General features: G+C 38.1%; 5 protein-coding genes and 1 long non-coding RNA gene across 7 annotated transcripts; 3 read left to right on the plus strand and 3 right to left on the minus strand.

Moving 5' to 3' along the window:
- Window positions 1-4,758: 4,758 nt before the first annotated feature.
- On the plus strand, window positions 4,759-5,696 carry LOC104102987 (uncharacterized protein At5g01610-like). Its single transcript, XM_009610849.4, has one exon. It carries the CDS (start codon window positions 4,907-4,909, stop codon window positions 5,405-5,407), a length of 501 nt encoding a protein of 166 aa, XP_009609144.1. The 5' UTR covers window positions 4,759-4,906; the 3' UTR covers window positions 5,408-5,696.
- A 6,758-nt stretch (window positions 5,697-12,454) lies between these two features.
- Window positions 12,455-14,020, minus strand: LOC117278434 (uncharacterized). Its single transcript, XR_004508809.1, has 3 exons — window positions 13,950-14,020; window positions 13,180-13,250; window positions 12,455-12,517 (listed from the first exon to the last, which is right to left on the minus strand). It is a non-coding gene; the product is annotated as an uncharacterized lncRNA (long non-coding RNA).
- Window positions 14,021-26,285: 12,265 nt separating this feature from the next.
- Window positions 26,286-28,667, minus strand: LOC138907246 (uncharacterized). Its single transcript, XM_070197778.1, has 4 exons — window positions 28,072-28,667; window positions 27,162-27,414; window positions 26,864-26,963; window positions 26,286-26,752 (listed from the first exon to the last, which is right to left on the minus strand). The coding sequence occupies exons 1-4, from the start codon at window positions 28,665-28,667 to the stop codon at window positions 26,286-26,288; spliced, it is 1,416 nt and encodes a 471-aa protein (XP_070053879.1).
- An 8,185-nt stretch (window positions 28,668-36,852) lies between these two features.
- Window positions 36,853-41,562, plus strand: LOC104090660 (uncharacterized protein At5g01610-like). 2 transcript variants are annotated; one of them, XM_070188014.1, is made up of 2 exons: window positions 36,853-37,611; window positions 40,909-41,384. In XM_070188014.1, the coding sequence occupies exon 1, from the start codon at window positions 37,045-37,047 to the stop codon at window positions 37,573-37,575; it is 531 nt and encodes a 176-aa protein (XP_070044115.1). In that variant the 5' UTR covers window positions 36,853-37,044; the 3' UTR covers window positions 37,576-37,611; window positions 40,909-41,384. The 2 variants fall into 2 exon arrangements, with proteins under 2 accessions (XP_070044115.1, XP_009594114.1); XM_009595819.4 differs by having other exon boundaries at window positions 36,856-37,611; window positions 41,305-41,562.
- Window positions 41,563-44,537: 2,975 nt separating this feature from the next.
- LOC104090659 (protein SENESCENCE-ASSOCIATED GENE 21, mitochondrial-like) lies at window positions 44,538-45,549 on the minus strand. Its single transcript, XM_009595818.4, has 2 exons — window positions 45,325-45,549; window positions 44,538-44,933 (listed from the first exon to the last, which is right to left on the minus strand). The coding sequence occupies exons 1-2, from the start codon at window positions 45,396-45,398 to the stop codon at window positions 44,711-44,713; spliced, it is 297 nt and encodes a 98-aa protein (XP_009594113.1). The 5' UTR covers window positions 45,399-45,549; the 3' UTR covers window positions 44,538-44,710.
- Window positions 45,550-61,823: 16,274 nt separating this feature from the next.
- Window positions 61,824-62,693, plus strand: LOC138907247 (uncharacterized). Its single transcript, XM_070197782.1, has one exon. The coding sequence runs from the start codon at window positions 61,824-61,826 to the stop codon at window positions 62,691-62,693; it is 870 nt and encodes a 289-aa protein (XP_070053883.1).
- The last annotated feature ends 54,361 nt before the right edge of the window (window positions 62,694-117,054 follow it).

The raw sequence follows: 117,054 nt of genomic DNA on the forward strand, positions 1-117,054 counted from the left end.
GGTGCCCAGTAAGTATCAAGACTAACCTCAATGGAGTAGAGACGAGATACAGTCAAGACACTCACTAAGTCTAATAACCTGTGCAATATAATATATAAAATAATAGGAAACAAATAATAATAAAGGCAGGATAAAACAACCAGTGATATGCACAACAGACAACAAGAACACCATTAATATCACTCAACAATTAATAAACACAATTACACCCAATTAAATCAAGCCTTTCAAATAAATGTCTTTCACATAGTTCTTCCAAATAACTCTCTTTCAAATATAATTCTCTCAAATAATTATTTTTCAAATACAATTCTTTCAATAAATCTTTTCAAATACAATTTTCTCAAATAAATATCTTTCAAAATATAATTCTTTTATATGATACTTTCTAAGTAAAAATCCTTTCAAATAAATATTTTGAATATAATTCTTTCAATTAAAAAGTCACCATGTGACACCTCATTTTAAAATCATCAAAATACGGGTCTCAGCCCATTTTCATATTTTTCGTAAATACGGGTCTCAGCCTATTTTCATATTTTCACGGCACCTCGTGCCGATAATTAAATCATCATATTTTCCCGGCACCTCGTGCCCTCATTTCATATCACAACTGCATGGATAATTCACGTGCCAAATATCATTATCATTTCATCACAGCACCTCGTGCCCACATTTTTATATCACAACTGCACAGACAATTTACGTGTCAATATCCCAATCTCATATCATAATTCACGGCACCTCGTGCCCACATTTCATTTTATAAACCGTCTGGCAATAGCCACAGGCTCCCAATTTCAACATAAATCAGATTATTATCAATTTACTAACAACTAGACAAGTTGCACAAGGTATAAAAATAAATACAAGAAAATCACATCACTTGAAAATTGTCAACACCACAACCCCACATCATCACATATCGTCCCTGACAATAGCCACCCTTATCGCTCCTATTGCCACCCTTATCGCTCCTATAGCCACCCTTATCGCTTCGCCCAGACAATATCAATAGCCACCCTTATCGCTCCTATTGCCACCCTTATCGCTCCTTTAGCCACCCTTATCGCTCCGCCCAGACAATAACAATAGCCAACAAACACAACAGTGAAATGCCACCCTTATAACCACATTATATCAACGGTGAAATGCCACCCTTATCTCTCCAAAATAACAACTCACACAACACAATATTTTACATGGAAAATTATCACAACAACATAACAAAAATCAATTCATATCATAATTTGCCCAATGGCCACAACCAAATTTTAAAGCTACAACCAAGTCAATTAATTTCACAGCAAATAGCCAAATGCTCCACACAATGTGTACAACACCCATAACAATCATTAGAGATAGAAATTACTTAACATAAAGCAAAGTCTTCATAAAAGATCAAATTTTCAATAATTATATAAACACCTCTTTTTAAGCTCATTTAATTAATTATTTACAGAAGGAAAAATTCAAAATGAAATTAAATTCCAATAATTATCAAACAAGCAAATTCACGAAATTTCATAAATAATCAAATAAAAATCGCATCACATTGTCATATAACAACAAAGTCAACAACAAGGGTTTAGGCACGACAAGTAGATGATTAAACACATGCCAACAATTATTCAATTTACTACACAATATGCTCAAGACTTTTAATTCAATAAAATTTGCACATATAAACCAAGTACGTCTCGTCACCTCGCGTACATGGTTTTCAATTACCCAAGTTGCACATAAGACTCAATGCCTAAGGGAAATTTTCCCCACTCGAGGTTAAGAAAGACACTTGCCTCTTTGAAGTTATGCCGATCTTCCAAAATCGCCTTCTTGCTTGAATTGACCTCTTAAAAGTTCAAATCTATCCAAATTAATTGTATAACTTCATTAAAATTCATCGAAAATAATTACGGATAATAATACGTCGACTTAAAAATTTATTCCAAAAGTCAACAAAAGTCAAAGCGGGACCCGCCTCTCAGAACCCGACATAATTTTCATGAAATCCGAACACCCATTCCGATACGAGTTCAACCATACCAATTTTATCGAATTCCAATAACAACTCGACTTCCAAATCTTAAATTTTCGCTTTTGGAAGATTTTACAAAAAACTTGATTTTTCCTCCATTAAATTCGAATTAAACGATGGATCCAAAGACATAATCATGGAAATAAATTAAAACTGGATAAGAATCATTTACCCCAAACACCCACGCAAGAATTTCTCCAAAAATCGCCTTCTACCGAGCTCCAACTTTGATTTTGAGTTATGAACTCAAACCCCTATTTTTGGGACTTTTAATTCTGCCCAGATATGCCTTCTTCGCGTTCGCGACCATTGTCTCGCGTTCGTGAAGGCCAAAACCCAACTGCCTCATATCCTTCATCGTGTTCGCGACCTCCTCGTCGCGTTCGCGAAGGCCAATATCATTTCCTCTTTGCGTTCGCGAACCCCTCGTCGCGTTCGCGATGACCAGCTGACCAACTCCTTCGCGTTCGCGTTCGCGTTCCACGCTTCGCGTTCGCAAAGGCCAAACGACCCCAGGCCCCTATCATCCTTTCTTCTTGCGTTCGCGTTGCCTGGGCCGCATTCACGAAGGCTTGCCATGCTCCTTCTTCGCGTTCGCGTTCACAACTTTGCGTTCGTGAAGGACAAATCATCAGCCCCTCAAATTCCTCTTCGGGAATGCGGAGAAGGAAACCAGACTTCAGCCACAGCAGTCCAAACAGCTCCAATTTGGTCCGAAACCACCCCGAAACACACCCAAGCCCCTCGGGACCCCATCCAATCATGCCAACCAGTCCCATAACATATCACAGACTCGCTCGAGGTTTCAAATCACATCAAATTATGTCAAAAATTCAAATCGCACCACAAATCGAACTTATAAACTTCAAAAACTTTCAACTTCTAAAACTCGTGCCGAAACCTATCAAACCAACCCGGAATGACGTCAAATTTTGCAGGAAAGTCCCAAATAACATAACGGAGCTGTTCCAACTCTCAGAATCGCATTCCGACGCCGATATCAAAAATTCAACCCCCCGGTCAAACTTTCCAAAATTTTGAGTTTCGCCATTTCAAGCTTAATTCCACCACGGACCTTCAAATAATTTTCCGGACACGCTCCTAAGTCCAAAATTATCATACGGAGCTAACGGAAATCCATTCCGGGGTCGTCTTCATACAGTTCCGACTACGGTCAAAATCTTAATACTTAAGCTCCCTCTTTAGGAACTAAGTGTCCCAAATCACTCCGAATTATTCGTAATTCAAACTCGACCACACACGCGGGTCATAATACATATTGCGAGGCTACTCGAAACCTTAAGTCACTGAACGGGGCGTAAATTCTTAAAACGACAAGTCAGATCGTTACAAGACATTTTTCCTACACATATAAATAGTCATTAAACATCAATTGGAGAGGAGACCGACATTAGAGATTTAGACAAAGGGAAACCGACATTAGACCCAATTTTGACCTAAGGAGGCAAGAACACACTAGGAGCAAGGCGGAGAATTCTTCTACAAGTTTTTCACTTCCTTCTTCCTATTTCCATTATTGGTTATGAATTCTAGTATTTTAGTTTTGCATACTATTATGAATAGCTAATTTGTTATCTAGAGTTTTGATAGAACCTTTTGTAGGATAAATTCTTGTTATGGTTTTATATAATTGAGCCGTTGGATTTCTCTATTTGTTCAACTACGTTTATATTGTGGGTGGTTGAATAACTCTCAATCGATTGTGCCTATTTAGTATGTATTACTCGGGAGAGAGTGCATATTTAGGTAGTTGTTGAACAACATCACTCCTAACGTATATGGAGGATCAATACGAAGGGTTTAAAGGTGGGATTAGGGATAACAAAATCTTGGTGCTATCAGAGTGAGCCGTATTTAATGCCAGCTAGCGTAATTCGGGAGAATATGTCTAGTAAATTATAGTAATTACTCCAGAGAGAGAGAGAGTTACGACACTCAAAGCACTCATGATCGGTAGAGAAAACTTAGGCGAAATTATAGAAAGCATAGCGGGAAGGATTCCGACAATTGGGGAAATCATAACTCTAGTCCTTCTTAGTCTTGTCTAAAATTTCATCCTTGTTAGCTGATAAATTTTACTACTTTATAATAGTTGTTAGTTTATTAGTTAGAAATAAATATTATAATCTCTATAATTAAAAAATTATTTGGACTTGTATTTTTTAGTAATATTGAACAGTTGTAGCTAAGCCTTAGTTCTCTGTGAGATTCGACTCTTCACTTGTAAACCGGATTATATTTGCAACGACCGCTTAGTCCTTTTTACAAGGCATAGTTGGGCGTGATCAAATTTTAGTGTTGTTGCCGAGGAACTAATTTGGAAATAATTTACCTTTATACAATAATTTATAGTCACACAAAATATATGTATCCAGTCAAATGAGTTCACATAAATTGAAACGTATGAAATATTAATTTATTATGAAAATAAAAATAAAAATACGCAATAGTTAAACAAAAACTTTTACCGCGAAGCGACCTACCCAGGTTTCATTCAACGTCCAACTACCCCTCTTTCATTCCCCCAACATCTCCTGCAAAACAGAGAAGGGCCCTACATAGTCTGGGAAGGTACACAAATGTGTTTCACGTCATCTACTATTTACTACTGTGAATAGTGTGTAATATACTAACCGTTGTTTGTTATAAAAGATAAATAATTACGAGATTAAATTTGAAATAAATTTATTTTAGGTTAATACAGATCTAAAAGAAAAGGAAAGTAAGACAAGTAAATTAAAACGGATAGATTATTCCATAGTACAAGTATCAAATTCAAGCCACTCAATAATAGCAGTAACAATTACCTCTCAATTTTAAGTTAGTTGGGGTCGCTAACTAGTCAAAATGTCTTCTTCAGTTCTTCCGTTATGCATCTTTCTCGTCCTTTTCTCTGCAGCTTCTTCGGCCGTCGCCGGCAAGGAATCCCAGTCCCCCACAGTGTACGAGATTATACAGGAATACGATTTTCCGGTGGGACTACTCCCAAAAGGCGTGACAAGGTACGAATTCAACAAAAGCACTGGCAATTTCGCCGTTTACTTGAACAAAACGTGCACTTTCAGCATAAACGGTTACAGTCTCAAGTACATGAGTAAAGTTACTGGTAAAATTTCCAAGGATAGAGTAGCGAACTTGAAAGGTGTGCAGGTAAAACTGCTTTTGTTTTGGATTAATATTGCGGAAGTTACTCGTGACGGTGACCAGCTTGATTTCTCCGTCGGTATTGCTTCTGCTGATTTTCCTATTGATAACTTTTATGCGTCTCCACAATGTGGATGTGGGTTTGATTGTGTTAATTCTAGCACTGGTGAGTTCAATTTGAAGCAGCTTATCTCTTCATCTTGAATAATTAACGAAAATTTCAGGAATTTCAGAACTAAATGGACCTAGTTTGGTTCATAGTAAGTCCTTAGTAGTAGAAGTGCATTTAGGTTGAAATTAGAGGGACCGGAAGCTAAATGGATGCTCCATTTTGTATTTCAGAATAACTGGAAGCATATGCCTTTTATTTCTTGTCTTTTTGGGGATGATATTATTTTTGTCCCATTTTGTACCCTTTACTTATGGGAGTTGTAATATAAACATGTTTTAAGCATATTGACAATTTCAATCACTATTAAACATATTATTAGTACCTTAATCTCGTTGATTTATAAGTTTTTTTCAGGAATATTTTGGTAATAATGGGATTATTTTTGGTAATTCCTATTCCCTCTCTCTTATTTTATGTGAAAGGTTGGGTGACACGTCCCAAAATATCCTCTACATGTGATTGGCACCCCACACATTCCATCAGCCAGACGAACCAAATTTTCATACTTTAGCCTTATAATTGCAACATTTAATAAGTTAAATAAGTATCTAAACAATCTAATAATTAATTGCCAATAATTAATATCTCAAATATTTAATTAAAAACTCTTGTCCAAATTCCATACTAGACCATGGAGCATCTAAAAAAATAACAAAAGACTGAAAAGTGGGTGTCTAAACCCCCCAAAAAAAATATCAATAAGACTTTTTTGGAACCTCCACGAACAATGTGGTGGCTCACTTCAACAGCTGGATAAACTCTAGTGAACGTGTCAGCTACTATCATTAATAGTATCTACATGGACATGCATATAAGGAGTGAGTTATACATGAATATAACCCAGTAAGATTCTCGACCCACCACTCTAAATACCTCTGGAACAAGTATTAGAAATGCAAACACACAACGAGCACAAAAATAATATGCACAATAATTATTTCACAACATAATTATCCAAATTAATATTCCCTCTGTTTCAATTTATGTGAACCCATTTGATTGGGCATGAAATTTAAGAAAAAAGAGAAGACTTTTGAACTTGTGGTGTAAAATGAGGCACATATATTTTGTGTGGCTATAAATTATTGCGTAAAGGTAAATTGTTTCCAAATAAGGAAAGATGTCATTCTTTTTGGCACGGACTAAAAAGGAAATATGTTCACATAAATTAAAATTAAGGGAGTATTTAATAGCACACACTTATATCTTTAACATAATTCACACTAAGGACTTGTCATAAACGGCAATGAAAAAAATGATCAAACACCTTGACGAGTCCAGAGTAGCATACACAATGCGCCAAATCTATCATGGCGGCATACACAATGCCCAAAATATATTACGGCAGCAGAGAAATAACTTCTAACACCACAACGCCATAGCACGAGGCTACGCCTCACCACACCACAAATTACTTAGTAAATAATTTCAACCTTTTCACAAAATAATACATATTTGCGGCTGGTCAAAGAACAGCGATGTTGCCAAGCACATGCTTGTCCCACCACATGGATCAGGCAGACAAAACATACTTTCAAAACAAGTTTTGAAAAGGCAAGCATCAAAGCTTAAAGCCTCACCTACCTCGCTAATAAAAGGTTCCCCAATCTTGCGACGTCCAACCAACCAACCAAACGGCCTCCAATGGTCATAATCCCAAATCTCACCTTAGGGATCGTGATGACACCTAGTCTCTAACACAAGGTAAGTGTCACGACCCAAAATCCAACTAGTCGTGATGGCACCTAACCCATCCCGTTAGGTAAGCCAATTTTCAACTAGCCAAATTTCAATAATAATTATTAAAGCAATTTAAGTGAATAAAGATCCTGATCTTATACAATCCCCAAGAACTGGTAGTACAAATCATGAGCTTCTAAGAATAGAGTATACAAAGCGAAAATGAAATAAATACATAGTCTGTTTGAATAGTACATAAACAGAGCTTATATAAATCTAAAGCTACCATGAATAAGAGGCAGCTACAACAGGAACGCAGGTACATCTTCAAATCCCGCAACTATCGAGCACAGCAACAATAACAGCCAACATTTGTACGCAATGTGCAGAAGTGTAGTATCAGTACAACCGACCCCATGTACTGAGTAAGTAACAAATCTAGCCTTAGGTTGAAAGTAGTGACGAGATTCTACCAAGGTCGGGTCCAAAACCACTAATCCACAACAGTTAATAACGACATAAAGCAAATAAAACCAGAAGTAACTCAGAGATAAAATGCTCAGTCACATCATGATTTCAGCAATAATAGTTCTTCCTTTCAAGTACATCAGTGAAAATCCAAATCTTTTGCCAAAGTTACCAAAAATGTGAATAAGTTTGAAAACAGAAATTTTTCCACAATCCTTTCAATAATAAATAAAATATCTCATTTTCTTTCTAGATAACCATTGTAAAACAAATGCATCACTATGCCCATCTGTCAACATGTGTGATAAATCATGAATAATGTGATACCGTGCAACATGAGGAAAATACATCTCTATGCATATATGTCATGTGTGCATGTCAATGCAATGTATCTCAGAGATTGTACTCATGTACTCACACTCTCGTAGTACTAAATCTCACTGTGTCACATTCTCTCTCACTCTGCTCAGCACACTCAATCACTCAGCGCTATACAATACCTACTACGACGTGCAGCCCGATCCCTGTTTATAGTCGAATGCATTCACTGGGGGTGTACAGACTCATGCGGGGCTCCTACAGCCCAAGCGCTATAAGCACGGACAACTCACGTGCTGCACGGACAACTCACGTGCCATAATATAATTATCTGGATCCGCACGGCCAACTCACGTGCAATAATAATATAAGGATCCGCACGGCCAACTCACGTATTGCACGGCCAACTCACGTGCAATAAGAAGCCAATAAGGCCTGCTGCAGGCGGGCAGCCCCGATCTATAAAATATCCTCACAATCAGGCCCTCGGCCTCCCTCAGTCATCAATCTCTCCAGTCTCTCTCTCATGGGCTCACAATGTCATGAGAATAGGCCAAAATAATGATATGATGTATCAATAAATAACAACAGAGACTGAGATAGGATATGCAATGAAATAAATATGACTGAGTATGAATTTTCAATTTAAACAAAAATTCACAGCAATATGACCTCTGTGGGATGCAATAATACTGGCACATAGCTTCGACATGATTTTTAATATGCTTTTCAGCTCAATTTCTTTAACACATAAAACTGCATGGAAAATGCCAAGAATTATTTAACTACAAAATTTCACAAAAATAATTATGTCATAATTTCTGTAGTGCACGCCCACACGCCCGTCACCTAGCATGTGCGTCACCTCCCAACAATTTACATAATACATATATTCAGGGTTCACACCTCAACTTCAAGATTAGAAGAGTTACTTACCTCGAACAAGCCAAATCCAATGTCGAGCAAGCTAAGCAATGCTCCAGGAATTCCATTCTACGCTTATCAATTTCCAAATAGCTCAAATCTAGTTACAACAATTTGACTCAGTCCACACAATTTATAAGAATTAATTCCATATCTAAACGCAAATATTTTTCATAAAATCCGAAATTACGCCCCAAAAATTACCTGTGGGGCCCATGTCTCGAAATCCGACGAAACTCACAAAATACGACAACCCATCCAATTACAAGTTCAACCATACTAATTTCACCCAAATCCGACTCCAAATCGGTATTCAAACTTGAAAAATTCGTTTTGTGACATTATAGAAATTTCCTTCTATTTCTCTTGAAGATTCAATAATCTTACACCAAAAATGAAGATTAATTCATGGAATATAATCAAAAGAGAGTTAAGAACACTTACCCCAAGTTGTGTGGAAATTTTTCTCTCCAAAATCGCCCAACCCGAGCTTCAAAATCTAAAAATGGGTAAAAATGTTGAACCCTCGAATTTTAAGGTTTTGCCCAGTCGATTTCTGCATCTGCGGACAAGGGGTCGCACCTGCGACCCTCGCTTCTGCAGACAAATGGGAGCATTTGCGAGCCAGGCCGCTTCTGTGGAGAGCCAAGCGCGGATGCGACTCTGCACCTGCGCTGCCCGACTTCCTCACCCTTTTCCGCTTCTGTGCCAACCCTTCGCACATGCGGCCTCGTAGATGCAGGCAAATGCTTCGCACCTGCGAGCACTGCCCAGTTTCACACTTGGCCTCTTATGCGACTGATTTCGCGCACATGCGGCTTTGCACCTGCGATCAAAAGCTTCGCAGGTGCGATCACACCAGTAGGCAGCAGTTCCAAAAATGTTTCAAGTTGAATTATATCGGTTAACCATCCGAAACTCACCCGAGCCACTCGGGACCTCGTCCAAATACACCAACAAGTCCTAAAATACACCACAAACCTACTTGAGGCCTCAAATCACATCAAACAACCTGAAAGATACGAACTACACACGGATTTAAGCCTAATAAATTTTGAAATTTTCAAATTCTACAACGACGCCGAAACCTATCAAATCACATCTGATTGACCTCAAATTTTGCACACAAGTCACATTTCAAATTACAGACCTATTCAAATTTCCAGAATCGGATTCCGACCCCGATATCAAAAAGTCAACCCCCCGGTCAAACTTTTCAAAAATTTAACTTTCGACATTTCAAGCCAAATTCCACTACGTACTTCCAAATAATTTTTCGGACACGCTCCTAAGTCCAAAATCACCATACGGAGCTATTGGAATCATCAAAACTCCATTCCGGGGTCGTTTACACATAAGTCGATATCCGGTCACTATTTTAACTTAAGCTTTAAACCTTAGAACTAAGAGTTCCAATTCATTCCAAAAACCTCACCGGACCCGAACCAATTGCCCCGATAATTCACACAACAACTGTAAAGTATAAATTGAGCATTAAATGGGGAAATGAAGTATTAATACTCAAAATGATAGGCCGGGTCGTTACAGTAAGCCTAACACATGATGAGAATTTAGCAGGAAAAAAATGACTAAGATATTAATTCAACTGATAAATAACATAATAAAACCAAGCGGAGCATCAGTCATAAAATCCCCAAAATTGGTGGTACAGAGTCTTATACTCTAATAAAGTACACTAGGAATCTCTAAATACAATATTATTTTGAAATGAAGATAAACAATAGTATAGCCGATATCAGATGGTGACTCTGAGGCTTGCGAGCGTCAAGCAGGTATACTTTGAAATCTCCGAAACGACTGAATCAACTCACTGGCGTCCAGCACGGACAGAAGAACCTGGATCTACACAAAAATATGCAGAAGCGTAGTATGAGTACACCACAATGATACCAGTAAGTGGAGTAGTGACGAGATCAGATCAAGACACCTACTAGATATAGAAACCTGAGCAGAATATTAATATAATCTAACAACGACAAGTAAAGTAATAAATAACAACAAAGCATAATGATAATATAAGGCTAACAACAGAAGTAAAAAGCAATAAATAACAACAAAAAGTGCACATATGCTAAAAATAACAAATGATTAAATACAGTCAAAATACAAGTGAAATGAATTAAGGGAAAACAATAACCGTACAAATCAACAAGCCATTCCAACATAGAATGAACAACAAGAATCACACCGAGGTACCACACCTTATTTTCATATTTCACAAGTCATAATCACAAAATCTTCCTTATATCGCCGCGTGAGACTTGCATTTATTTTAAAAATATATTTTCCGAAATAGCTTCACGCGCTTTAGCCCCCTTATCTCGCTGCGTGGCTTTAAGTAATTCCCTTACTAGCAACACGCACATAAATCCCATCTTATCTCGCCGCATGCGCATCAATACACCACCCTTATACCGCTACATATGCATCAATATCACAAAACAACAATCAACTCAAACCACACGTGCCCGTGTGCTACAACATTGACAAAATCAACATACTAATGTCACCCCCAATACATAGCCCACGACTCAATCACAATGTGAACAAGAATCTCAATAACAAAATAAACCGGGAGATAATTCAACAATAAAAGATATCCATAAAAAAACAACTTCAATTAGAACCTGTTAATAGCTCTCGATAACTACAACTTCAATTCAATGTATAAGAATAAACTCAACAATGAAAGATATGACATGTAACAACAACCTCAATTAAATGCATATAAGAGCAAACTCAGCAATAAAAGGTGAAACATGTGTTAACAACTTCAATTAAGACATATAAGAGTAAACTCGATAAGGGAAGATAGCACATGTAATAACAACTGCAAATTAAAGCATATAAGAATGAATTCAACAACGAAAGATGTAATAAGTAATAACAACTTTCGTTAAGGACGGTCAATTTTCACATATAAGGCAGTATACACACTCGTCACCTAGGTGAAGAAAAATAGTATAATTAAACTCAATCCTAAGGGGTAGTTTTCGCCACACAAAGTTAGGCAACATACTTACCTTAATTAGGCCAAATCAACACTAAAAATGGCTTTTTCCTTAATATTCGCTTTCGCACGACTCAAATCTAACAAAAAAACGACTTAATATCATCAAACAATGCAAGAGAAACCAATTTCGACTAATAAAGCTAAGAGCTTTACAAAATTCCCCAAAAGTTAACCCCAGGTCAGCCCGGTCAAAACCCGATTTCAATGGTAGATTTCGGCTACCCAAAACCCCACGAGTTCATATATGTATTTTATTTTCAAATTCGAGTCCAATTCGGCTCTCAAATCTCAAATTTTTTGTCATGTCCCAAACTACCCCTAGACGTGACTGGCATCCAGCTAAGATCACCCGCCAGGCGAACCAATTCTTGTACTCTTAACCTTTTATATAAGAATTGAGAGAAATACATACAAGTCTAAACGCATTAAAAATTACTAAATGCGAAATAATTATCCAACTAACATCATAATTTATTAATAAAATCTAATGAGTACTCAAATACTTAATCTCTAACCCAAATTCCATACTAAGACCGGGGAGCATCTAATAGAGTAATAGGTGTTTAACTAACGGGCATGCAAATCCCAAAAGAAATAATAGATATAAGATAGGTAGAGTTGAAAATACAACCTCTATGAAGAATGCAGTGGCTCACCTCAGTAATAGAATCCACTCAACGAACTCGTTAGCCACTAGCCTCGTCCTCAGCAACAGTATCTGCATGGACATGCATGTAAGGAGTGAGTTATACTTAAATATAATCCAGTAAGATCCTCGACCCGCCACTCTGAATACCTATGGAACAAGTGTTAGAAAATATAAAAATACAATGAGCACAAAAATAATATGCACAAAAATTCTTTCACCATATAATTACTCTATAAGGTCCAAATAATTATTCAGCAACAACACTATATATCTCAGCACAATCTACACTAACGACTTGTGATAAACTGCAGTGCAGAAATTAACCAAACCCCCCAACGAGTCTACGGCAGCATACACAATACCCCAAATCTACCACGGCGGCATACACAATGTCCCAAATCTACCACGGCGGCATACACAATGCCCCAAATATATTACAAGTGAAGAAATAATCTAACACCCCAACGTCATAGCACGAGGCTACGCCACACCACACCACACCACAAGTTACTTATAAAATAATTTCAGCTTTTTACAAAATAATATATATATATATATATATATATATATATATATATATATATATATATATATATATATATATGCGGCTGGTCAAAGATCACCTATTCCGCCAAGGGCACGCTCATTCCAACACATGGACCACGCATACAAAACATACTTTCAAAATATATTTTGGAAAAGCAAGCATCAAAACTTAAAGTCTCACTTACCTCGTCAATGCCAAGTTCCTCAACCTTGAAAAGTCTAGAACACCGGCCAAACGGCCCCCAATGATCTCAATCTACACAAAAATATTGATTAACGATGTCAATTTGACTAGTTGGGGTCAAACCTCAATATCCCTAGCTTTCATGCTTAGTTGAATCATAATATTCTACCTAGTAAGTACCATATCTTAAGGCCAAAATATATTTCAATATCTCAATCTAAACTCAACATTTAATTACAATTCCAGTTATAAAGTATACTGTAAACTTAATATATAATTACAATAACGTAATATTTGAAGTCCTTGATAATAACTGGAGTAAAAGTTAGAATTTGCCTAAACATAAGAACAAAAAACGGAAACAGCAGTATAATATTAATATTAAGAACATATGCACATGCTGGCCGATTTCTCATTTGGTTACTTATTTACATCCAATTAAAAGCTCAATAATCATTTGTTTAATCATAATGTCCTAGCATTGGCATAATTATCGATAAGGTTAAATAATAACTAAAATTCTCCCAATTCAATTGAAGTCACCACTGTAAGGATTGGAATTGCATATATGCTCTAGATTTCAAATTTCCTTTACGAAAGGCTCACTAAGTAAACAATTATGCAATTCAGTTATCCATTGTCTTCTCATTATCTACTAATCATTTTATTATTACTAACTCATATAGTGCCATCATTAACCTTCTTTGACAAAACATCATAGCCACATATATTCAAAGTTTATACTAATGAACCCAAATATAGTCTCAATACCTGAAGCTGCAAGTCTGCAAGTCTCTGCGTTGCTAGTTTCCTTACGCCTCCCGCTAGTTTCTCGAAAAATCTCCTCTCAATTAATATTTTTTTTCTTATCAGATATAAGCCCTAGTATATTTAACTCTTTCTAGGACCATGTCACGCGAGGGCATTAAAAGGGTGGGCTTGGACCACATGTTAAACTTTTATTAAAGGAATTTTTACCTCCTAGAGCAAAGCTTAATACCTTATTTATTTTAAATAAATATCATTTTTAAAAATTATATTCTATAGTTACCTTTTAATATTTATAGCAAAATATCTATTTATGGTTATCTTCTACCCTTAAGCCATTATATACGCTATTTTTTTACTTTTCTCTCTCCTTTTTCAGATTTTTCTCTCACATAATTATCGTATTTGATGTAAACTTCTCTCTCCACGTTCTCTCTCTAATTTCATACACGTCATTCTCTTCCCCCATTCCCAGAAACCACGATTTTGCAACTGAAAATTTCTCTCGCCCACATCACCTAGCTCTTCCCCATTCTCAGTCACCACGCTAATTTCATACACGCCATCTGCATTGTCTCTCTCAACTTTCGTTATTTTTTGATACAAATAGTTGTGGTAAGTATTTAACTTGTTAGAATTTCGCTTGTATTTTGTTTATTCTGTTTATCTCTACTAATTTTTTATAAATAATAACCATTGTTATTGTATTCAACAGAAAACTTTAGATTTTCTTTCCAATGGTTGATTCAGCATCCCAGAAAATAGTTACCAGAGGTATACCCACCAAAGTACTCAATTTCGATGGGCCCTCTTTCTCTTTGCAAATCACTCAAGCGGAATTGGAATTTGCAGGTTTAGCAGAAATACAGCTGCAGAGAGGAGAACAAAAATATGCAATGACACATTGAAAGAAGTCCAAGTTGAAAAATCTTGGAAAGAATCAACACTCCCCGTTGTGGAAAAGAGAAAAAAACCTATGGATGATACTTCAGGTGTCAAGGGAAAGGAGGTCGATGCAAGAAATAACTCAGATACACGGGACGAAAAGGTAATTGTTGATGTATCAATATATATTTGAGTACTCATACATTGAGTATTACCTTCTCCAATGGGTTTCTATTATTGTATATTATTATATTTATATGTGTGCAATAGTGGATACTTAGCTTCCTCTTCTTATTTATTGATTTGATTTATATGTATGTTGATGTATTCATAAGTATTCAAAATTGCCTTCACTGTATTTATACTTATTACACTGAATTTTGCATATTGTATTTAGATGTATTCATAAGTATTCAAAAATTCCATCACTGATTTGTACTTATTACAATAACTTTTGCATGTGTGTATGTAGATGTATTTATATGTATACAAAATTTGGCTTCACTGATTTGTGCTTATTTATTCTAGTGTCTTTTGCATATTGTATTTAGATGTGTTTAAATGTATTCAAAAGTTCATTCACTGTATTTGTACTTATTACAGTGACCTTTGCATATTGTATGTAGATGTATTCATAAGTATTTCAAAGGTGCCTTCACTATTTTGTACTCATTATAATGACTTTCGATTATTGTATGTGGATGTATTTATATGTATACAACTATTTCCATCACTGATTTCTTACTCCAGTGTATTTTGCATATTATATTTAGTTGTATTTATATGTATTCAAAACAATTAATGAGTTATGTATTGCTGTTGACATATGAAATCTTTTTGTAATTCTTGTTGTATGCAGGAAATTAAACTATTTATGAAACACCCACCAATTTCATCAACGCATATCAGTTCATATACTAACACAGACATAGTCTCCGACCTCAAAGAAAAACTTACTCCAGAGCAGTACAAAATATTGGGTACTACTTATTTTGGAAGTTTTCTTGATATGAAGCGTTGTGAGGTCCAGCATCAATTGCTCAGGTGCTTCATGGTTCTGCAGTTAAAAGGAAGTCATGACGATGTATTTTCAATATACGTCAATGGTACAACATTATCCTTCTCAATCAGGGAGTTTGCGCTTGTCACTTGTCTCAATTGTGTTGGTGACCCTGAAGATTTCCAGTTCAACACAAATGTGCCTAACCGGATTGTTGAGACATACTTTGGCGGTGCAAAGAATGTCAAGAAGAAAGATTTGTTGACATGCTTTGATGACAAGAATTAAGGTCATGACAACGATGGGGATGCCATCAAGATAGCTGTGTTGTATTTCATACACACTTTCATATTTTTATCCGAGAAGAACAGCACAACCATCCCAAGACTATATTTTGACTTAGTCGAGAGTGAGAGATATTCTGATTATCCATGGGGTATTGATGCATTCCAATACCTTATTAAATTTATTAGCAAGAAGATGGATTCTCAAAAGAAGTACTATAGGATAGCTGGGATACCTCTTGCCATGCAATTATAGTTTTACGAGTGTTGTTCAAAGATTGACCCCAAAATTGCATTGTGAGTTGATAACCGGATACCCAAAATACTCAATTGGAGATCCACTCTCAACCAGCCAACTTATGCTGATCTGATGAACAACATATTCAATGACCAGGGAAACATGGTAATTTACTATTTGTTAAGTCAATGATATATTTTTTTTAAGAATATATTTTTGTTAGTGAAATCATTTGTTGAAATTTTCATTGTCCGCTTCTGCGATCTCCTCCACGCCTGCGGGTCATTTAGCGTAACTGCGGGCATCGCAGATGCGGCATTTCCCTTCGCACCTGCGACCCCTGACCACACATCCCAAATCCACTTCTTCGCTTGCCTCTCCACACGTGCGATCACGCACCTGCGGTCTCTCCACCGCAGGTGCGAAAATGACAGATACCTGAAGACTTCAGCAGCAACACAAATCCAACTTTTGATCTGTTAAGCACTCGAAACTCACCCGAGGCCCCCGGGACCTCAACCAAACCTACCAACCAATCCTATAACACCATACGAACTTAGTCGAGCCTTCAAACCACATCGAATAACACCAAAAATCATGAATTAAGCACGGATTCAAGCTTAAGAACTTAGAATTTTCCTAATTCTACAAACGACGCCGAACCACGTCAAATCTAGTCTGAATTACCTCATATTTAACACACAGGTCACAAATGACACTACGAACCTACAGCCACTTTCGAAAATCCATTCCGAGCTCGATATCAAAATTTCCACTATCGATCGAAATTGCCGAAAATCTAGCTTTTGCCAATTCAAGCCTAAATCTACTACAGACCTCCAAAACACATTCTGGACGCGCTCCTAAGCTTAAAATCACTCAACGGAGCTAATAGAGTCGACGAAATTCCATTTCGGATCTGTCTTCACACAATTTTGACTACGGTCCAAATTCTAAGACTTAAGCTCTCATTTAGGGACTAAGTGTCTCAAAACACTCCGAAACTCAAAACCAATCATCCTGGCAAGTCACAATAGCAGAAATAGATATGGGAAAGCAGTTAATAGGGGTTCAGGGCTCTAACTCTCAAAATGACCGGCCAATTCGTTACATCTTCCCCCCTCTTAAAACAATCGTTCTTCCTCGAACGAGCATAGAGACATACCTGAAGTGGTGAAAAGATGAGGATAACAGCTGCGCATATCCTGCTCGGTCTCCCAAGTAGCCTCCTCGACCGGCTGTCCCCTCCAATGAACCTTCACGGAAGCAATGTTCTTTGATCTTAACTTTCTGACCTGCCTGTCTAAAATAACCACTGGCTCCTCAACATAAGATAGATCCTTGTCCAATTGAACTGAGCTGAAATCCAACACATGGGACGGATCGTCGTGATACTTCCGGAGCATAGAAACATGGAATACCGGATGAACTCCTACTAGACTGGGAGGCAGGGAGAGCTCATAAGCAACCTCCCCAACTTGACGCAACACCTTAAATGGACCAATGAACCTTGGGCTCAGCTTGCCCTTCTTCCCAAACCTCATAACGCCCTTCATAGGCGAAACCCGGAGCAAGACTCCCTCTCCAACCATGAATGCCATATTGCGAACCTTCCGGTCCGCTTAACTCTTCTGTCTGGACTGGGCTATGCGAAGTCTCTCCTAAATCACGTTCACCTTTTCCAAGGCATCCTGAACCAAGTCCGTACCCAATAATCTGGCCTCACCAGGTTCGAACCAACCCACTGGGGACCGACACCGCCTACCGTACAGAGCCTCATACGGTGCCATCTGAATGCTGGACTGATAACTGTTATTGTAAGCAAACTCCGTAAGTGGAAAGAACTGGTCCCAAGCACCCCCAAAATCTATCACACATGCACGAAGCATATCCTCTAATATCTGAATAGTGTGCTCGGACTGCCCGTCCGTCTGAGGGTGAAATGATGTGCTCAACTCAACCATAGTACCCAACTCATGTTGTACAGCTCTCCAGAACCGTGATGTAAACTGCGTATCCCGGTTAGAGATAATAGATACTGGTATGCCATGAAGCCTGACGATCTCACGGATGTAGATTCGAGCTAGCTGCTCGGAAGAATAGATAGTCATCACAAGAATGAAATGAGCCGACTTGGTCAACCTATCCATAATCACCCAAGCTGCATCAAACTTCCGCTGAGTCCGTGGGAGACCAACAACGAAGTCCATAATGATCTGCTCCCATTTCCACTCTAGAATCTCTATCTTCTGAAATAATCCACTTGGTCGCTAATGCTCATATTTTACTTGCTAGCAATTCAGACATCGAGCCACATACTCTACTATGTTCTTCTTCATTCTCCTCCACCAGTAATGCTGTTTCAAGTCCTGATACATCTTTGCGGCACCCGGATGAATAGAGTACCACGAACTGTGAGTCTCCTGAAGAATCAACTCACGCAAACCATCTACATTGGGCACACATAACCTGCCATGCATCCTCAATGCACCATCATCTCCAATAGTGACCTCCTTAGCATTACCGTGCAGGACCGTGTCCTTAAGGACAAGTAAATGGGGGTCATCATACTGACGCTTCCTGATACGATCATAAAGAGAAGACCGAGAGACCACACAAGCCAATACTCGACTCGGCTCAGAAATATCCAATCTCACAAACTGGCTGGCTAAGGCCTGAACATCCAACGCCAATGGCCTCTTTGCTGCTGGTAGATATGCTAAAATCCCCAAACTCTCTGCCCGGCAACTCAAAGCATCGGCCACCATATTGGCCTTCCCAAGGTGGTACAAAATAGTGATATGATAATCCTTAAGCAGCTCCAACCACCTCCGCTGATGTAAGTTAAGATCTTTCTGCTTAAACAGATGCTGCAAACTCCGATGATCGGTGTAAATCTCACAAGGAACACCGTACAAATAATGCCTCCATATCTTCAGGGCATGAACAATAGTTGCTAACTCAAGGTCGTGCACAGGATAGTTCTTTTTGTGCACCTTCAGCTGTCTGGACGCGTAGGCAATCACCCTACCGTCCTGCATCAACATCCCACCGAGACCAATACGCGATGTATCACAATATATAGTATAAGACCCCGAACCTGTAGGTAATACCAATACTGGGGCTGTAGTCAAAGCTGTCTTGAGCTTCTGAAAGCTCTCCTCACATTCCTCTGTCTACCTGAACGGAGCACCCTTCTGGGTCAGCCTGGTCATAGGTGCTGCAATAGATGATAATCCCTCTACAAAGCGACGGTAATACCTCGCCAGACCAAGAAAACTTCGGATCTCTGTAGTTGAGGACAGCCTGGCTAACTTTACACTGCTTCAATCTTCTTCGGATCTACCTTGATCCCATCACAAGACACTATGTGGCCCAAGAATACCATTGAATCAAGCCAGAATTCACACTTAGAAAATTTTGCATACAACATTTTCTCCATCAAAGTCTGAAGCACGGTCCTCAGGTGCTGCTCATGATCTTCCCGAGACCGGGAATATACCAGGATGTCATCAATAAATACAATAATGAAGGAATCAAGATAAGGCCGGAACACACTGTTCATCAAATGCATAAAGGTTGTTGGAGCATTGGTCAGCCCAAATGACATGACAAGAAACTCATAGTAACCATATCTGGTCCTGAAAGCAGTCTTCGGGATATCCGGCTCCCGAATCTTCAACTGATGATAACCTGAACGTAAGTCAATCTTGGAAAACACTCTAGCACCTTGTAACAGATCAAATAATTCATCAATACGAGGCAATGGGTACCTGTTCTTCACTGTGACTTTGTTCAACTGGCGGTAACCAATACACATTCCGCATAGAACCATCCTTCTTCTTCACAAATAAGACAGGAGCACCCCAAGGTGACACACTGGGCCGAATGAAGCCTTTATCAAGCAATTCTTGTAACTGCTCTTTCAACTCCTTCAATTTAGGAGGATCCATACAATATTGATGAATAGAGATGGGCTGAGTGCCCGGCAACAAATCAATACCAAAATCAATATCTCTATTGGGCGGCATGCCCAGAAGATCAGCTGGAAACACATCTGGAAAGTCCCTTACTACTGGAACTGACTCAACTGTAGGGGTATCAATACTGACATCTCTCACATAAGCTAGATACGCGCCACACCCCTTCTCAACCATTCGTTGAGCTTTAAGAAAAGAAATAACTCTGCTGGGAGTAAACTCTAAGGTACCTCTCCACTCTAATCTCGGTAAGCCTGGCATAGCCAGCGTCACAGTTTTAGCGTGACAATCAAGAATATCATAATGGGGCGACAACGAGTCCATACCCAAAATAATATCAAAGTTTACCATGCTGAGCAATAATAAATCGACTCTGGTCTCAAAACCACTAAGAGCAATCAAACATGACCGATACACGTGGTCCACAACAAGAGAATCTCCCACAGGAGTAGATACATAAATAGGGGAACTCAAAGAATCTCGAGATACGCCCAAATACGGGGCAAAATAATAGGACACATAAGAATATGTAGAGCCTTGGTCAAATAATACCGACGCATCTCTATGACAGACTGGAACAACACCTGTAATGACAGAATCAGAAGCAACTGCCTCTGTACGAGCAGGAAGTGCATAATATCTGGCCTGGCTTCCCCCTCTAGGGAGACCTCTACCTCCCCGACCTCCACCTCGAGCTGGTTGAGCAGGTGGGGTGGCAGCTGGTGCTGTAATCATAGCCTGAGGACCTGGTGGAGCACGTTGTGGCTGAAAAGTCTATGGAGGTGCACCCCTCCTAATCCTGGAGCAATCCCTCACTATGTGGTGAGTGTCGCCATACTCAAAACAAGATCTGGGAGGGCGTGGCTGCTATGACTGGCTCGGGCCAAGTCTGCTGGACTGGCCGCTAGGAACACCCCGTGTAGGAGGCATACTAGATACTGACGGTGCATAATAAGGCTCCTGGGGTCTAGAAGGAGCAGGATCACCGCTAGAGGCTAGAAGAGCTGAATGAACGGGGCGGCTCACATAACCCCTACCATGGCGAGCTGCTGGGGAACGAAGCCCAGAATAATAACCAGCCTCTCAAGACCTCTTGGCCTCCCTCTCCTCTCTATCCCGGGCAAACATGCCCTCGAACCTCCTGGCAATACCCACAACCTGCTGATAAGAAATATCCATCTCTAATTCCCTGGCCATACTACTCCGGATGTTGAGATGGAGACCCTCTATAAATCGTCGAACCCTCTCTCGAACTGTGGCAACTAAGGCCGGTGCATGTCGAGCCAAATCACTGAAGCGAACTGCATATTCTGACGCAGTCATAGCACCCTGGCGCATATGCTCAAACTCCGCGCGCCATGAGTCCCTGTGGCTCTGAGGGACATACTCTCTCAAAAATATGTCCGAGAACTGAGTCCATGTAACTGAAGTTGCCTCAGTCGGACTACCCAACTCATAAGCACGCCACCACTGATAGGCTGCTCCTCTAAGCTGGAATATGGTAAAAGAAACCCCGCTCGTCTCCGCTATGCCCCATAGTACGGAGAATACGATGACATTCCTCCAGAAAACCCTGAGCATCATCTGTAGCCAATCCGCTGAAAGTAGGTAGGTGGTACTTCTTGTACCTCTCAAGTCTGAGCTGCTCCGCCTCAGAAGCTGCTGCCCTAACCTCGGGCTGAGCTGGAGCTATCGGTTGCATTGGTACAATCTCTGGAACCTGGTCGACCTGAACCCGCTGCTCTGGAGCACCGGCGATGGGAGTCTGTGCTCCTCCCCCGGCCTAAGATGTGGCAGGAGCAAGTGGAATCAATCCAGCCTGAGCTAAGGTGTTGAACATGCTCAGAAAACTAGGCTAGAGTCTCCTGGAGGGCTGGTGCAGCAACAGGTATCTCAGGTGTCTGCCCTCCAGCTTGAGCTATTGGGGCTCCTCTGTAGCAGCTCGTGCGGGTGCTCTGGCAGCACCACGTGGAAGTCCTCGGCCTCTACCCCGGCCCCAGCCTCTCGCGGCTCTAGCAGGGGGCGCGGGTGCCTGTTCATCAAATCTGCTTGGACGTGTCCTCACCATATGTGAGAGAATAGAATACAGAAATTTAGAATCTTTGAAGTAAACAATTTTCGTACGACAATGAATCAAAGTAGTGAAATTTTCCTAATAGTTCCATAGCATCCCGAAAATAAGTACAGACGTCTCCGTACCGATCCGCGAGACTCTAATAAACCGGCTTGTGACTCACGACATCTACGAACCTAGAGCTCTGATACCAACTTGTCACGACCCAATTTTCCCTCCGTGTGACGTCGTGATGTCACCTAGTCTCTACAACTAGGTAAGCCTAACATTTGCGGAATAATAAAATAAAAATATAAATTTAACCAACTATTCAAAAAAATACACAACAAATCCCAAAACCCGGAACATCGTGAATCACAAGCTACAGAAGGAATGATCTAGTATCTCTATACATCATAGTCTACCAAGGAAAAATACAGAAGATAATGGACATGGGAAAGAGTAGAAGGGGACTCTGAGGTCTGCGGACGCGGTAGATATACCTTGAAGTTTTCAAAACTGTCTCGACTCACTGATAGTGCGGCTGATAAGGTGCACCTGAATCTGCATACGAAAAACATGTGCAGAGAGTAGCATGAGTACACCACAATCGGTACCCAGTAAATGCCAAGCCTAACCTCGGTCGAGTAGTGACGAGGTCGGGTCAGGGCCCTACTGGTAAATATATAATAAAATAATATAGAGTGTAATACCGTAATAAAATAAAGGTTGAAATTTAACAACAATGAAATCATAGAAGGTAACAGCTCAGTACACAGAAACACAACAGGGGATCTCCCGAGATACCGTCTGGTAGTCCCAAACGTAAATGAGCAAGGGGATCTCCCGGAATACCGTTCCGTAGTCCCAAAGTAAATATGCAGGGGGATCTCCCAGAATACCGTTCCGTAATCCCAAAGTAAATATGCAGTACAGGGGGATCTCCGGAATACCGTTCCGTAGTCCCAAAGTAAATATGCAGTACAGGGGGATCTCCCGGAATACCGTTTCATAGTCCCAAAGTAAATATGCAGTATAGGGGGATCTCCCAGAATACCGTTCCGTAGTCCCAAAGTAAATATGCAGCGCGAATGATAGAAATACAACTATATCCCAAAATTCTTACAATTTAGACTAAGTACCAGTCAGGGAAGAAGCAGGAAATTCACTAAGTATGTTGCACATAATTCATATAAATAATTAAGACATGTAGACATGTTGTATTAGACTAAACATGATAGCTACACATATTGAAATAATTCAATTAAGAATGAAAATAGATTAGTACTCATTAAAATGGTATAACTCAAAATAACAAGAAAACATGTTGCTGCTCAGTAAGAAAATCGGGTTTTACCACAACTAGCCCGTATACGTACTCGTCACCTCACGTACACGGCGCTCACATATCACAATAGTTCCAAATCTTAAGGGGATTTCCCCCACACAAAGTTAGGCAAGCCACTTACCTCGAGTCAAGCTCAATCAATCCGTAAGAATGCCCTTTCCATGAATATCCGGCTCTGAATAGCCCAAATCTAGCCAAAAGCAATTATATATCATAATTACAACAATAATAGACTCATCTAATTAACGAAATCAATATTTTAACGAAAATTTTGAAATTAACTCAAAATCACCCGTGGGGCCCACTTCTCGGAATCGGGTAAAAGTTGTAAAATATGAAATCTCATTCACTCACGAGTCTAACCATATCAAATTTACTAAAATCCGACACCAAAATCTCGATCAAAACCATAAAATTCGGCCTAAGAACTTTTCTCAATTTTTCACCCCAAATCCGAATTTAAACGATGAATTCAAGCATAGATTAGTGGAATATAACCTAAGGGAGTTAAGAATCATTACCCAAAAACTTTATCCGAAAATCTCTCCAAATTTCGCCTTCTACCGAGCTCTCAATCAAATTTGTGAAGTGAACTTTAAACCCTCGAATCTGCCCCTTTTCTGCCCAGTTATTCCGCATCTGCGGACCTTGGGTCGCACCTGTGATGCCGCACCTGCGGAATTTCCTTCGCAGGTGCGGAAATGACTTAAGAGGGCTGGGTCCGCTTCTGCGAAAAAAGGGTCGCACCTGCGAGTGCGCGTCTGCGGACTATTGTCCGCTTCTGCGATCTCCTCCGCGCCTGCGAGCATCGCAGATGCGGCATTTCCCTTCGCACCTGCGACCCCTGACCACACATCCCAAATCCGCTTCTACGCTTGCCTCTCCGCATGTGCGATCATGCACCTGCGGTCTCTCCACCGCAGGTGCGAAAATGACAGATGCCTGAAGACTTCGGCAGCAACACAAATCCAACTTTTGATCCGTTAAGCACTCGAAAGTCATCCGACCTCAACCAAACCTACCAACCAATCCTATAACACTATACGAACTTAGTCGAGCCTTTAAACCACATCGAATAACACCAAAAATCATGAATTAAGCACGGATTTAAGCCTAAGAACTTAGAATTTTTCAAATTCTACAAATGACGCTGAACCACGTCAAATCTAGTTCGAATTACCTCAAATTTTACACACATGTCACAAATGACAATACGAACCTACATCCACTTTCGGAAATCCATTCCGAGATCGATATCAAAATTTCCACTATCGATCGAAATCGCCAAAAATCTAACTTTCGCCAATTCAAGCCTAAATCTACTACAGACCTCCAAAACACATTCCGGACGCGCTTCTAAGCTCAAAATCACTCAACGGAGCTAACGGAGTCGACTGAATTCCATTCCGGATCCGTCTTCACACAATTCCGACTACAGTCCAAATTCTAAGACTTAAGCTCTTATTTAGGGATTAAGTGTCCCAAAATACTCCGAAACTCAAAACCAATCATCCCGGCAAGTCACAATAGCAGAAATAGATAAGGGGAAAGCAGTTAATAGGGGTTCAGGGCTCTAACTCTCAAAACGACCGATCGAGTCGTTACACCTTCCAGGAGTTCTTTTCCATTTGGGTAGTAAGACAACTTCCTCTGATATATGTACTGATATATTCCATTCATTTCGGTCCGGCAGCGGATACACGGGCACCTCGTATGTCATTACAACAGACTTTGGTTTGTAATAGTCATAGCAATAATCTTCTGGCATTAGAAACTTGCTCTTCAAGATAGCCCAAGTGTGTGGGCATGGTAATTCGTCAAATAGGAACCGCCCACAATTGCATTTTCTCTCTAAGAGGCACACAGTGTAATGCTTTCCTTCACCGTTCACCGTATGCAAGTATTCAGTCGATGGTACCACCTACATTTAAACATAGACCTATAAGTTTTGAATATTTAAAAAAAAAATCATATATATATCAAAGAATAGACGTATTAATTACAGTATAGATATATACAATTAAAATATAATTTAAATATACAATAGTAAACTTTTATTTATCTTTCAGAATCATCATATATATTGAATTCAAACAAATATGTATTGAATACAAACATATATGTATATATAAAATACAAAGACATACAGCTGTATACAATGAAATACATTGAATACAGTGGAATACATTCTATATGTAGGCTGGCAGAATATTAAAGATGATGACATCTTAACTGATGAATACAATTATATACAGTAACTATCTGCTTATGAAATGCATATGGTTAGAAACAAAACCATTAAATTCAACTAACGATACAATGAGAATATGGATTGTATTTCGAATAGTAGAAATTGTATCAGAAATAAATACACCGTGTACCATGGCTAAATATATGATACAATGACTTTAAAAAAAAAACTTACAGTCATGCGTATAGACATTGCCTCATTCAAAGTAAGCATCTCATGGTATTTGTTTCCAAGCATTGTGTATGTCTGTGAAGCTTCTTTTCGATTGCTGCAATTCTAACGTCCAAACATCTTCCTAACTTATTCAAGGAAGTCGTATATTGGCAATTCCCTTGCTGACACAAGTGCGGCATTGATTGACTCAGCAATATTTAACGTCATGGTCCATCCCCTGTTAACAGGTGCATACAACCTAACCCACTTTTTGTATCCAGCTAATTCCAAGTATTCTTTCACCCTAATATCTACCTTCTCCACCTTCACCATTAGACTGTCAAATTCAGCCTGTGTGTATGCTTTTGCCATTGAGAAGTATATCTCACTCAACTTTGAATGACTCTTTTCGAATTTCTTATATATGTTGTTCCATAGATGCCATATATAAGCAAAATATGGTACCTCTGGATACACTCTCGATACAGATTTGATGATATTCTCATTCCTATATGAAACGATGCACATGTTTTCCCTCTCACTATATGCTTCCTTGAATTGCTCAAAAAACCACGACCAAGCAGCATCGTTCTCTGAATCAATAACACCATATGCTAGTGGGAGTATATGACTTGTAAAGACAATTGCATACATATTAAAAATATGTATTTCAATCTTTAATAGGTAGTAAGATTAACAAATTGTATTATAATCCCCATACTCACCTGCACCATTCAACGTGTTGGCCGAGACGAATGTCTCGGTGTAATACGATTTTAGGTGGCTTCCATCCACAACCACAATGGGTCTACAATGATCGAACCCCTTTATAAAGGCATACAAAGATATATACACATACATGAACTTATTTTTTAGTGATTTTACCATTCTAATGTGCGAACCAGGATATGTCATATCCATTGTATATAAGTACACTGGTAATTTATTGTATGAATCAGCCGGTTCACCTCTCAAAAAATTCATTGCCTTTTCTTTAGCCCGTCACGCTAACATGTAACTAACATCTACACCAAAATCTGATTTTACATCATCAATTATATCCTTTGGGGTGTATTTCCTCTTATGATTAGTAAGCTTGGACCTAATCATACCACCGATAAGACTACTACTTGCTTGATGTTGCTCATACACCTTATCCTTCAACGGACATGTATGCTTATCATTGAACTCTCTCACTTTGAACATTTGTGATTTGTTAATGCTAGAAGCCTTAAACCTCCATTCACAATCCTCTGACATACATAATAATGTATAGCTGCAAATAATTTTTCCGCAATATATACGATGAGTATAAATAATTAACAATTCACTAATATATATGTGAATACATTATATATATATATATATATATATATATATATATATATATATATATATATATATATATATATATATATACATCTAAAAACAAATAACGAAAGCCACTGTAATATCTATTTTATCAGTAAAATACAGATGAATACATGTTCGAAATACATAGGTACACCAATGAAAGTCATGTAAATACATCCAGACATATCTGAATACATCTAAAAACAATTTAAAAAATCTACCATGAATACAATATATAAAAAATCTCAAAATACACAAGTATACATATGAGTACGGCTGTAATTATATATATACAATTAAATACGTATAAATACATCCAAGAACAATCAATGAAAGTCACTGTAATAAATATTCATCAGTAAAATACAGATGAATATATGTATTTGAAAGTCACATTAATAATTATTATATGTTTAATATTTGAAAGTGATGTAAATACATCCAAACAAATCTAAATACATCTAAATACAATTTAAAAATTCTTCCATGGAAACAATATACAATTTCACATTCAACATACATAACTATACATTTGAATATAACATGATGTTTAACAAGTTGTAGTTAAGAACGCTCAAACCTGATAGCATTAGACCTATCAACCCGGAATTTAAATCTTTCAGATATTGCATAATTCTCCATCACATGTTTCAATGTAGCCTTATCCTTATATACTTGCCCAGCCATAACCTCTCTTTGATTAGTTTTCGAAATAATCAAATCTGTGTTCAATTCGAACACCTCAATTGGTTCTCCTGAATTGACAGACTCAATAGCAAGTGTGTCATCTGTATCAAATTTCCACCTTTGATTTGCTTCGTCAATTTGCACAATGTCACCTTGAATTAAACTACCTCCAACAGAAACTTCTTTGTCAATTGTTATTATGCACAAAGGATACATCCCGAATTCTCTGTTCACTTTTTTTAACTCTACATATACCATGTAATCCATGTCATTATGTATTTCCATTGGCGTGCAATTTCCATCTACTTTGTATTCGATTTTGATTGACTTTGAGCGCAAATCTATGTCGAGTTGTTTCAAAATTGAAGCAACCAAATCATTGTACGACACATACTCCTTTATCAGTATCCCCTCAATCGAATAATCGACATAGTTGCTCTCACTGTCCCACTTTCCAGAATGACGCAGTAGCACGGTTAAACTTGTCATATGTAAAATCGAATTATACCGATTTCTGTATATAATTGTATGAATCTTGAATTTTATTGGTTGAAAACATAAACACTCACGAACGATATCAACAGAAAAGGGAAGGATTAAGAACTCGGCGATTGCTCTGTTTTGTTCTATTTATCGTGTGGGAAAAATATTCAGCATATTCGCGTCAAATACAGATTATGGGTGATGTAATTGAGTTATTTGAGTTATATTAGGAGTATATTATGTTAATTGATTCACTTCCCGTTTAAAAATAGCTGAATAGACCATGAATTGCGTTATTTATGTTACTGTATTCACAAATACATATCGTGAATACAGTCGAATACAATAATTGTCTAGCTGGAATCTCCTGCTTCACGCCAATTTTTGCTACTATATTCATGAATATAGTAGCTTAAATACATCGAATACACTCTAAAAAAACTGAAAACATATCTATAGGAAGTAATATAGTAAATGGTAGCTACAACTAGCTAATAACCACTAAACAATAGTGGTTTGTGAAAATTTTTCTTTATTAAATAAACTAATGACTAAAGTTACGTATTTCTACTGACTTGGTATAAGGCCCAAAGTTATAAATAAAAGTAATTCTCCAATCTTACAATTATTAAGTAAGAAAAAAATCGGATTATTATATTTTTATTTTTCAAAACATAGATAAAATTCCCCAAAAGTTCTCTTCAAATTTCACGGATTAGAGGTTAAATCCCATAACTAATCATGTAATATAATTAAAAATTGATCAAAATCACTTACCTAATAGTTGTAGGTGACAATCCCTCCTCAAAATCGCCTCCTACCGAGTTTAGGGTTCTACAATACGAAAATGAAGCTAAGTGTACCGCCCTGCATATTTTTCGACCAAATTTACCACCTAAGGGGCAACAATCCGAGCCAAACTTGGCTGCCAAAGACCAGAAGGTCTTTGCACATGGAGGCAACAATCCGACAGGCTTTCCGGGCCCTCACGTAGGCCACCCTCTGACAACAAAGTCACATGCAGCACAATTGGGCAGGGCCACAGCCTGCCAGGACAATCATGGAAGCATCTCACTGCCAGCAAAGGCATGTGCTGCACAGCTGGGTAGGACCACAGCTTGTCTGGGCGAACATGGAGGCAACTATCTGCCAGCAAGAACTAGGGCACTGCAGCTGGACAAGACCATTGGCACATGGGCTGCCAACACATTTCTGGAAATCACATGATGCCAGTACAAAGCAGTGCACCACAGCTGGACGGGTCCACAGCCAACTTAGCTACCTGTGGACATTCATTGTATATATAGACATATATATGCCTTGTTAGAGGGAAGATCTCTTTACTTGTATTTCCTTCTTTTGTATATGAATTAAACCCGGAAATTGGCCTTGGAATCCAATCTTTGTCTATCTTTCATTTCATTATCTTCCAGCTTTTGAGTTTGTGTGATTTCCTTGGTTCAAGCATGACATTGTGCTTATTTCTTGATTAGGACTGAAGCAAGAGTAGTAGTCAGGCTATCTTGATGTCCTCATGGGCTCCCAGAAAAACGGCCCCGTGACAAGTGGTATCAGAGCAAGGTTAATCGACCATGGAAACTGATGGAGATAACATTAACTTAGACAACATTCGTGGGAGATACAAGTCACCAGCTAAGAGGCAGAAACCAAAAAAGAGAGGGACAAACAAAGCGCGATATCCCGCCAGAGCCATACTGCCAGCAAGAACTAGGGCACAGCAGCAGCAGTTCTTGAGCTACCTCCACAACAGGTTGGTCGTGGTGAAGATTGTGAGACTTCTACCTCCAATCTCTTAGGCGTGAGAATGGATCTCACCGAAGCTAGTTTAGATGTTTTAAATCGGCACATGGGAGTTGTTGAACACAACTTCAGCTCACTTGAGTCTACTACCCTCGATGGACTAAGTAAAGTCAAAGAGACGTTAGATCAAGTGATGTATGAGCACAAGGAAGGACTGACCAACCTTGAACTCGAGCTGACTGAGGTTGTATCAGCATTGCACGGGGAAATTGAAGCCTTAAAGCAACAACTGCATGCAGTAAGGTTAGCCGGTGGCACTGATCATGTGACAGTGCGTGAAACCAAAATCGAGGGCCCAAAACCGAATGAGTTTAAGGGAGAACGAAATGCTCAAGAGGTAGAGAACTTCATCTGGAAGATAGAAGACTACTTTGAGCACCTTAGCATCGTTGATGAGGCTGCCAAGATCCGGGCAGCAACGATGTATCTTGCCGAAACCGCCATGCTTTTGTGGAGAAGGAAGAAAGCTGACATAGAGAAGGGAACTTGCTCCATCAAGAGCTGGGAGCAGTTCAAGTTCGAACTGAAGCGTCAGTTATACCCCCAAAATGTTGTCAATGAGGCACGTAGGAAGTTGAGAGAGCTCAGGCAAACAACTTCCTTTAGCGAGTACGTGAAGGAATTCACCAAACTCATCCTGCAGATTCCGAACATGGCAAGCGATGACTTTCTATTCAGTTTTGTAGATGGCCTTCAAAACTTGGCCAAACAGGAAGTGCAGCGGCATCAAGTCCAAAACGTCGATGAAGTTATCGTGGTGGCTGAGTCCTTAAATGATTATAGGATAGAAGCCACAAAGGCAAGGGACGCCAACTTTAAATCGGATGGAGACCATGGATATCGGGACAAGGGCAAGCAAGTTGCTGCCCCGGACCGTGATTCCAGGCAAGAAGGCAACAAAGCGTCTCATTGGCGCGACCGGTACAACCAAAGGAAGAAGGAAGTTGGTCCCCGTAATGGTTGTTACATCTGCAAGGACACTAGTCATGGTTACAAGTATTGTCCTTCTTTGAAGAAACTCGGTGCCTTAATTGCGGCCGAGTGGAGGCTAAAAGAAGAGAGATTCCAAGTTGATAAACAAGCTGAAGCAGAAGTTCAACGACCGCCAGGCATAGCTCATCTTGGCAACATGATACTGGACGCGGTAGTAGCCGAAAATTCTGCTTTGAAGCAGGCTGCCCAAGGGAAGTATGACATTTCCAAGCTGGTTCACTCGTTGGGCGACAATGTGATTGGCAAAGAACCCCAATCAAGAAAACCAGGATCTCTGTTCGTGGATGTAAAATTAAACGGACAATCTATCCGTATCATGGTAGACATCGGCGCGACACATAACTTTGTGTCCGAAGCAAAGGCTAAGTCACTTGGCCTTGCGTTTGGTCCTAGCAGTTCTATGATGAAGACGGTAAACGCCAAACCCACGAACGTGAAAGGAGTTTCCCGTAATGTGCAACTCAACTTAGGAGTTTGGTAGGGAAACGTGAGTTTCTTTGTCGCTTTCCTGGATGTATTCTATCTGGTACTGGGGCTGGAGTATTGGGATGCAGTGAAGGCATTCATATGCCCATATCTCAACCAGATCTACATTTATGACCCGAAAGGTCCATGTGTAGTACCGACAGTTCGGGTGCCGCAAGTTATTAGTCAGTTGTCCACGATTCAAATCATGAAAGGCTTCAAGGGAGAGGGAGAAACGGTTTTGGCAGTCGGGACAGAGACTAAGGAGGTCAAGGTGGACGAAACCTTGACTCTTGGTAAACAGCAAGTCCTTAAGGAGAAGGACTTCATACCGTGGGCAAAGCCACCTGCCATGGGTCCATACATGGCACCTCCAAAGTTGGAGGATTCAAGGAAGCAACCTGAAGAGTTGCTTGGGTCGGGGCATGTCAGTCCGTCGGAGGCACCTTGTAGAGACAAGGGTGATATAGGGTGGAGGCAATCCAGTCGACCAAATATTTTCATAACCCCTTTGGTCGTCGACAAGAAAGTCGAGGCCATTATCAACCATCGGATGATACAAGGAGTAGGTTGGGGAAATTCAAGCGCCCAATTTCTTGTCCGTTAGAAGGGGCAACCGCCAGAGGAGGCATCGTGGGAAAAATATGAGACGTTGTGGCCGTTCAAAGATCAAGTTCACAATTACTTGAACTGGCACCGTGGTCGTCGCCATTTCAAGTGGGGGAGTGTGTACCACCCACATATGTTTCGACCAAATTTGCCACCTAAAGGGCTACAATCCGAGCCAAACTTGGCTACCAAAGACCAGAAGGTCTTTGCACATTGAGGCAACAATCCGACAGGCTGTCCGGGGCCTCACGTAGGCCACCCTCTAACATCAAAGTCACATGCAGCACAACTGGGCAGGACCACAGCCTGCCAGGACAATCATGGAAGCATCTCACTGCCAGCAAAGGCATGTGCTGCACAACTGGGTAGGACCACAGCTTGTCTGGGCGAACATGGAGGCAACTATCTGCCAGCAAGAACTGGGGCACAACAACTGGACAAGACCATTGGCACATAGGCTGCCAACACCTACCTGGAAATCACATGATGCCAGCACAAAGCAGTGCAGCACAGCTGGATGGGTCCACATCCAACCTAGATGCCTGTAAACATTCATTGTATATATAGACATGTATATGCCTTGTTAGAGGGCAGATCTCTTTACTTGTATTTCCTTCTTTTGTATATGAATTAAACACGAAAATTGGCCTTGGCCTCCAATCTTTGTCTGTCTTTCATTTCATTATCTTCCAACCTTTGAGTTTGTGTGATTGCCTTGGTTCAAGCACGACATTGTGCTTATTTCTTGGTTAGGACTGAAGCAAGAGTAATAGTCATGCTATCTTGTTGTCCTCACGGGCTCCCAGAAAAATGGCCCCATGACATAAGTCCCATCTTTTCCAGCCCTTTTGTTCAGGTGCAGGAATCACAATTGAAACTAATTGCGAACCCTCACAAATGTGGCACCTCACAAGACAGGGGAAGTCGCAAATGCGACATTAATTTTTGCATTTGCGAAGTCTGCCCCTTCCACAAATGCGACGTTACCCAACCCAAGCCTTTCTTCGCAATTGCGAGTAAGGCATCGCAAATGCGATACATGTGCCCTTCCTGCCTTACTTCACAATTGCGAGGCTGATGCTCGCTATTGCGATAACTGGAGCATCAGCACACTAACAACCTAACAATGAGTTCAGGCCAATCCGAAGCATGTCGAACTCACCCGAGCCCTCGGGGGCTCCACACCAAACATCCACACAAGTCTAAAAATATCATACGAACTTGCTCGCGCAATAAGAATTCCAAAATAACATCCGGAACCACGAATCGGACATCAAAACACATGAAATTCAAAAAAAAACTCAAAAATCTCTAGAATCACAACCAAGCGTCTGTTTCCCGTCAGACCAACTCTGAATTATACCAAATTTTGCAGACAAGCTCCAAATAACAAAACGGACCTATTCCAAGTCTCAAAACCAAAATCTGAACCTGATGGCCATAATCTGAACCCGATGGCCAACTTTCGGCAAAACAAGTCAAATCAATCTAGGAGCCTCCAAATTTAATTCCGGGCATACGCCCAAGTCCAAAATTACAATACGAACCTATCGGAGCCATCAAAACACCATTCCACGGCCGTTTTCACACAAGTCAAACCTAGGTCAATATTTTCAACTTAAGCTCTAAACCAAGAACCAAATGGTCCAAATCATTCCAAAACTTTCCCAAAACGAAATCAACTATCCCTGCAAGTCATAAAGCTACACATACATGTACGAGAAGCTTCAAAAGGAAAAATGGGGCTCAATACACAAAATGACTGATCGGGTGATTACAAATGGCTCAATCTATCCAAAATATTAATTAATTATATCAATGATGCTAGTTAGGGTCAAATCTTAATATCCCTAACTTACAAACTTAGAGTTGTATCTTAATATTCTACCTATTAAATCCCTATTTTTTAAAAGTAAAGACATATCCCAATATCTCAATCTAAACTTAATGTTCATTATACATATCCAGTATACTAGTATCACCAGGTTCAACTGAACCCATAATTTTTTATGCGGAATAAAAATTTATGTTTAAAATTTTATTAAAATTATAAAAAATAATAGATATGAACTCATAACTATAAAAATATAATGGGTTCAATATTAAAAATTTTAAAAGTTGAATCCATGTGAATCCGCCAACGTACAAATAGATTATAAAACGGAGACAATATATGTAAGATTCGAACAACTCGAGAATCTGCACATATGCATAACTGATTTCTCAAACTTTTACTTCTAAATAGTTATTACCCATCATTGCATCATCATTATGCTTCCTAATTAATATCACATCATGGCTCATTATTGAGCCATCATTACACTTCTTCTTTTTTGTCAAAACATATTTGCAGTATATTTCACATTCAAAACATATCATAATTGATTAATCACAATGCCCGACTAATATAACTACACGGTTTGCCTCTCCAGTAGAAATCCCTAGAGTACTTTGCTTCTTCGTTTCAAAAATCGAGAAAAATTAATTAAGTGTTATAAGAAAAATTAAATTATGGTGGATGTCTACTCTTCCTCCATGATCTTCTCAAATGCTTAATGACATATTTAATGACATATTTTTCTTCATTTTTCATGCCTATATAAAGGTCTTGTAATAGATAGGAAAATATACATAATTGAAGAAGAAAATCTTTTCCTTCTCTCTATCTCAATTTCTTGTTCATGTTTTACTAAATTGCTTTTATTTCATAACAACATATCTTGTTCATGTTTTACTAAGTTGCTTTTATTTTATAACATTAAGCTAATTTTCTACTAGGTCACTAAAACGTGGCAGCCATAAGAGAATGGGCTTGGCCCACTCCTCCTCATTTAATAATTGTAACCAAAGTTATCAATATAAGAAGAGTTGAAAAATTAGCCACTTATATAATATTTCAATTCACATCCCTTATATCTTTTAATTCCTAAATGTGTACTTCTTAAAGTAATATATATTTATACATCCACGTGGCAAATAAATAATTATTATAATCTCTATAAGAATTTTAATAAGAAACTATAACTAAAAGAGTTACTTAAAAGTTCACTATTAAAATACTGGGTTTTTATATTTGGAGGGCCAAAACATATAATTTTTCTTTTTTTGTTTTGAATTTAAATATTTTTTAATTTAAAATAAATTTACATATTTGAATAATATGGATAAATAAATATTTGTTGTGTTAAAATAATAGACTATAATAGTCAAACCTTGGTAAATATTGTCTGGTTCTAGGGAGGCTACTCTATTTTTTGTTGATCCTCGCAATTCTTCCTTTAATACCAACGGTAGACAAGTTTATATACAAGCACTCAATATTTCTAAAAAATAATATTAAGTTACTATAATTAAGCGATTGAATGAAGTGAAGCTGTACATTAATTAGGTAAGTGCTACGGCCTACAAGTGAGTTTGCAAACACGACCAGTGTTTTAAAAGGCGTGGGCGTAAGACGGGGCGTTTTACATATACCTCAGTAGGGCGTAAGCCCCATAGGTATTTAATTTTTAATATTTTATAAAATAATATAATGACAGTTAATATTTATAAACAGGTAAAATTGCATAAAAATTAAAAAAACTATATATATGTGTGCTCCATCCCCACAAAAAGCTAATCAAAATAATCTATTATACGTTACTTACAAGCACAAAAAATTTGAGTCTAAAAGAACAGAGTTTTCTATATGGAGGAACAAAAATGATGATTAATCTGCAATTTGAACTTTGAATTTGCTGTTATGAAGAAAAATGTAGTTCTCTTTGTATTTGTAAAAAAAATTAAATATTTTTTGGTTTTGGGAGATATTAGCAGACTAGCGGACAAGATAACAAATTGGAAAAACCATGAATTAGGGCTTAAATCAATAAAAAAAGGTCTTTACTTTTAAATTTAATACTTTTGAGTTCTTTTTTAAACCTTTTGAGTAATTACCAAACTGACTTTTGAGAATTTGGGTATTATATGAATGACTAATTCAACAAATTTTATTTTAATTTGAAAAAGTCTCTAGAGTTTACTCCTTACTAAAAAAAATACGCCTTGAACGCCCGGGTGTACGCCCCGAACGCCCGAGCATACGCCCCAAATTGCGGGGCGTACGCCTCTTAAAGACTTTCGCCCCACACCATCGCCCCAGAGCGTTTTTGGTACGCCTCGCCCGGGACTCGCCCCAGAAACGCCTTTTAAAACAGAACACGACAACTTAATTGATTGATTGTGATATTGATTGTCTTATTATAAATTTTATCTTATAATTTATCTTTCGAGTACATAAAATTAAATTCAATACCTAATCAATAATGTTGTGCAAGACATCTAGACTAGTTTGGCATTGACCCAAATAATGTCTCTCTCTCATCAACTACCCAGAAAAATTATTTTTTAAAAAACAAAACTTCTGCCAAACTTTCCCAAAATCATATATAAATACAAACATCGCCGGCGCATCATCGGAGAAATTGCATCTGAACATCCTTTCTACGACGAATCGATGTCTACTACTCGTCAAATCACCGTCACTCTCGCGTTCCCCCTCTTAGTCTCCCTCCTCACAACGCTACCGCCGTTAATCACCGCTGCCGCCGTCAACGGTAACTCTTCCCTCACCGCTTACGACCTACTCGAGTCTTACGGCTTCCCCGTCGGAATTCTCCCGAAAGGCATCACCGGCTACGATCTCGATAAAACCACCGGAAGATTTAACGCATACCTTAACGGCTCCTGCAGTTTCTCTCTAGAAGGTTCTTATCAACTGAGGTATAAATCAAGGATCAGTGGGTACATAGCTAAAAATAAGCTCACGAGCTTATCTGGTGTTAGTGTAAAAATATTATTTTTGTGGCTTAACATTGTGGAAGTCGTTAAAAATGGTGATAATCTTGAGTTTTCTGTTGGGATTGCTTCTGCAAGCTTTTCACTTGACAATTTCTTGGTTTGTCCACAATGTGGATGTGGACTGGACTGCAATAGTAATGTGAAAATTCAAAAGATTCGAAGCAATCATCTTGTCTCTTCGGTTTAGCTGCATATCAAAGGATTATTGAGTTTGCTGAAAGAGGTTAGTTCCTGGCTTTGAATAGTTCCTTCTTTTTTGTGATGATTATTTGCTCGTTTGTTCTTAATTTTTGGTTGGTTGGTCATTTATGAGGGAAAAGTCAACGATGAACACAAGTTATTTTTCTTCGATGCTTAGTATCAGTTTGTGGTGGAGCACTAGAAATTTCATGAAAATTGGTATGTTTTAGGCTATTTGATGTGTGACATTGTTACAATTGAAGTATTTTCTTTTTAGCTTCTGATATTCAATTAACTAGCTAAAACTGTCTTCTGCCAGTTGAATACCGCGTGTTACCAATTGTGATGCCAAACCTACTTATCAGAAAATAGAGATGGTCTGTTGGAAACTTTTGATTCATCCATCCGCAGATAGACATGGCTTAAAATAAATCTGATCAGTGTTTTAATCTACCATCCAATACTATTCTATGATGACCTCTTTTTAGTTGTGTACCTGAAAAAGCGATTTCATTTTGTCTATCGCCTGTTGGAAATCAGGGTAACTCCGTACACTTTCTTGTTTCTTTTGCCCCCAGGGCCTAGCTCAAGTGGTAAAGGGTGGTGGATTTGTGTCTTAGGTCACAGGTTCAAGCCCCCACACCATGCAAAGCAAAGCTTGGTATTTAAGTGGAGAAGGGTAGAGGGGCGGGCCCATTATCCACCGAGTTTCGAAGGCTGCGGTTGGTCCAAAGGATCGGCCCCAGACGGATTTCTCGGTCATCAAAAAAAAAAAAAAAAAAAAGAAGCGCATGACTGTCTCGTTCTGGCGGTCCGCCACTTTTAAAGAAAAATAGACCCTTTCCTCCTTCCAACCCCCGCCCCCAAAAAAAAAAAAAAAAAAAAAAAACACCCACCACAAGTACGAAAGCACATGTCTTGCTGAGGAACAGTGATGGGAATTGCTGATTTTGCGTTAAGAGTGTTTATCATTAGATAATTGATCGCTTTCAGTTTTGAGTGTCTTTCTGTGAGGTATCTGCTTCTGTATGCTGGTATGAAGGTGCTCAATTCTTCAGCAGATAACCCTTTAGGATTTTTTTCATAAATCTGTGAAAATGATCTATGAAGCTTTGTTTGCTTGCCCTCAAAGTCATCTGTAGTAGTGTAAGCATTGAAGCTGATAGTGATGCCATGGTTGTGCTCTGTAATGACTTTCTGTAAACTTCTGTGGATTATGGCAATTCTCTAACAAGGTCAATGCCTAAATATGTAGCGGCCTGAAATTAAACGAAAGAATCCAACTTGATAGAATAAAGATAAGGAAAATGAACAAAAAAAAGAGCTTGATCTCTACAATTTTCTTCGATGATAGATAGAATATACGCAGACCATGCCCTTTCTTTGTTAGTAAGACACAAAGATTAATAAGAAAATTATATGTTGTCTGGTTTTGTAGAAAAACCATGGTCCAATTGTTTAAGATTTTTTAAGGATGGTAGTAGTAGGTCACATTTTAACTGGTGGAAACCGTAAGGTCGGGGGGGGTTCTGTGTTGACCCAGTGTGCGAGTTACAAGAACGTATCATGTATGTGTCCATATAGGTGTAGGCATATTGTACCATGTATATGCTAATAACTGACAGAAGATTGTCCCAGGAAAATTTGACAGGTCTACAGAAGGTTGTCTTTCTTTTGGTGGTTAGAGAGTTATTTCAATTGAATTATGTTGTCCCATGACTCTATATTAGCTGAAACACTTCCTTGTCAAAAAAAATATTAGCTGAAACACTTAGAAAACCTCCCTGATTAGAAAAAGCACTTAGAAAACCTCTCGTACAAAAATAAATGAATGTTCATGGTCCACATGGCATCTTCTTCATAACAGAAAACAGTAGAACTATGACCAAAGGGCATCCTTTCAATTGGTTTAAATCTTCCCGTTTCATTTCTTTCCAATCATAAGAAAAAAGAGCCTTTCAGTCTAAAAAATAGCTGTAACTCAACAATTTTTAATCCTTGATTAATGGCGTTTTATGAGACGGAGTGTTGGCCAGTCAAGAACTCTCATGCTCAGAAGATGAAAATAGTGAGATGAGGATACTGAGGGGATGTCTGGGCATACTAGGAGAGATATGGTTAAGAACGAAGTTATCCGGGATTGGGTGGGAGTGGCCCCTGTGGATGAAAAGATGAGGGAAACGAGGCTAAGATGGTACGGGCATGCGAAGAAGAGATGCACAGATGCCCTAGTGAGAAGATGTGAGAAGTTGACTATTATGGGTCTGAGAAAAGGTAGAAGCAGGCCGAAAAAGTAGTGGGGAGAAGTGATAAGACAGGACATGGAATGTCTCCAGCTTACTGATGACATGACCCTAAATGGGAAGTTATGAAGGTCGAAGATTAGGGTTGAGGGTTAGTAGGTCGTCGAGTTTAGGTCTTCGTATCTGTTACGTTTATTTTGGTTGTTTGTTTTTGTTTTACATACCAGCACTAGTATTATCATTTTAGTGTTCTCTTATTTGTGGTGTCCAGTAGCATATGTTGTTCCCCTTGCTTGGTTATATTAATGCTTTGCTTTTGTTGTTAATGTTTTTATCTTTTGTATTTCCGACATGACCTTCTTATTACCGTTCTCCTGTTTGTTTTCTTGAGCTGAGGATCTTTCGGAAACAATCTCTCTATCCCCACAAGGTAGGGTTAAGGTTTGCGTATACTTTACCCACCCCGGACCCTACAATATGGGATTACACAATATGGGATTACACTGGGTATGTTGTTGTTATTGATGAATTGCGTTTTATCATGGTGAGAATTTGAAAGAAATTTACTTTCTTTTTTGTTTGGATCAAAGATAAAGCGGTAACTCAAGCAATTTAAACACTTCCTGCTTCTTAGTTTGAATTAAAAAAGTGCTGTGATCTATTGAGCTTGTTGTCCCCCTCATTGCCGTGGAAGGGGGTTGTGGGTAAAGCTTAAATACCCTTCATGCATCTTTCCACTGAGCTGATTCTCACACATGCATTAGCGCGTTGATCAGCACTGACTTTCCATAGAATGCTCTTCAGTTTTGCGTATGAAGCTATTAGCATACCTAATGCCATCAAGAAATTGAGGTGAATGTAGTTGGCTAAGCTTTTGCATGAAAATAATAATAAGAATATGGCAGCCACACACAGAGAGAGAGAGAGAGAGAGAGAGAGAGAGCTGGCTCTACATGTACCCATGATATCAGTTGCATGAATATCTGTATTGTCTGTTGATCTATGTACGTTTATGTATGTCTAATCTCTACGTGGAAAGCTGAATAAAGAATATGGTAAAGTAAACTTAGAAGGGCCACCATAAGTGGTGATTTCAGGTCAAAATGTAAGTGAGAGCACCGTCCAGTCCCGTGAAAACTTGAATAAGGTCTCAAATTGCAAATGTAAGACAGCAAAAAAATAGAATGGAGATTTGAAGAGGGACAGAGTTTGTGGACGCCGAGGGCTCTGTTTATTCAAACAGTGATTTGAGGTCTAATTCCTTTGGCGAAAATGTTATGTACTTGTATAGTACATTGTGTGTGTGTGTGTGAGACCTGCTGCCGTAAGATCTGCTTATTCTCTCCGTCCTCTCTCCTTCTCTTCCGTAGTGTAACTTTTCAGGTTTTCAGTAATGAGGTTCTGTAGCACTTTATAATGTATTTAACTTCTGCATTGCCTCGAAAATAAGAAGGAAAATATCTAATATATGACTATTTTTCGAGTGCTTGCAGACTTGCAACTCATTACAAAGATCATGTAAACATTGTGCAGTGGACAGAAAGCCTGAAGTGGTCATTGTCCTGCTTCCTCCTCATCTGAGTTACAACGCAAAACTGAAAGTCGAAAATTCCAGTGTTCATTTACATTGTTTTTATGTTTTTTTAAAAATGAAAGTATTTACTACTGCATCTTTACTCTGACATGAATAGACAATCTTCTTGAAATTGCTGTTTACAATGCGATCTTTTCCACGTTTTAGGACTGCGAAATTGGTTCGTCACCCAGTATGAATCACGCGTATGTTTGTCTCGTTTGCTTTCTTAAAAGCTTTCTATTCCTCGTATTCTGTTAAATCAGAGGCCAAAAAGTCAAAAAGTGAGAAGCTAACTTGGAAAAGGAAGGTGACGCGCACTAGAATTCTTCGTCATATCATAAAAATATGCAATGCATCTTAACTCAACTTATAGCCTGTTTGGACAGGCTTTTCCGGCTGTGTTTGAGTAGAAGCATAAGTTATTTTTGAGAAGCTGAAAAAAGTAATACTTAAATTGTTAAAAGTTTGGTCAAACACTAATTGTTGTCCAAAAGCACAATTGATTAGCCAAATATAAATTAGAGTAATTCTTTAGAAATTTGGTGAAACGGCTATTAGTAAGTGGTATCATCTATATTCTAAGACTTAACGTAAAGAAGTAGTGCCTCTCATGCTTCCCTATGTTCCATTTGTTTTTTCCTCAGGCTATGTTCGTTGTATTTGCCCTTTCTGGCGTGATTCTATTGTCACTCTTGTCACACGAGATAAACACATGATTAAGCACAATGAAAATGACAGAACATTTCTCTTGTTGATTAGAGGACCTTGTTTTTCCCCCCCTTTAATTCTATTCCATTAGCAAATGGAGGCCATCGAATACTTTATCAATTTGCTAGAGGACAATGGAGGGCTACTTTAGGATTACTACTGTGAATTTCGTTAGAAACAGTTAATGGGGGTTTATGGTTCAAGAAATATTAGCAATGCTTACATGTAGACGACGGAATCTATTCTTGATTCTTCTTAGGTTTGCTTTCGTTATAACTGTTGCTGTTTACGATACGCTTTCCTTCCTTATCTTACTACTCCTTCCGGTCCACTTTAATTAATTTTTTTTAAATATTTTCACGTATATTAAAGAATTCACCTTTTAATATTAATTAATAATAAAATTAACCATATTAACCTTAATTTGTTCACAAGAAATATAACAATTACTCATAGCCCATATACTCTTTATTCCAATGGCAACTTTGGAAAAAAAGTCAATTACTTCTTGATATCTGAAAAATCAAATATTATAGAGCACAAAAAAGGCCAAAAAATCAATTAAAGTGGACCGGAGAAAGTATGATTTAACCAAAGCTTTATTAATGTATTTTAACATCAATATATTACTAGGCTATGATTAAGTGGTATAAACAGACCGCATGAGTAAACTTTTTTCCAAGAAGGGGCCTGAACCTGAACACAAATACTGCTTTGAAAGATAATCTGCTCCCAATTCTATGCAACAAAGGTGTGGACCTCTTAGCTGATTGGGTCAAGAAGAGCGAAGTCCACAAAGAACAAAAAAGAGCTAAAGTACTTTACTTGCTTTGTTCTATGGCTAATCATAGACTTTAACCCTTTAACCTTTGCGTAAGCAACAGCAGCATTTCAGACGTTATTAGTGCTTTCGATGATTAAGTCAAGTCAATAGGCTTATCACAGCCTTTAATTAATATACACCTAAAAAGTGAAGGGGCATATAATATACAAAGGGTCTTACAATGGAGCACACCAAATAAAAAAAATCTAGTAATCAGAAATTAAAGCAAAAGTATATAAAACAAACGTGAAGAAGTGATAAGTGTCTATGAAAAAAACATGAGTTACACTCATCAATTTGGTGTAAACATTGGTTGCTTATAAACATTCTCCGTTTGTTTTTGTTTGCCTGCACTAATGGTCCTATAATATATTGAAATTCTATGTATAAACCAATCAGTGAAACAAGTGAATGATTAGCATGCGAATTCAGATGATACGGAAGAATGAATGGTGCGGATGACGCTTTATTTATTTTCCTATATACCCCATTGACCTGCTTCCAAATTCAAATACGAAAAATGATTACATCAATTCCTCGGGTCCTCCCGTTGGAGTAAAAAATCCTGTTCTGTTTTGTATTGTTCTTGATTAAGTTTAAGATGTCGTTCGACTTATTACGTTATATTAGGGATAATAATAAAATATGGAGTACTAAGATATGATTAAAAAAGTTGTAACAGATGTTCTTTTTTCCAGTTATCAAATATTATGAGACATCCCACAAATGAATGTAATAAAATTCACACAGAAAGTTAAAATGAAATACACCTTCATATTCACACGAAAGCACTAGTCGTGCGCTCAGCCGCTCACATTTATATCCGTTAAATAGTCTTGGGCTCTTCCTATTACTGTTACGTTAGTAAATGCAGAAGACAAAATAAAGGAAAAGAACATGATTTATACAGCTTTTATAGACCATTTTAACACACGAACGCCGAAAAATGTTACTATACAGTGGCGTAGCCACCTTATGCCAAGGGTTAAAGGGTATGCTTTTCGATGAAAAATTATATTGCGTATATAAATTAAATACTATTACTACTTTATATAGTTATTTATTATATTTTGAACCCTCTTAACATATAACACAGTTGAGTGAAGCAATCCAACGATTCAGGATGTTCAAAGTACACTTAACATAGTTGTTCAAAGCAACGTGTATTTAATTCTTTTTCAATCTAAAAAATTTTCTAATAAAATAACTCCTAAATTTTAAATTTTTTGTAGAAATAAACAACGAATCTTAAAAGTAATTTTGTACCTAAAAGTTATTTCTTAAATAAATTTTATAATTTAAAAGTCAAACCTATAAAAATACAAAAGCTCTCTACAAATTACAAATCCTCTCGACTCTCCCTTTCCTTTGATTTTATTTTATTCTTGCCATTATTGGTAAAACACTTAATGTTGTTTTTTTGTTATTTTATTTTGATTTATAAAATTATAGTTCTATTGAAAGTTTTTTTTATTGTTTAGCTAAAGGTTGTGTAATTTGATCATCGACAAAAAAATAATATTGACTTAGTTTAAAGACTATATCCCAATTTTCCAGTCAAATCGTTCAGATTGTTCACTCAAGACTCAATTCAAAAACTAAATAGCTAAGACCCGGAATTTAACACTACTAAAACTTTTCCTTTCATAAGTTATTAATTTTCCATAAATAAAAGATAGAGATAGGATAACAATATTAAGCTTACAATTTTAAAAAGCAGTAAGCATCGATGAGTAGATTTCACAATTTTTTTCTGATAAAGGCACAGCTTTGCTTTTAATCCAATGGCTTTTCAGTTGTTTCTAGGTTTGTGCTTCAAGAGCATCTTTCGAAGCTCAGCAGCATCAATTTCATTGGCAACTCCCTCTGGCCTATAGTAACCAGTCACTGGATCTGGCACCCATGATGTCTTCACTGATTCCTCTCCACTTTTATTCATCATCATGTTGCTCCTTGGCACTCCTCCTTTTGCACCGCCCGAAACCACCCCTTGCGATCCCGCTGCGTATCCACGCCTACACATACACATGTCAAAAAAAACATCTCAATCACATCGACTGAAAAAAGGCATAACAGCAAAATCACCGAAATTATCAAAAACTCGACTCCTCATATCCCCTGTTTTCGTTCTGCCTAATTTTATAATTATGCTGTGAATGCAACAAAGTATTCACTCGGATACGATACATGTTTATGTAGTTGAGAAAAAATTTAGTATATAGATTTATACGAAAAACGCTTATATATTTATATACTAACATAAAAAGTATAAAGAGTGCAGCCCGATTCACGCTCATTAATTTAAAAACATCGGATGGACTCTGTTTTATACAGGGGAAAAGGGATCGGAACATTCATATACTTAGTTCTTTTATCCAATGGATAAAAGGATGTTACGGTCATTACCTGCTAAGAAAAGCAGAAACAGAGTCGGAGACGAAAGCAGAAAGGACCTTGGTGTTAGAGAAAGAGCGAGCCATTTTTTCAAACGGTTAGAGTCGGAGCGAAAGAATTTCAAAGGAAGAACGCAGCAGCGGAAGGAATTGATTGTGGAGATTCCGCAGCGGCGAACTAAAATTCTCTAACTTCGACTCTCTGGTTATTCTAGGGTTACAACATATATACGAGAGGAGTAATGGGGAGAGGAGGAGGAGGTATATATAGAGATGGAGGAGAAGAGTCTTGGACTAGGGTTTTAAGTGGGGCCACAGGTCCTCTCCTGCATTGACACTTGGCCGGTGAATGCAGGCCTCTATAATTATTATAGAGTTTAAGTTATTACATGATCAATATTTAAAAAGAATTACACTGTATATCACCCAAAAGATCTTCATAAAAAGTGAAATTTATGATCTTAAAAATAAGAAAAATCGCTACCCGTTACATCAATAAAATATGAGTTTATAGTTTTTTTTGTGATAACTGTATATATAATATAAACACAATTGATTATAATTACTTGTATATAAAAAGTGATATTAATAATTTAAAAATAGAAATTTACTATTTGATACAACATATTAAAATACTTTAATTGTATAAAAAATAATACTACTATAATAATACATGTTAGTATAAGTTAAAGCTAATTTTTAATGTGGCCTACTATCTAAAATTCTAAATGATTACTAGCAATTCTAATTCTAATACGTGTATTTTGATAAACTAATTTTTATGTACGTGTTTCACACGTAACATCCCAATAAAGAAGAGAAAGATGAAAAAAATAAAACAGTAAAATAAGTACAATACAATAAACAATTTCAATCTTTTCCGACATAACCGAAGAAGGAAAAAGATTTTCAAGTGTCTCAAGTCCCAGAAGTGCACGATAAATGCCGCCAAAGTCCAATACTGAAGAAGAAATTAAATGAAGTACTCCAAATACAAAGTATGGAAATGTATTTATAACTTCTGCCCCAGGGCCTACCCCCAACCTAGAGTAGCTAGGTGGGGAAGTAAAATTAATCCTTGTTCATACATAGGCTTCTCTACACGACTAAAAATAAACATTGTTAAATTCATGCAACTTATATCTTATAAAATATCACTTGTTTAGCTAATTCATACCATATAGAGTATGTTTTATTATCACTTTGCATTATGTTTTATTATCACTATTGCATTTTAATTATTTATATAAACAAAGCGGGTAAGGAAGATTGTGATGTGCATTCATTTACAGATTGAATTATAAGAACTTGTGTTTTGTTGTAGCTTTCTACCGTAGGAATGAGAAGAAGCTTTTAGTCTTTAAATATATAAAGAACATGACAACAAACATGTGTGGTGAAAAGCCATCTTGTGTTAAAATGTTTTAGTATGTATTACTATCATCTTTTATGGAGTTTTATGGAGTCAAAATAAGAAGGATTTTACTTTCACAAAATAATTTGACAATCGACATCTCATCTAGTTGATTGACATTTTTATTTTTGCTAGTTATTATAGTTGTTGCCATAATGTATTTTGGAAAACTTATATTTTTATTTAATGATGAAAAATTATTAAAAAATCTAGCACTACGATGACTGTTGTAATTGACAACCAATTGTTTTGAAAGGAGACCAAATCTCTTATTATACGCTCTTCTATATTTGTCATGAATGTTAAAAAAAAATTATTTGATGCTAGAAGTATGCTTTTTACCATACCTCTATTTACAGTTTTCGCTATCGTTGATTTTGTAACTACTTGTAACACTTGATGAAATTTACCTCCAAATCTCATTATTTTCACCAAATGATGCATTAATGTTCATTATACCTCCAAAGCTCTTGTTAATATTTCAATTGACTGGCATTTAACCATAGATGCTTATGTTCATGTTTAGAGAAATCAATACTTAAGCTTTATACCAAAATCATTAATTATTTTTGGACAAAACTAAAAACACGTGAATCTTGGAAAAGATCCAAAGGAGATATAAAGAATACGAATTAGGAGTAACGATTAAACAATATAATAGTTAAGCCAAGTGGAAAAGATCTAAACATAAGTGAAGTGGAAGAAATAATACATTTTGCTGCAGAATTTTGCTATGGAGTAATATACTTCTCAAAAAGTTTATGATGGAGAATATAAAATAGTGGCTTCTTTTATAGAAGTGTTTGAGTCTTTTTTCCTAATGGATTCGGTAGTATAATAAGTTCTCAAATTATTAAATTTGTAATAGGAATGGATTTCTAGAGTTATTAGTATTAGTTTAGAATTCGGACAATATAAGTAGAGGTTGTCAAATATATAAATTTTAATAAGTATAATGTGTTCCTAGGAGGAATTGGTATTAGGTTTAGGGACAACTAGATGTATTCATGCATTTGTCCTATGGCTAATAGGATTAGAGGGCCGACGTTGGAATTCCGGTTATAGCCTTTCCTAGGAAGTTATTATATTTAAATTTTAAGGCTATTTTAGTAAACCAACATTATATTCATACTTTTATAATAATATAGATGGATGTCTCATAAAAACAAAATAGATAAATGGAAAGTTAATTTTTCCACATCATTTTTCTCGCACCGGAAAGTTAATTCTTCGACTCATTTTTTGAAAAAAAATGAATTAAATTGAGTGAATTTATTATTGAAAAAATTAATATACTAATTTTACAACTTGAATGATCATTTGAATAATTAGCTCTTTTGTGTGTGGATGAAACTCTTTTTGTTTTTCTTTCCTTTTTCTGGTTAACCCAGCCTATATCATCACTAGTGTTAGAACCCGCACGATGCACGAATAATTTGACAAAATATTAATCTTATAAAATCATGATCTAATATATTATATTATTTTAATAAATATTAGTTGTTATTTTATTATTTAATGTATTGTGTAGAAATATAACAAAATCTATACAAAATCAAAGGATACACATCATATATTAATCAAATAAATTATTTGTTCCTTATTTATTATTTATTAAATTAGCAAGTACTTAGTATTATACATTAACTAATGTGACTTTTTATTAACTTGTCAATTGACTTAATATTTTGATACTACTTCTCATTTAATATAACATAGATATATATTTTCTTATTCTGAAATATTTTTATTTTCTTTAAACTTATGTTATATAGTTCAAAACTCTTCAATTGTCTATATTTATCAATAATTGTTTTGAGTGTTATTTTTATATCTTTTATTTTTTAATTAATTCAAAATATAGTTATCATAAAATTATCTTTATCCCCTTCTTTTCGTACATTCTTTTCTACTGTAATATTTGATTACTTTTCTCATTCTGTAGTTTACTGAAAATTTAAAAAATATAATAATTTTTTACTAAATTGTAATTTTAAATTCATCAAAATTATAAAGAGATAAGCCTTTTATTGTTTTTATAAAAAAAATTACCTACATTTTCAAGTTGGACTTGAGTCAACATTTCGAGTAAACGACCTCGGAACTGGGATTTGACAGTTTCAATAGGTTTGTATGATGATTTTGGACTTGGGCGTGTATTCGGATCGAGTTTCGGATGACGCAGGAGCGTTTCAGCACTTAATATTGAAAGTTAGCGCATTGAAAGTTTTCCAAATTCTTTAAGATTGGTTTGGAGTAGACTTCGGTGTTATCTAGGTCCGTTTGGGATTTTGAGCCTGGTAATAGTTCAGTATGGTGATTTGTAACTTGAACGCAAAATTTGGCGTCATTCCGAGCTGATTTGATTGCGCAAACGAGTGTGTAGTATTTTGTTAGATGTGTGTAGACTTGCCGATTTGTAATTCTAGATATTATTTTGGTGCTTTGATTGTGCAACGAGTCTGTAGTATGTTGTTAGATGTGTGAATGTATTTGGATGGGCCCCCGGATGCAAAACAAATTGGAATCAAACTCGAATTTGGAGATGGGGGAACTACTGGTGTTTTAGGTCTGGTGTGGTCGCACCTGCGTGGAATTGGCCTCAGGTGCGAGCTCGCAGAATCGAGCATGTGATCGCAGAATCGGCTTGGGAGTGGGTGGCCAGTGGTCCACAGAAGCGAAGAAGTTTCCGCATAAGCGAACTCGCTTCTGTGATGAATGGACCGCATATGCTAAGAAGGCCAGCCAGGCTTGGGTTCGTAGGTGCGGCTACACTTTCTGCAGAAGCGGGCTTGCAGAAGCGAGACTTAGTCCACAGAGACGAGGCGAGCTGGCCTAGGCAAAGACCGCATCTGCGAGGATTTTTTCGCAGAAGCGGAGCCGCAGATGTGACTGTTTGGTCGCTGGTGCGAAAATCGCTGGGGCAGTGATGTTTTTAATCCGAGACTTAGACCATTTTTTCTTACATTTCATTTGGTCTTGGGCAATTTTGAGAGCACATTTGAAGGGAATTCTCATCAGTATCCTAAGGTAAGTAACTCCCACCCATTTTTAAGTTAATTATGCGGACTTTAGGTAGATCATGGAAAAAATGTGAAAACTTGTGAGATTTGTGAAGAACCTAGATTTTGATAAAAATGGGATTTGACCACGAGATTGGTTATGAAATTAAGTAAAAATTATATATTTTAGTTCGTGAGGCTGTGGGTAATATTTATTTTTGAAAATTTCCTGAATCTAGGTACGTGGGCCCGGGGCAAAATTTTAAAAATCTTCCAATTTGGGTTGGGTTATGACTCTAGAAGCTAAATTATAAACTTTTGAGTATATATTGACTAAATTATAAAATACTTGACTAGTTTCGGATTGTACGACATCGACTTGGGGCTTTTAGAGTGGATTAGTGGATCGGGAGTGAGCTTGAAAACGAGGTAAATCTCTTGCCTAACCTTGTAAGAGGGAACTCATCCTCTTATGTGTATCTTTGTTGTGTACTACTTATGTGGGAATTTACGTACACACGAGGTAACGATAGTGCATGCGTAGCCATATTCCATGATATGTTCGGGTAGACTTAGATCCACATCATGCTTTTAATTATACTATTGTGTTTATCATGCACATTAACTGTCTTGAATAGAGCTGAGACTAGGGATTTAAAGTTACAATTATCGACTTAGCCTTCTTATTTTGGAAAATTGAGGAATACTTAATAACTATGAAAAATTCACGTCTTCTCGCCTCGCAAGTACTTCAGCGAGCGAGGTAAACTTCTCTACTCTAATGGGATCGGGTCATTCACCTCGTCAGTATAATAACACCACTCTTATGGGATTGGTCGTTCGCCTCGGCAGTATGGTAACACCATTCTTATAGGATCGGGTCGTTTACCTCGGCAGTATGATGGTAACACTATTCTTATGGGATCGGGTCGTTCGCCTCGACAGTACTGAGTACCACTATTCTTATGGGATCAGGTTGTTCGCCTCGGCAACTTCATTCTAAATAATCAAAACGGGTTCCAGTTTGGATATAATTGAGTTAGGGTCTTCACGGCCAGTTATGAGATGTTGGTGATGTGTTACGGACTCCTATTGTATTTATTGTAGTTGCTTTTATTTGTCTCATTGATACATGTTGTATGTTCATCATTTCTACTTTATTCACTTTTATTATTATTATTATTATTATTATTATTATTATTGACCTATAGTAAATGTCAAGTCGACCCCCATCACAATTTCTTCGAGGTTAGACTAGATATTTACTAGGTACGCGTTGTTCTCCGTACTCACGCTACACTTCTGCACTGATGTTCAGGTACTGAGACAGGTTTCACCAGTGGTCACGCAGACGCGTAGCCAATCATCTACGGAGACTTAGTGATGAGATGCTTGCCTTGATACGATCCACATCACCGGAGTCTCCTTCCACCATATTTACCATTCTTGTCTAACACTTTCGGACATTAGTTTTAGTCGTTTTGTATATTCTCTAGATTGCTCATGTACTTTTAACGCTGGGTTTTGGGGATTTGTAGCACTTATTTACCGTTGTATTTGTCATTTCTACCACCGCAGAGGCACTTAATATGTTCGTATTTTGTTTAAAAAGATTTGTCACAGTTACATAAATTCTAGTTTAAATTGTTCTCTAAAAAAGAAAAAAAATCGTATTAAATTGTTAAAAAGGGGTAAATCGGTTGTAGTTGCACGTGTGGGCTTGCCTAACGGCGGTATTAGGTGCAGTCTCGACCTATTACAGATTTGGATCGTGACAGCGGTTGCTGAGGAGACTTTGTGGTGAGCTTCTCCCTATGTTATGATCCGCACACACAGAGTCTCCGTCCTATTCATCTATTATATTGTCTATTTTCTATTCTAGATAGTGGTGAAAGTGGTATTGTATATTCTCGTAGATGCTCATGCATGAGTGACATCGAAATTTGAGGGTTTCTAATGGATGCTCACTGTTGTACTTAATATTATGATCACCCCAATTTATGTATTATTCATATTTAGCAGTTTGGTAATATATATATATGTTTCCATGGGTTCTGGATTTATATATATGTTTCCATGGGTTCTGGATTTAAATTTCTAAGTATTCAATGAAATTTCTGATTTTAAAAGCTGAAATGGTTAATTAAGTGAAGGTTCTCGCGCTGGCTTGCCTAACAATATCGTTAGGCGTCATCATGGCCAATTATGGAATTTGGATCATGACAATACGATAACGAAAATCAATAGCGAAGAATAACAATAATATATTTTTTTGTGTTGCGGCATATAATCCGATCTTCTACATAATGCCAATACCGTTCCGTACCCATTTTAATATAAGTACTGGTGCGGCGCCCATTCCCATGTCAACATATATACTGTCACAGCATGCAATACAATTCGTATATATGCAATAATATTTTTGTAGTGTACAATCCTATCCACACATATTCAATGATACTACAATCAACCACGGCGTATCTTACAATGTAACATAAAAAGAAAACTAAACGTATAATTTCTTCAAACAATCCTATATAATGAAGTAAAGTGAAGTAAAAACAAGTAAGGCGAATACTTAAGTAACGTCATAAGGCAAGTAAAGCATTTATCCATTAACATGTAAAATCAAAGAGCAAGTAAAGGCGGACAACAAATAAAGGAATGGATACATGGAACATGTAGCAAATGGAGGCATGTGACAAGTAAAGACATCTAGCAAGTAAAGTATTAAACAAGTAATAACTTGGAATAAAAAAAGGCACAATGTAATTGAAAACGTGCAATTAAATACTCCACCCAATATGATTAAACCCATGACAACACATATCACTCGTCACCTTGGATATACGCTGTCCCCGTGCATAATTCATGTAGCAAATAGACCAAACAAGTCCTAATTTCCTCAAGTCAAAGTTAACCACGATACTTATCTCTTTCTGAAACACAATCAACAATCAACCACGGTCTTTTCTTTAGAACAAGCCTCTAATCCAATCGAATCTAGCCAAATATCGTTCAAACAATGCAAAACAAGCTTAGAAACCACTTACGAATGAAAAAGTTTCAATTTTGATCATAGTTGAAAAAAGTCAACCTGGACCCACATGGTAGAAATCCGATATCCAGACCAAATTCTGAATACCCATTCATTCCCGAGACCGAATGAATGATTTGTTTCGAAATCCGACCTCAATTTGAGCTCTAAATCTCAATTTTATGAAATCCTAAATTCTACCCAAAATTCTTAATTTCTACCTTGAAATTCATAGATTTGATGATAAAATTCATGTGAGACCCCACTTGTGGAATTACACTGGGTTTGCTTTTGATAATAATATTCGTGAAAAAATAATTGAAATTGATTGAAAACAAGTTAAAGTTGCTTCCCAATATATTTGGGAAGAAATAGCTCTTAAAAATCACTTCTACGGAGTCTAGGATTGAAAAATGGTGTAAAATGAGCTAAGTACCGAAATTGCCCACTTTTACCCAGCAGCAGGTATCACAAATGCAAACTATTTGATCACAATTGTGATCAATGTCTGAGCCTAAGAATTATCGCAAATGCGGAAAAGCTTTCGCATTTGCGAAAGTCCCTTCCCTCGCAAATGCGAATAAAAGCTTCGCTTTTGCGAAACTGCCCAAAGGCGCCCAGCGTCGCAAATGCGATGACCCAACCAATCGCAAATGCGACACTAACTTCACAAATGCGAAGTGCCCAAATCCCAGCCCCTTGCAAATTTGATACATTGACCGCAAAAGCAATGCTCGGACCTCGTAAAATGTGAGATTTGTAGACAGTCCACACCAGATTTTCCAACAGCAATTCAAATCCTTTCAAAAAACATTCAAAACTCACTCGAGCCCCTCGGGCTCCAATCCTAACATTCACACAAGTGTATTAACATCATACAAATTTGCTCGCTAACTCAAATCATTAAAATAACATCAAATATCAAGAGTTGATCTCAAAATTTAGAATTTTCAACTTTGAAACTCAAATTTTTAATTTTTCACATAATGCGCTGAAACGTCCTCGGGTCACCCGGGACATCAACCAAACATGCGTACAAGTCCATTACCATTATATGAACCTATCGAAATCGTCAAAATATCGATCCGATGTCGTTTACCAAAATCGTTATCCATGGTCAACTCTAACCTCATTTAAGTCAAAAATTATATTTTCTTGAAAATTTCACACATAAACTTTCCGGAAAATGACACGGACCACGCACGTAAGTCATAAATCATCAAATAAAGTTACGAGAGGTCTCAGAACATAGAAAAAGAAATTAGTACTCAAAACAAAATATCGGGTCGTTACATTATGAAATGAAAATCTCGATTAATTTTGGCTGTATCAAAGAAACCATTCATACCTCTCTCTCCTTTTCTCTCAACCAGTTCTAGGATTTTCTCCATTTTCTTGGCACTAGATACTTTAACTTCCCCAAGTAATTTTTCATAGTATTTTACTCAAAATACTTACGCATATGATAGTCTCATATACTGTCGTTATTTTTTTTTCCAATAAAATATGCAGCTCAGTTGCTAGGCGTCATCAATTTCTTACCACCCTTTGCCATGACATATGGTCCCACGTTACTCCGAAACGACAAATATTTGAGATGGAAGGGAGTAGGATTTTGCAAATGTAACACTCCGCTGAATACTGATTTTTGTCATTCACTAAATTAGCCTTCTGAACAGTGTATGCTGTTTGTTGTTTTTGATTTATTTTTAATCAGAGAGGTTCATTATGGATTAACAAACCTAATAAATTGGATGATGATAATGTATTCATGTGAAATAATACTTTATTGATAGAATTCGTGTGTCGGTTTAGAAATGGATAGTACCCATTTAGAAAGATTATAAGTTTTTATTGTATAAAGTATAAACCATGCAGGTGGATTTTATAGACACCCAAATTAAGTTTGGGAAAGTCTAAAAATATATTAATCAATTAATTAAATTTCAGTAATATTATATGATTTAGCTGGTATATATAATCTTAACATGGCAATGAAATAAGTGTTTAAAGTTGAGTTTCAAATTTAATAAGGAGAAGGAGTGCAAGTACAAATATATTTTTTTGGTAATGCAAGTACAAAATTTTAATAGAATAAATGATAATTTATTATTATAAAATTATTTCAGGTTAGAAAGGAATCCTTATCATGATAGGAAGCCTTATATATTACTACTAATTCTTTTAGAATTTGGAGAAACGGTTACTTGTTTGGAAAGAAATATAAGAATGTCTTATATTACTAATTCTTTTTGAATTTTGAGAAACGGTAACCTAATTCGTTTTTGGTAAGGAATTGACCAAAGGCTAAACGATCTCTATATAATAAAGGGTTCTTCCAACGTCAAAGAAGAAGAATTCTTAGAACATACTTACCCACCCAAGTTTGAGTCCACATTCCACAATTTCTTAGAGAGAATTAATATGAATATGATCAACTTAGAGATAGGAAATCATCAACTGATGGCGCTGACATTGACTTCAACTTAGAGATAGGAAATCATCGTCTTTTTGGTGGTTTTCATGGCAGCGAGAATAGCCATGGCGTTGGGAGTATTGGGGTATATGTGAAGACACGAGGCCATGACCTAGAAAGATCCTCAAGTAAATATACAATAATATGTATATGTAAGTAATATTTTTGAGATTTATAATCTTAAATGTGTTATAATAATAAAAAATTATTAATATAATAAAGGACCTATATATAATATTTATATAGGTAATTTGTTTGCCTAGGGCCGGTTGCAGTACCGTCGATAACCACATATAGCTAGTTGCTTTCCTTTTAATTTTCCTGGGTAAACCCTGCACTGCTCTTCTGCCATTTGTTCTTCATTCGTTCCCAATGAACATTTTAAAAATATTTGATCGGACTGTATCTGTATGGGGTTTTACAATAAAACTTACGTACTTGCTAATTTATCATTAGCACACCGTTCTGTCCTTTTCGGTCGTCGCCTTAGCAAAAAATAGTTGGTTCAAAATATTACTTTAATAGTAACCTTTATCACTTTTATCCTTATTATACGCAAAAATAATTCAGATAACTCTTATAATTTATACTCCATCCAATAACGTATTTAATCTTAAATGACATGTATAAAGGACCAGAAATAAAAGATAAGAACACATTTTCATCACTTTAATATTTGCTTCGGTAACCACCAGTAAACAAAAATAAAAAAAAAATAAAAAAAAAGATTTTTACCTTCCTATACTACATATGAAACTTTATTACCCTTCCTAATCAAATTTTAACTTAATTACATGAGCATATACAATTTATCAATTATATACTATTAGTGTCCCTTTATATTAAAAATTGAATAAGGATTTATTTATTTCTCATCCATGCTCTCTCTCTACGTCTCTCATTTCTCTCTTCGTCTCTCTCTCTTTCTCTCTCTTCGTCTCTCTCTCTTTTTCTCTTTGTCTATCTCTCTCAATCGTTCTCTGTTCTTTCCCCAATTTTCTTCCTTCGTTTTTCTCTGCTTTTTATCCTCTCTCTTTTTTCAACAATTTCCTTTCATGTTGCACAATTGGTGTTTGAATTGAAATTGTTATTAATAAATTTTGAAGGTATTTGATTTTCCACCATTGATATTCATTAAAAGTTTCACAGCTTTAAATTCGAATTTGGGTTTTCAAAAATTATTATTTGTTTGGATTGAGTGTTGTTGCAAATAATTGGAAATATTCTTTGGAGTTTATATCTCAATTTTGAGGGTGTGGTGAAGATTAGACTTGATTTTGGCTGAATTTCAGATTGAAACTTGAAGAAGAAGAAGAAGAAGAAGAAGAAGAAGAAGAACATATGACATACAATATACTTACGAAATTGTATTAAAGTTGTATATAAATTATATTTAAGTTGTATTTTATTGTAATTATATATTTTTTTATTTGAATGTTGTATTAAAGTTGAAAAATAGTTGTATAATGTATGAATCGTTGAATAAAATTTGTATTTAAGTTATAAATACTATCTTTTTACATAAAGTTGTTGATATGCATCAAAATTATTTTAAGAGAGAAAATTTTGATTGGAATTTCAGAGAAGAAGAAGAACGCACCACTTACAAAATATATACAAATCATATACAAAATACAGATAAAATAAAATTTGTATGAAAATTATTTTAAGTTATCTGATATTGTAGTTGTATTTATCCGATAAGAATGATGTATGAAAGTTATAGATAAGATGTAAATAAATTGTATATTGTAAATCAAACTAAAAATACACGCTTCAAAATAAGAACATTTTAATTACATGAATAAATCATGAGAAGGTAGTATAAATTACCTCTTAACTGGATTTTCAGCCTCATGTAACCCTATACCAACTGAAACGTGAAGAAAAGAAAGAATAATCAGCGAATTTTCAGATGACAAATTGTTCAGTGCGTAAAACTTAGTAAAAATTAAATGACTTATGTCACGACCCAATTTCCTATAGGCCGTGATGGCGCCGCTAGGCAAGACAACGGTGAACTAACCGTGCATCTATTCTTTTAACATTTTTAAAATAGTTAATTTTTAATTATTACATAAGAAAGAGATGAGAAATTTAATAAAATAAAACGTAACAAATTGTAGGATCAAGTGTAGTGAAATGAATACTCAAAAATCATTAAGTGTCTACTAGCAAAATTACAAGACCCGGTGTCACAAGTGTATGAGGTACTAGTAGAATACATAAAACACTAAACTATTGTCTGAATTAAAGTAGAAAAAAAGTAAATACAAAAGAAAAATTTCGGGTGCTGCAGAACGGCTCGGAAGGCAGCTCACCGCTAAATCTCGATGTATCAGGAGTGCGTGCCGGGATGATGTCCAGATGCGCCTGCCTCACATCATGCACGGTGTGAGCACCTAATTTTTTACCGTGTTTGAATATTTCCCGCTCCCATCTTCCCACGCGTGTCCCCACTCTTTGTCCCCCACGCGTGTCCCCACTTTACTTTGTCCCCCACGCGTGCCCCACTTTACCTTGTCCCCCGCGCGTGTCCCCACTCTACCTTGTCCCCCATGCTTGTCCCCTCCCCACCATACCTTGTCCCCCCATGCTTGTCCCCCCATAATTTGCTCCCTACTCCTCTCTCCATTGTTCTCCACTCTTTGTCCCCCCATGATTGTCCCCTAACCTCATGCCTAAAATCAGCCAAAACAAAAGCCAACAACCATCCCAAAAAACGAGGTCAAAAAAAAAAAAAAAGAGAAAAAGTCAGCAAAAAAAAATTCCAGCCAAAAACTCCATAAAAGCATGTTAAAAATGAATCCAAGGGGGGCGGGGAAAAAGGAAAAAAACTCCAAAAAAAAAATAAGTTGTAAAACACCATTCGAAACAGCCCCCAAGAGGACTCCGAAAAATAGCCAAGCAACCAAACTCTGTCGAAGATCCGGCGAGGCTTCCAGTCGAGGTCATCGGTATAGTTTCGCGGTCGAGCTAACGAGGTTGTTGTAGAGCTTCAGTCAATATCCTGTTCGATTTGGATTTTAGAGTTATAAAACATTTAAAGTTCAGATTCAACTTTGAGGTTCATCTTCTCCATTGTTACTTTTAAGCATGTTAGTATATGACTTGATTTGATGAATGTTTTGAACAGTGAAGTGAGTTTCTTTTATTTGTGATATTGAATTTAATTATTTATTTCTCTTACTGGTTTAATTCTGTTAATAATCGTAAATTTCTTTTTTTTTCGATTTTAAATCACGTTTTTCCTTATTTTATTGCTTATTTGTCTTGTTTTAGATTAGTTCAAAATGGTTTAGTTGTCCATCTGATTTTGGCATTTTTGTTTTTGCCCACTTTGGTTTGAATGAGTTATATGAAGTACTAGAGATTTCATTTTCTTGGTTCTTTCTCTTTCGTTGCTCCTTGTTGGCTTGAATGAGTAGGTCATTATTTAATTAGTTAAGAACATGAAATATGTAGTAAGTAGTAACTTTATATCTTGTATTACTTTATCTAAATATTCATGCATTTTATTATTAATGAATTTATAATTTTCAGTTGTTGCATCTGACTTATGTGTGATAGATTTTGGTTAACTATTTAGGATTAAATTAAGCATATAAACTATTTAGTTGGGCCATAGAACTTTAAGACTACGGCAGTGTTGAATAAAATATTTTTGGCATAATTGTGAGTTGTATCTTTGATTAAGTGACTTTGAGATTCTTAGTATTACTCACAAAAGTATTCTATAATAATTCCATAAATCATGGCCTTACAATAATCTTAAAGTTTAGGAAGAATAATGAACAACGATAGAGTGGCTTAGGCGCGCTTTAATTAGTTTATCGCGATTATGTATACGTTCGTGTGACATAATTGTGATTACCAAAATTAAAAACGAAGTATCTATTCACGCAACTTTGGGCAAAACAATCTTAATATAATAAAATGCTATTAATTTTGTGTACGTACGTGTGATATGATTTTAGCAAAATAAATAAAACGGATTAACACAAGTGATTCGTTTCAAAGATAATTCCATATTTTTATAATTAAAAGCGGATAGATAAAACATGGAAACCAATAAATCATAGTTTATCCAAAATTAATTTAAGCCAAGTTTAAGTCGATAAAGTAACCGTGCTAGAACCACGGGACTCGGGAATGCCTTACACCTTCTCCCCGATCAACAGAATTCCTTACCCGAACTTTATTTTCGCAGACCAATAATAATAGAGTCAAACATTCCTTTGACTAGGGATTCAAATAAAAGGTGACTTGGAACACCCAAAAACTCAATTCCAAGTGGCGACTCTGTAAGTAAAATAATCCCTACTCAAGTTTGTCACTTTAATTGAAAAAACTCTTTAACCCATAATCCATAACATATATCTTTTGGGGGCATAAAAGGGGTGTGACAGCTCTGGCGACTCTGCTGGGGACTTCAAGAATTCGAGCTTGTACATTGACTTTATTTGGCTTTATTAATTTTTGTATATATTGTGATTTATTTGGGACTAATGTGCTACTTGTCCACTTTTTACTGTCTTGATATTGTTGAACTGTACATATAAATTGTATCCTCTCTCGCATCTCACTGAGTCTTCTGATAATTAGTTATGTTGTGTTTGCCTACCAGCATCACAAAATTTCTGTCTTGAGATAAAGCCAGTTAGCCTACCAGCTTCTGGTGAAGGATTTAGTCACACATGTTTAGGCGGGAGAGCCGTTAGCTAGCCAGTGCTGCTCTACTACTGGTAATGCTTGACGCTCCTCGGCTCGGGTTGTTTGCCCGGGTAAGCCAGGTCTAGATACCATCTCCTTTAGGATTTACAAACTTAGAAGAACAAGCCACAAGCAATGAATATCCCTAGTAGGTTACGCTTTATTTGCATCATGTGCATTTGACTTAGCAGCTTTCGACACAAGGGTCGAGTTCTATTTTAGGACAAGTACCTTGTTGAGACCATTATGTCATGTTATGTGCTACTTGTTGCATTATTTAGGAGGCTGGCATGTCGACCGACTTTAGCATAAATCAATTGAACAAATATAGAAAAAATGATGTGGTCTAGTCCATATGATTTTTAAAGATTAATTTTCATAGAAAAAAAAATAGTCGATTTTAACCGAACCACGCGGGTCTGATTCTCACCGGATGTGAGATACGTAGGCAAACCTCATCGGTTCCGGCCCAATTTTTAGAAAAATTTCAAAAATATTTTTCTTTTCCTTAATTCCCTATTTACAATTATTTCCTTAGAAAATTCAAAAAAAAAAATATTTTTTTTAGTCCCATAGTTTAGCTTTTATTTATTTATTTATTTATTTATTTCTTTTTTTCTTTTATAAGAGTCAAAACCCGAGAAATCGAAATTTTTATGTGTCAATAATATGTTTGATCAAAGTCTAACTCCGTGTCTGGGTAGACAGGTATACCATGAGTGGGGAAAGAGGTAAGTCTGAAAAGAGGCCCAGATCAGAAGAGATACCAGATTTTCTGATTGTCAATCAGATACCACAGTTGTTGTGGGATTGGTGGAGAGACTTTAAGGAATATGAGCGAAACCAGACAAAGAAATACTTGAGACATTTGGTTCACATGATTACGATAAAGCCGAGGAGGGATGTGATTGAAGCTTTGATTCCGCACTGGGATCCTGAAAACAATGTGTTCCGTTTTACCGACTGTGAAATGACTCCGACCTTAGAGGAAATCGCCCATTTCCAGGGGTGGGGCCGCAATCTTCGTCGCCAAAGGCCCATAGTACCAAAAAATATAAACGAGGGTAGGTTTCTGAAGCTTTTGAACATAAATTACGGACAATATGAAGGTCTAGGAGGCAAATGGGTTAAGTTGGGCTTTTTGTTTCAGTTGTATGGCCTAGAATGCAATTTCGAAAGGAATGTGGGAAAATTGAAATCAAAGGAAGATAAGGAAACATGGAAGGTACATAGAAGGTTTGCATTTATGGTCACCTTTTTGGGGCGTGTAGTTTTCCCGGAAAGAGAGGGACGCATTAACATCCGCTTGGCAGGTGTAGTTGAGGCTCTGACCTCAGAAGGGGGTGATTATACTTTGGTCCCTATGATTCTTTCTTGCATTTTTCGTGCTTTAACTAGATATAAAATGGGGGCACGAAACTTTGATGGTTGCAACATTTTGTTACAGATATGGTTTTTGGAGCATTTCTATCGTCATCCTACGATCACTAATTTTAGTGAGCTATGGCCCAATCATACTTATGATCACCAGAAAAGAATTGACGAATGTGACTTGCCAGAGGGGATTGGCGCCTGGAAAGAACTACTTCTTACTCTATCTGCCAAACAGATCACTTGGAACTACGATTGGTTCTCCTCTAAAGAGGTCATTTGTGAGTCGGCATACCATTCTTATTTGGTACTCATAGGATTGGATGGTGTTCAGTCTTATGCTCCACTTCGGGTAATGCGCCAATTTGCACGACTATAGGAGGTGCCACCAACACGAGATATGAGCAAGTTCTGTTATGATTTTGGTAAAAATCAACCTCATAACGAAGAAGAAATTATGAAAATTTGGTATGCAAGTAAAGTCTCGGAGTTGAATGATATGGTAGAAGACCGAGATCATGGAGAGGTGATCCCTGGATATATTACCTGGTTTCATGACCCTTCGTCGCTTAGAGATGGGCCTGAAGGGTTCAATAGGAGGAGAAATGATCAAAGAGCTATAGAAAGGTTAAAAGAGGAATTGGAGAATGCCCGGATGACCATATCCAAACAACAAGCCCAACTACAAGCCGTAGTCGCTCGGATTCGTTTAAATATTGAGAAAGATTATCAATCTACCTTACGGGTCATGGATAAAGATCTAAAGGATGCTAAAAATGAGGCGGCCCGCTTAGAAGAAGAACTGTCAAGCACTATTGATTTAGTTAGAAGAGCTGAGGCAAATAAAAATGCTGAAATACATAAGCTACAAGAAGACTTGAGTATCGTTGAAGAGGATGCGCACCAACAACAATTGGAGTTTGATCAGCAGAGAGAGAAGTTTGAAAGAGAAAGGGCCTATTGGATACACTCAAAGGGTCAGTTTCATACACAATTGGAAGAAATAAAAAGGCATAAGAGAGGTCATCAACATGCAGATTTTGAGGCAGAGAGGCGTCAGTGGATGATTGAGAGAGCTGTGCTAAACCGCCGTATTGAAGAATACGAGGGACGCGAGACACAAATGGGGAACGCCCTCAATACTACCCAGATATGGTTGCAGAATTGTCACGTGAATATGGGGCAAGCCAGAGAACAAGTACTTCAATTGGCAGAGAAAGCAGCATATATTCACAACGATCATCGTTATCTAAACAATGAGAAAGTTGGTCAACAAGCACGTACCCTCGTTCCACAGTTGCCGACAGTGTTTGAGAATTTGTACGAGACTTTGGGGGGAGAGTGGAGGCCAAGGGATGCAGACCATTGATGATATCAGTTTAAGAAAGAATGCCATTAAATATTAAAGTTTTAGTGCAGTCAATTAGTTTTTAGTTTCATTTTGCATTTGTCGTATTTTTAATTTTATATTTGTCGCATTTTCAGTCATATTTATGTCTTTAGAGTCATTTTGAAAAGAAAAAAAAATTGTTATTTTGTCTCACCTGAACTACGTAATGATCTGATTCATGCGGCGACATGATACGTAGGCAACCCACAAAAGGTTCGATCAAAATATTTTTCAATGATTCTAAGATGAGGGATCAAAATGAGGCGTGAGTGAAAATATATATATATATATATATATATATATATATATATATATATATATATATATATATATATATATAAATAAAATAATAAAAATAAAATAAAATAAAAATAAATAAATAATAAGAGCGTCAATAAGAAGCTACCCCATAAGTCGGAATGAAACATGAAGCCTCCAAAAACATGTTAGAAATAGTGACAATGATAGGAGCATGGCACATTATGTGTGATTTCATATCTATAAAATGCTTAACCCTAACACGTTTGTTGTCTCTTACAAGTTTAGCTTAAGGTGGTTGGTTTGTGGTAAAACTGGCAACACACCATTACTTCACTAGATCTAAGGGAGCAGTAGTAATGACCAACGATAATGAGATCGAGCTGATCAGTGATGACCCCCAGGGTCAATCAGTTGAACAAGAGTCAGAGGAAATAAGAAAATTGAGACAGCAATTGTCTGATGTATATCAAGCTTGGGTGTCTGGTCAGCCTCCACCCTGTGGTCCCTCAGAGGGAACTTCCACTGTACCCCTGGCTACTCAACCGTCGCTCCATGCAACGAGCGACCACATCCTACCACCAGGGTATGTGCCAAACTACAGCCTCCACGTTGCTCCTGGTACCTCTAATGTGCGACCTCCAGCCGCACCGGTCAGGAACACTCCTCTAGTCATGTCTGGCGCACCGGCATACACAATCCCGCCTCCACCTCCTGTGACGAGGCCAATCAATGAGCCACCATCTCATGCTTATGATGGCCAATACTACTCTCCAAATATGGCTTTCGGGGTCTCGGCTCCATATAATCAGACTCCTCAGTACGAGTCACCAGTGGAAAATGAAAGGTCTACCAAGACGGTTGAATCGGATGAGATGGCCAGGAAAATGAAAAGTCTTGAACAGAACATAAAGAACATACAAGGATTAGGGGGTCACAAAAGTGTTTCGTTCAGTGATTTATGCATGTTCCCTCATATCCATTTGCCACCAGGGTTCAAGACCCCAAAATTCGAGAAATATGATGGACACGGCGACCCTATCGCCCATTTGAAAAGGTACTGCAACCAGCTGAGGGGTGCAGGTGGAAAAGAAGAATTGCTGATGGCTTATTTTGGAGAAAGTCTGGTGGGGGTAGCCTCCGAATGGTTCATTGACCAAGATATCTCTCACTGGCATGTCTGGGACGACATGGCCCAAGCCTTCGTCAAACAATTTCAATACAACATAGATATTGCGCCGGATCGCAATTCTCTATCCAATATGAAGAAAAAGCCGACTGAAAGCTTTAGGGAGTATGCGATCAAGTGGAGGGAGCAAGCAGCTAGAGTTAAGCCACCCATGGATAACCACGAGTTGATCACTATTTTTCTGGAGGCCCAAGAGCCTGATTACTTTCAGAACATGATGTCCGCAATGGGTAGGCCTTTTGCTGAAGCAATCAAAATAGGAGAAACGGTCGAAAATGGCCTCAAGACTGGCAGAATTGTAAGTCAAGCTGCTCTCAAAGCCACCACCCAGGCTATCCAAAATGGGTCGGGAAGTTTGGCAAATAGAAAGAAGAGAGATGAAGGGTCCATGATGACTTCGGGATCCAGGGAAGTTCAAAGAGGGGCATCGCACCCTTATGTGCAAGCTCAGCAGGGGCACTCCAGCTACCCTCAATATTACTATCCCCGCCAATTCCTCAGTACTCTTTGGGACCGCCACAATATACAGTGTTTAATGCTAAATCATATGCTCATCCTCCTAATCAACAGGTACGGGCACCAGCTCCAAGATTACCCCGACCTCAGTAGCAAAATTTTCGGGCACCCTACAATGCTCGTCCTAGGCAGGATTATGGTCGAGAGCAGAGGCCAGTGGAAAAATTTACTCCATTGGCGGAATCATACTCTAGTCTGTTCCAGAAGTTGAAGCAGATAGGCGTGATTGGACCCATCGCTCCCCACCATATGCATCCCGATTCACATGGATTTCAAGCAAACGCTAGATGTGAATATCATTCAGGTGCTCCGGGGCATAGCACTGATGATTGTTGGACCCTGAAAAGAGCCGTAGAAAGACTCATTGTTGAAAAATTGATTGTAGTCACGAATGGTGAGGACCCTCCTAATGTGACCAATAACCCGTTACCAGTACACGATGATGTTCATTTTGTGGGAATGATTGGCCGAGATCATGAATACAAGCCGGTTGGTCGAGCAGAAATGACAGTGGTAACGATTCAAGAGGGAACCAAACTGGAAGTAAATCCAAGCCTAGATGCACCGTTGATTGTGAAAGGTGCCCAGAGCTCAGAAGGGGCAATTTTATATGTTCCAAAAATCTCGAGGTTGGAGGTTCGCTCCAATGCTCCAAGCCCAAAGTTATACGTCCTTGGAGGTCACCCCATCACAAAGGAGAATCAGGGCGGTATGACGGGTATAATAGAGCCGATCATAATCAAGCCTGCCACACAACCCCGTATAACAAATACGAAAACAATCCCTTGGAACTACAACAAAACTGTAGTAACCTACAAAGGTAAGGAAATCATAGAAGAAGTGGGGGAAATTGGAGGTTTGACTCGATCAGGAAGGTGTTACTCTCCAGAAGAGTTGAGGAAGGCTAAGCAAATCAGAGAAGGCCAAATGCCAATAAAGAAACCGGTCACTGAAGAAGAGGCGGAGGAGTTTTTGAAAAAGATGAAAGTTCAGGATTACTCAATCATTGACCAGCTGAGAAAGACTCCTGCCCAAATCTCTCTGTTATCTCTGCTTATACACTCAGGAGAGCATGCCCGTGTACTAATCAAAATCCTGAACGAGGCACATGTCTCAGAGAATACCACTGTGAATCAATTAGAGAAGATGGCCAATAGATTTTTTGAGGTGAACAGAATTTCCTTTACTGATGATGAACTTCCTGAGGAGGGAGCCGATCACAATAGGGCTTTGCACTTGACTGTCAAATGCGAGGGGCATTATGTGAAGCGAGTCATGGTTGATAGAGGCTCGAGTGTAGATGTATGCCCTCTTTCTACCTTGCAAAGCATGAAGATCAATACAGACAGGATCCGACCCAGCAATGTTCTCATCCGGGCTTTTGATGGCTCAGTGAGGGATACCATTGGGGAGATCGACCTGACCATGACGATTGGGCCTGTTGATTTTGAAATTGTCTTCCAAGTATTGGACATGAAAACTTCTTATAACTTTCTTCTTGGAAGGCCATGGATCCATACGGCCCGAGCTGTGCCATCCACCTTGCATCAGATGCTCAAATTCGAGCACAACAGGCAAGAAATTATTGTTCACGGAGAAGACGAGTCATCCATTTATAAAGACCCGTTAATCCTATGTATTGAGGCCAAGGAAGGATGTGAGTCCATTATCTATCAGGCTTTCGAAGTGGTTGTTGTGGACCATGTTGAGGAAGGAAAACCCATTCTACATCCGCGTCTCTCTTCCACATCTGTAATGGTGGCTGCACTTATGATGAGACAAGGTTATGAGCCAGGAAAAGGTTTGGGGGCATCATTGCAAGGAATTTCAGAACCCATTTCTCCGTTCAGTAACAGGGGTACTTTTGGTTTAGGCTTCAAGCCAACACAAGCAGACAAAGACAAAGCCAAGCACTGCAAGAAGCACGGGTGGGTCTTGCAGAAACCTATCCCTCACATTTTCTACACTTTTGTCAAGCCACGATTCAAATATGGTCAAAATTCCGAGGCGCATGCAAACATTGATGAAATTTGCCATGACCTCAGGCAGATGTTTTCTGAAGTGAACATGATCCAAGCGGGTGAAGGCACTAGTCGTGCCGATATGCAACTAATTGGCCCAGAAACCATGCTCAATAACTGGGAAGCAACTCCTCTCCCCACAAGGAAGGAGTTTTGGTAGTTGACTTTTGCAGCTTCTTTCTTTTGTACTTTGGGTTACTTTCAGGGTTGTAATCCAAATATCTTAGTATGATTGTTTTATTTTGACGTTAACCCTCCTATCCTTTCAAATTCAATGAAATGCAGTTCAGTTTCGTGTTAAATTTTGTATATTTTTCTTTTCCTAATTCCTGCCATTTTATTTCCATTTCAGTTTTGTTAATGCCGGCTTTAATAACATGACATGCATGCGGAATTCACACCCAGATCTCAAAAGGCTATCTAATTTCGAAATAATGCAACAAGAGGTCGAATATGATGAAGATAAGGTTTTTGATGAAATAAAAAGAGAGTTGGAACAATTTGAAAATAAGCCTAGGCCCAACCTCAATGAAACTGAGCCAATTAATATCGGAGGTCATGAAGAAGTCAGAGAAACAAAGATAAGCATTCACACTGAACAAAAAACCAGAGATGCCTTGATTCAACTTTTATTTGAGTATAGAGATGTGTTTGCCTGGTCTTATGATGATATGCCTGGTTTAAGCGTCGATTTAGTGGTTCATAAACTTCCCACGTATCCTGATTTTCCACCAGTCCAACAGAAGCAGCGAAAATTTAAAACGGACATGAGTGATAAAATCAAAGAGGAAATAATGAAGCAATTGAGCGCCAATGTTGTCAGAGCTGTACGATACACCACCTGGGTGGCAAATGTTGTGCCCGTGCCAAAGAAAGATGGAAAAATTAGAGTCTGTGTTGACTACAGAGACCTGAACAAAGCAAGTCCGAAGGATAATTTTCCTTTGCCGAACATCCATATTCTTGTAGATAATTGCGCAAAGCATGAGATACAGTCGTTCGTGGATTGCTATGCTGGGTACCACCAGATTCTAATGGATGAGGGTGATGCAGAAAAGACCGCTTTCACCACTCCATGGGGTACCTATTGTTACAGGGTCATGCCATTCGGTTTAAAGAATGCAGGGGCAACTTACATGAGGGCCATGACCACCATTTTTCACGACATGATGCACAAAGAGATTGAAGTATATGTCGATGATGTCATCATAAAATCAAAGACACAGGCTGACCACGTGAATGATTTGAAAAAGTTCTTCAAACGGCTTCGAAGGTATGACCTTAAGCTCAATCCAGCCAAATGTGCGTTTGGGGTTCCATCTGGGAAACTCCTCGGTTTTATAGTCAGTCGGAGAGGCATCGAATTGGATCCATCTAAGATAAAGTCCATTCGAGATCTGCCACCCCCGAAGAACAAAAAGGAGGTTATGAGTTTGCTCGGAAGGTTGAACTACATCAGTAGGTTCATTGCTCAGCTCACAACCACGTGCGAGCCCATCTTTAAGTTGCTGAAAAAGGATGCTGCAATCAAGTGGACAGACGATTGCCAAAATACTTTTGACAGGATCAAAGATTATCTATCAAAACCCCCTGTACTGATCCCACCTGAACCTGGTAGGCCTTTGTTTTTATATCTATTGGTGATGGATAATTCTTTTGGATGCGTTCTGGGGCAACATGATGCGACAGGCAAAAAGGAACAAGCAATATATTATTTGAGCAAGAAGTTCACAAATTATGAGGTTAAGTACACCCTTTTAGAAAGGACATGTTGTGCTTTGACTTGGGTCGCTCTGAAGTTGAGACATTATCTTTTGGCCTATACTACTTACCTCATATCTAGAATGGATCCTCTGAAGTATATTTTCCAAAAGCCAATGCCCACCGGCAGGCTCGCAAAATGGCAAATCCTGCTTACAGAGTTCGACATCGTCTATGTCACTCGCACTGCAATGAAAGCACAGGCTTTGGCCGATCATTTGGCAGAGAATCCAGTTGATGATGAGTACAAGCCACTTACCACATACTTCCCAGACGAAGAGGTCAACTCAATAGAGGAAGTAGTTCCAGATGACAACCCTCTATGGAAAATGTATTTTGATGGAGCTGTCAATATCAAAGGAGTTGGGATCGGGGCAATCCTCATCTCACCTATTGGACAGTATTACCCTGCAACAGCCCGACTTCGGTTCTTCTGTACCAATAATACGGCAGAATACGAAGCATGTATCATGGGTTTGAAAATGGCCCTCGATCTGGATGTGCATGAACTATTGGTTATGGGAGATTCTGACTTGCTTATCCGGCAAGCCCAAGGTGAATGGGAGACTCGAGACATCAAGCTTATTCCATACAGACAATGTGTACAAGATTTGAGCAAAAGATTCAAATCCATCGAGTTCAGGTACATTCCCAGGTTTCACAATGAGCTAGCAGATGCTTTGGCTACTTTAGCCTCGATGCTCCCTTATCCGGGAAACACCCATATCGATCCACTAGAAATCCAAGTTCGGAATCAACACGGTTACTGCAATACAATTGAGACAGAACCATATGGTGAACCATGGTATCATGACATAAAACGATTCCTGAAAATGAGAGAATACCCAGAGCACGCTAAGGGAGATCAAAAAAGAACTATAAGGAGGCTCGCCAGCAGTTTCTTCCTGAGTGGGGAAATTTTGTACAAAAGGACCCCAGATTTGAACTTGTTGAGATGCGTAGATACAACAGAAGCTGAGCGGATCATGAGTGAAGTACATTCGGGGGTATGCGGACCTCACATGAATGGATATGTTTTGGCGAAGAAGATTCTGCGGGCAGGGTATTATTGGCTTACAATGGAGCGAGATTGCTTCAGTTTTGTTCGCAAGTGTCACCAATGCCAGATTCATGGTGACCTGATTCACTCGCCACCTTCAGAGTTACATCCCATGTCCTCTCCTTGGCCTTTCGTTGCTTGGGGAATGGATGTTATTGGGCTAATTAAGCCAAAGGCTTCAAATGTGCATAGATTCATTTTGGTTGCAATTGATTACTTCACCAAGTGGGTGGAAGCCGTCACTTTCAAAGCAGTCACCAAGAAAGCAGTGTTAGACTTTGTTCATTCCAACATCATCTGCCGCTTTGGTATCCCAAATACCATTATCACTGACAATGCAGCCAATCTCAATAGTCATTTGATGAAGGAAGTATGCGAGCAATTTAAAATTATGCATCGCCATTCTACCCCTTACCGGCCAAAAGCCAATGGAGCCGTTGAAGCGACGAACAAGAACATCAAGAAGATTCTTAGGAAAATGGTCCAAGGCTCGAGACAATGGCATGAAAAGTTGCCTTTTGCTCTTTTGGGATACCGCACGACTGCTCGCACATCGGTTGGTGCAACTCCTTATCTGTTGGTATATGGGACAGAAGCTGTAATACCGGCTGAAGTCAAAATTCCCTCTCTTCGGATCATTGTGGAGACGGAGATTGAAGATGCAGAATGGGTAAAGACCCGATTAGAACAACTAATGTTGATTGATGAGAAACGGCTAGCAGCAGTGTGCTTTGGCCAGTTATACCAGCAAAGAATGGCACGCGCTTACAACAAGAAAGTGCATCCAAGGTACTTCGAGGTAGGCCAACTCGTCCTGAAATGCGTTCTTCCACACCAAGTAGAAGCTAAAGGAAAGTTCACCCCAAACTGGAAAGGACCCTACATCATCAAGAAAGTGTTACCAAAAGGGGCTTTGCACTTGGTAGATGAAGAAGGACGGGTACCAGATATGACTATTAATGCAGATGCAGTCAAAAGATATTATGTGTGATATATACCCACTGTGGAACTTTCGCGCATGATTTTCTTAGATCGAGATGACGAAGGCTACCATTGCTCGCTATTCCAAGAAAGTGTCACCCTTTTGTTACCCCTTTTTTAGTTGTATTTCTCTTCTTCCTTTGTTTTCCACTTTTTGGAACATGTGTACTTCCGAGTCATTGAACTACATCCGACCTGATTCCGAAAGGATACGTAGGCAGCCTTACCCTGGGTTCGGTCCCATTGCAACAAAAATCCATATTCCCAATACTCCAAAACTGGGGCAGAAGTTTGTTTTTATCTTACGGTTTTTCCTGTAGAAACAGTTCCAAAGGTTGTAATTCAGTTCAAGGTTCCTTTCGACTTTTCCTGTTAAGAACTTCTGATCGATCTTTGAGAATACTTGAAATCCACATGCCAGGGGCATCAGCCAACCTTTCGCGTGTCGTATCTTAGTAAAAAATATTAAAAAATAAAAAAATAAAAAGAAAAAAGAAGAAGAAATGAGAGAGTCTTATCGGTGAAAACCCGTATGGGCACTGTAAGGCGACGGTGATTAGAGAAATGAGAGAGGTCAGTTAGCGAATACCCGCAAAGGGCGCTACTAGCCGGATGAGGGTCTTCCATGCTCCGGCATGAGCACAACTAAGACAGTTTCAAGATTGAACATTTGCGACATATTTTGAGAATTAGACAGCTCAGACAGATCAGGCGTCCAGTCCAAAATGCATGTCATGATTCATTGAAGTCGGCACATATCTCCAGATAAGTCTCCTTATTTCTCTCCCCGAAAGGGACACCTTTTATTTAGACACAATTCCTTTTTCATTTCCAATTGCTCTTCTATTCTTTTCCATAATTTTTCTTAGATTCTCTTTCGGTCTAATCTCGCATCAAAAGCAAAGCAAAAATGGCTGCCAACTGGCTACAGTTTCCCCGTAATACCAAGCATAATTTGGAGCATATACGGCATTGACAAAGGCAAGAATCCATATGTGATCCCTTTTGATAAGGCGGACAAAGTGTCTCAAAGAAACTGAAAAGGTCGCTTAAGCAAGACTTGCTTCATGGGAAAAGTTGATAAGCACTACAGACAAACATTGGTTCTAGTTGAAAGACAACTAAGTTTGATTTTAAAGGAAAATTGCTTTGCCTTAGGGATAAGGATTAGCGGTACCATGGACATCCGGGTATGAAACAGCCAGGGGAAACGTCAGAAAGACAATGTCTCTAGAAAGCGATACAGAGTATTCGGGAACCTCGGTATCACACTGACAAAATCAGTTCTTCGACAGCGGAGGGGTGAATTCAAACTACTAAGGGCATCAAGGCCACAAACCGACCACCACTTTAAAAAACTCACAAATTTTTCTTTGTTTGAAGCAGGATCAAAGCAGTGCAGAATGGCAATTTTCAAAGGGCGAATGTCACCAAATGTAAGTTTTCGCGAAATCTCAACTTTCCTTTATTTGCAGCATGCATCACTACTGTTCATACATCCCATTTTTGTAGCTTAACCCAGGTAGAACCATTTCGCATAGGGGGATCCAGCTCATAGTTCTGAGTAGAAGTACTCTTCACTCAAGCTTGCTTTTCATAGTTTAACCCAGGTAGAACCTTTTCGCATAGGGGGATCCAGCTCATAGTTCTGAGTAGAAGTACTATTCGCTCAGGTTGCTTTTCGTAGCTTAACCTAGGTAGAACCTTTTTGCCTAAGGGGATCTAGCTTATATTTCCGGGTAGAAGTACTCTTTGCCTAGGCTTGCTTTTCGTCGCTTAACCCAGGTAGAACTTTTTTGCCTAGGGGGATCCAGCACATAGTTCCGGGTAGAAGTACTCTTTGCTCAGACTGTTTTTTGTAGCTTAACCCAGGTAGAACATTTTCGCTTAGGGGGATCCAGCTTATATTTCTGGGTAGAAGTACTTTTCGCCCAGGTTTGCTTTTCGTCGTTTAAAACAGGTAGAACTTTTTCGCCTAGGGGGATCCAGCACATAGTTCCGGGTAGAAGTACTCTTCACTCAAGCTTGCTTTTCATAGTTTAACCCAGGTAGAACTTTTTCACCAAGGGGATTCAACATTCTTTTTCTCAGTAATACAGGGCACCAACCCCCTGGTTACATTTCCTTTTCAGTAATACAGGGCACCAACCCCTGGTTACATTTTCTTTTCAGTAATACAGGGCACCAACCCCCTGGTTACATTTCCTTTTCAGTAATACAGGGCACCAACCCCTGGTTACATTTTCTTTTTAGTAATACAGGGCGCCAACCCCTGGTTACATTTCCTTTATAGTAATACAGGGCGCCAACCCCTGGTTACATTTTCTTTTTAGTAATACAGGGCGCCAACCCCTGGTTACATTTGCTTTTCAGTAATACAGGGCGCCAACCCCTGGTTACATTTCCTTCTCAGTACTACAGGGCACCAACCCCTGGTTATATTTCCTTTTCAGTAATACAGGGCGCTATCCCCTGATTACATTTCCTTACCAATATAGGGTACACCAATCCCTGATCTCCTTACTAGTATAGGGTACACCAATCCTTTGTTGTATTCTCCAATATAGGATACTTTATTCCCTAGTTGATTTGAGCTTAAATGCATGGTACACCACTCCCTGATATCATTGCCAATATAGGGTATCCCATTCCCTTTCCACATTTTCCCGACATAAGGTACACCAATACTTAGTTGAGACATTCTTTTGGGATCATGACCTTTTCAGGGTACACCATTCCTGTTCTTTTATTTCTTTCAAAGAAGTAGTTTAGAATTTTTGTTACAATAACTCACGAAATTTTTCTAGTGAAAACTGGGGCAAAAAAATTTCGTTTGTTTGTTTGTTGTGATGTCTGAGCAGGTTTTACCGCGAGGCACAGTGTTCGAGATGAACAAAAAAAAAGTCTCAATCCAGAATAAAGAAAAGAAAAGGAAAAGAAGTGAATCCAAATGTAGAAGCAGATGGAAAGGATATGGACTACTCAAGACATGACTAGAGTTACGAGCTTCACATTTCCCGTCTTGCTCAGAAGAAGCCGTAGAAGAATGAACTAGCACCTACAGCTAGCAAGCATCAAGGTTCAGATCAGAGTCTGCATGAACAACCAGTCAAGACTCAAGATCAAGGTTCAGAAGACTTATAGATAGGAATTTTGTAACTCATAGTTGATAGGCTTGTTTAGTTTCTTTCAATTTTGATGTAATAGCAAGACCACATACCGGAGGATCGACGAAACCTAGCTCGACTTTCGAACTCATCACTCCATTATTTTTCTTGAACTACACGCGACCTGATTCCCTTATAACCCGGGATATGTAGGCTGTCCAAAACTAGGACTCGGTTGCACATTTTTCTTTAATTTTCTTCCTCTTTTGAATATCGATATGGTCAAAACTTAGTCACACGGCTCACTTTATCTTTGCCCGAAAACTTTTAATGTTTCCAAGAAAAGAGGGGCATGCTGTGAGCACCTAATTTTTTACCGTGTTTGAATATTTCCCGCTCCCATCTTCCCACATGTGTCCCACTCTTTGCCCCCCACGCGTGTCCCCGCTTTACTTTGTCCCCCACGCGTGCCCCACTTTACCTTGTCCCCCACGCGTGTCCCCACTTTACCTTGTCCCCCGCGCGTGTCCCCACTCTACCTTGTCCCCCATGCTTGTCTCCTCCCCACCATACCTTGTCCCCCCATGCTTGTCCTCCCCACAATTTACTCCCAACTCCTCTCTCCATTGTTCCCCACTCTTTGTCCCCCCATGATTATCCCCTAACCTCATGCCTAAAATCAGCCAAAACAAAAGCCAACAACCACCCCAAAAAACGAGGTCAAAATAAAAAATAAAAAAAAAGTCAGCAAAAAAAAATTCCAGCCAAAAACTCCATAAAAGCATGTTAAAAATGAATCCAAGGGGGGAGGGGAAAAAGGGAAAAAACTCCAAAAAAAAAAAAAAAAGTTGTAAAACACCATTCGAAACAGCCCCCAAGAGGACTCCGAAAAATAGCCAAGCAACCAAACTCTGTCGAAGATCCGGCGAGGCTTCCAGTCGAGGTCATCGGTATAGTTTCGCGGTCGAGCTAACGAGGTTGTTGTAGAGCTTCAGTCAATATCCTGTTCGATTTGGATTTTAGAGTTATAAAACATTTAAAGTTCAGATTCAACTTTGAGGTTCATCTTCTCCATTGTTACTTTTAAGCATGTTAGTATAAGACTTGATTTGATGAATGTTTTGAACAGTGAAGTGAGTTTCTTTTATTTGTGATATTAAATTTAATCATTTATTTCTCTTACTGGTTTAATTCTGTTAATAATCATAAATTTCTTTTTTTTTCCGATTTTAAATCACGTTTTTCCTTATTTTATTGCTTTTTTGTCTTGTTTTAGATTAGTTCAAAATGGTTTAGTTGTCCATCTGATTTTGGCATTTTTGTTTTTGCCCACTTTGGTTTGAATGAGTTATATGAAGTACTAGAGATTTCATTTTCTTGGTTCTTTCCCTTCCGTTGCTCCTTGTTGGCTTAAATGAGTAGGCCATTATTTAATTAGTTAAGAACATGAAATATGTAGTAAGTAGTAACTTTATATCTTGTGTTACTTTATCTAAATATTCATGCATTTTATTATTAATGAATTTATAATTTTCAGTTGTTGCATCTGACTTATGTGTGATAGATTTTGGTTAACTATTTAGGATTAAATTAAGCATATAAACTATTTAGTTGGGCCATAGAACTTTAAGACTACGGCAGTGTTGAATAAAATATTTTTGGCATAATTGTGAGTTGTATCTTTGATTAAGTGACTTTGAGATTCTTAGTATTACTCACAAAAGTATTCTATAATAATTTCATAAATCATGGCCTTACAATAATCTTAAAGTTTAGGAAGAATAATGAACAACGATAGAGTGGCTTAGGCGCGCTTTAATTAGTTTATCGCGATTATGTATACGTTCGTGTGACATAATTGTGATTACCAAAATTAAAAATGAAGTATCTATTCACGCAACTTTGGGCAAAACAATCTTAATATAATAAAATGCTATTAATTTTGTGTACGTACGTGTGATATAATTTTAGCAAAATAAACAAAACGGATTAACACAAGTGATTCGTTTCAAAGATAATTTCATATTTTTATAATTAAAAGCGGATGGATAAAATATAGAAACCAATAAATCATAGTTTATCCAAAATTAATTTAAACCAAATTTAAGTCGATAAAGCAACTGTGCTAGAACCACGGGACTCGGGAATGCCTTACACCTTCTCCCCGATCAACAGAATTCCTTACCCGAACTTTGTTTTCGCAGACCAATAATAATAGAGTCAAACATTCCTTTGACTAGGGATTCAAATAAAAGGTGACTTGGAACACCCAAAAACTCAATTCCAAGTGGCGACTCTGTAAGTAAAATAATCCCTACTCAAGTTTGTCACTTTAATTGGAAAAACTCTTTAACCCATAATCCATAACATATATCTTTTGGGGGCATAAAAGGGGTGTGACACACGGTTAGTACAGAAGTGTAATGTGAGTACATAAACAACATGTACCCAGTAAGTATCTAGTCTAACCTCGAAGAAGTAGTGACGAGGGGTTGACTTCGACACTTACTATGGGCTAACAATAAAATACCGAAATTCTAAATAAGGATGAGTTATGTAAACAACCATAAATCTCCATAACAAGTGGTAAATAAATATTTCTTTCACTAATAATAAATCCCAAATCAATTTCCATTATTAAATAATTGTAACCTCTCAAGCCAATAAAATCATATCAAAAAGATTAGGCTCCAAGTATTATTACGCACGATTTATGCCGAGGTCGTACGACCCGATCCAAAAATATATAACTATATTGTGTGCACTGCCGAGGGTCGAATGACACGAACCATAGATGCATCTATTAACCTGTCGAGGAAAACGACCCGCTCCCATGAGAGTAGAGGAAATTTATATCGCTCACGAAAATACTTGCGACGCGAGGGAACATAGATTTCTCAAACTTATTATAAAATTCTTCCATTCTTTCCCACACATAAGAAATTTAAACGAGAGACTTTATATCTTAAAATCCTTAATCTGAGCTCTACTTAAGACAATTAATATGCATGACCAACATAATAGAGCAAACAAAGCATGGTGTAAGCCTAAGACTACCCGGACATCACATAGAATATAGCTACGTACAGACTCTCATCAGCTAGTGCATACGTAGCTCTCCATACATATAATTCACAATAAAAATACACCTAAGGGGATGAGTTCCCTCTTACAAGGTTAGGCAAGAGACTTACCTCGTTCTCAAGCTCACTTCCGATTCTCAAATTCATTCTAAAGCCTCAACTCGGTGCCAAATGACTCGAAACTAGTCAAAGGTTATATAATTTAGTCAATACATGTTCAAATATTCATAATTTAACTACTAGAGTAATTTTTCAACCCAAATTGGAAGATTCCTAAAATTCACCTTCGGGCCCACGTGCCCGGATTCCGAAAATTTTCGAAAAAAATCGTTACCCATAACCTTACGAACCCAAATATATAATTTTCATCCCATTCCATAATTATTTTCGTGGTTAAATTCCATTTTTATCAAAACCCAGATTTTTCATCTAAACCCATGATTTTTGTAATTTTACATGTTAAAATCTACCCATAATCATTCTTTTAAACTCATATTGTACATAAATCACTTACATCAAAGTGCTAGGTGAAAACCCCCTTCCAAGAGCTCCAAAATCGCCCAAGAGATGAAAGGAAATGAGCCAAAATAGCCTAAGTCCCGCATTAAATGGAGGGACAGTTTTCGTGGTTAAATTGTACAGAAATCACTTACCTCAAAGTGTTAGGTAAAAAACCCCTTCCAAGAGCTCCAAGATCGCCCAAGAGATGAAAGGCAATTTCTGCCTTCAGCGATTTTCGCTTCTGCGGAGGGGCAGCTGCTTTTGCGGCTCCGCATCTGCGGAAAAATCATCGCAGATGCGACCCTTCCCCAGTTGGCCTACTTCCGCATCTGCGGACCACTGGCCCGCTTCTGCGACGTGAGTGTCGCACCTGCCTCTTTTACCGCTTCTGCGGTTGCTTCCATCGTACATGCGCGTTCGCAGGTGCGCGCCATGTCCCGCATCTGCGGTTTCTGGACTGCCCATGTTGGGCCGCTTCTGCGGCTGCTGGCTCGCTTCTACGAGCTCGCACCTATGGCTGGCCCTCCGCAGGTGCGATTGCACCAGAAGCTGGGCGCTTCAGCTATTCACCCAAGGCTAAACGACCTCCGTGCATCATCTGAATGGCATCCGGGGGCCCCGAGGCCCCGTCCAAACATACCAACAAGTTTGAAATCATAAAACTGACTCGCTCGCACCCTCGGAACGCGGAATACAACATTAAAACTAAGAATAGCAACCCAAAACTAATAGAATCAACTTATGAATTTTAAATTCTTCTAACTTATTCCGAACACGCCGAATCATACTCAAACCACTTGGAATGACTCCAAATTTTGCGCGCAAGTCTTAAATTACCATACGGAACTATTCCCAGGCTCGAAATCCCAATTGGACCTCGATAACACCAATTCCTACTTCAAACCAAATTTAAAGAACTTTAAAACCCTTCAATGTGCCAACTTCCAATATTAAGCGTCGAAATGCTCTCGGGTCATCCAAAACCCTATCCGAACATACGTCCAAGTCCAAAATCATCATACGAACCTATTGGAACCGTCAAATCCCGGTTCCGAGGTCGTTTACTCAAAACGTTGACTCAAGTCAAACTTAGCCATTTTAAAGCTAAACTAAGGAACCAAGTGTTCCGATTTCAACCCGAACTCTTCCAAATCCCAAACTAACTACTCCCGCATGTCATAAAATAGTAAAAGCACATACGAAAAGTCTTATTTAGGGGAACGGAGATCTAGAAAGTAAAATAACTGGTTGGGTCGTTACAACTTAACTCTTGAGAAGACATTAATCAAGCATTTAAACTCTGAAGATAAATTAGCTGGAAAATGTGAGTTAATCGTCGGTTATCTGCAAATACAGATACGGAGAGAAAATTCCTAAAATTGTGAATACACAAACCTTTTCTCTCTCCTCTTTCTCGCTCCTCCATTAAAAGTAGCGATTCTTATAGAAATACAATATGTAAATACATAAAGTTACCTATATATTCCACCCAGATTAATGTATAGGTTTTATATTGTATATACATATTAACTGTACATCATCATTCTCTGGTAATATGGTAAGAAAAAGCTTTTATTATTACCTCTCTTATATTAGTTTATATTTTATTTATGCATTCCCGTCAATATGTGCATCACGTAACTGGGGATATGCTTTTTCTATTGGGTATTTAGATTAATTGTTGTTTACATATCGGAATGTGGGGTTTGATTGGAATAATTTGGTTGAATTTTGGTATGGAAATTAGTACCAAAGTTACAGTCATCGCTGGTTGGTTAGAGGATAGGGAAAGAGGAGAGGATAGAAAAAATAAAAAAGGTGTAACTGAATCCCTCAATTTAAGGTACTAATAATGAATTGTATATAAATTGTAAGTAAAACTTGTTTAAAGTAGCTAATATACAAAACTTGGACAATTTTGATAAATAAGTTTCAAATATTGTATAGAAAGAAAAAAATCCCAAAACAACTGCGAACATTGTCAAAGGACATCATTAATAAAAAAAAAAGTTTTATCAACATCAAAGATAAATTATTTAATTAGGAATCGGATGAGTACGAATAGATTAACATGAATATAAAGAATTCTATAGAGATCCTTTCTCACATTACGTTATGAAATTATGTTGATCAGATCCTTTCACTAGGAAAAGAAAAAGTAAAAAAAAAAGTAAAATGGAAGTGTGGGATTGATCATGTTATGGATAAGCATAACAAAATCTAGGATTGATCATGTTATGGATAAGCATAACAAAATTTAGGGGTAAGGTTCGTGTATCAAAGAATTTTTTTATACTAATATCTATATACGCATGTTGCACGTTAATAATGACACATAATGGTTTAAATATTTATTTCTATGAAGGAGGAAAAAAATTAATGAATGAGAGAAATTTTATATATAATAATACAACAATCATCTAATTGTCGAAAAATATTATTACATTAGCATAATACGTGAATTCAAAATGAAAGAACATCATGAGAACTTATAATAATACAACAATCATCTACATGTCAAAAATTATTATCACATTAGTATAATACGGGAATTCAAAATGAAAGGACATCATCAGAACTTACAAAAAATGATCAATTTAATTATGTTAATTAGATAATTATGTATTGTAGTTTAAAGGTATCTAATATGATGGTATCTTACCGAACACTTCTATGTAGACGATACTCTTTTGTGCATGTTTTTGTCTAATGTTTTGGTTGTTCTGCCATAACCATAACTCTTGTTGTTGATATTAATATCCTTATTGAAAGTACAACATATAGTTATTCGTGCAAGAAAATATATTGTCCTAAATATAGTCCAATATTTAGAATGTTTGTCCTTGTGCTTTATTTATTATAATTACAAGATATAAACATATTGAAAATTATTTTTACACAAATTTCAGAGGATATTCTTTAGTTTTGGAAGACGAAAGTTGATTTCGGGGATAAACACATACTTAGAAGCACGTTGGCCAGTATTATAATTTCTGCATGTATGACTTTATTATCAAAACTTCTATATACTAACTGTATACTATTACATAAACTACTCGGCGGATCTAAGTTTTTCAGTAGCATGACGGGCATACTACTATATGCAATGGAAGATCAATTTTAACTTAGTCTATTATATATACGGTGACACTAACATACGTAAGAAATAATAAACTTGACAACAAACCTAGATGATGTCACGACTCAAAAATCTCCTAGTCGTGATGGCACCTAACTCGACCCGCTAGGTAAGCCAACTAACAGTCAATACAATCCAAATGAGATATATAGGAAAACAGTGAAGAATTATCTAAACATTTGTATATTAATCCAAGGACTGGTAGTACGAATCATGAGCTTCTAAGAATTTGAAATTTACAAAGCTAGTACAATTACACATCATATGCTTGAAAGTTTACATAAACAGATTAGCAAGATCTAAAGCTACAAAGGACAAGTGGCAGCCACAATTGGAACGCATGTATATCTTCATTGCCAGCTCCCGACATACACAGCGACTCCAACTCCAAAATCTGTACGCAAGGTGCAGAAGTGTAGTATGACTACAACCGACCCCATGTACTCAGTAAGTATATTGTCTAACCTCATCAAAGTAGTGACAGGGATTTTTAGTTTTAAAAGATACCCACTGTTATAACTTGTGCAATAGACTAATAGTAGAAACAGTTATAGAATATAACAGATAAGGGTACCATAAATAACTAAGCGAGGCAGTAAACAATTACTAGGAGAAATCTCAGTAGTAAATTCATAATTTTCATGGTGTGAGAAGTATATTCAAGATATCAAATCAAATGGTACGCTAACATCTTTCGTGATTTTATCTTTTCCTCACCATATATATATATATATATATATATATATATATATATATATATATATATATATATCTGTGTGTGTGTGTGTGTGTGTGTGTGTCAAATCAATTAGCACGGCATCACCCTTCGTGTATTTATCTCATCCTTGCCAAATGTGCATGTAGCAGTACCAACCAAGTAGAATAATTTGCAATAATAATATCTACTAGGTAGAGAGTACCCAGATAGTAACAAATAACAAGTCAGAAACATATAAGAAATAGAAATAGACGAGATAGAGGGCACAAAAGTAATGACAATAAGTATGGTAGAAGAACATAAATTTCACTAACTAACATGGTGGAAGACTTAGATGTAAATATAACAAACAAGAAGAAAGAGCATGATCTTTATAAGCTAACAAATAAAGGTATGAATGACTAACATGGTATAAGGCTGGTACTAAAGTGCAACAAAATAGTTACGACATGGATGTAAATATAACAGCAGAAAGTAGGCATGATATTTGCAAGTTAAGCAAGTAGAAGGCATGCGCAACGCAACAACAATTGAGATAGAGAACAAAAGACAGGACAATAACGACAAGTGACACAAGAAACACAGGTACGACAATGCCAGCTCAATGTGAAGGCATGGACGTATACACGAGGAAAATATATCACAACATAATGCATGTCCCTCGTCCTTGCCTGCACGAAAATACCCATTGTGCCATGAACTCGTGATAATATAAAAGCATGATAATATAAATGAAATGGAACGAAATCACCCTTCGTGCTTTTACTCTCAAATGAAATGGCACGGCATCACCCTTCGTACTTTACACTTAAATAAAATGGCACGACATCACCCTTCGTGCTTTACACTTTCCTTCACATGATAAAATATATGAAAAGGCATGGTATCACCTTTCGTGCTTTACACTCTCCCTCACATATAATATATATACAATGGCACGACATTACCCTTCGTGCTTTACACTCTCCCTCGCATGATAATATATATACTATGGCACGGCATCACCCTTCGTGCTTTACACTCTTTCTCACAAAGCACATGTATATAAATGACAAGCAAGGTAGGAAGCATAAATAACATCAAGGAGACTGGTTAAACGAATGTTCTAAATGAATCTCAATCATAACCTTCAAGCCGACAATAATTCAATAACCCTTAGGAACCTTATTATTCAAGTATTTCAACAATTATCAAAATGATCTACAACTCAAGTATAGAATCTAATATCTCAAGAGTAATGGTCGTAGCAATGTATTAGTGATTAAGCATAATGATGACTGAATTAGACACATCAATGTTTCTCAACATTCTATCAGATTTAAATCAGGTTATAGTAAACTAAATCTTGGTTTCTAACATTTAATTTCATATTCTTAGTGTCTAGAAGTCAAGTAAGACACGAAGCAAGAAGGTCCTGTAATTCTACAAGACACAATTTATAGTATAATTTACTCCCGAGTATGATTAACCTTGGCACATGCATATATGCTCGTCACCTCATATATGTATCACCCCCGCATGTAGCAAATAATGTCAAATAGTATAAAAAATTTCCTCAATAAGGTTAGGCAAGACACTTACCTCAAACGAGCCAAATTGATACCCTAGAAGTGCCATCTCACTCAAATCATCATCCGAACGGCTCAAAACAAGCCACAAATAATTTGATACAATCAACGCGAGCTAAAGGAATCAATTCCATAAGGAAATACGAAGTTCTAAATCAAAGTCAAAAAGTCAACTCAAAAGCTAGTCCCCAATTTAAACTCTCCAAATTCCTAGCCTCAACTCCCAAAATTACACCTCAAAACCACACAATCTAGGTGGGAAATTCAATGAGGAAACATAATTATTGAATAAATTTAACCACAAGTGACTTACCTCAAGAATCCCTTGAAATCCCTCTCAAAAATCGCCTAATCCCGAGCTTGGAATGTTCAAAATGAAGAAAAATCACGGAACCCTCAATTTTAATATTATGCCTAGGCTTCTTCGCTTTTGCGAACAAATTAGCCGCTTCTGCGATAGAACTTTTGCTTCTGCGGAACCAGCTGAAAACTCAACCCTCACACGTGCGGACAAAACATCTGCTTCTGCCATAAATGACACAACGGACCTACTCCAACTCCCGAAACCCCAATTCGAGTCCAGTAACCACAAAGTCGACTCTCGGTCAAATTTTTAAATTTCCAACTTTTGTCATTTCAAGTCTAATTCAACTACGGACCTCCAAATCACAAACCGGTCGCGCTCCTAAGTCCAAAATCACCCAACGGAGTAAATAGAACCATCGAAACTCCATTTTGGAGCCATTTACACATAAGTCAATATATTCCAACTTAAAGCTTCAAACATGAAATTCATTCTTCCAAATCACTTCCGAAAATCTGAAAATTAAAATCGACGATTCACACAAGTCATAATACATCATACGATACTTCTCAAGACTTTAAATAGCTGAATGGCATGTAAATGCTCAAAATGACAGGCTGGGTCATTACAGATTGTAGAAGGAAGAGAGACTTATTTTAAAATCTGAAATGAAAAGAGTTGACCGGAGTTTGACTTATGAGCAAACGACTCCGGAATAGAATTTTGATGATGTCAATAGCTTCGTATGATTATTTCGGACTTAGACATATGTTCGGATTTAAATTTGCAAGTCTGTAGGATAATTTGACGCATTTTGGCGAAAGTTAAAAAATAAAAGATTTTTAGAAAGTTTGACCGGGATTTGACTTTATTGATATCATTTAGAAATTTTTAGAAAGTCAAAATTCGATTCCAAAAATTTATGCAGCTCCATTATGTCATTTAGGACTCGTGTAAAAAATTTGGGGTCATTCCGAATTGATTTGATATGTTTTGGCACAAGTTATAGAATTTGGAAATTTCATAAACTCATAAGTTTGATTCGAGGTGCGATCATAGTTTTGGTATTGTTTGATGTGATTTGAGGCCTCGACTAAGTTTGTATCGTGTTTTAGTAGTTGTTGCTATATTTGGTCAAGGTCCTGAGGGCCTTGGGTGAGTTTCGAATGGTTAAACGGATCAAATTTGGACTTGGAGGAATTGTGCAAATTTTCCAACTCTGGTACAATCGCACCTGCGATGGAAAGGGTCGCAGGTGCGTGACCCCAAAAGCGACAAAATTGTCGCAGATGCGGCCTAGACTAGGAAGGGCAGTGGCTGGCTGGCCGTAGATGCGCACTCCTTACCGCAGAAGCGGAAAAGGGAAAGGACAATCCTCATCGCAAAAGCGGATAACTTGTTCGCAGAAGCGAGTCCGCAAAAGCCGACTGCTGTCTGCAGAAGCATCTCAGACCGCAGAAGCGTGAAGGCCCTCGCATCTGCGATACCGCAGATGCGGCTAAGTGCATCGCAAATGCGAAAAATGCCTGAGCAGAATATAAACGAAGGATCTGAGAGTTTTTCTCATTTTTGGACATTTCAAATACGGGTTGAGGCAATTTTTGAGCGAGAATGCACGGGAAATTTTGAGGTAAGTCACTTGTGATCAATGTTAGTGAATAATATTGTATTGTCATTGAGTATTTCGACTAGATTACATATCTTTGAGGTGAAATTTGAGGATTTGAGGCTAGAGATTTCAAAATAAGAATTTGAGATTTGGAGGTCGAGTTGAGGTCGGAATTTGGTAAATTTTATATGGTTGGACTCGTGGTTGAATGGGTGTTCATATTTTGCAACTTTTGTCGGGTTCCGAGACGTGGCTCCCACGGACGATTTTTGAGTGCAATTTCGGATTTTGTTGGAAAATTTGTATTTTCATATGGAATTAATTCCTATAATTTGTATTGACCGAATCGAATTAATTTGGATAGATTTAATCTGTCCGGAGGTCAATTCAAGCAAGAAGACTATTTTGGAATATCGACATAACTTCAAAAAAAGGTAAGTATCTTGCCTAATCTTGAGTGGGGGAGTTACCCCTTAGACATTGAGTATTATGTGAAAATTGTCTAATTGAAAATCATGTACGTGATGTGACGAGTACGTACTTGATTTATATGTGCAAATTACATTGGTTGAAATTCGTAGACGCCCTTATGTATTAAATTAGAAAATTGTTGGAACATAGTAAATCCTTTATTTGTCATGCCTCATTCCTTGTTTGCCGAGGTTGTTTTTATATGATAATTTGGTGTGATTGCCACTTTGATTTTTATGTGAAATATCGTGGTTGGTTGGGTTGACAATTCTTGAAAATAATTTTATTATGGATTTTCCATCTGTAAATAATTAATTAAATAAGTTTAAATTGAGGCGTTAATATATTTATCAAAAATTTGGATTTAAGAAGGTGTTGTCCTATGTTGAGTTACTTTTTCATCTCTGTTGTTATTTTTAAGGTTTTATATACGTTGTGTGGAGCCTTAGGCTATTTGTTGAGAAATTTATTGATTTTGCTACATCTTTGAAATTTGGTTGTGGTGAGTGGGCAAATTGTGATATGAATTATTGTATTGTGTTATCGTTTAAATACTCTCCTTGATGTTATTTATGTTTCCTACCTTGCTTGTTAATGATATAAATGTGCTTGGTAAGGAATAGTATAAAGCACGAAAGGTGATACCGTGTCATTTCAATTATATTATCATGTGAGGGAGAGTGTAAAGCACGAAGGGTGATGTCATGCTATTTGAGAGTGTAAAGCACGAAGGGTGATGACGTGCCATTTGAGAGTATAAAGCACGAAGGGTGATGCTGTGCCATTTGAGAGTGTAAAGCACAAAGGGTGATGTCGTGCCATTTGAGAGTGTAAAGAACGAAGGGTGATGCAGTGCCATTTCAATTATATTATCACGTGAGGATGAGAGTAAAAGAACGAATAGTGATGTCGTGCCATTATTTTTATATTATCATATGTTCATGTCATGGAGGGTGTTTCCTTGCAGGCGAGGATAAGACATACATTATATTGCGATATCTTTTCATTGTGTATGCATTCATGCCTTTATCTTGAGATGTTATTGTGCACCTATGTTTTCTATGTGACTTGTAGTCGTTGTTGTTGCTTGTGTGCCTCCCACTTTATTTCTTTTATTGTTATTGGCATTTCTCCCACCTAGTTGGTATTATTATATGTATGCTCTGTGAGAAAGAGATAAATGCACGAAGGGTGTTGCCGTGCTAATTGATTTGATCTACATATATATATCGGGTGAGAATGAGACAAGTGAACGAAGGTATTACCGTGTCATTTGATGTGATATATTGAATATATTTCTCACGCCAGGAAAGTTAAATAAGGTGTCACATGGTGACTTTACTTGAAAGAATTATATTCGAAAGATATTTACTTGAAAGAATTATATTTGAAGATATTTATTTGAAAGAATTATATTCGTAAGATATTTGTTTGGAGGAAGTATATTCGGGATAAATTTAACTGTATGGATTACATTCTAAAGATTTTTATTTGAAAAACTTATAGATAAAAGATGTATATTTTGAAGGACTTGATTAATTGGATGTAGTTGTGTTTATTATTCGTTTGAGTAATATTTATGGTGTTCTTATCGCCTTGTTGTTTACAACACTAGTTGATTATGGTTGATATCACTGCTATTTGTTTCCCATTATTTTTGTATACTATATTGCACATGTTATTAGACTAGTGAGTGTCTTGACTGTACCTCGTCACTACTCCACCAAGGTTAGTCTTGATACTTACTAGGTACCGACCGTGGTGTACTCATACTACACTTCTGTATATTTTTGTGCAGAACCAGGTATTGGATATTTCGGATTCGGACATAGATTAGAGTATGATATCAAGGATTCAAGGTAGGACTGCTTGGTCGTCGCAGTCCTTTGGAGTCCTTCCATTTTATTGTAATGTTAATTTCTTATTCAAACAGTATTGCATATTCGACTCTCGAGATAATTTCATGTATTCAGTTAGAGTTCGTGACTCAGTATTTTCAGTCTTGGGAGGTGGTTATATTTGTTTTCCGCTTTAGGTTTCGATTATCTATTTTTTTAAAAATGGCTTGAATTGTTATTATAATCGGCTTACCTAGTCTTAGAGACTAAGTGCCATCAAGTGCCATCACGACGCTTGTGGTGAGATTTTGGGTCGTGACAAGTTGGTATCAGACCTCTAGGTTCATAGGTTCTACGAGTCATAAACGAGTCTAGTAGAGTCTTGCGGATCGGTACGGAGACGTCTGTACTTATCTTCGAGAGGCTACAGAACTATTTGGAAATTTTCACTCCTTTCATTTATGTCGTGCGAAAATTGTTGATTTTTGAAATTGAGTCTTTGTATCTCTATTCTCTCACATATGGTGAGGACACATGCTACCGGGTCAGCTGAGTAGACACCAGCGCACCGTGCTAGGGCCGCAAGAAGCCGGGGCTGAGATAAAGGCCGAGAAATGGCACGTGCCGCAACTAGAGCACCTGTCAAAGCAGCAGTCGAGGAGCCGCCAGTAGCTCCGGTTGGGGGACAGGTATCGGAAGTACCTGTTATTACCCCGGACTTTAGGAGACTTTAGCACAGTTCCTAAACATGTTTGGTACATTAACTCATGCAAGATTGATCTTCGTTGCACCAAATATTTCACAGATTGGGGGAGGAGTTCAGACTCCTACCACCCGTACTCCAGAGCAGCAGGTTCACATTGGTCAGGTTCTGGGTATAGTACCGGTACAACCTGTTATTTCGGTTCAGCCTGAAGTCAGGCCAGAGACGTTATAAGAAGAACAAAAGAGACTTGAGAGATTAAAGAGGTATAATCCACCTACTTTTGGTGGCACAACTAGACTCCAAAAGTAGAAGTGAATTATCTAGAGTTAGATCCCGAATAATTATCTTGCACATATCCCATCAACCCATATTTTCTCCCATTGATAACTCCCTTTCTTACCTTTGTTGTGATTGTCATTAGTCAATCGTTGTATATTTTAGATTATTAATTATATAAACCTCAACTGTTGATCCTCCTGAATAGCAATCTAGCTACAAACTACGATAATATTGTTTAAATCCAATCCTTGTTGATACGATATTATACTATACTATCTTTGACTATCCAGCATAATTTAAGTGTGTGTTTTGCGCTCGTCATGTGTACATATTAAAATACCATCTTATTCTACTTAATACTATCTACAATTCAAAGTACTTCCTTGTTTTCCGCCAATACTTGAATTTAATTCAAATTGCACTTGTCCCTAAGTTGTAGGAATATATTCGAGTTGCCCATTAAATCATTGACTATCAGACATAACTTTCAACATCCCTAATGCAGAACATTGTAACTATTGCTTGTAATGAGTTTGATTCCTTACAAATACTTCATGGTAATTGTACTCATTCCATCATGAAGTTACCGAAGGTTTTCTCTTCATCTTGACTCTAGTAAATAAAATATCTTATTTCTCAAACCATTACCTTTAAGGTTACTCTTACCTGCTCTGGCGCTCCCCCCACTTAAGCGTAAAGCCCAATTCTTAAGCTCGAACCTAACACTTCTTAGACTTCATTAAATTCTTACCTCGTAGGTAAACTTACATCTAATCATATACATGCTCACATGCTGCCACAAGTTAGTTTTTATTCCCCAACTCGAAATCTCATTTCACCATTTGTTTTTTATCAAACCCAACCTTATTTCATCATTACACTTGTATTGCTTTTTGTTTTGAAAATAGGATAGAATGGTTATTCTCGTTAAAGATTTTCTTATTCCTTTCCATACTAAAGTGTCATGATACTTCTAACCGCAATTCATGTTGCTAAGTATCATCATTTTCTGCTCTTACAACAATAATATGGTTAGCATAGTTTTATCTTCATAATCCCTTTTGTGACATTATACCCTTCAATCCATGCTGAAATACCTTTCTAGCAAGTACGACTTCCTTACACCTCGTAGTCCATGCTTATGTATTTTTAACAAGTACGACTCCTTCATACTAAACCCTTATAACATTCATACAATTTCCCATAACATACACCACTTTCAGAATGCTATATGTAAGAAGCGTACAATCCATCTTCATGTCGTCATCCTAACAATTTTTTTTTAACTATAGTTAATATCCCATCTTTACATCATCATGCTTCGTGCAATTAATATAAGTACTTGTATGTTTTCCATTATTCATGGAATCTAGTTCGTGGGTACCCGATCATCTTATGGTAATTTCTTTTGTACCTCCATAGTATCTTCAATCCCATCCTCGTGCATAATATGTTAAGGATTCCTAATGCATCACTCTATAACATTTGGACACTTGTAACCTCTCAACTCCCACACGTACCCTTACCATTTTCAAGCTCTTGAGCCTTAAGCGATCAGATTGTTCTGAGAAAGGTAAAAGTAAACTCTTATAATTTGAAGCCTAGTTCCCACAACATAAATAGTATTGACAACTTCTCATAAATGAATACTTTTCCTCACACATTATTTCAAACGTTCATTTCTCATAATTCATAAGGGTCCATCAAATCCTAATTTAATCTCTCCACTTGACACATGCATAAGTACTTTGGAGCTTACATTTGAAAATTCTCAATTCCCACAAGTTCAAAAGGACAAATCTTAACTAGTCAAACCCAAGGTTGTCATTCCACATTATTTTACCTCCTTTGGTAACCTATGTTGCTTCTTGTACCTTTTCAAGGTACACCTTTGTGTATATCATTCCTTAATTTTACTTACTTACCCATTTAAGTCAACCTATCTTATCCACGCATACATTGGTATGCATCATTGAATGTTAGCATCTGATAGTATCTCATTCGTTAACTGTGAGGCATTCAAAGTTCACCTACCCTTCTCATACTTATGATATGCTTCAAATATCCTGAATTTGTGCCCACGCATGACACTTTATTTCTATAATTTACTTCCTTACATGTGACATTACCATAATGACAACTTCGTCATGTCGAGAGTCTCCCAATCCATAGCGAGAGTGCGAATCATCTCTTATATCTTGACTTGTCTAATTTCTAAAAGTCTTGAGGGTTTCCTTACACCCTCCCCTTTTTTTTTAGATTTTTTTGGTCATTCTTGATATTATCCCAAATAAGCCTTCATTCTTATAAGTCACAATGTGATTTCTACGAACTTGGTTAATTCATATTCTCTTACTAATTTGATTTTTTTTAATCAATCCTCGACACCTCATCATGATAATTTGAGATACAATGTTCCCATTTATCTTGGAACTATTGTGTTTTCTTCTTTGTACCTTTGACGTACTCATTAGTGGTGATAGTCACAGTGACCGATCGTTTTAACATCTTGACTAAAAATCTAAAATTCTAGATTAGGGCCTTACACTTTTGAGGTTCCCTCTTTCACCTCCTCTAATATAATCTTTTGTACGCTCTGGCTCTATTCTGACAGCACTAGCTGACATCGAAATCTCAATCTCTTTTCCATGAGCCATCAATATTCATTTAAAAATTCTTATTCACCAAAGTCATACGTGTTGACTATATCAGTCCCAATCCATTCTCGACTGATCTTTCCATTTGAAATATTCTGGCACTTTCAGGCTATTAGCTCAAACATCTTGTACTATAACTTGAACCTTGATTTGTATTCTCGTCACTTCTTTATCTTCCACAATATGTAAATAATACGATCGGGAATTCGTACTCTCACTTCAGGCACAAACGCACGATCTGGAGTATGAAGAAAGTGAAACACCCTAGATGTCATTGTAGCCTCCCCGATATAAGTGTGGTCGGCAACACACCGATAAGAAGGACTCTACTTGACACGGATCCATAGACTTCCTAGGACTCGACTTAGAACCTAGTGTTCTGATACCAAGTTTGTCACGACCCAAAACTACGTGACCGGCACCCGGCACACTACCTGACCCGAGCGAACCAAACCATGTGATGTACCCAAATCATGTGCATGAAACCAATATAACTGCGGAAGCTCCTTGAAAATTATATACATTTTCAAGTTAAATGATAAAATATTTTTTAATTCAAAATCACACATGAAGTCTTTCATGATAATAAAAATAAGACTAAGTAAAATAAATATACTTTCATGTATGTCATGTACAACCCTATTATTACAACCTTTCATAACTACCTATGGAGTCTCTATACCAAGAATAGAACTGACGGTTGGAGTAATTCCAACAAAATAAAATTAGAAAGAACATGATAGCTACCGCGAGATAAAAGTGGTACTTCATAATACCTCGAAAAGAGAGTCATCCTGGCCTGACCGCATGTCACGTATCATACATCATCCTAAAACATGTAAAGTAAGAGGGCCCTGGAGGGGGCCCCTAAGGGCTGAGTACACCACAACGGTACTCCATAAGTGTCATAAACTCTCTCTAACTTAAGTTCTTGGGACAAACTTTATAAATAAAATGCACTAATATTTGATATAAAACGATAAGAAATTTTATCAATTCATGACCCTTGTTATTTTAAATAACAACCAAGTGAAATACTACCCACAATATAAACTTTTAAAACATTTACATCAATCCAAGATTTTGGATAAAAATCATGCAAAATCATTCCATTTGCTTTAAGTCATCGAAATTACTTCCGGCTCCTTACGCCTAAACATAAGAAAATCATCCTTACCTTTCACTGGAAGTACTATACCATCACCGACATAAGAAGGTCAACTTATGTACCTAGCGGTAAGTATCATATACCCTACTTGCTCAAGTCGTCTCATCGTAGTGCCATACGAATCGACTCAGCCATGCTAATGATAGCACAAAGTAGTATCCTCTCGAGGGAGAGCACTCTGCCGTAGTCTATATCACAAAGTGGCCATCTACGCCTACACCGGCACGTGTAGTTTCATGATAACGAACAATATACATCCGAAGCCAATCTCGATGAACACAAGTAACTCCAAAAATATTTGATACTTCAAAAATAGATTCATAGCATAGTAGCCTCAAATGATCTATTTTTATCAAATCATAGCATTTACATAAAATCTAAATCATTTGAACAAAATTTAAATAAATAACCTTTTACGTGCTAAAGCCTTTAGCAATTAAACATCAATCTTTAAAAGATACCACAAGTGTTATTCTGCTCATCAATTTCTAAAAGAAATACTTTCCATGTAAACTTATCTTTAATACTCAAATATGTATACTCTTGTCAATTCGTAAGTTTTGATAAAAACTTATAACATTTACCTTGAGTGTCATTTTGCTAACAAGATTTAAAATAAATTTTTATAATACAACATGACACTACATATGCAACATAATATTTTAATACATGGAGAAATATGTACTTGTTTGTCCCCACAAGCACGAAAGCACATTTGCAAACAACTTAAGTATTAACTCGAAATATGCTTTTAGAGAAAGTCCCTCAGGAAGAGTAAATTTTAATCAACTTACCTCGCTTTTGTTTTATTAACATTCACAAGCTTTCAATCCTCCTCCATCATTCCAATGTTGATTAAAATTCTCAACATCACCAACAAGTCGATATCTACAATTAGATATCCTAATTACATAAAAATATGACCTAAAATATTGATCAACATCCATATATGGCTCATAAGTTGACTACAAGCCTCCAACAACTCAAATCGCCAAATAGTTTACATGCTAGACCATTCAACTTCATTCTTATGTTTTAATACCCATTAGAAGTCATTAATGATACTACATCAATTGTCCATTGCCACCAAGTTACTATTCATCGTCTTCCATAATCAACACTTGCAAAATATACAATTCGGGTGATTACTTAGTTAATCACTTCCATCTTTTGCTAACAAATAATTCTATAGGTTCATTGTATTCATAAATTTCATCGCCAAGATTACCATTCATCTTCTCTCTTATTTTCTCAAAAGTACTATTCATGCCATGAACTAGAGTTTTATAATTCAATCTTTCAACCACTAAAACTTGTAACAAATGCTTCAAATACTTCTAACTACTCATAATAAATGAGTTTGAAGCATTGAAATTACCTCTAGTAGCTCAATCTTGAAAAATCACAACTTTGGTGATTTTAGTGTTCTTGAGGATTTGATGATGAAATCTAGCATTTGGATGCAAGAATGATCTTAGAACTCATGTATATTGAGTAAGAATCAACCCAAAACAACATTAACAACTTACCTTTGTTGATCGAACTTGATTTGACCTTAAAATCGCCCTTTTACCTCAAGAACCCTAACCCCCAATACTCAAAATACTCTCTCCCCCGACTTGGTATTTATAGGCCCAGATTTCTGGGTTTCGGACGCGGCCTTGGATGCTATGGCAGCACTTTATTGCCTGCCATTCTTTCGGACGCGGCCCGGATGCTTAGTATCTGCAGACTCCTCTACCAGCCTTTGGTAATTTATTCATAACTTCTTGTAGGAATGCCAAAATGACAAACGGTTTGAAGCGTTAGAAACTAGACTCGAATATCTTTTATTTGATAGGCTGTCCATCACATAAATCCTTATATATATATATAATTTATTCATAACTTCTTGTAGGAATGCCAAAATGACAAACGGTTTGAAGCGTTAGAAACTAGACTCGAATATCTTTTATTTGATAGGCTGTCCATCACATAAATCCTTATATATATATATATATATATATATATATATATATACTCGTCCAAAGTTTGGTCTTGTGCGTACTCATTTGGAACTTTAGTCTATCATGTAATTTCCAACTTAGCTTAGACTTGGGGCTCTCCTTAGACCCCACATCACTTATAATATACCTCGTACACTTATTATCATATCCAAATTAATATCCATCATATTAATAGTCCTCATCTGCAAACAAAATAATATAATTAGTACACATCAACTTTCTTAATAGCTCATAAGTACTTCAAAATTTTTTGGGGTGCTACATGTTCATAATTAATTCCAGCATCCTCAATTAACCTCATATTAATCAAACCCTCATTTTAAATTTTACAAATACTGATAGCAATTTCCCCGAATTAACGAGTCACATTTAACGGCACCTAGGCCCTCACATCTTGGGCTAAAACTCAATAATTACAGCACAAATATGGCTAAATATGCACATAATCACATAAAAGAATTATCAAATAAGTCTAACATGCATCACTCCCTATTAATATTATAGTACAAATTAAATTTCACAATGGGAAAAACACATGAATTTAACTACAATGATCTCATCCTAATATAACTTCCACCGTGGCACATAGCTCGGGTTAAACATATCAAATCACATTAAACCGCGAGGATCCCATCCTCAAATCTGAATCACAAGTACTATGTACAACGTGCCAATCAAAATTCTTTCATTTTTTTTAAATTTCTGATAAATAATTTATCAACACATAATGAAACCCCATACCGATAGGGCATATAAATCACAATTTGTAACTAATTATCCCAAAATCACATCAAAACCCACTGTAGTGAGTAACAGAAAGTCACTTTTGGACTCATACCCCTCAATAGTGTGCAAAACAACATGATAGACACGAGTTAACACCATCAAATCTCCCAACAGGGATAAACACGTGAGTGGTGTACAAATCACAAACTCGCCCTATATGGAGCACGATAGGAGGTCTCACCTCGATAATCAGAATTGAATCAAAATAAGAATAGTGATCCTCTATTATAAATTAAATCATACCTGTAGCGGCACCATCTGGTGTATCGGCCTCAGCCAAATCATAGCAATTATATCAACGGGCCGGGCCTCCCCCTCTTAGGCGCCCTTTACCTGCCTGTCCTCTACCCCTAACTGGATGTGCACGTAGTGTATTAACTCGACTAAAGCCTGCAGCCTGAGTGTTTTGATGAAATTCGCCTCTCGCAAGTCTGGGACAATATCTCATGATGTTCCTGGTATCACCATACTCATAACAACCCCTCAAAGGTCGTGGCTGCTCGTACTGAATCTGTGCCAGATAACTGGAATAACCACTGTAAGAACCTCGTGCCGGTGGTGCACTAAAAGTGTTAACTGGAGCACTACGAGTACTCTGAATTGCGGACTGGGCTGACCGACTGCCCGAGCCTCCGCCATGATGATTCATAGCTGCAGAGTAGAATCCATTTAATCCTCCAGAGTTCCTAGACCTTTTGGCATCTGTAGACTCCTTTTCCTCACTTCGAACACGTTCTAATATCCCGGTAATTTCTACTACTTGCTGAAATGGAATGTCAGCCTGCAACTTTCGATCCATGCTTATTTTAAAATCATAATCGAGCCCTTCAATGAATCTGCGAACTAGCTCTCTAACTGTAGGAACCAAGATAGGTGCATGACGGGCTAATTCACTGAACTCGATAGCATATTCTGACACCGTCATGGAGCCCTTACGCAACCGTTCAAACTCTGTACGCCATGCATCCTAGAGAGTCTGGGGAACAAACTCTTTCAAAAACATTTCCGAAAATTGAGTCCAAGTTGGTGGTGTTGCATATGTTGGTCTGCCCTCTTCATAAGCTTGCCACTATCGATACGCTTCTCCTGACAACTGAAATGTAGTAAAGACAACTCCATTCACTTCCACAATACCCATGGTGTAGAGAATATAGTGACATTTTTCTAGAAATCTCTGGGCATCCTCAATAGTTGTGCCACTGAAGGTAGGTGGACTATACCTCTTAAATCTCTCAAGTCTCTTTTGTTTTTCTTCTGATGCCTTTGCCCTGACCTCAGGCTGAACCGGAATAACATGATGTACCGGTACTATACCGGGAACCTGACCAATGCGAACCTACTGTTCTGAAGCACAGGCGGTAAGAGTCTGAACTCCTCCCCCAATCTGTGAAATATTTGGTGAAACGGAGATCAATCCCGCCTAAGTTAATGTACCAAACATGTTTAGGAACTGTACTAAAGTCTCCTGAAGTCTGGGGTAACAACAGGTGTCTCTGGTGCCTGTCCCCCAACTGGAGCTACTGGCGGCTCCTGAACTGTTGCTCTGACAGGTGCTCTAGCTGCGACAAGTACCCTTCTTCGACCTCTACCTCGGCCCCAGCCTCTTGCTGCCCTAGCAGAATGTGCTGGTGTCTGCTCAACTAACCCGATAGCACGTGTCCTCACCATCTATGAGAGAATAGAGATACAAATGCTCAAACTCCAAAATCAACAAATTCTGCACGACAGAAATGAAACAACAACAACAACCCAGTATAATCCCACTAGTGGGGTCTGGAGAGGGTACTGTGTACGCAGACCTTACCCCTACCCTAGGGTAGAGAGGCTGTTTCCGATAGACCCTCGGCTCTTTCCCTCCAAGAACTCCCCACCTTGCTCTTGGGGTGATTCGAACTCACAACCTCTTGGTTGGAAGTGGAGGGTGCTTACCACTAGAGCAACCCTCTCTTGTCTAACGACAGAAATGAAAGAAGTGGAAATTTCCTAACAGTTCTGTAGCCTCTCGAAGATAAGTACAGACATCTCTGCACCAATCCGCAAGACTCTACTAGACTCGTTCGTGACTCGTAGAACCTATAAACCTAGAGCTCTGATACCAACTTATCACGACCCAAAATCTCACCACATGCGTCGTGATGACACTTAGTCTCTAAGACTAGGTAAGCCGATTATAATAACAATTCAAGCCATTTTTTTAAAACATATAATTTAATACAAGTGTCAAAACCAACAGCGAAAATATTCCAACAACCTCCCAATACTGGTAATACCGAGTCACGAACTCTAACTAAATACATGGAATGATCTCGAGGACCGAATATACAATACTGTTCGAATAAGAAATTAACAGTACAATAAAAATGGAAAGACTCCAAGGGACTGCGACGAGCAAGCAGGTCTACCTTAAGTCCTTGCGATCACACTCTAACTTTGTCCGAGTTCGATATCTTCAATACCTGGCTCTGCACAAAAATGTGCACAAGTGTAGTATGAGTACACCACAGTCAGTACCCAGTAAGTATCAAGACTAACCTCGGTAGAGTAGTGATGAGGTACAGTCAAGACACTCACTAGTCTAATAACCTATGCAATATAGTATACAAAAATAATAAAAAAATAAATAGCAGTGATAACAACAATAATGAACTAGTGATGTAAACAGCAAGGCAGCAAGAACTCTATAAATATTGCTCAAACAGATAATGAACACAAGTAAATATACATCTTTCATCTAAGTTGTTCAATAAAAATCTCTAGAATATAATCCTTTCCAATAAATATATTTCGAATATACTTCTTTCAAATAAATATATTTCAAATATAATTCTTTCAAATAGATATCTTTCGAATATAATTCTTTCAAATAAATATCTTTTGAATATAACATTCTTTCAAATAAAAGTCATCCTGTGACACCTCATTTCATAATCATAAAATACGGGTCTGAGCCCACTTTCATATTTTTTGTAACACGGGTCTCAGCCCACTTTCATATTTTCACGGCACCTCGTGCCCATATTTAAATCATCATCTGCACAGACAGTTCAGGTGCCAATAATAAAACCATCATATTTTCCCCTGGCACCTCGAATCAAACTTATGAGTTTATGAAATTTCCAAATTCTATAACTTGTGCCGAAACATATCAAATCAATTTGGAATGACCCCAAATTTTGCACACGAGTCCTAAATGACATAATGGAACTATTTCAATTTCCAGAATCGAATTTCGACCTCGATATCAATAAAGTCAACTCTCAGTCAAACTTTCTAAAAATCTTCCATTTGCCAACTTTCGCCAAAATGCGTCAAATTGTCATACGGACTTTCAAATCTAATTTCGGACATACGCCTATGTCCGAAATCACCATACGAAACTATTAAAATCATCAAAATCTTATTCCAGAGTCGTTTTCTCAAAAATCAAACTCCGGTCACCTTTTTTCATTTAAACTTCAAAAATAAGAATTGTTCTTTAAATTTAATCCTGAATCATCCGAAAACCAAACTCGACCATACACGCAAGTCATAATACACATCACAAAGCTGCTCAGGACCTTAAGTCGTTGAACGAGACGCTAATTCACAAAACGACAAGTCGGGTCGTTACATTAAATTAGTAATAGGTTATTTTTTAGAAGTATATCCTAAAAGTAATAGGATTACATGGCTAAAAGTTTTAGGATTATACAAATAGGATTTCTAAAGGTAATGGTGTAGGATTCATAATGTGTATTATGTCCTAAAACTAATAGGAGTACAAGGCTAATGTCTAGAATTCCGGTTATGTCCTTTTATTGTGAATTATTATGCTTAATATTAAAAGTTTATTTTTGTAAACCAACATTATATTCATACTTTTATAATAATATAGATTAGAAGTATTTTAGTTTTGTTTTAATAAGAATACTTTGTCTGTAAATACTGCATATTTAATTTTATCTATAAATTAATTTTCTTTCCCTTAAAACCCCAACTATTCCGAATTTCTCCGATTTTCAATGATCGACACTGTATGGGGTAAAATTGGTTAATGACAGCTGGACGAATAACGGAGTGACACGTGAAACTAAAGACAGGTGGGACGTGAGTCAGCAAACAACTGGCGCCGGATCCAAGCATGCAATCGATGCTGAACAAGTCCCGAAGACGGAGTAGTCGGTGAAAAAGATTCAAAGCATTGTCATCAGGTAATATTCAATGGGCAGCCGTTACAGAGAATATCTGCATTTATAGCCAACCACTATGCACTAGTCAATGATGCTTTTATTCTCATTCAAGAGGAGCTTGATTTGAGAGGCTTGCCTCCCTGAATAAGGCTATAAATAGAAGGATTAACATCCATTGTTTGGACAAAATATTCGGCATACAAAAAAGCTATAATCTATTATGCTCAATTTCATCGCTTGAACATTGCATTCACTCTTATCATCGGAAATGTTAAGTTCTTAGTCATGCTTGTTATCTTCTCTAATTTCATTTGACAATTTTACTTTTGTTCTCATTTACTTATTATTTTTTGGTCAAATTAATTCGTTTGTTTATAAATCACACTATAAATTTAATTGTACCGTTTTACGGAAAAAGAACAAACACGATACTTTTGGTTATGGGTGAAAAGATCTTATCTATTTAATCACACCTTGATGATGTATGAGACTTAATTAGAGCATCATTTAAAGTGTGTGGGACGTGTATGAGGAGTGCAATTGCAACAAGTTGCAATAACCAAGGAAGTAGGTAGGCAGCCACACGATATATTACTTAATTTTTCTATGCATGTTTTGGTACCTTGTTATGCAAAAAGCAAGCATCTTCACGCACCAAGATGTGCGGCTGAATGTCACGGGCCCATTTTCTTACATTGGGTAGCGGCACCTGCTCGCTCGTGCGGCACCTGCAGTTCCCCTCGCTGCAGGCCAGCCTTCCAATCCGTCCCAGGATTTCCCAAGCACGATCCTGTGCATGTCGGTTGGGACTCGCCCGTAGGCTCGCCCCAACTTGTGCCGCCCGTAAGATGCCTAGGCCCTTGGCCCTAGACATGTCGTGGCGCTCCATCTTAGGATCACAATCCTTGCACGCCCTGGGGACTTGGCTTAGGACATGCCTTGTCCTTATAGCCCAAGACTGAGCATCGCTCCCGCGTGCACAGCCCAATCCTCAAGCTTACACTCGTCTAGTGCATCCGCGACTAGCTCGTGCCTCGCCTGAGTAAGGCAACCTTTAGTCCTTGGCCATTGTCATGCGCCTCTTTCGTGCCATGCCCATACATAGCCCTCTTGCAGCACGCTTCCATTCCGAAGTAGTGCAGTGTCGCCCACACCTGCACCTTTAGGCCAACGGACCCTTGCTTGCATGGCTGAACCAAAGCCATGCTCACAAGTCGACACATGATGCCCCTATAATAGGTGCGTCAAGTATCCAATCGGCGTGGAGGTCTCTTTCCAACACTCGGCAGCCCGCGGGGCTGGCCGTTCCACAATAGCAGCCTCCACTGCCCTTTTGATGCCCAACGCAGGCCCTAAGGCGTAGCACAGCCCATACAAGTTCCCAAACTCGTATGGATACCTTTGACACTCCCTTGAGTCATCTAGGCAGGCCCTTGGGGTTCGCCCCCAAGGCAGCTCGTTCTATACGGCTTGGTGGCAGCGCGTATGGGGGAGGCAGGTCGGAGCTTTCATCACCTATACCCCCTTATATATGCTTAAAATTAAAAAGCCCAAGTTGCCCGAGTAGACTGCTCTACGTCAGACCATCAGAAGGCTCCTTTCTCACCAGTTCTTGGCCGAAATTACAACCCCAAATTCTGGGTTGTAACATCCTCCCACACTCATAATGTCATCGCCCCGATGACACATCATGGCTTAAGACATCCCGGAGTCTGCCCCCTCAGGTATGCCCATTCAAGCTCCCTTTGTCCTGTGGGTTGGACTTCCTCGAAGTCCTTTCTCAAAAGGAGTCGTGCCCCATGCACTGCTCCTCCCAAGTATCTTCCAAGCGTGCCTCTGCACTTCACCTCCATTCGATGTTCACTTGGAAAGTGCCTCCGCACTTGCACCCTCTGGTGTCTAACTTTGTGATTGACCCACACTAGTCAAATCACACCATGACCCTCACGGCCTTCATGTACGTCCGAAGCTTTCCTTTACAGGTTAGCACATCAATGTGCTATTTTGACGTTGCGCCCGTAGCCATCCGCTTCCGTAGCCTCAAGATGCCCTCTTTGGCATAGCTCCCGCAGCCTTTCGCTCGCGTAGCCCTAAGATGCCTTTGGCATGGCTCCCGCAGCCTTTCGCTCCCGTAGCATTAAGACGCCCTCTTTGGCGCGGCCCTAGTAGCTCATTCGCTCACATGGCCTTCAAACGCCTCTGGCATAGCTCACGTAGCATTCCGCTCCCGTAGCTCTCTTTGCCCACTACCTTGAAGATGTGTTCGCTTCCAGACCCACGACTTTGCCCATATGCCTCTTGCATAGGCGGGATCCTCCCACACTCAATGTGGAGGATACATTTTAGCACTGTCGTCTCACTTGGCATTCGGCCAGCTCTTGAGACGACCTTCGGTGAGTACTACATTCCCAAAGTCATAGCATCGCCGCCTTTCCGAACAGAGTTCTTTGTTCTCCGGCCGTCACTTCCTCAGCAAGTAGCCAATGCTCCCGGTAGTACTTCAATACTCGCCCTATAGACAGGTACTCTCTTGGTCCTGCTAGCACGGCTTCCCGGTTCGGTGTGCCACGCACTTGGACACTCTCGGTCCCCGATCATTCGACATACCCCTTTCCAGAATGATGACACCTTCCAAACTTGGGAACTCGTCCCATTCTGCTGCTTCGATATACTCTCAAGTTCTTTTCCTCACCTTGGCAATGCCCTCAGGCAACCCAAAGTCTTCTCCCGAAGGAAAGACACTCAACATGATGCGTTGCACGCATCTTTGGCAAGATCTCTGCTATGATCATGCCCAAGTTTATAGTCCATGGCTCCCACTCTTTCGCAATATGGTTGCACGACCTGGCAAACATGGCATTCTCTTGGCCATCCGACTCATCGGCATATCACCTCATTCAGTAGCACCTTAGACTTCGAAATATAATGGAATCACCCATTTCCTTCGTCGACCATTAGTATCTGGTTCTCGATCTTTGTTGGCATATGAACATCAATCTCTGCTTTGACGTGATCTCGGCACTGACATCCAAAATGCACTCGCCATATCCACCATTTTGCCTTGACGTTGTGCCACGGCATAGTATGGCCTTAATCAGCTCTGATACCAAGTGTCACGGGCCCATTTTCTTACATTGGGTAGCGGCACCTGCTCGCCCGTGCGGCGCCTGCAGTTCCCCTCGCTGCAGGCCAGCCTTCCAATCCGTCCCAGGATTTCCCAAGCACGATCCTGTGCCTGTCGGTTGGGCTCGCCCTCAGGCTCGCTCCAACCTGTGCCGCCCGTAAGATGCCTAGGCCCTTGGCCCTAGGCATGTCGTGGCGCTCCATCTTAGGATCACAATCCTTGCGCGCCCTGGGGACTTGGCTTAGGACATGCCTTGTCCTTATAGCCTAAGACTGAGCATCGCTCCCGCGTGCACAGCCCAATCCTCAAGCTTACACTCGTCTAGTGCATCCGCGACTAGCTCGTGCCTCGCCTGAGTAAGGCAACCTTTAGTCCTTGGCCATTGTCATGCGCCTCTTTCGTGCCATGCCCATACATAGCCCTCTTGCAGCACGCTTCCATTCCGAAGTAGTGCAGTGTCGCCCACACCTGCACCTTTAGGCCAACGGACCCTTGCTTGCATGGCTGAACCAAAGCCATGCTCACAAGTCGACACATGATGCCCCTATAATAGGTGCGTCAAGTATCCAATCGGCGTGGAGGTCTCTTTCCAACACTCGGCAGCCCGCGGGGCTGGCCGTTCCACAATAGCAGCCTCCACTGCCCTTTTGATGCCCAACGCAGGCCCTAAGGCGTAGCGCAGCCCATACGAGTTCCCAAACTCGTATGGATACCTTTGACACTCCCTTGAGTCATCTAGGCAGGCCCTTGGGGTTCGCCCCCAAGGCAGCTCGTTCTATACGGCTTGGTGGCAGCGCGCATGGGGGAGGCAGGTCGGAGCTTTCATCACCTATACCCCCTTATATATGCTTAAAATTAAAAAGCCCAAGTTGCCCGAGTAGACTGCTCTACGTCAGACCATCAGAAGACTCCTTTCTCACCAGTTCTTGGCCGAAATTACAACCCCAAATTCTGGGTTGTAACATGAAGCTACATTAAATTAACAGTATTTCACTTAATTCATTTTTTGTGAAGGCAGTGAGTAGAACAAAGAAAGGTCGTCTTATTTCTTTTTCTCTGTTAAAAATTTATTCTTAATTTATCAAGATGTCAATTAAACTGAATTAGTCAATTGTAGTCATTTTTCACAAATAGAATAGAATTTACGGTTTCAAAATTTCTCATTAATATGTTGAGTACAAAGTAGGTACAGGTATGTGATTCTCCGATGCATATAGACTATATGAGAAACACTGAAATCAAAGACTTTTTACAAAGATATGATTTGACCCTTTAAAATTGAAGCGCATGAGCTTTTCTTTCTGTTTTATAGAGTCCCGAGGAAATTCTATATAATATTCCCTATGTTCACTTTTACTCGTCACCTGTGAATTTTGCACACTCTTTAAAAAATAATAAATGACGTGTTTAATTTACTATGATACTCATATTAATTGATACATATTTTTAACGATTTTGAAAAAATGATTTGAAATGGGTAATTAATACTAGAGTAAATTTTATGGGTGGTCATTCAACTTTGGGTTCCTTATCCAACAGTCATTTTTCTTTCATTTGTTACGTAAAAGTCATTCAACTTTATGTTCGTTACCCAAAAATTATTTTTATTTCTTTTGTTACACAAAAATTATTTTACTATGCTCTAGTTATCACAATAGTCACTTTAATAAAATTTTACAAGTCTTTCACCTGAAAAGTCTATTATGCCCTTGACATTATAAATCCTCCCATTTATATAATATCTTATATTATATGCTATATAATATACTTTTACCCAAGTATTTTACTTATAATTAAAATAACTTAATATTATTTTATAATAAGTAGAATTATTAAATTTGTCAGTAACATTACCGTGAACAAATCTCAAGCCCACGTTCTTAACCATGCTTAATGAGATATTTTTAATAGAAATTATAAATCAAAACTCACTGATTTATCAGCCAAGCCATACCCATTAATCCAATAAATAAAATACTAATATTTAGCATAATGACATATCAAATTAATACTTTTAACTAAATAATATTAACAGATAAAGCTTTAAAAACTTAATATTAAATAAAAATATCATTGAAAGTTTTTTTAAAATTTTTATTGTCTATAAAAAAAACTATCATTTGTTAGGCAAATCTGTTTTTATTATTTCAAACAAATATTAAAAAATAAATATTTTAAACATTTTTATATTTAAGATATGTTCATGTTTGAATATGATTAAACAAATTGAGTGCCATGAAAAAAATTAAATGTGTGGATATTTTATAAAAATAAAAAACAAAACATATAAAGTTATTTTAATTATAAGTAAAATACCTAGGTAAAAATATACTATATACTCCCTCCGATCCACAATAAGTGACCATTTTACCTTTTTATTTTGGTCCAAAATAAGTGTTCATTTATATAATCAAGAAGAAATTAATTTTATTTTCCCAATTTATTTCCTTATTTGCATATTCCAATGTGTCAATGTAATAATTAATTAAGGTTAATTTAGTGAATATATCTTTTTTTTTCTAGGAGTTCATATTTCCTTAAAGGGTGTGCCAAAGATAAAATGGTCATTTTCTAGCTTTTATCATCTTGTTATTCTGTTCATACATCAGTTGAGACATCTCTTGGATCAAGGTAGGTCGAACTCGAGGGCCAAGGCTGTTCGATTTGGTAAACAGTTTGGCGTAAGGCTGTTCGATTCGTGTGGTTTACATTAATTCTTTTATCGTCAATTTTAATTTTAATTTGTTTCCTTAATTTGTATCAAGTTATATCACGTATCCTAAAAATCGCGTATAAATTCAATTGTTATTCGATTTTTAGGGTAAACAGTTTGGCGCCCATCGTGGAGCTAAGGATAATAGTGATTACCTGGTACAAACTTTCATAACACACACTATTTTACACTTATTCTTTGGAGTATCTTTGATTCCAAGACCAAACTGTCGAATTCTCAGTCAGCACCGCTACACGTGGATAATGATTTCAGTCACCATGACGAAAATGACAACATAGCACCAGGGAACGACGTACCTCTAGTTGGCTTCGATGGAGTTGCGGTTGTAGATCCAATCGACGTCAGCTCGCATGTAGCCATCAATGCAAATTTGGCCGTCGATCCCGATAGCAGCATCCGTAGAGACATTCGATCAGCCGCTCAAAGCACACATGGCGGCGAAGAGGGTGAGATCAGCATGCAAGTGATCTTTGAACTCAACAAGCAGCGATATCCCAGCTCCAGAACCAGAATCATCCACCGAGCAGGATCGAGCCCGAGCCGTCCCAGGAAGTTGCCATAGGGTCGAATCAGTTTCAAGGACATCGAACAAGAAGGAATCGGGGGCCGATCCTGCAATCATGAAGATGCTCGAAGAACTGACAAAACGAGTTGAGTCGAGGGAAAAGAAGATCGAGGCAAACGACAAGAAGGTGGAAACTTATAACTCCAGGGTCGATCAAATCTCAGGGGCACCACCAATATTGAAGGGTCTGGATTCCAAAAAGTTCGTGCAAAAACTCTTCCCCCCCGAGCGCGACTCTCAAACTGATTCCCAAGAAGTTTCGCATGTCCGAGATTCTTAAATGCAATGGAACGACCGACCCGAACGAGCATGTCACCTCTTACACATGTGCTATCAAAGGGAATGATCTAGAGGATGACGAGATCGAATCCGTCTTGCTAAAGAAATTTGGGGAAACCCTGTCAAAGGGAGTCGTGATATTTTACCACAATTTACCACCTAACTCTATTGATTTATTTGCTATGCTTGCAGATTCTTTTGCAAAGGCACACGCTGGGCCATCAAGGTCGAAACCAGGAAGTTAGACCTTTTCAAGGTAAGGCAGAAGGACAATGAAATGCTCAGAGAATTCGTGTCTCGATTCTGAATAGAACGAATGGATCTGCCACTGGTCGCCTATGATTGGGCTGTTCAAGATTTCATCCAAGGACTCAATGTTCGAAGTTCAGTGGCTTCGCAATAGTTGAAGCAGAATTTGATAGAATACCCGGCTGTTACTTGGGCCGATGTGCACAATCGGTATCAATCAAAGATCAGGGTCGAAGACGACCATCTTGGGGCTCCTTCCGGGTCCGTTTATCATATCATGTCTGTTGATAAAATTAAGAGGGACATTGACCGAGAACCGAGGTTGAACAGGGATCGGTACTAGCTGTATATTGGAGATCGTAGGAGCAGCGTATCTGGGCAAAATCTTGTACAAAATGAAAGGAGGAGTGATCGAGGCCAGAACTCTCGAGGGCTTATGAGTAAGAACGACTTCGACATGCCTATCGGACTTGAAGAGGCACCACGATTATCAGAATTTAACTTTAATGTTAACGCAGCCTCCATCGTATCGTCTATCAGAAGCATCAAAGATACCAAATGGCCTCGACCTTTACAAACCGATCCGACCGAGAGAAATCCTAACCAAATGTGAAAATATCATGGCACCCATGGCCACAGAACAGAAGATTGTCGATAGTTGAGAGAAAAAGTAGCCAGGTTGTTCAATGACGAGCACCTGCAGGAGTTTCTGAGTGATCGACCCAAGAATCATTTCAGAAACAGGGATTCCAACAAACAAAACAAGCAAGAAGAACCTCAACACGCCATTCATATGATTATCGGAGGGGTCGATGTTCCCCAAGGTCCAATGTTAAAACGTACCAAGGTGTCAATCACGAGGGAGAAGTGAACTCGGGACTACATACCAGAAGGAACCTTATCTTTCAACAACGAGGATGCAGAAGGAATCATACAACTCTATAATGATGCACTGGTAATATTTGTACTGGTGAATAAAACTCGAGTTAAACGTGTGTTAATTGATCCAGGTAGTTCGGCCAACATCATTCGGTCGAGGGTCGTAGAACAACTCGGCCTACAGGACAAAATCATGCCCGCGGCTCGAGTGCTAAACAGATTCAACATGGCTTGTGAAACTACCTAGGGAGAAATAACATTAACAGTGAATGCATTTGGGACCATCCAAGAGACCAAGTTTTATGTGATCGAAGAGGACATGAGATATAACACCCTGTTCGGGTGACCATGGATCCATAACATGAGGATTGTGCCCTCGACCCTTCACCGGGTGCTAAAATTCCAAACACCAGAAGGGATTAAAACAATCTACGGGGAGAAGCCCACCGCGAAGGAAATGTTCGTCATCGATGAACTGATTCCAATATCGACACTCTCATCGACAAAGGAGTCAAATTTGAAAGCAAAACAGGAAGCCAAATAGCAATCACAAATGCCGGCCTCGACCCAACTAGATAAGTAGGGGACTGAAGAAGACGATTATTATGGGGTTCCTCGATCCTTCATAGTCCCCGATGATTCCGAAGCTACCAAATCAATGGTCGAAGAGCTAGAGCAGGTCATACTGATCGAACATCTGCCCGATCGAAAGTTATACCTAGGCACAAGGTTAACTCCCGAGCTCAGGAAAAAATCTCATTCAATTTCTTATAGCTAACATGGATTGTTTTGCTTGGTCCCATCTCGACATGACAAGAATCCCACCAGAGATCATCACTCATAAACTGAGCTTGGACCCAAAATTCCATTCGGTGAAGCAGAAAAGGAGGCCGCAGTCCGAGATCAAGCATGCCTTCATATGTTCATCAAAGACGAGGTAACTAAACTCTTTAAAATAGGTCCATCCGGGAAGTCAAATACCCTGAATGGCTAGCAAACATAGTAGTGGTCCCTAAGAAAGGGAAAAAACTAAGAATTTGTGTGGATTACAAAGACTTAAATAAGGCATGCCCTAAGGACTCTTTTCCTTTGCCTAACATAGATCACATGATCGATGCCACCGCCGGCCACGAGATCCTCAGGTTTTTCAATGCCTATTCCGGGTACAACCAAATACAAATGAACCCGAATGATCAGGAAAAGACCTTATTCATCACTAATTATGGCACATACTTCTATAATGTAATGCCATTTGGATTAAAAAATGCTAGTGCCACTTACCAACGCATAGTAAACCGGATGTTCGAATAACAAATAGCCAAATCTATGGAAGTTTACATTGATGACATGTTAGTTAAGTCCCTGCGAGCAGAGGACCATTTGAAGCATTTGCAGGAAACATTCAGTATATTGAGGAAGTACAACACGAAATTGAATCCAGAAAAATGCGCGTCCGAAGTTGGGTCAGGTAAATTTCTCGAATTCATAGTATCCAACCGAGGAGTCGAGATCAACCCCGACAAGATCAAAGCTATCGAGGAAATCACGGTAGTAGACAATGTGAAGGCCATGCAGAGGCTAACCGGGCGCATAACCGCCCTGGGACAATTCATCTCAAGGTCCTCCGATAAGAGTCATCGATTTTTCTCGTTGCTGAAGAAGAAAAAAAACTTCACATGGACTCCAGAATGCCAACGGGCCCTGGATGAACATAAGCGATACTTGTCGAGCTCGCCACTACTTCATACGTCGAGGGCAGATGAACAATTGTACTTATATTTGGCAGTATTGGAGATAGCGGTAAGTGGAGTCCTGCTCGGGAAGAACAAGGTACGTAATTTCCGATTTATTATGTTAGCCGGACCTTGGGTGAGGCCGAAACAAGATATCCCCACCTAGAAAAATTGGCGCTTGCTTTGTTAAGCGCCTCTAGGAAACTAAAACTGTACTTTCAATGCCACCCTATATGTGTTGTGACAACTTACCCATTGTGAAATATAATTCATAAACCCGAACTCTCGGGACAATTGGCCAAATGGACCGTGGAAATCAGCGGGTACGTTATCGAATATCGACCCCGAATAACCATTAAGTCTCAAATCTTGGCAGACTTCACAGCGGCCCTAATACCCGAGGTCGAAAGAGAGTTGTTGGTAAACTCAGGAATGTCCTTGGGAATCTGGACCCTCTTTACGGACGGTGCATCGAACGCAAAGGGGTCCGGACGTGGCATCGTACTGAATCCACACATGGGAAATATGGATAAACAATCCATTAGAACTGTGAAGTTGACTAACAAAGAGGCCGAATACGAGGCCATGATTGCAGGTCTCGAACTAGCCAAAAACATGGGGACAGAGTTGATCAAAGCTAAGTGCGACTCCCTCTTTGTGGTGAATCAGGTTAACGAAACGTTTGAAGTCAGAGAAGAATGAATGCAAAGGTACCTAGATAAGTTATAATTAACATTATATTGGTTTAGAGAATGGACTTTGCATCACGTGCCTCAAGATCAAAATAGCGAGGCCGATGCCCTCGCAAACTTAGGGTCGTCGGTCGAGAACGACAAGCTCAACTCGGGGGTCGTTGTGCAACTCACGTAGTCAGTAGTCGAAGAAGCTCGCGCCGAGATAAATTCCACAAGCTTAACCTGGGATTGGAGAAATAAATACGTAGAATATTTGAATACAAGGAAACTTCCCTCAGATCCAAAAGAATCGAGAGCCTTGCTCACAAAGGTAGCCCGATTCACCTTGTCCTAAGACGGAACCTTGTTCCGAAGAATGTTCGATGTCCCACTAGCAATATGTCTAGGACCGGGAGATACCGAGTATGTTCTGAGGGAAGTTCACGAGGGCACTTGCGAAAATCATTCAGGCACCGAATCATTGATTCAAAAGGTAATCAGAGCCGACTATTACTGGAACGACATGGAATAAGATGCGAATGAGTTTGTTCGAAAATGTGACAAATGCCAAATATATGCTCCAATGATTCACCAAACCGGGGAACTGCTGCATTCAGTCTTGTCACCATGGCTATTCATGAAGTAGGGAATGGACATCGTTGGCCCTCTTCCATGGGCACCAGGTAAGGCTCAATTTATCTTATTTATGACTGACTATTTTTCTAAGTTGGTTGAATCACAGGCATACGAGAAGGTTAGGGAGAAGAAAGTCATCGACTTCATTAGGGACCACATCATATGTCGGTTTGGGTTGCCATCCAAAATTGTGTGTGACAACGAAAAACAGTTTATCGGCAGCAAAGTGACCAAGTTTCTCGAAAATCAAAAGAATCTTATCGACACTTTATCACCCTAACGGGAACGGGCAAGCGGAATCGACCAACAAAACTATAATCCTAAACCTTAAGAAGAGGTTAACCGACACCAAAGGGAAATGGAAAGAGATCCTACCCGAAGTCCTTTGGGCATACCGCACGACTGCGAAATCCAATACCGGGGCTATTCCGTTTTCATTGGTTTATGGCACAGAAGCCTTAATACCGATCGAAGTCGGGGAACCAAGTATCAGATATCGATATGAAATAAAGGAGTCAAATGACGAGGCCATGAATACGAGCTTGAAACTATCGGATGAAAGGCGTGAGACCGCCCTTGTTCGATTGGCTGCCTAAAAATAACAGATCGAGAGGTATTACAATCGAAGGGACTTAGTGCTAAGGAAAGTCACCCTAAACACCCGAAATTCGAACGAAGGAAAATTAGGTCCGTACTGGGAAGGACCGTATCGGATTCTCGAGGTCACCGGGAAAGGATCCTATAAACTCGGAATGATGAACGGAGAATAACTACCGAGTAATTGGAATATATCCCACCTAAAACAATATTACTGCTAAGGTACGACCCCCTTTTATTTCCTTTTTATTTCGGACAAACACTTGCAAGTGATCAACAAGAAGCGACACAAAGTTTTTAGGTCTCAAAAGCACGCGTTGCACTCTTTTTTTCTTAAACCGGTTTTGTCCCAAATGGGTTTTGTCAAGGTTTTTAACGAGGTAGCAGTGGATCGTGCTAACTTAGAATCAAGTCCGATCATGAATCGGTATCGAAGATCAATTCAACAATATCCGAGGTCCCTCTACAATCAACCTCGAATATTTGGGGGGTATTACCCTCGGATATGCATTACCTTCAGATATCAATTTTAGCAAGGAAATTACTTCGTAAAGGAAGGGTCTCGATAGGTAGGATTTATTGTATATGCCAAACGGTCAAACAAACCGTGCCCACATAGATTACTCGAGCCCATGCATAAAACATGTACGCATGTATGACTGTTTTGCACAAGAACAAAGAGAAGTACTTTCCTTGCAATCATCTTATATTTTAAAAAATTTCCTCCTTACATCCCTTAAAGAGTTTCATACTTCCGATCTCCTGAAAATAATGAGCTATAGAGCAGTCTATAACCGGAATACGAACGACCACTCCCTCACTCAGGGACCGTCGTTCGAAAAACTCGAACATGCCCAAGTCACTAAGCCTCGGGGCATAAGACCTATTAGGCAACTCCTCAGTTTTTAAAGGCCACGACCACCCCACTCGGGAACTATTATCTTGGGCAAGCCCGGATAGCTCGGGAAAATAAGTCCAATGCAAAGCTCCCGAACTAAAAGGCTATGGCCAAATTAACACGGCTCGGAGATATCTGAAACCCGTAACAAAAACTAGGCCTTCGAAATAGGAAATTTTTCACAACCGGTTCTAAAGGCTACCATTGGCAAACTACAATATCGGCTACCTACTTAGGAAAAAGGTTCTGGTAACACCGAACCCCCATGACACCTTAAAAACAAAGTAGGGAAAATGCAAGGTTTGTTTGAACTTTCAAACACAACCTAAATTACTTTATGTTAAGGCGTTTCAACCCTTATGAATACAAGTAATAAAGCAAAGGAAAAAGTTAAAAACCAAAGGGGAAAGAAATCCTTGTATATATAATCTTTTTACAAAGACCAGAATGGCCTGATATAGAAATGTACAATGGCCAAAGCGGCCTCAAAAAGATGTAAAAAGCAAAAAAAAAAAAAAAATCTAAAGGCCTAAGTGGCTTGGTCCTCATCGGGGGGAGCGTATTCACCCTCGGGGTCTTCCCCACCTTCAGATTCAGTTAAGCTCTCGGACCCTTCCTCGGGAAAAGCCAGCTTTCGAGCCCTGGCTTCTTCTACCTTGGCATTCTCGATTTCCGCCAGTATGTCAAAGCCCTGAGCATGGACTTCCTCGAGGGCTTCCCTTCAAGATTCCCACCTTGCATGATCCACCATGCTCTTGGCTTGTGCCTGAATAGCCTTGACGTCAACCTTGAATTGGGCCACTTTAGCATCGGCCTTGGTATTGGCCACGACCACCTTATATTTGGCCACCTCGAGATCCGTGGTCAGACTCTCTTGGCCAGAAATAGCCAAGTTAAGCTTAGATTGGAGCTCCTCGATCCTCTGGACCGAGGTCTTCTCCTTTGTAGCCCGAAGCTGAGCCTCGGCCGACGCCAGTTATGCTTGGACAACTTCCTTTTGCGAGGTTATGAGGTCCATATTTTTCTTGAACTCCTTGGCCTCAGTTTGTATCGCGTTTACCTATGCCTGGAGCTCCCTGATATGTTCAAGCCTTTGTCGAACCTGCAAGATTGGATCGTTAGCCACTAAGTCCAGTTCGTCGTCACTATCTTCAAGTACTCGATTTACCTGATCGTCCCACTCGGTATGCTCCTTCCGAGCCGCTTCTAACTCGATCTGAAGCTTCTCACTCGGAAGCTTATAAGTATCCCTCTTCTCCGTGAGTTCCCGAACTTCAGCCTCGTGCTGGGTTAACACCTCCCGGATTCGGAGGAAAACCTACATCATGGCCCATCGAGAGGGGATTCGGAAGTTCATGTCGTTTCTCGTCATCTTCTCTCCGAGAAAACGAGGGACTATCTGTATACGGTCAAAATCGGGTTCGCCTCTTGTATGACTAATCGAGACTGAAATATGGTAGGTTAAAGTTCAACCTTGAATTATATCGAACCGAGGTATGAAGCTATATCGTTAAACTCGAGACCATGTCATCGAACAAAATCGAGATCAGACGAGATCGAAGGAAATTTTCGAAGCCGAATAACTGAAGGACGAAATATCCGCGATCGATTGTAGATCACGGCGAAAATCTCGGCACGTATTAAGGATAGGCCGATTGATTAGCAAATCATGAGATTTCTTACCTTGTTTAGAATTGTATCAAGAGTAGGACTCCCCTACTATATAAAGGAGGTTTGATCATTTGTAAGGGAGAACACATCACACAACATAAAGTAATATATTGTCATTTTCTAGCTTTTATCCTTATGTTATTCTGTTCATACATCAGTTGAGACATCTCTTGGATCAAGGGTGATCGAATTCAAGGGCCAAGGCTGTTCGATTTGGTTAACAATTTGGCTTAAGGCCGTTCGATTCATGTGGTTTGCATTAATTCGTTTATCGTCAATTTCAATTTTAATTTATTTCCTTATTTTGTATCAAGTTATATTACGTATCCTTAAAATCGCATATAAATTAGTCATCTGATATTTAGGGTAAACAGGATGACTAATAAATATGTTTTCTCTTGAATTAAAATAAAAGATGCGTTCCTTGATTTGTAGGCTACTATACATTAATATATGTGTTATCTATATCTCATAACACTAATTGCGTATATTAGCAGGAATTTTAACATGCGTGAATTGATGTTGTTACTCCCTCCCTCCAGCACATAATAAGTGACTTTTTAGCATTTGGTATATCCCTTAAAAAATATTAACTTCTAGAGAAAAAAAGTATTTTGACTAAATTACCCTTAATTAAAATTTGTATATTGTTAATTTGATACATTGAAATATGTACATAAGGGCAAGTTTTAAAAAAATAAAAATAATTCCTTCTCGATTATGTAAAATGAGACTTATTTTATACCAAAATAAAAAGGCAAAAAAATTACTTATTATGGATCGGAGGGAGTATTTCGCATCCTCTAAGGTAATAAAATCCACATCTTAGAAGAGTCTCGCAGTCACACAAAGCATTACTAATACTTCTCTAAAAGAAGGAAAATCAGGTGATCAAGTTGCTCTCTCTTATATTCTAGGTTTACTCCTGCTTGTTAAAAGAAAAAATAATGAAAAAGGAAAAGCAAAAAAAAAAAGAAAAAAAGAAAAAAAAAGAGGCAGATTGACAGGCTGCTTCATTTTCCAACACATAATTTTTCTATTTTCTAGCAGTATTTGGGGTATTGAATAAGAATCAAAAGTGGAAGTTGTTTTCGACATAACTAAAGGCCTATTTTAGGCCAAAGGCAGATAGATCCCCATCAAGCTGCTAGGAGAATCTATTGCCACTATTTTTTTTATTTTATTTTATTTTGTTTTTTGTTTTTGTGCCACTGTCTTATTCGTATGACCAATCCACCTTAAAAATCGTAGGCTTGGTCCCTTTAGACTTACGAAGAGACGACATTATTTTCTGCCAAAACTCGAGCAATATATCTTGCTCTCCCTCTCATTCGTCCTCCTTATCATATATTTCAGGATATCTCTCTCTGTGTTTGTAATTTCTATACCTAAATTGCGGACGCAATACCTAATTCCCCTATAGGACAGAAAAGAGAAAAATATCTGAATATGTCATGTAGCAGTGTCAAATGCACGGTTCAGGTTAAATTGGCGCACTGACTAAATAAACGGAATCAATAGATGAATCACATCCCAATTCGCTTAGGTCATTTGGTACAATGCCAGGATAAACCATGATATACACGGAGTGAGATATACCATTGGATTAGCTATCCCAACTTCTATATTGGATAAATATAATCTTAAGTTCTATTCCGAAATTATTATTTTTATCTCTTGTACCGAACAACTCAGATATTACTTGAACAAAGATGTGTTATTTAGCTTGAGATAAATTAATGGGTCATACTCTAACTGATCTAACTCGATCTACACCAGTTTTCATTTGGTGACACGTCCAAATTAACCCGCCAATGAATACATTAGTTTTTTTTCTTTTATTTCTGTACCTGAAACTATTTACATTTAGTAGTCCACCAATGTGTTTCGTTCAATTGTTTGAGCAGGTAAAATAAATTACACTTTCGTGCACTAAATTTGATACCACTGATGTCACATATAAGATAGGAATTTAATACCTTTTTCTAATAGTACTGTATGTCGTCCTCTGATGAACTTATCCATATGAAACCGTTAATTTAACAATAATAGCTGATTATATCATTCAGGTGTGATTAATTAGACGTGCGTGTTAAGGAAAGATAAGAAGTTTCTTTCTTAATCTATTGTCCCTTTGAACTTATCTTTAGTTTCCCGTACTCTTATTATTATCCCATACGGTTCATATATAATGCTCTTTTCCTGTTTTTTTCTTTCCTTTTCTTAATATAAAGTTTAAGAGCGTATACTTAACAAAGAATGTCATAAATCTTCTTATGACACATTCCATTATCAATAGGAGTCGTTAATATTTCAACTTGATCTCGAGAAAGATATAATTTCTAATACGAAATAAGTGTCAGAATAACGTAGTCAAACAAAGGACAACAATAATTATATACTTGATCTCGAATAATAATATTCAGCACCTGAATATTATTGAGCGGATTTTGATATCATCTCCATCTTATTTAGAAAATTTTGATGCTTTTCTCTCACTTGTGGTTGACAAAATCTGCTATTGTCACCAGTTTTTTGATGTAGATTCGAAACTGGTGATGTGGCACTTTTGTTCCTACAGCGTACTAGCCAAATAATCATTCGATCCTTAAAAAATACACATATTTGAGTGGCTAATAATAAGTTGTAGGAACAAAAGGACAAAACAGAAAGAGTAACCAACAAATTCGATTCATTTCTTTTGGTCGTTTCTGGCTGAAAATCCGTAGGATTAAGTGGTCATAATCCTATTCACTCCTTGAATGGTCCAGATAAAGAATGTTACAGTAAAGAAGTACGTGGATGGTGTATCACTAGAAAAGCAAATATTCATATTTTGATTCTTGAGAATTCAAATATTTTTTCAAAGAATAATTAGCGGCAATAATAACTTAGTACGCAACAAAATAGATAATAGATAATTAAAGGAGATCATAGTTCAAAACTTTAAATATAGCTATAAACATGTTGGGTAATTTTTTTTTTATATGATAAGTTTCGCTAGATAAAGTTATTTATTGCATTCTCAGTAAGAGTTAGTAAATCTATAATAAAATAGTCGAGATACACGCAAATTAAGCCGAACACATATATTACTTAAAAAAGAAAAAAAGAGTTGGCACTGATGAGCTTGGTCTCCAAATGTTCCTAGTTAGTGGTTATAATTCGTTAGTTTCAACAAAAACTTTTAGACTCAAAGCATCACCCCAGTTGTTCTATTTCAGCTACTCTTAGCCAACTCCAAATGTTGCCAATTTTTGGAAATCGAATAAAAAGGCTAAATCACGGTGCTCTCTGCATAAGTACAACTAGTAAGGAAGGAAATTTTCACCCAAACCGTTGCATGAGAAATATAGAACAAAATGTTTAAAAAAAATCAACAGAAATAAGGCAACTCTACTGAGTTTAAGATTTTGTATAACTTGTAAATGCAATATTGGACTCTAGTTAAATATTTTTGTCCTAAATCTTTGAACGTTTAGTTGTGAATTCATTTGCACGAATTGCAATTGGGGGTTTTTCGTTCCGATACAATATTTGAAACTTATTTACCAAAATTATCCTAATTTTGTATATTATCCACCCTAAACCAGGATTGCTTACAATTTATATACAATCCATTATTAGTACCCTAAATTAAGGGATTTAGTTACATTTTTTTCCTTTTTTCTCTTTTCTCCTTTTTAGTTAAGAACCCTTTACGCTCTAATATTAAAGTGTTAACATAGAAAAAAGTTGGAAAATCTCAGTGAATTATTAGAAAATCATATTGTATCCCTTTAATCATGGAAAATTGAAAGATCCCAGTAGATTTTCAGCTAATTAAATCGCAATGTTCCTTCGGTCTATATTTCCGTCAACATTCATTGTTTCAAGAAATTATATAATGTAAACTGTCTCAATCACATTACTCAATGCCCATATAATTGTGTCGGAGTTAAGAACATAGCTGTGTGTCCATGCCGAAATATTCAAATTTGATACAAATTTGATACATCTACCACAACATATAAATTAAAAATAAATTTTATACAACTAATTATATAGTATACATTATTTTTACTCAGTTAAATACTACTACAATATCATACAACTTAAATACAATTTTTATATAATATGTCTTTGTATATTTTGTATCTGATTTATACATAGTAAAAATAAATTTCATACAACTAACTATATATTATATAACTTATTTACAACTTATATACAACTTTCATACACCCAGTTAAATACAACTACAATATCATACAAGTTAAATACAAATTTTATACAATATATCTTTTGTATATTTTGTATCTGACTTGTATATTTTTTGTATGAGGTGTGTGCTTCTTTCTCTCTAGAATTCCAATTAAAACTTAATCTCTTAATACAATTTTGATACATATCAACAACTTTGTGTA

The sequence above is a fragment of the Nicotiana tomentosiformis genome, chromosome 1 (assembly GCF_000390325.3).
Source record: "Nicotiana tomentosiformis chromosome 1, ASM39032v3, whole genome shotgun sequence".
Classification (NCBI taxonomy): domain Eukaryota; kingdom Viridiplantae; phylum Streptophyta; class Magnoliopsida; order Solanales; family Solanaceae; genus Nicotiana; species Nicotiana tomentosiformis.

Coding starts and splice junctions, on each gene's coding strand:
- LOC104090659 (XM_009595818.4), bottom strand. CDS start 45,398: ATGGCTCGCTCTTTCTCTAACACCAAGGTCCTTTCTGCTTTCGTCTCC. Junction 44,934..45,324: donor GTTTCTGCTTTTCTTAGCAG/GTAATGACCGTA, acceptor GTGTATGTGTAG/GCGTGGATACGCAGCGGGAT.
- LOC104102987 (XM_009610849.4), top strand. CDS start 4,907: ATGTCTTCTTCAGTTCTTCCGTTATGCATCTTTCTCGTCCTTTTCTCT.
- LOC104090660 (XM_070188014.1), top strand. CDS start 37,045: ATGTCTACTACTCGTCAAATCACCGTCACTCTCGCGTTCCCCCTCTTA.
- LOC138907246 (XM_070197778.1), bottom strand. CDS start 28,667: ATGACAAGTTTAACCGTGCTACTGCGTCATTCTGGAAAGTGGGACAGT. Junction 27,415..28,071: donor GATAGGTCTAATGCTATCAG/GTTTGAGCGTTC, acceptor AATTATTTGCAG/CTATACATTATTATGTATGT. Junction 26,964..27,161: donor AATCAGATTTTGGTGTAGAT/GTTAGTTACATG, acceptor GCCTTTATAAAG/GGGTTCGATCATTGTAGACC.
- LOC138907247 (XM_070197782.1), top strand. CDS start 61,824: ATGGTAGAAGACCGAGATCATGGAGAGGTGATCCCTGGATATATTACC.